Source organism: Diadema antillarum, unplaced genomic scaffold (assembly GCF_040938485.1).
Source record: "Diadema antillarum isolate AM-2024a unplaced genomic scaffold, OU_Dant_1.0 scf00000202, whole genome shotgun sequence".
Lineage (NCBI taxonomy): Eukaryota > Metazoa > Echinodermata > Echinoidea > Diadematoida > Diadematidae > Diadema > Diadema antillarum.
In genome coordinates this window covers 905,263-1,049,441 of record NW_027271091.1, presented here as the reverse complement: position 1 = coordinate 1,049,441, position 144,179 = coordinate 905,263, and the positions used below count along the sequence as shown (strand labels likewise).

Below are 144,179 nucleotides of genomic sequence, written 5' to 3'. Positions count from 1 at the left end.
AGGTAGACCTAAGTTATTGAAATTATTGCTCCTGCTGCTATAATTATCAGTATTTTGACAAGAACTCGAGGTTAACTTTCATTCTTGACTGCACTAGAGAAGATAGTATTTAACATGCGCCCAAAATCATCAATCATAAATAAGTTGTTGCATTACGTGTGTGTGTGTGTGTGGGGGGGGGGGGGGATGCACCGTACAAGCACTGCTTTTTAGCATTCCTCCCCATTTCCAGCATTTCCGTATTTCCGCATTTCCGTACTGACAATATTTTGTAAGATTATCCTTTATTATGTATTATGATGAAATCTGTGTGTTCAATTTCTGTAAAATATGTATATGTTTCTGTTGGAAATAGAAAAAAATGAATGAATGAATGAATGAATGAATGAATGAATGAATGAATTTGATAATTAGTAGTTAAATCGCTCATTTTCTCATTGTTTGCCAACAAGATGAAAAAAGGAACAAAACTTGATCTTAAGAAGACAAAATGTCAAAGCTTTCTCATCTATAACATGTCTTTTACTTTACAGCCTACAAATTCACGTGATATAATGTCTCATTTCAATAGTAGATACTATAAATTGTTTTTAGTTTTATTGAGATACATTTCCGGGTAACTGCATGGTACCAAATATATGAATATTCAATAGGCATGAGGACGAGAATCTCCAGCAAAGAAACATCAGTATATGCTTGTCAATTTGAGAGTCGTATTCACGCCACATTGACTTGGCCCTTGACCCTTGTATCTGCGTACATACAATTTTCCTTCACCAGAAAAAAAAAATCTTTATACATATTCTTGAAAAATGTGCAAATGTTACAATTTATTATTTCTTTAGATTATCTGCACGTGAGAAGACACTTGTGTGACGTAACAGGTACACGCAGAAGATATAGCCTACATTTCACAAGCCTCGACAAGTTCACATCAGCAGTAGATGATGATACGTGAATGATATATACAAAAAACAACAACAAAGTTATAATTATACAACAACAACAAAAAATGCATAAAGATCAAAGCCCTTCCTTCACTTTCTGGACCATCAAACAACGACGTTTTGAAATTTGTAAAGTTGTTTTTTTTTATCCCCCCCCCCAAAAAAAAAAAGAAGTTCTAAAAACATGCCCTATTCTTTGATTTCTGTGACTCTTTGTGAGAAGTTTGGATTTGAAAGATTGCCATTAAATAAACAAAACCTAACTCAACAGACCGCGACTCTATATCTGTCATCAATCTCTCCTCGGTTTGACTTTGTCTCCACTTATATTCCGATATGTAGCGATGATGGTCGCTTTGGTTGCAGACCACCAGCTCACTGTGCGTGTATTCCTACTTAAATTGTCTGCCATGAAACCAACCTGTTTATTTTGTGTCTTTCATGCTTACTTTCCATTCTACTTACCTCCTTTCTCTCTCTTTGTGATATCTCTCCTTCCTCCGTGTGTATGTGTATGTGTATGTGTATGTGTATGTGTATATATGTGTATGTGTATGTGTATGTGTATGTGTGTGTATGTGTATGTGTATGTGTATGTGTATGTGTTGTATGTGCATGTGTGTGCGTGTGTGTGTGTGTGTGTATGCGTGTGTGTGTGAAACGTCAATCTTGTCGCATCAAATATCACTCCCAATCATTCGTTCTCTTCTTCTTCCTATTCTCTCTCTCTCCCTCGTTTACTCTCAATCAATTTTTTTTATCCTTCTCACACTTTCTCGCTTTCTCCCTAACCCGCTCTCCCCCCCCCCCCCCCGTCTCTCTCTCTCTCTTAAAATACTGCAGTGCCTTTCCCCTTCCACCATACATCCTAAAATCTTGATAGCGCGCTGCTTTCAAAACCGAGTGCCTTCTGGTCGAGGTGTCTAAGTGGTCTAAAAGCAGGCAGAAACAATGAAGGAATCTTCTCCCCGCGGACGCCCGGACAAGCCCCTCCTCAAATCCTCTACCCCATCCCTCATTTCCATCTCATTTCAACGCAATCACCTGGGTCGTTATGCTACGTTTACCCTACGTTCCATGCGCGACTATCACGTCTCAGGCCACCGTGGAAAGAACGAGATGGACGTGAGACAACGCGACAAGCCGTGATTGCTGCAGATGCCTGGCCAGATTTTGACATTGTCAACAGAAACAACAACAACAACAACAACAACAACAACAACAACAACAACAAAGATTGAATTTTAAGGAATCATTTATCAAATTGATAGATGTTTTATATACGGATGTAATGGCAAAGGTTATTAATAATGGATGGGTTACAAATGTATTCAAGATTAAAAGGGGTATTAGACAGGGTTGCCCCCTATCAGCGTTATTATTTGTTTTAGTAGTTGAAGTAATGGCAACACGTATACGCTCTAACATTAATATACACGGCATTAGTATACCGGCTTATAACGATCTGTCCCGTGATGTTTATGATATACGTATTTCACAGTTAGCTGATGATGCTACATTAATTGTTGACTCGGTAGAGTCAGGGAATATTGCAGTGCAAGAGGTATTGCTTTTTGGTGAATATGCTGGGTTACAGTTGAATTTTCAAAAAACGAAAATATTACCATTGAATATTGATATTCATGAAGTAAATTGTTTAGAAACTTTAAGATGGACAGAAGAGCCGGTTACATATCTTGGTGTTGTTTTGTGTCAGACAGAAAATTAATTTAATCGTTTGAATTGGTTAATTAAAATTGAGAAAATTAAGCGAATAATAAGAATGTGGAGAATGAGAAATTTAACTTATTATGGGAAATTTGTTATTATTAAATCTTCACTTGTATCTCAGTTTATTTATCTTTCAACTTATTATGAAATTCCTCAGAAATATATAAAGGAGTTGAATAAGATATTATTTTCTTTTTCGTGGAATTCAAAAAGAGATAAAGTTAAAAGAGCGGTTGTAATGAATTGTGTTCTACAAGGTGGTTTAGGAATGATTGATTTAGATGCAAAAATGAAGTCACTTAGGCTTTCTTGGTTGCCGAAATTATAAGATACTAGCGATAAATCTTGGAAATGTATATGTAAATTTTGGTTATATAAAATTGGAGGGATTTATTTGTGTCTGCATTATAAATGTTCAGCTGCAGATATGTTATTGTGTAAAAGATATAAATTACCGTTATTTTATTTTGATCTTCTTTCTACATTGGCAAAAATGCATTATACAAATATATTGCAGGTAAATGATATACCAAATGAAATTATTTGGAATAATACGAATATCAAGTATATGAATGAAGTTTTACTTAATAAAGATTGGGTTGAAAAGGGTATCATTCATGTTAAACAGTTGATAGAAAATGAATCATGGAAAAATCATGAACAAATATATGAAATAATGAATTTGAATTCTTTGTTAATATCGTTTCAATATGAAAGAATTAAAAAAGCATCGCCACAGGTGTGGCTTGATTATTTGTGTAAAAGGCAATGTACCCGAGATGTTTCGTTTAATAAAGAATTGTTTCAGATAAATACTGGGGATGTAATTGAATTGATAGCTTTAAAAACAAAACAGTTTTATTTGTCGTTGCTGGATGAAAAGAAATCTGAGTTAAGTGTGATATATTTTTGGACAAAAACATTGCGTATACCTCCAAAATTTGATTAGAAAGTGTTGTTTGATTTCAAGTTTGGAAAGTTATTTAAAATTAAGGTAAAGCAATACAGTTTTAAGTTATTACATAGAATATTACCATTTAAAGAAAATTTAGTAAAATGGAAAATTACGTCTGATATGATTTGTAAGAAATGCAGCGAAGCTGAATCTATTTGGCATGTTATGTTATATTGCCCAGATACAAAGTTATATTGGGAAAAAATATCAAATTTTATATGCGCTTATTTTCATATTGATATCACTGTAAATGAGCGAATGATATTAACAGGATTTAATGTAAGAGATAAATCTTTGATGTTGTTGAATTTGATATTAGTTTTTGCCCAATATACGATTTTTCGTTTGTATATACTTAGCCATTATACTGCAAAAGCAACGAATGTTTACGCATTTTTGAAATTTTTAGTTAAAAAAAAGCTACTTGATTTCACGAAAAGGCAACTTTGTGAATTAGAGCAGAAGTTGGATCATAAAAATTATGTTTGATTACCTGTGGATGCACAAATTAATATGCTGAGGTGATGTTACATTCAGGGAATATTTTGGATATAATTTATTTGAAGTATCAATTTATGTGATGATATGATTTTGACAATTAATTGTTCGCACCCTTATTTTCTATGTTCGTACATCCTGCTCTCTATATGTCCTTGTGAACTTTTGTAGATATTTGAAATGAAATAAAGTCCCTCGAAGGAGGATAAAGAAAAAAACAACAACAACAACAAATACACGCCTGTAATGGTGTGGATGAGAAACTTCATATAGGGCGTAAAGTAAAATGGATTCACGAAAACGTTTCATCCTATGAAGCTTTGACAGAAGGTGAAAAAACCGTGTCAGACCTTGATCAGAACGCAAGAAACGTGAGGGCCCTCTTCGAAATGTATCATTCGAAAAACAATATTGAGCTCACTGATTCACTTTCATATCACAAATCATAGCTCTTATACTTTGCCTACATTTTCTGAAATTCCTTACCTTTATGATATGCTAAAGATACAAATTCTTGAGAAAAGTCATTTTCTTTTTAGTATGATTATAATGTAACTCCCAACTACCAATAACACTGCTGCTATATCTTTTCTTAATTCTCTCAACTTTTCCCAGTATACAGGTATCCCATTCTATGGCCCCTCGTATTCGTCCTTTCTGGTTATAGCCCCTTTGTGTTGGCTTAATGATATTGCATGTAGTCGAGGTTAAAAGTATTTACATTTTAAGGTGTGTTTTGAACCTTCAATTAAAGAGAGAATTACAAGATACCATAATGCATCAACCCGAGGCCGTTATACCAGTCAAGCATATTGCTTATTGATGATATTATCATGTTCTTGTATATAAATATGTAATTACATTTATTCCTTTAAGTACTTTTAACAACTCTTATTTATATGTTGATGAGAACGTTGTTGTTGGTTTGTCATTAGTGGAGAAATTATATATTCTGAAACTGATGCGACATTGGCAATTCACCTCTCGAACCTTTAATCATCGTTCCTTCATATTCTTGTTCTAATTCATTTTGATCGGAACTCATCCGTGGTACACTTTGAGGATTTAAGAGCATCACTATCGTTATCGCTTCCGTGATTGAGTCGAGAAAAAAAATAGAGACGAGCGGGGGGTCCTTCGTTTTCATGGATTTTACTATACAGGTACAGCAGGGAAACCTGCGAGCAAAGTTGGATGATCGATAATATTGGCAACTATTGTGTTTTCTGTCAGCGTATTGCTGAAACGGATTTGAAGTCAGAAAAAAGGTTAAATTTCCTTTTCATGTTAAAGCGTAATGGGAGAGTATAATGTTTATGCGAGGTGCTTTCAGCACAAACAGCGACACTAATGTAAAATAATGATAACAGCATATAGACGATACAGTGGGGAATCTACTGTGGATTGGATAAGGCTCTTGACTTTGAAAAATAGGTCCCGAGTTCGATTCCAGTTAATTGCTTTGACGTCCTTGGATGAAAAGTCTTTACCCATCATGCCCCTCTCAAACCAGGGGTAAGCATGGGTACCCGGCACTCTGGGGTTAGTATGATGGAAGAGCCATCAGAAAGAGCAGTGTTAACATTGAAAAAGTTACCCTGGGTAAATCAGAGCAAATTTTTATTGTTACCATTACTACTGATATTACACTCGTCATAGCAATTATTAAAAAAAAAACAAACCCGATAACACCCTTTTGAATAGACCCCGTAAAACACAGCAGTCACACTTGCTTGCAGCTACATCTCATTTTCTAGCCTCCCTTGTCTCCTATAGTCTTAAATGTAGACAATTTAATCCCATTCTTTCCCTCTATGTTACGCATTGTCGGACATATCTGATTTGTTAGGTGTTATCATTTCTTTCTCCTTTTGTAATTCTTCTTCTTCTTCTTCTCCTCCTCCTTCTTCTCTGTATGTCTGTCTGTCTGTCCGCCCTATTATCGAAAAGGGATATTTTTAAGGATGAATATAGTAGCTCTACAGAAGTTTTTGTTGACACTTCTCACGTTTATACGTGAAGTAAACTAGGATGAGTCACAGAGTTACAGTGTTAGGAATGTCAGAGAGTGTATGTATTATTGAAAGGTGGATTAGATACAGTGTATGTCATTAAATTCTCCCATTGGTATAGTGTATAAAAACCGTTCTTTTTTGATGAATCTTTATCGTGATCATGGTTATTACTCTTGTTGATTCATAGTTTCTAGGATCCCAAGTTAATATTCTTTATTTTAATATAATTTTCCACAGCGTTCTGACGGATCTTTTAAATATTCAATTCACAAACATGTCAATTCAAAGCCAACATGTCACCCCCTCTCATATTGCCTCTCATGAATGTCACCCCCCCCAAAAAAAAACAAAAAACAAAACTGATGTTGCGAGAATAGCATGACTCCATGTAACTTGATATTTAAAAATTCACACAACAACCTGTCCGATATCATGAAAATATCAAAAAAGGGACGGTTCCCAATTTTGTTCTTCTTCAACCTCGGCGAAATCGAATCAATTAGCTTTCATCAAGTCCCCTTATGGGCCCCGCAATGTCAACCAAGTATACCCATAAGGGCACGCACTTCCGGCTAAAATTGAGATGGCATCTAATCATTAAAACACTTATCAGGTCAAGCCTCAAGGAACCCACCTTAATTGCAGACTCGGGGTGAAAGGTAAAGTTAGCGTGGGGATAGTGGGTACCTGGGTCACTGCTCTAGTCAAATCCAATCGTCAGTCTAGGATGTGAGTGTTGTAATATATTTTTGGGATTTCAAAAAAAAAAAGGAAGGGAAAAAAGAGGAAGCTCAAGATGAAACGAGGTGGAAGGTAAGACCTATTAGCACATCTAGCTTGGAGCCAGAAAACACTCTTGAACGTCTCCCACTTCTCCCGGGTTGGTGTTGCGTTACGTGTCGGTGGCGAGGTGAGAAGGCCGCGACATACCCTCTTCTGGCTTTTCGAACTAATTGGCAGTGGTGTTTTAAACGCGTAATATCGCAATACGCCTAATACAGGTTAATGCAATAAGGCTCGGCTGCAGCTCCTTGCGGTGCAAAAAGAGCCAGTCTGCCATGTCCCTCGCCAAAAGTATGGATGGGTCTCCTTTGGTGAAGAGGCAGGTATCTGACGTCATGAAGCAGAATTTCGAGGAGGAGGGGGCCCCATTTCCTCATCCGATCCGGTTCCCTGTATTCATGGATGAGGCTCCGAGATAAATTGGTCTTGTGATCCCCAACATCTTCGTCTGTCATTTCGTGTTATACGCCCTAATAATTCACTTGAGGAAAACAAAGTCCCTAGACATGACTGCTTCTTTCTTCATTTCTTCTTCCTCTTTGCTTTGTTTTGTTTTGTTTTGTTTTGTTTTGTTTTTAGCAAGGTACATTACCTCGCAAAAAAATTAAAACTTTGTGTGTGACTTTTTATGCAGTTTTTGTGTGACACGAATCAACGAACACGTGCCCGTCGAAATTTACCTTATACTATACTAAAAGTCCACAGATTTCCTATTTCATCGACCCAGATAAAAAGTTCATGACTGCACTGAAGATGTTTTCAAACATTATGTTTGAAAAAGATGAAGGCGTTTTGCGTGCAGCAAAGTTTCACGCAATGTACACGATGGAAAGAAGGATTTAATTTTACGCCCACTGGTAGACGCCTATAAACAAGGTACTGTGTATTTTTTTTTGTCGTTGTTGTTGCTTTAAATGCTACACAAGGTGTACTTTCTATATTCCTGATAATGCAAACTGCAGGGCTCTGAAACCAAGTGTACAATTTCCTCGCGTATTCGTTTCTGTTTTCTGTGTGTGACAATTACGAGGAATCTGACAAATTGTAACATTTGTGAACCAATCGAGGCGATTGATTGTCCCACGTATGGCAAAAACAGGCCTGCGATCAGCTCCGTGGGGCTTCGGCCGATATTACGTCTCTCCTGCAATCTGGCTGATTACTCTACAGGCCGTGGACGTGGTCGGATTCTTTTTTTTTTTTTTTTTTTTGTTACGCTGTTTTTGTCATGAACACGCCAGATACAGTTGACTTTATTTCCACATGATGGAAAATGAATAGCAGATAGAGGTATTGATAGACAGACGAAGGGTTAAACGGGGGGGGGGGGGGGGGGGGGTTGGGTAGAGTCTTGAAATACTAAAATCTGAACAACAGTCTTGATCATGGAATGCCCCTGTGCACTCATGCAGGTCTCGGAAATTAGGACAAAAGCCAAAATAAGCGGAGTACACACTGGTTTGTTGATTTGTTTTTCTACTGCGGCTAGGCTTCTGTTTTTCAATGTACAGGGGTTGTAGACCTATTGGTTTGCAAATGACCTCTGCAAAGCACATCTATACCTCTATGTAGACATGATTATTATCACCATTCTCACTTGCCTTCTCTGTGTTGTTGTGCTTGAACTTTCCTCGTGCCTAAAAAGAAAGTAATTTACAACCCGTGTGAAATAATCAGATCGTGTAGCCGTGCCGTTCAAAACTAAATGTATTCAAATTATTCTCTGACCCAAATTGAAGCTTGCGGCGGCATTCGGTTCAAAATCCCTGCACAGCACTCTAACCTCCCAACCCGCGCAGACGCTCTTAAAGCTGGATGAAGTTTAAATAAGCTCTTAATTCTAAATCGTTGATATTCATTTCTGTAGCTTACCCTTCTAGGTTTATATCATGGGCCTTAGTAATAAAAAAGCCGAAGATTTTACATTTAAACTCGTTATGTTATACATAACTTTTCACGGGATATGTTGTGTAACTGACGACCTATTTTCATATGAATTCAACAAACCTTGACGGGCTTTTCTGAAATTTAGCCGACTTACGACTCTATGCCTTACTCATGTTGCTAATGTCTTATGAGGTACTTGTGTGAATTATCTATGTTTGCTGTTTGCACTCAGCGCGCAAAATTATTTGCGAAGCATGCTAATGTCGAATAATTGGCAAAGTCCAAAAACATTCGTCGGAGATTTTCTCCGAACGTGTTCCGCCAATGGTCCGTAACCACTCCTGCGCAGTTTGTGCATAGTTTTCACAACAACATGCGAAATGTCATTTTTACCATTGCTGAACTACGGCCAGTCCACATACACGAAGAACACGCAACTTTCAATGCGAACAACGCGAATGTTTAATACAGTAGTACATGTACAGGCAAATGTTTCAAAGAAGAGTTAATAGATGTCTTGTGCTGAAGTTTATTTGTTCTCTTTCTTTCTCTCTCTTGCATTGTACTGGTTTGTGCACTCACACTTGTCCCTGTGTACTTTCTTCATTAGGTGATCCGAGTATCCTCTCGGATCACCTTCTGTTTCTGTACGGATTCTTTCTTCTTCTTCTTCTTCTTCTTTTTTATTTCTTTATTTCTCCCCAAAAGTTGTGCAGAGGTTAGCTCAGAAAGTGCTACGGCTATCAAATTCAAACTTATACCATGTATGTATCGTGTCCCAAAGACGACAGATCTAGTTTTCTTTCTTTTTTTTTATGGGGACCTGCCTCAACAAGCATTAACCTGTTTGTAGGTCCCCTTCACATTATCTTAATCTTCAAATATAAATATGGCGTACTCTGGACTATTCTAAGCGTATTTAGTAACTTCAATTGCCATGTAAAGTTCATCCTCTATCATTTATGGGTTGTTCAGATATTTATTACTATGATTTGATCTGTAGATGTATGTTACGAATGGAATTTTTGGAAAACTTGTGACTAAAATTAAGTCAGTACAAAGTCAGACACCTCGGACATGCACTTTATATAAGTCAGGCGTCATGTGGTACCGCAGTGTCTCTAAACATGTGGAGAACGTTCGTGAGAATGTTTGAAGATGTACGCGAACATGTAGGTCGAGAAATGATTGGACGAACTTCAACTTCGCTGATTTCGCGAAACATCCTTCAAACTGTCGGGATCTGTTTGGGCTTTCATGAAGATTTTACGCACATCGCGCGAGTCTTTTATAGATCTCACGAATATGACGAAGCTTTTAATACGTTTTCGAGAACAATAAAATCATGAGCAAGGAAATCACCTCCCGGGATTTTGGAAACATACGCAAGAAATTTCAGAATATTCTGAAATTCCCGCAGAAAAATAGACGACGCGTCTGAACCCTTGGGCTGGTTCGAACTTGCCATTTTTTCTCCCAACATCTCCATCCTTTGCAAATCGTTTGCGTGCCCAATGAACAACCCTTCAGACAAAAAGATACAATATGCAATTTTGTAATTAAGGTTCACTCCTTTCGTTTTGATATCACTCTCTGCTTACCTTATTGTTCGTATCACCTGTTATGTAATAGTAAGTGCTGTTGACTCCCATCCTTTACCTGGTTAAACGAAAACAAAAGCGAAAAGTTTTACGTTGATGATTGCACCGTATACATCATTCGTATTACTCTGGTATGTTTTGTCATTGAACTGTACATGACCTAACCACAAGATTTCACCTTATAAAAGGAGCTTGGATTATAGCTCTAAAAGTTAAGCGTAAATCCGTTGCGGGACTCCACTCTCATCGACATTGATTAAGTAGGAGTTTTCCCGAAGTAAAACCACCTCCGTGTGAACTATGAAAGGAAAATATTTGATTTACCCCTAACGCACTCAGCATTGAGCAATCTGGCAAACCTCCGTTAAGGGTTGCACTATTTAATTCTCTGATGAAAGAAAATTTTCCTCTCAGAAACCGCCACAATGAAGTTCAGATCTGTCTGTCTCTCTCTCTCTTTCGACAAACGTTACTACTTGCCTCGACCTGCAAAAGACATCAACTAAAATGTCTTTGTGCGGGCGTGTTGCCAGCGTTCTGCGGGAATTGGCGTGTGAGGAGTTACACCGCCGAGGCGCTGGGTGTCTTATATTACCCCTCTTAACATGGATTAATCTATGCTTAGCACGAATGATGGTCAATCGAAGCTGCAATAAACCTCTCTTACACTGTAATCACAAATGAGAAGAAAGGGGGTGGGGGTGGGGTGGAAGAGAAATGGCGAGAGAGACGGAGGAGGAGGGAGAGAATATGCAGCAGTGGATGGTCACACAAAGAAAACTGGATGACAGTCGTGGTCGCCATGAACCTGCGCTCGCTGCTTTCCTCTTATACGAGCTCCAGGGAAAGAGATGATGTCCAGGAAAGTTCACCGGATGTCTCTTTGACGGTCGCTACACAAAGCCAGCCGGAAGAGGAATAATGCGAACAATGATAATGAAAATCTGCACGCTTCCTGTGATCCTCATTCCTATTACCCTATAGGTCACTGTCTTTTAAACAGCGGCCAAGGTGGCGTGTCTCATTGAGAATGATTACAGAGAGTATATTGGGAGAATGAAGAAATGGGAAGAGGTGATATCGATTTGTATCATCACTCCGCACAACAAGCAAACAAGCAAGTAAGCAAGCAAGCAACTAACCAACCAACCAACCAACCAACCAACCAACCAACCAACCAACAAACAAACAAACAAACAAACAAACAAACAAACAAACAAACAAACAAACGAACAACATTTCCTCTCAGCATGTGAATAGGTAGTTTAAGTTCTTGAGGTTTTACACCCAAAAACTATTCATTTTTGCCATTTACTTCATATCTACAGATGACAGAGAGCAAGCCTTGTTATGCTGCGTTTACACCATGTTCCCAGCGGCAACGGCAGCCCCGATTCAGGCCACCGTGGACAAAATGGGATGGACGTGAGACAACGTGGTGAGACGGGATAGGTAAACGTGACATACCGTGATTCCCGTGGACGCCGTGCCAGATTTTTAAACTTTCAACAACAACAACAACAACAACAACAACAACAACAACAACAACAACAACAACAACAACAACATGTCACGGCAGTCATGGTGCTGATGAGAAACGTAGTAGGTTCCCGGAATAAAACGGGTTGAACACAGCAAAACATAACAGCTCGTAATAGGCCGTAACAAAACTTAGAGGCGGTCCGAAGTGTGACGTGACGGGAAATATAGTCTAGCGTGACCAGACACCGTTAGAATGGTGTCTAATAGTTAAACTGAAATACATTGTACTCACTGGAGCAATGACTGGAACGAAGAAGACTTCCTATTCATTTCAATTCCATTGTTTATTTTTCTCTTTCTTTTTTCTTTTCTTCCCCCTCTCCTCCCCCCCCCCCCCTTTGGTTCTCATTTTCCGCTATTTCTCTCGTTCTCTCGTTCTCTCCCTCTCTTTCTCATTTGTGTTTACTACCTTTAAGATGTAAATATGTATAAGTTATGTAAATATGTTTCAGGAATCTGTATATATGTTATATTCTCAATTATTCTGTACATAATTATGAATATTACTCGTCATGGTGACCTACAAATTTTACAAGCTATGCTTTTAGTTGGGTCACCCCATTTCCGTTTGCATAAGTACCCTATATTCTGTTAATTCATGCTGATATATTACTGTAATATTATGTGTCAATATGTAAACATCAATGCAATGCAATGTAAAAATGGAAATGAAATGAATGAATTCAAATTCAAATTCAAATTCAGATTAAGGATGGGAAAAAAGGAGAATACCTCTCCGACCCACTACGTTTCAGGCAAACGGGGCTGCCGTGGGGCCCGTGGCTGCCGCAAACAGGGTGTAAACGAAGCATTACTACCCACGTTGACCAGGTTTACAAGTCAATCCGCCATACAAAACCTCTGAGCAAAGTGTTTCTCCCTAGTCCCATCTACCTTGTTTGTGCTTGATTTTTTTTCCCGTTGTTGCTACTGCTGAAATTCTGGAAAGATCTTCGATACCCTCATCTATACAGGCGACCAACGTATACTAATTAGATTGTTTATCGCATCCTTGCTTTGGTTACTACTTCGGAATGCAAAGCATGTATCACAGTGAATTGAACAAGAGGAAGAACTAAGATTAAATCTGATACTAGTAACCCAATCTGTAAACAAGCTTTGGGTTCTTGACCACAAGTAGATTTTCATTGCTATGACAATATTAAGATATATGTAATTTGGGAGAAAATGATTATAACGTGAAGTGCAAATAACGAAAACGTGATTCTTTTTGGTTTGTTTGTTTGTTTGCTTGTTTTGTACAGATTACCATCTGAGCAGAACAATTTGAAAAAAAAAACCAACCAAACAAGCAAATACACGAACGCACCGTTTCTTTAAACTTACAGAATGATTCCGCTCTATATGAACCTGTCCTTAGGTAATTTGAGATAGGCCTACATTACTGTAGGCCTACATGTAAAAATCCACATCAGCAGGACTGGAGCCCAAAGTCTGATCTGCCATTTGTAGCATGGTAAATAGAGAAATCCGTATGAGAAGATGATCTAAGAATAAATGGTTTTGCAGTTTCCCTTTGTGTTCTTTTGATTGTTGTTGCCATTGAGTTTAAACATGATAGTAGGGCCTGTTACTTCGGCTTCTGCAGAGCTGTGTTTGCATCTCTGGCTATAGCGTGACGTTACTGATTTCTTCTATCAATCTGCAAAGGTATTTTTCTCTTTAGGACTTTTGAATCATTTTCAGTAGGAAAAAAAAAACGTCGACAGGTTCGTCTGTTTCAGGTTATACCACTCAGAATCACGACTTTTGACACGAGGAGGGAGGACGACTTAAGAGCGAAAGAGGACAGGACGTAGAAAAAAAGAATGCATGTGGCGTAAGTTTTAAAGTATACAAATGATGAACAATGGATAGGTAATTGTTCCGCATTGATTTGTTTGGAACAAAATGCAGATGAAGAGTGAGAGCGGCTCTGACTTTCCCATACTAGCAGCAAAAACTATGTGAGATAAAGGAGTAACATCACTTGAGATGAAAATGAGATGGTCGCGTAGGTCAAGACATAGGACTTAACTTACGGTAGGGACAAGGACACGAAAAAACAACAACAAACAAAAAAGACACAAACCTGTATCCCTGAAAGAATGAACCTGTATCCCAAACATATACAAATGAACGAACTGGTGTTACTCGCACACATCAGGTGCTTCATCTAAATGTACTGAGATGACTTTGGTTGTATTTTTGTTTTTGTTTAAGTTTCGATGGTTTAAAACATGATGTCAGTGGCAACCACGCCCATTTTCCAGAATGTCGATTTCCCATCTCAACGTTATGAGTCAGAATAACATAATCGCAAGCAAATCAGTGGAGAACTGCTGGCTGTCTCTAGAGAGCTGGCTGTTGCTGCGATGTTTCTGCTGAACGCGCAATTTACTCATTTCGCTGTAGTTAGCCTTTCAAGTGAATGTCCATCGACATAACGGGATGACGGGGATCAATTTCTCCCCCCTGCCTGGAGGCCTCTCTATGCCTTGTCCTCCTCACGACGAGGAACAGGTGTAAATCCTGGATTCTGGCGTAAATCCGACATTTCTATTTGGGATTTAAGTCAACTGTTGGAGGCTGTATATTATAAGAGCTTAATCCGAAATGCCGCTGTAAGCCGATCGCCCGTTCCTCATTTTGATGGTGTTGATGTTGCCCGTGTGGGCTGCCGCGAAGAGTTTTGGCGGGCTTCCGAATCCATCGGATTAACCCCCTTGTCGTCTGATTGAAACGTGTAGACATGTGTCGGTGGACCTTGCTCCGAAGAAAGTCGAGGACCAAAAGCTTGCCAACAAAACCCTACTTCTTGCCTCTTCTTGAACCCACATGGTGCTTAAAATGGGAGTTGTGTCGATACATCAAGGAGGGGGAGTGGATGGATGGGGGGGGGGGGGGGCGGCGAAGGGACGGGAGGAGAGAAAGAAAGGCTACGACAAGAGGCGCTGGCAGTTGCTATAGTGCTGGCCCCTTCGTCTGGTTTGATGCCAGTTTGGGGATAAAGTTTCACGTTCTCTCTCGTCTTACGCCGCTGATGATGATTACCAACTCAAGTTCGGTAGGAAGATATTTCATTTCCAGGAAACGCAACAAAGGCATCTCACCCGAGCCACACTTACCGTCTTCTTCATGGTAGATGCAAATATCACGTAGCAAAATTGGGATTCATGCAGCTATAGCAGATGTCCAATGCATGCCGCTATTCACACGATGGTATCTGTCTTAAATAGACGTCAAAATTAATGACAACGACGATGAAGATGACAACGATTATGAGGATGATATTTAGAATGATAATGATAGTGACAAATGCCACAATCATCATGACAATAGTTTGAACAACAATATTCACCCAGGGTGCCATCTTCAGGGTAAACATGTTTTCCAAAAGAACCCTGCCGGTATTATTTCCTTCTCTTTGGCAGGCAGTAAATCCATACGGGTGGCCAAAAGGGGCAAACAAAGTGAACGAATTATCTTGTCTAAGGATTTTTTCAAATTATTATTTTAGCAATATAGAGGTATAAAACCTTAAAATTTCCCAATGTAATGGCTGTAGGTACAACGAATGAACAAACGAAAAAAGTGTGCCAGTTTACCACGTCTGTCATCATTACTTGTTTGGCGGGAATTGATGTAGGCCTATTTGAATGAACTTTAATAATCGTAAATAAGATAATCGCACCTTCCCATATGTTGCGGGGGGGGGTGCACTCCTTTCATTTCATGGTATTCGTCTTGTTTGATTTGAATTTCTTTGATTTGTGTGCTTGCTGTCTCCGTTGTTTGTTTTCTTTTTCTTTCCTTTACTTTTGACGATGTCTGTCATTTGACAGCTGCCTTTTTAAGGTCAAGTGTTCAGGCTACTCACAGCCCAACTGAGAGAAGAGCATACCTCGAGATAGACATTAAGTTTGAAACGGAATTCAAAGCCTCTGAAATTCGGTATCAGAAGTGGTCCTTTGTGCGTCATAATTACATAGCGCCTCGTATAATTAGATCCCGTCTCTCCCAATAGAGAAGGCACTGCAATGTCATCATTTCGCCTGCAAAGTGAGAGATGCGAGTCATGTGCATACCACTATATTCATAGGGAGGAGATAAGAGTCTAGACTGCTGCTCTTTGCAGAGCGAATTATATCTACAGCGCTTCACGTTTCCCGCCAAAAGTCATTCATAATTCTCGCAACACATGAATCGTGGACGTTCGCTTCGAGGCGCTTTATGTGCTTTTGATTGATAACAGTTCCCAGCCATGACATGACAGATGCACTCTCTGTACTTCCAACCACCGCCCCCCCCCCCCGTGATTTTCTTTTTCACCACACGTTCTCATGTCTCGAGGCTCCCAAGCTTCTACAGCAAATTGTTAATGGTGGACAAAATATCATAGTAAACACATTTCCAATTTCGTCTTTGTACTCCGAGGTCTCGGTTGTCGGAGAGCGCAGTGTTGACTTTCTTACATGCCTCAAATTCCTTAACTTGAAGGTAATTACATTTTCATTTTCAAAACTCAAGTTTTGTTATTCCCCTTTTTTTAATGTAAGCGTTTGGCTGCATTCTTGTTAATAAAAATGAAGACGTGTAAAGTGGGTAGACGCTAGAATTAGCATCTACAAATGCGGAAGAAGAAGAGAGAGAGAGAGAGGAGAAGAAAGAACATTGAAACGCTATTTAAAAAAAAAACGAAAAACAAAACAAAAAACAAAAACAAAAACAAAAACCACGGACACACACATACTGCATTTCATGAACATCCCAAAGCGTCGATTTCTAATATTTCAGGCGCACGCGCATTCCCTTTGCGTCATCGGCTCCCGCCCGTTCGTGGATTATGAAGGTCAGATAAGCCTTCTCCTTTGGTAAAGATTTACTCTAGAGAGAGGTGAATGGCCCCAAAGAACGACTGGTACGTGCCTATGTATTAACATATCATTTACAGCGTCAAGTCTTCCCGCACGCACAGGCGAGTCTTCTCTTTCTACCATAGTCTGGTGAAGAGGGCGCTAATACATCTCGTGTTCTACCACTACTTTTTGTCTTTTTTTATATTGAGCAGAAAAAGGGGAATATGCACCAACAGGGCATGTTGGCTTTTAAATTCATGGAGATAAGGATCTGCGATAACATGATTATTTAAATATCCTTATAGATATGTCCTTGGCAGCACATCCACCTGACAGCGAAAGTGGTATTTGGCAATATCAATAGAAAAAAAATGTTAAGACAGTCAAAGGAAAATAAAGAAATGGATGCTTTCTCAAGTGTTACTTGACCATTCTGGTCACCCGATCTAAGCAATTTCATCCTTTGTTTGAACATGATTGATGAATTCTATATATTGTTACGTCGGGCAAGACTTTGCAATATGTCGCTTCGTACAAGAGATGATATTTCAGACTTCTACATGAGCAACTATGAATTGCTTACAGTGGGTACGGAGTTTCAGAATTTATAGCGATTAGGATGCGGAGTAAGGATGTTTTCAATAATTATAACAAATCACAATGAACAAGGGTGATGACATGGCAGCTTCACAATAAGAATGCATGATTGGGGGTTCAAGGAAGCAGAACAAAAGAAGAAAACATGCATAGATTCTACACAGGTAAACTTGCTAAGCAAGCGGCACTGTAATGGAATTTCATTGCTACATTACTGAAATAATTATGTGAACCTCCATGTCATCATCGGCTTGTTCAGTGTAATTTGTTTTTGATTTTTCAGAGAATCGGTTTCTCTGCTCAACGACCACAATGAATTCAACAAATCTTTACATGGACCTGTCAATTCATAATGTGAAATTATGAAAATTAAATGGACTATATTCCCCTTTAACGAGCAGATGATACCATGCACAGAAGTTCAAAAACAATCAAATCCTACAAAATTCTAAAAATATATCATCATCAATACTACACTGCAAAAAGTCCGGTGTTAAATAGTGAACACCGAGCTGGTGTTAAATTTTCGGTGCTCATTTATGGTGTTAAATTAACACCTACGGGTGTCATTTCCAAATTTTAAACTGTTTTTTTTGAAGAGTTTCTTAGTAACTGCACTTCTTGTTGATTTTTAATTTAAACAAGACGATAAAGAATTTTACATTAAAATACTAGATTTTTGAAAAAATGTGAAAATAAATTTACACCAAAGTAACACCAGCTGGTGTGGTCCCTTATTGAAGCTGGACGGGTGTTAAACCATTGATATTAACACCAGCAAATATCAAATCAACACCATGTGGTGTCATTTTTTAATTAACACCAGTACAGTGTCAAAATAACACCAGGTACAGTGTCAAATTAACACCATGAAGTGTCAGGTGAACACTTTTCAACACCATCACAGTGCATTTTTAACACCTGTGGGTGTGGTCCTTTATTGAAGTTTGATCGGTGTTAGATTTAACACCCGTGGTGTTAAATCTAACACCGATGTTTTTACAGTGTACCTTTGTCGACATCATGATCACCACAACCAGTCCGCCACCAACCATCTCAAATATTACTTGCATTATTGTCATCATCGCCATAGAAATTATCGTTACCCACTCTTAACGGCCACGTGACCACCACCACCATTGTCGTCCAGGCTTCGATCACCATAGCAACGGCAACAAATGAGATTCGTCGAAGTCAGTTTGATCTGCTGTCCGTCTCCGAACTTTGCGCTTTCTCTTTATTTCTGTCAACCCCCCTCCTCCCCCCCCCCCTCTCTCTCTCCCTCTCAGTGTTTTTTTTTTTTTTCATAGTAATTCTATCCTATGCGCAGCAATTTGATATAGGCACTATTATAATGTGCACAGCAATTTCATGGCTTCTGCCCCGGTCTACGCTACTCTGTAGCCCCGTTTTAACAGAACCTTTCAAGCTATAACTACTACCGCGACAACATCAGGGGTAATCTGTTTTTTACCGTGCCTGTTACGACAATCCACGCAAAATGTTGCTCGGACGTTATCGCGGTAACTTTTGTCAGATTCTACCCTAACAGCCAACTAGGGTAATTACCCCGACATTACCCCGACATTACCGCGACAACCTTTCTGATATTAAAGACGCTCTCGCGATAACATTCCAATGATACACTCATTACGCATGCGCAGTAGCCCAGACAGAATGACAAGCCCCGCGCCAATCACGTGCATCGATTGTAACCACACCGCCTTTGTGCATGAACGGGTATAGATTGCTATGGAAGCCTACCCGGAGATTTTCGGTGAGTGCCTGTAAAGATGGTACCCTTCGCTCTCTCCTCCGGCTTTATTGACCGAGGCGAGAAATTTTGTTCTCCGGACGTTGTCCCCACGTTGTCAGGGTAAGGTCAGGGTTTCTGTCAGATGTTTGTTTTTTGTTTTTCATTTTTCATCTGACAAGGTGTCTGTTCGTGTCTGTAGTATGTTTCGAAGTGTTTTTTCCCGTAATGTCTAGATGCTACTAACCTTTTTCTCCCTTTTCTGCAATGTTGCACTGTTGTCCTATACGTCATAAAAAGAAATAGCAACAACCGTCATAACTATCTGTTACTTTCGATATGTCTAACGTTGCCATGGCGATGTTCATTATAACATTTCTCTCTGCATTCTAAAAATGTCACTTACAATCTTTCAAGAACTTTATCATTAAGAACCTGTAATGGAAAACCAAAAAGGAGGTGAACCCTAGTACTGTACTCGATGTGCAACTGTCTTTATGATGAAAAAAAGGAAGATATTAGACGTCCTTCTAGTGGAATGTGTTGTTCAATATTTTACGATTTATCATCCTCGGCGCACTTTGGACAGATTCATAAAAATTTCAAGCACACTGAGACATCTGGTTCTGTTTAGTCTATGTGACTATACGATGATGGTTTATATGAGGTATGACCATCATTCCTTCTGATCTCCTTCTCACTGCAGAGTTATTATAGCAGGTCTACCACAAGTACTTCTAGAGACATTTCTGTCATGAACGTTCACACTTTGGACAGATTCATAAAAGTTGCATACACACTGAGACATTTTTATTTTTGGTTCTGTTTAGTCTATGTGACTATACGATGATGGTTTATTATGAAGTATCACCATCATTTCTTCTGATCTCCTTCTCATTGCAGAGTTATAGCAGGCCTACCACAAGTACTTCGAGAGACATTTCTGTCATGAACGTTCACACTGCGAAAGAAAATCATGGGAATATTGGACTTCACCTACATCGCAGAGTCCACACAATCAGTTGACTCGAAAAACATGTTCAGATACATACATTCCAGGGCCGGCGCAGTGTTTTCAAAAGTGTGGGGGCCCACTTCCGGGTTTCATGAGCTAACAAGCAAAAAAAAAAAAAAAAAAAAAAAAAAGTCCTCAGCTCATCTCTCCCCGTCCACTTCCGGGTTTCTTCAGCTGACAAGCAAAAAAAAAAAAAAAGGTCCTCAGCTCATTCTTTCCCCTCCCATTTCCGGGTGAAGATCTCTATCTATTTCTATTTTAGTACCACTTACGTACTTCCGGGTTGAAAAAAATGTGGGGGCCCAAAGTGATGACACCTTATGTATTCCTTTGTATGGTGCACAAAAAGTGTGGGGGCCCGAGCCCCCACGGCCCCCACGGCTGCGCCGGCCCTGCATTCACTCGTTACGTACAAGTGTACTAAACAGAATCACATCTCTCGCACACACACACAAACACATCCACATAATCACGCAGTAGGTCCTACATGGAATCACACCAACATAATGCACTGTTCCCATCTCTCTGGATCTGTTCGTACATACAGACACACACACACACACACACACACGCACACATACGGTTATACGCACGTCCACACTTCCAAAGGGGGAAAAACATAATTATGTGGATTGATTGAACGGAGAAATACATGTATTAGTAAAACACATCAGTGTCGTTTGAGGAAATTTGAACAATCCATTCAGACTTATGATTTGTTTGTTTTTTATTGTTTGTTTGTTTTACAGCCATCGCTGGATAATTTAACATTTTTGTTCCCCTAGCATATTGAAAGAGTACTTGGCTTACCTCTTTCAGAAGGCACGGGGATTTGTAATAATCACATTACCCTCAACATAATATATGTCAGTATAAAATACCCTGTTAAGTGAAAAGAATGCGTACATGTACTTTTTATCAAATATAAAATTTTGTGGAATTTTGCTATTCATGGTTTTCCTGCCGCGACATCATGAATTATTGTTGTAGTCGTCTTATCTGGTGATTGTGGAAGCGAAACTTTACAAATTGCCAACTTTTTAACAGCTTGTCCGATTTCTTTCAAACTTCACTACTATGTTCTATTTATAATTTCTGTATTCACTCAATCCACACATCTACTTGGGTTTCATTTCCCTATAATAAAAACCACCGTTCAAAAACTTGTATATCAGTACTCAACCTTTCTCACATGCATTGGAAACAACAACAACCAACCCACGCTAGGTGATCGTTTTAATTGCTACATAGTGAACATGTTCATTTTATTGCAACACTCATTGTACAGCTGTACAGTTTTTTTTTTTGCAGTCCCTACCGCAGGACAAAATTAATGAAAATAGAATTGCAAGAAGATAATCATTGTGTTGACCAAATGAAAAAAAAAAAGTCAAACCCTGAACATACTACATGTACTCGTATAATACGCTTTAAACAAGATTGTAAAATCAACTATGTGAATGGTCATTGTATCCTTTCCCTTTTCCCGTAAACCCTTTACTGTCAGGTACCTCAAAATTAACACAAACACTCGAATGTACACTAGTTCACTGAGAGACAGCGTAAACAAGCCATTCCATTCCACCATAACGGCAATGCGCTTGGTGTTTATGGCTGTTATTATCGGTGCAATAACGAGGTTCCAGCGAAGTAATTACACGTTGAGCAGCAAACTTGATAAGAGATATTTCAGACGAAAGAGCAAAGAAAACAAAAAGTCAGGTACCCATAAGATAATGCTTACATAGTCAATATCACAATAGGAAAACATTATATTTCTTAACAGAAGGAGGGGTGAAAGATCAAAGAAGGACTGTACTGGGCCTCATATCAAATTATTACCAATAATTATGTGGAATTATTGAATTCAGTCCCGCTCCCTCATTAAGGTTTTTTACTGTCCTGACAACTTCTACCACACTCACTTAAAACACTCTTGACTCCTGGCAAAATTTAGCATAAACTTAAGAAATTAAACTACACCTCGATCATGACTGAAAGAATACATATCATTTCTATTTATTTATTTTTTTAAACAAAAACAAACTGGCGCAATTTGATTTCAAATCTGACATTTGAACACATCGTAAGGTACTAAAAACTGAAATCAGATGGGACTTTGGTAAATGCGTGCACTATTTATATATGCACAAAAAGAGGGCTTCTAGTTTTTCAATTGTTACACTCTCCCTTGTGTATGTGTGTGTGTGTGTGTGTGTGTGGGTTTTGTTTTTGTTTTTCAAGTAATTGTGACATAATAGATTTGCATGTAACCCCATGCAGGCAAATTCTTCTCTCTGTTTATATCGTGCAGGCTTCATCTATTTTTCCTGCTCATGTTGTGCATGTTCCAAATGCCCTCAACATTAAATTCACAACTTTCAAGACATTGATACCGTAGTACAAAATGATGAACGGCCTTAATCACGACTGTCAAATAAACATCCTCATGCCAGTATGTGTGCATGGGGTTGGAAAAAAAAATGACTGGCTTTGGGTACAGCACAAAGATGCATTATAAATGTGTCTGCATAATGTTATGCCCTTCTGGGAACACAGATGCTTATCTTTACATTGCACAGACACTAGCACACATCATCTTACCCTGTACGGAAAAAAAAAGAAGAAACCACCTGAAAAAGAAAACAACAACATTGTGCACAGGTTTGTAGCAAAGGGGAACATCTACAGAAAGGTAGAAGTACACTGTACTGTTGGGCGACTCTTTCGTCACCCATATATACACGTCTGAAGGTCACGCTGGGTGGTAGAATCAAAAGCATGGAATTTCACCATCCCTGTCACTCAAACGTTTAGCACTGAAGAATGAAAGTACTCTTTGCACTTGATGTTTTTTTTTTCCCTCTAAAATTGACTAGCATCTCTCATTGCGTGAAGTGAAAAATTCAGGTGATTGTTACATTGTGACCACAAATCAATTAATTGTGAAATGTCCAAAGAACGCTTTACATGTCTCATAGGTTCTGTAGGCAAGAAGTGAAATATTAAGACATGCCTAACTTTTTATTTGCCTTTTTGTTATTCCTTTTATTTGTAAATTTGTTCTGATGGGATATTTTTACTCCCAAATGAGGACCAAAACTTTCAGCATATTTTTGAGGTACATCTACCATTTATATATCAGCCAACTACTATGCATATTTCTACATGAGTATATGAGTGAATATTTTTCCCTTTCTCTTTAAAAATTTCTAGCACAAAAGTGAGGAACATTTAGAAAAAAAAAATTGTGTAAATTTGCTGTCACAGCGGTGAGTAAAGACTGAAAGCTCGGAAGGGTACAATCCTAAAATCCTCGCCTGTGAGAGTGTGTGTACACATTTCAATTTAGAGAGGCATTTTATAGCACACAAAATATTGTGTATGTATGCTCCGCCGCTCCTTCCATGACCAAATGACGGGCATAGATTTATTTCAGGTTGTGATATTTACAAACGGCAATGACGACATTGGCAAGACTCTGTGATGATTGGTTTAAAGATTAGAACACTAATACGCCACATGCATGGAAATCTCTTGCACTCAATATGGCATGATAATTCAGATTTTCACAGATCGCCCTCATCTGTTGATAGATCTATCCGAGCAAGTGTTCAGAGGTCAATATCTAATTCAACAATATACCCAAACACATTTGAATACACACAAAAGCCTCGAAATGATCCACTTAGAAAATATAAGAATACGAATAAAAACTTCACATAAAAAAACATATTGACATTTGTATACAAAATGAAAAAAACAAACAAACACACACACTGAAAATACCAACTGATATAAAAACCTTTCATTGCACTACAAAAGAGAACAAATGATATTACACTCATATCAGTACAATATTGATAATTATCGCGTTAGCATCACTATAATCATGCTCGAAATCGAATAGTGCCTTATATACACGTACAATGCATATCAAATATCAATTATGCTTTCATGATAACGACATATAGTACAAAACAATATGATCTCACTGGGTATTTCGCACTATTTGCAGAGGCCATAAAGATTTCACACCGTCTTGAAATGTCTTATGAACACTCAAGCATGTTTAGGACATTTTTTCTCCCATTGAACTGTCCACAGCGTTCATTCTGAGAGAGAAAACCAGACTTAAGTTGGGCTCGCTCACGTTAAGCTCATTCAACACAACTATACTTTCTGCATTACCATATCCTGGATAAGCATAATTTTGTAGCAGTAATGTTCACATGCTCTGTGAGCCCGCGAATACGTAACGAAGAGCCCAAGTTAGTCACACCAATGGCTGATCTATATGGTCAAATGAGGGTATCTTTCACATCAACCACATACAATATAGATAACTACAGTACTTCATGAATTGTTGTTTTTTTTTGGGGGGGGGGGTGAGGAGGAGGTCCATAATTTGTGCTGATAACAGTTTAGGATTGAGTGATTCTCTGCAGGGGAAAAAATATAAATATCTGCTAAGTGTTTCCTGCTATATGTCGCCGTTATCTCAAGGAAGACGGAGCTCAGAATACACAAATACCAAAACAGGTGTAGCTGGGCTCCCGGTCGTTGAACCGCGCTGCAGCAATATCGTCAACACGGAACTGCATCACATTATCGAACTCATTCGTGGGTGTCAAAATGCCAATACTGCTTCTTGAGGCTGGGAGCTTAAGTTTAAAGGGGTCAGATCAAAGATCAGAATGACACACGGATATTGAGCTCTTCACTCATCCATTCACATCTCGTGTCATAAATATAGGCAGAGCTCACAATGTACATAACAACACAATGTACAAAACTGACTGTCAGGTGCCCAGAGCGGACGCTGAATACTGTGGTGGCTGGCATTCTAAAATTGATGAGGAGCCACACGCTACATCTGTGTATTCTTCCGTCATTTGCTGTCGCCATGATAAATGCCAAATTTCCTCTTACTCTCATCTCTCTCTCTCTCTCTCTGCAGTAGCTGGCTACCGAAGTCAGGCTGTATCAACAACCATTTTGGTTCTGCAATCTTTGCTAAGATGCATTTCATACATACAAATCATTTCGTGGCGAGGGGGTGGGGGGGGGGGGTGGGGGCGACATTGATCGGTAAGACAAATTGCAGTCACAGACACTCGATGCACAGAGCACAAAACAAAAAATGGGGGGGGGGGGAAACCATGGATGGGACACAAGATTGCCAGACAGCAATAACAGATGCTTCTGGCAGACCAATCAAATGCTTTTCATCTTACTTGCTCTTATTTTTCACCCTCTCTTGACGAAGAGCAGATTGTTTATGTTACTACTGATTGTACATCACGAGCAGATTACTTTTACAGTAGCTCTTGAGACTCTGATTTCAACCATACAGTGTAAACTCACAGATAACTTCAAACACTACATTAAACATAATGGTAACAAATCCATAAAAACGAAAAGTCTTGACAATCCCTTACCCACAATGCTTCCATATCCCATCCCCCAACAAAAATGCAATCTTATATTTTAAAGTATACTGCCAATACTATGTGTTACAAATTTCAATAAACCTTACATTTGCTTCATATAGAGAAAGTTGGCTGTTTTCTAAGTGAACCACAATTTGTAAAAAAGATACTGGCAATATTCTTTTGTTTCCTGGTACCATGGCAACATTTTTTTTTTTTTTTTTTTTTGGGGGGGGAGGGGGTGGGGGAGGGGGTGGTAGTGGGGGTTAAAGAAATGCATAGTGAATTATCTATAGTTTTACTACACTACACTTGAGGCATCTTATTGAATGGATCTGGAAGCTGCTTTTCTCCTTCTTCTTCTTCTTCTTCTTCTTGCTCTTGTTTTTTTTCTTTTTTCCCCGGACGGAGATGCATGAGGAACTGTGCCAGCAATAACTGGTTTTGTTCATGGTAAGACTCACGAGGCTTAACAAAGGGCCACTTGTCTTTCTGACTTGAATGCAAGTGTCAGCTGCTGATGCTAATCCATATCTAACTTTGCTGGCGCAATTATAATATCGATTCACGCAGCTTGTTGCCTGAAGAGAATCTGGATTACCCCAGGTCATAGAATAAGATTTCTCCATAATTATTTCTCCTTTCCAATTATCTCCTCCCCCCCCCCCACATCTACCATAATCTCAAGTTGTTTGTACTCACTTCTCTGCAGATAGTTAGAAATTGATGAGAGGAACTGTCATTCTCCCTTAATAGGTAATTTGCAGGGTGGCTTACCGTGCATTCATTCCATCCTTCTATCCCCCCAAAATTGAATCTCATCTGTTCAAATATTCTTTTTGTTCACACCAAATTTTGTTCTCAGATGCTCATCTACATAATTATTGATAATTCTTGTCAGCAATGCATTTGAAGCACACACTCCCCAAGTTATATTTCTTTCCTCTGAGAGAGAGAGAGAGAGAGAAAAAAAATTATATTTTGCTGACTCAAGATGCTACATTCAGACATTACAAGCAGTTGGTGTGCCTAAAGCAGAGATTTTAACTTCCACAGCATCTGTACATGCATGCAAAAACAATCTGTTTGCTGTGCTATGTGAAAATAAATTTTTGTTCACAAAGTTAGATACATTCCCATGCCAAGTTTGTCCTATTACATCTAAACAACTTTGATATCATTTACCTAATCTTATAACCATAAATAGCTGGTGTCTGAAACACAACAAAACACATTAACAATGTTAATAGTGATATTGTGCATATTCCACCTGGCATGAGGAAAATGGTCATTTTGACACCCCAGTAATTTTGCAATTACTCCCAACAATGGAGCAGATGTGAGAAATTCCCCCTGTAACATAATTTTTGTTTAATTTCTAGTATAACATACACTTTGTATCTTCTGATATCAAAAGATGGGACAATTAAGGTGTTCCAAGGACATGTGAAAAGCACAACGTAACATAATACTGAAATGTGCTTCTCTCACATTGGTGCATGACTCAAAAGAAATATCACATAATTTCTGAAAGGTATACTCTTTGAATTCCATTCCTGTCTGTTTCCCAGTTGTCACACATGCCATATTAAATTCTGATGCTTTGGTAAAACACTACATCAAAACAATAAATACAGACTGAATTAACCTGCTGAGGACGAGTCCCGAGTATACTCGGGCAAGTGTTTATGGAAAATGTGTGTCATAGCAAAATCAGCCCATCCTCAATAGGTTAAAGGGATGGTGAAGTATTGGTGGAGATGAGAATTGGGCTTTTAATATTTTGTGAGATATTACGAAACCACTTATGTTAATAGTACAGACCATACCATTCTAAGAGGAATTCAAAGTTTATTAGATGAAAATTGGTTTTGGAATGGCTAACACATCCAAAAACAGAGTAAAACAAAGTGCTCATAATAGAAGGTGGGTCCCATCTTTTATTAGGATCACTCTGTTTTGGATATCTCGGCCATTTCAAAACCAATTTTCATCAAATAAATAATGAATTGCTCTTGGAATTACATGGTCTTTCATATTTCATAAAAGGTTTCTCATTATCTCACAAAAAATGTTAGAAACCTGAAGTTAGGCCTCAACCAAAACTATACAAATCCTCTAAAAATGCATGTCAATAAAAAAACTACAGCATACCCCAAAAATATGTAATCTGAACACACACAAAAAAGCTGTCTGCTATTCTCTCTCCCATACTTTCTCTGTTGAAACTCTTCTTTCAATTTGTTCTTTAAACTCATGTCAAACTCTGTGTCAGTGTTTCCTTTATAGTCACTGCACCCCTGCGTTATATTTTGCTCAAATACCATGAAGAGGCAAATAAGTGTATGTTTTAATGACTTATCTGAATAAAGCTGAAATTACCCTCATTGCAAATGATTACTAATGTGATTGAATGAATTGCAAATTTATTTAATGGTACCACTACATCGAATTTGGAATCTTCCAGCATATGCCCTAGATCCTGGGGGATTACAGGTGATCCCAAAAGCCCCCCTCCCTCCCCCCCCCAACACACACAATCAAAACAAACTCTAAGATAAGCCATCACAATAAGCATAAATTTTCAAAGAGTCAGAAATCTGGACATTCCAGAAGATCAATGCTGAGACTGAAGGGGTTTAAAGCAAATGGAGAGAGTTCTAATAAGATTTATCTCACCAAAATGAATCTTTAATGGAGCAGGTAATAACAATGCAATCTACCATATTTCGGTATTCAGAAGAGTTAAGAAAGAAGAAAACAGGGTTAAAATGTGGAAGAAATTTATACCTAATGCCCCCAACTCTGATTAATTTTTATCCTGCAGTCTTAACTAGAATGTACTTAAAGCTACGATTGATTGCTTTTCCAAATGCACAGCTTACACACAGCTCTCTTTACATTACAAATCAGCATATACCCAATCCTCCTTAGGTCCAGGAAGAGACTTCAAAAGGATTTTGTTAAATCTATCCATATTTATATTCAGATGTAGTCGAGTGCAAATAAATAGCAAGACATGGCAAGACCAAGATGGTTATAATTGCAAAAAAAAGGAGTTCATCTATAATTTCATTTTCATATTGCAGTCAGAGTTGAAAAAAAAAAATTGCATAAAGCAAAACGGACGACAACAGCAAAATGCATATCACAGCTTTGCATAACAAACATGCACTTGGTGACACTGTCTGCTTACTTAGAACTATCAATTGCAAGCAGTCACTACTTTGCAACTTTTGAATAATTGTGATAATGCACACATGTCACAGGTGTAAAACAAGAAGAAGACAGTACGCGGCATTACCGACTCTCAAGTTTTTGGAACTTCCGCCGCACAAGAATGCCACAATGTCGATCGTCAATCAATCAATGCATCTGAAAATCTTTCAGGCACCACTTTATTATACATTTTGTGTTTAACAACTTTCCAATTTCTGTTTGACCCTCACGGTGCTTCAGTTGGCCAACCTACACATCCCACTGGGAAGCTTCATTTGCCTCACAGATTTGTCGCAGGACTTGTGAGACAATGGTACACAAACAGGAGATTATTTTAATTCTTCCGGTCCTTCTTTAATCCACAGTGGCCTTTGTGACAAATGATCATGTGGGGTTTTGGGTCTTTATATATATATATATATATATATATATATATATATATATATATATATATATATATATATATATGTATATGTATATATATTTATGTATTTATCTATTTCATTTCAAAGTTTTTTCACATGTGGGCTGTTTTTTTTTTTTTTTCGTTTTTTTTTTTCACTCATAACTTCATAATGGCTAAATTTGTGGAGGAATTCATCTAATGCCCACAAAGTAGTTTGGCAAGAACACGAAAGTTAAACCCATCAGAACACACCTCCATTATATATGTTTCAAGAGGAACACTGGAAGATGGTTGAGAATAGCAATGGGATTACCCAGACTGCAAAGAGGTTGGTGGAAGAGTCGATGCTGACTGATTGACGCCATCTCATCGAATCAAATTGATTATCCACCTGATTGACTTCTACATGAATGGATGAGTAATCACTTCATTAATCACTTGATCTTGACTAACTGATTGATTGATTGATTGATTGATTGATTGATTGATTGATTGATTGATTGATGACTAAATGGATGGACGACTTGATCACTTAGTTCACAGACATTTATCAGCAAATGAAGCAATTTTGATGAATTTGGATGACCATCTGGACAGCTCACATATTTCCAATAACACCATAAAGGAGGACGAGTCTTAAAAACTGAGTTAATTTTGGTACCTCCAATGGATTTCCTGAAAAACTATCTCATATCTGCTTCATTTGCTAATCATAAACCTATTTTCAGTCCAGGGGATTTATGGACCACCTTTGCTTAAACTATAGTGTAAAATGTTCCTGAAAGCAATATGAATGTAGTACTGCACACTCCTAGTCAAATGATTCCCTTTTTCGTGAAAATTGTAACACTGCCTATGCTCTCATGGTTGAAAATTTGTATTTCAACTAATTTCATACAAACCTCAGCTTTTTACTATCGGTATCATATTTTTTTTTAATCCCATGTAGACAACTGTTAGGTTACTTTCAGTAAATCTTATGGGATGATTTTGCAAATTTATGCTAGAGCTCCAACATGTTGTGGTATCCATTCACAATGCCATACCACAGCAAAGATTAATACAAATCTATAATGTTCACTAGAGGATGGTAAGAAAATATGATCACAATCTCAATTGCATACTGTGCTCTCTATGACATCATCACGGTGCATGAAGTGGGGGGTAGACATTGGAAAGTGACACTGAGAATTCTCCGATGTTGCGTCAAGGAGAGGTGCAGTGATAACTGGGGTGGCGTCAGCCAAGAATTGATGTCAAAGGATCAACAGGTTGAACTATCATCCACTTATTAAAATGGCAGATGAAGAGGAGATGACATCCCATCCCTGCTATCCAAGTTCTCGTCTACTGATGCTCACGATTCTACTCACACGGCAGACAGGGGTGCTTGTGACCATCATCATGAAGGATGTTGGAGGAGGAGGTGGTGGTGGAGGAGGAGGAGGAGGAGGTGGAGGAGGGGGAGGGATGAGATGGGTGCACACCCTACTAATACGTGTCCAAGGGGCTCTCAAACCGCTCGACTACTGCCGACAGCAGCTCCATCTTTTACTTCCTTGGCCTTCAGGGATGACGTCGCAGCGGTGGTCACGGTAGCCGCTGTCTTCGTCGACTTGGTGCTCGACGTCTGTTTCGGCTGGGGAGGCTTCCGGTGTCTCTCGTCTGCCAGTGGCAGCGGCGCGAGCCCCTTCTGGTGCACCGTCGTCCGGATGAAGTGTGCTATTAGCTGTGTCAGCTGGGACACCTGTGAGGTGGTGCAATATTGAGAATGGCAAAATCCATTGCTGTAAGTTGGGTCATGGTGACAGAAGGAACCTTGGGAATCAAGTGTATTAATAAAGAAACATCGACTGCCTGAAGATCAGTAGAGGCAATCTTATGAGATTTCCCTGAAGTCAATATCTCTTCCATAGCAATGACATTGAAAAGATACTGAAAAAATTTGTCATCTGACTGGCTGAAATGCAGAAATAAAGTATATGTCTAACTTCACATGTCTATTCTTTTCCTGAATATTGGGTCGATTATCTGCCACTTTGCTGCCTCATGGTTGTTCAATACTTGATCACTTTAAAATCTCATCACAAGAAATATGTCTGACCATCAAGAGGTGTATTTCAAAATTCATACAAATCTTTGGGGATCCCAAGAACTCTTGAATGCGCTCACTACATATGACCTTACACCCTATCAATAAATCAGATTTACTGGCATAGTTAAAGAAAGAAGAGTCTCCATTGTCAACCAATCACACACAAAGCTTCCAATGATGAGCGACATGAGAAATACAAGCTGATTCTATGCAGATATGTTCTCTTTTCACAAAAGGCTTTATCTTTTTGAATAGAATGATAAGAAACAAAGCTTTTGCTATAACGAAGGTTCCATCACCACCACCTGCATTGAATTTCAAGCTAACTCAAGAAATACCTCAATGTGCATTGTTACAGACCTAAAGATCATTTAGTTCAATAAAGTCCATGCAATTGTAAAGTAAATGCATTTCTACCAGGGTTCCTGCAACTTTAACAAAATTAAATTCCAGGACTTCTCCATGTAAAATTTTCGATATTCAGGACCCTTTTTCGGATAAACCTTACAAAGACCTAGAGGGGGTGATGTTCAATAAATGGACATTAATTAGATAAATTGTATCCACGTAAAGTGTGGTGTGTATACCTCACTATACTGTCTGTGGTGGATGAGTTGGTCTGACCTTATTTGATGAAATGTTTTTTTCAAAAACATAATAACATTGCATAAACGAAAATCCCTAAAAGGCAAATGATATACAAATTTATCAATTTCCATGACTTTTCCAGGATATATTCATAATTCTGCATTTTCCATGACTTTTCAAGGCCTGGAAAAACATTTTTAAAATACCATGACTGTTCCAGATTTTCCATGACTGCAGGAACCCTGTTACAAATTTACGTATGTCTACATTTATATTTTAAAAACTTCTTGGGTAAAAACATTAGGATGAGAAACAAGACAAAACTGAAGTATTCCTGGGAAGTTCCCACAGTGAGAGGCATAATATTGGTGAATTCAGGTCCACCATGCATCAAATTCTTCCAGGAGTGTTAGGTAGCCATGAAGAGGACAAACAAAAATGAAGTTTGTCAAGGATCTCGATGATATATCACCTTTGCTTTGGTCATGTCGAACATGAGCTTGTCCGTCGTGAAGTCTGCATCGTCTTCCGTCTGCTTCCTCACTACCAGCATGAAGTCGTCACGGCAACCACCAAATGTAACAATGGACGCCAGAGGATACGAAACCTTGTCCTCCTGGAAAAACAAAGAAAGAAATACATACACATATATATATGTATGTGTATATATATATATATATATATATATATATATATATATATATATACATATATATATATATATTGAAGAGTTTGTTTGCAAAAACCGATAAGTCCATTATTGAAGATTTTGAAGTATGGTTCCTGTCATAAAGTACAAAATAATACCTTTAAAATGATATATTGGTCACTACATATAAAGGTACACTTTTGAAGTTATGGTCAAAAGAAGCAAAAATTTCTCATTATTCTCTTTATTTTTCTTGACCTTTGATCGCAAATATCTCCATTAGGCAAATATGGACTTATCTGTTTTTGCAAACAAACTCTTCATATATTATTAAGCAAACTCAACTTTCAATGGCATCATTTTTCAGATCTTCTGGCATCCTGTTGGGTTTTTTAACTTGATTTTTGCATCCAGAGATAGATTGCACTTGATCAGTGAGTACCAGCAACAACAGTTAAAAGTACAGTCAAAAATACCAAAAGCTAGAAATTCGAAGACATTATGATCCATATCACCTACCTACCATTTCCTTGTACAATTTTTGTTTTAAATTATTTGTAATTACTTCCATTCTCTTTTTTTTTTAATAAGAGATTTCAGATCAACCTAGAAGGCAGAGATTATATCATGGCATGATATTGTACAACATATTTTTCACATGGTGAGATACATGTATACCAGAAAGCATATTGAATCACTTGTGTAGGAAATATGAATAATGTATTAAAATTCCTCTTTAATCCTAAAAAGACTGGAGTATTTTGGAGGTGGAAAAAACTGGGGGGGGGGGGCTGTTGATTGTCTGATTGCAACCAAATTTGGTGTACACATAGTTCATTATGTTTTGTACATGAATGCATAGTAAAATTAATATCATTACTCTCTTTTTTACTGATATTCTTAATCAATTATGCAAATATGCCTTTTTTGGAAAAATTTGTTTGTTTTTCATACTTGAGTGTCCATTATATAGTCTAGAAATCCCTGTCCAAGGTCATTATATGTAAAAAAGAAGGTATTCATTGCCAAATTATGTTTTTTCATGTTTGAATGATATGATACACTTATGCAAATCAGTAACTAATGAATATGCGTATTACTAATTAAGTACACGTTATGTAGGCAAATGTAATGTAATGTAACACAAAAAGATTAACAAGCTCTACAAATCTAAAATAGCATTATTATGCACACCATAATTTATGCAAATTATATGCATAAGGTCCTGTTATTTCATGTGATGAGTAAAGACAAAAGAAAAACGTAAACAAACATTTTCCATTTCAGAAGTTATGAATGATAAGTTGCAGTTTACTCTATACGCCGAATATTTCGCGAAGTTTTTATTTTCGCGAATTTCGCGAGTCAGGTGCTATTCCCGAAATTAAAGACACGCGAAAATATTGACTCTGATCCCGATGTGAATGGTGCTTATGCATGTATGCTTCTCCGTTCAGTACAGGACTCCACAATCGCGAATTTAACCGCTCGCGAAATCGTCGGGAATTCCCAATTCACGAAAATTTAGACCCGCGAAATATATGGCGTATACAGTATGTTGAGGGGTTAGGGTTAAAGTAAAACATTTAAAAATAATACCTCCAGCACCCTAGGTAAATAATATGTGACACGATATTATACTCACAAGTGAATTGAAGTCCAATATACTCAGACCACTCTCATTGACAGTAAGCCACACTCGTTCCTGCTTGCCATACTTGCACTGAAAGAAAAATCAAGGAAATATTTATAAATATCTTATTAAACTTGCCTACTCGCTTTAACACCGTATCATCTCAGTGTACACTAATTCAACATTTACATAATTTATAGACAATTCCATTTCACAATTATGATAATACAGTCTGGTTCGATGCCTTTCCTGCCCTGTCGCAAAGATCTCACAATCATCACTATCCAAGCACTTCCAGTCACCCTTATCATAAAATCTGGATCAAGCTTGATATTGTGGGTTAAACATTTTATCCAATAATGCTTGCACTCCGCAAGTTTCACTACAAATCAGAATCTCTAGTTTCAAAGGTGCAGGGGTAGTATTCAATCAAACACAAAGTCAGAAAGTGAAGAATTTGTCTTTGATTTTTTTTTAAATCATGTATACGACTTCATTGCAAGTAGCATCCTGAGTGCTAATAAATATTTGATTTCAACCTCTTATTTTGACTAGTAAACCACTTAAATCATAACAACTTTGATGATTTGGAATTCAAATCCCTTATTCCGGCTAGATAATTTGTTGAAATTCCAGACGGAAGGAAGGAGACTTAGAAAGCCAATCATCTCTGGAAGTTACGCAAAATGTGGACAGCCTTCACACACATCATCAGCACAAGTGGTAAGTATTTTACTGGTACATGGCGCATGAATGGTATTAAAGCAATAAGCAGTTCCTAACATGACAAGCCTGATAGATGAGCATTCCATAGATATTCGAGATTTAGCGCTGAAGAATATTCCAAGTTTAAGAAATGTGACATCACAGATTTTATAGGTCTGACTGACATGAAAGTCTCAGAAGATATCAGAATCTATGTCGACAGTCAAAATTACTTAGTATAGGTTTTGCTTTAAAATATTCAAAGTAATGAATTAAACACATGCCATAGACATTATCAAAGAGTGGTCTTAAAAGAAAAAGGAAAAGAGTAATTGTAATTTAACATCTTGGAAGAAAAACTGCATGCTAATAAACATCTTAAAACAAAAGATTCTCACTATGATAAGACAATGAAATACTATAAGCTGATTGGTCATTGCCAATGTTGTAATTACTTTAAAAATTGTCACTTACTATCATAGTATCTTAATCAAGCAAAAGATGTTTAGACTATCATTCATGACAAGGCATGGATATGTATCAATGAGATCTTGCAAATTTACCAGTGGTGTGATTTTTCAGTTGAAATCTGTAACCTTCACTGACCCCTATGTCAACATGACATTTGCAGAGGTACTTAAAACAACCATATCAATTCCCTCGCCATGCAAGTACTTCAGAAACAGTACCACATGTACCCTAGCAACAAGAGTTCAAAGTGCATGATGACATGCATTTGGCTTTTAATGATGTGGGATGACATTCACATATTTCATGCCCCCCCCCCCCCCCCCCCGTTTTTACATATTTCATATTCATGCTGTAAAAGGTTTCTCACAATAGTATGGGTTTCTCACTAGCACTATAAATAGGCATGCACTGCAGTGCTCAGTCTACTTTGCCAGATGAAGGCTAGCAGATTTTGTGGCCGAAACGTCGTAACCATTTTTTTGTTACCTCGCTTTGTGAGACAGAAGATTAGCTTTATTTCCTTCAGTTTCTCACAATATTGTCATGTTTTCTGTGACTTATTAAGAACATATTGAGATTCATACTGCACTATTACATCTTGTCAAATATAATGGGTTGCAGCAGGGTGAGAGAGTTATATTCATATTCAATTAATAAATAATCTATGCAGTTAGTACATCAATGAAACAAGGCAGACTCATGCTGGAAAAGCAAGATGGAAAATGCAAGTTAGGATCTCAAACTGCACATGTGACCCATCACCACGACAACCCAGACATACAGTCCCAGGCATCAAAGTCGGAAAAACTGCAAGCCGACTCTGGCAATATATTAGAAGTTTTTAAATGTGTCAAAAATTCAAAAGTGTCACATCTGAACTTTTTCTCATCCACCTTAGAGAATTTGTAGGGATTTGAAATTTGTTACCCTGCTGTTTTAAATGGACATACTTTGTGCTCAACTGCAACTTCACATCACAGTCAATTTTCTCAAAAACTCCGTTTGTCTGCCACCCTGCTTTCTCACTATTCCTGAAATGAAAATTTGGAAGTGAAGCAGGGCTGGTCATGTTTCATCACAAAGCTTCAAATCCAGAGATTTTGTCATACTGGCATCAGAAAATGAATTTCTGGTGACTTTGGTTTTCACGGTGACAGGCCATACGTGGAAAAATGGAAGAAATATTACTGAACCACAGGCGAAGTTAATGAGAAAATATGTTGCAAAGGAGGTCTCCAAAACAACATCATGCTAGTCTGTTTTCTTTCCTTGATGAAAGTCAGACAAAGCCATCTTTTGTCTGATTTCATTTATTTCATTTTTATTTTCTATTTTTCTTACGCATCGACAGATATATACATTTGACAGTTTGACAGTTTCGTAATTTGAAAAAAATTACCATAGGATGCATTTTCATGTTTGAAATGGGCAGAAAAGAATTCCCTTGCTACAAATCTTTTTACTGCATAGGTGGATTAGACAAAGAATTAGCATGGGTGGATTAGACAAAGAATTAGCAGATAGTAGGCACAATATAGCAGCCATCCATTTCCTTAGCTAGAATTTGATTCAAATTCCATCTCCCCTTAGTCTCAAAGAATCATTGATGAATCATTTTCAATATCTTACTCTACCATACTTAACCAAAACACTTCTTGTTTGTCATAAACTTTTTATGTCCAATCTTTTTTTCTTACTGATACTCAAGAAAACATCTGTTCAATATGAAATAGATGTTCACATATTCCTTTTGCTACAACTACTAGTATTGCAAAAGGGCAATTCAGCAGTATAGAAAACATCACTCAATCATTAAAGACTCACTGACAAATAGAGCCCTAAATGGCACAACCTTTGAAAGGGCAACTGACGCAAATTAGAATACAGCATATAGGCACTTTGGCCTATTTCTGGACACAAATCCACTAGATAGATACCATTAGAATTGTTTGTGGCTTCAGTAATTACTGAGATGTATTTGCTTTGGGGACAGGTAAGTGCAGCTCATTTATAACTGATGGGGACATGGTCTTTAATGCAGGCACTAGAGTGACACTAACAGACTGTTCAAAACATCTGTATATGACCAAAATCCCCAGCAGACAATGGAAACATATAAAGAAGCCATAATCTGAAATGTCATTTTGCTGATATTTGTCCTTGTATCTAGAGATACGCCCTTCTGCCATATCTTTCAACACTCTATTTGTGTAAATTCAGGGCTGTATCTACAGATGCTTCTTCATGCCCAATCAAGATTTTTAAAAAAAGAAATAAAATGCTACAAGGGTACAAGGAGATAGCGCAAAATATCTTTAAAAAAAAGAAGCATGTTTATAAGAATTGGCTGAAAAACATCTGGGCCTTCAAAACAGTGACTGGCAAAAACCGACATTAAAGATTTTCACCCTTACTAGGCCCTTTTATCAAAACACAGCTGCAATAGACCAGTTTACTAAGATATTCAAATTTATGCATACCTTTATAACATGCACTTTTCCCTGAAAAAGAGCATGCTTGCCAAACATAGCTGGAACTATTGAGTGCATTCTAAGTATTAAATTGCATCGAGTCATATTTGGGTTAATGGAATATCCTGTTACCACGTCCTCAGAGGAAAAATATCCATGCATACGAATATACAAGGAAACTGGCACCATTAAATTGGTAAAAATATCATTCCAATATGATGTTCTTTAGAGAAATACAATGACAATAAGTAGCCATCATAAATACACAGCTTTGAGTTACATGTATGCGAATGAAAAAGTAAAGGGAGATATTAGTATGTTACATGGAAATTGAATGACAGAGTATGATATTTAAAGGGAAACTCCACTTTATGCCCATTACCATTTGAGGGGGGAAGTGTGAGGTCGATCAAAAAGACATTTCTTTACAGTTTGATCCAAACTGGCCAATAAACAGGACATATCTGGATGTTTCAAAGTTTCTCATGTTCTGAGAAAAAGGAACACAGTAGTCATACATTAAGAAAATTAGATGAGGACTGAAGTGAAGCCCTCTTGAGTGTTCATCTCACTTGCACACAAATCTTCACTCAATATCCTTTCTAAAAATGATTTACAAAGTCATGAAATAAATTTCACCAAAAAAAAATACTAAATCCTTCTATGTAAGTACACCATTAAGTTGTCATGATTAAACTGTGATGACTTTATCTTACAGTATACTTGCTAAACTAAAGCCAAAATCAGTTCAGAAATGATTTTTTGAAGTACAAAGTAACTGACAAAGATAAAATGGCCAATTTGTATTTAATGGTCAACATCACTGAATCATAAAGACATATGGAACTAAACAGTCTTTATTTTTAGTCCGGTTAGATTCTGGTGACTTTTACTGTTTTGCCCGTTAGACTTTACTGTAGCCATCACATGAAAATTTGGACGTGGAGTGAGTTTCTCTTTAAACATAAGTGTGTTAAAATGGAGCATGGTTACAAACGGCATTCTCTGCAACTATTCTCCCGAAGCCAAGCAGTCACCATGGTAGCCCCGCAGGTGTCAGCGTACGGGGAGCCCTCTATCTACGCCGCTTGAACATTTCCCGCAAGATGCTGCGATGCCGGATGTCAGTCAGCGAGGCAAAAAAAAAAAAAAAGGGTCAGAAAGGGAGCATCAAACAAACAAGAAAACACCCTACCTCAATGTTGAGAAAAGAGCCAAAGGTGAGACTCACAGTGGCGGGAATGACGTAGGCCCCGAAGTGTTTCCACTTCCGGAGCACAGTGAGGTAGATACGCACACACTCCGTCTGGCTGCGACCTCGCAGTTCCAGCCACTTCTCGCAGATTTTCTGCTTCAGTTTTCTGTGGGTAAGCAAAGGGTAAGCGTTAGAAGAAAAGAAGCATTCAAACACTCCACATTACAACAGGATCACCTGAAAGAAGAAATGACAAAAGCACTTGAAAGATCAAGACATTTAAAAAAATATGGATTAAATTTTGGCAATTTTATGTCTTCTGAATGTAACTATACTATGCTCTTATTCCATAAATCCCATTGATGCGATCCACAAAATAAAGTTCCCAGCAAAGCACTTGCAAATTTGCTTTGATTTTACTTTGAAAATATTCTGCTGATCAGCTTTGAATACTTGATTGCAAGGTATACTCTAACCTTTATTGTATACCACGGACAGAACTAAAATAATTGTGACCCTATGTTTTCAACATGTCAAACCATTATCCCTTGTATGACAATTATGATTGTGTGAGAAATATCGAACAGAATACCTGTGATTACAGGATTATGCATTATCCACTCAATCCAAATAAATGGATACTTTAATACAAATTCTGAGACTTCTCACAGCAGAAGATGTGAACAGTTTGACAAGAGATTGTTGGGCAAAAACTTTCGTGATGCCAGACAAAGCAAAACTTCTGGTCAGTTTAGAAGTCAGGCAGATGAGACCTTTCACATCTTTCATCATTCTCTCCCACCCTTCCCCCACCCCTTCCAAATATGGGTGGCCCACCTCTCACCTTCTTTCGTTTTCTGCGGCCGGCTGGTACCTGACTGGGTAGAACCTCTCCAGGACGGAGTCTGCGCTCTGGGAGGAGAGTGAGCTGGTGGACCCACCGGTCGAACCAAGGTCGGATGTGGATGCACATTTGCAGTCCCCGTGGTCAATCTAGTCGTCAGGACCGAGCCAAGAGGAAGAGAGTAGAGGTTCTAATCATAATCACACTCGATCTGTGCCTTTGAATGTTTCTACAACAGATATATGGGGCTATAAAAATGCTGTTGATCATCATCATCATCACCTTCATCTGACCGTAACCAGGTGAGAGGATTAAAGTAGGAAGTCTGGGAATCTCATCTGTTTGTCAGATATTCCTGAGACAGCTGTAATACTAAGGGGTACTAGCAAAAACAAGACTTTGAGCAGAACCCCAAGCCTACCTCTGTTGTCTGGTTTGGTTTGGTTTATTTCTGCATTATTTTTCTCCTAGAACATTGACGAATCCATACAAATTGATACATAGTATGCCAAAAAAAAGAGAGTAAAAACATAGATATTAATACATGAATTGTCAATTTCATAACAACATTGTCCCTAATACATATATATTCAAAGCAACCTTTTAATGCATGCGGTAGTCGAATGTGAAAAAAAAGGAGAAATCAATACAGCAGACCATCATCATGATGTTGTGAGAAGACTACTAGTGCAGTAGGGTTGGACCTACTACTCATCGACCGCCTAATGTTTATTTGCTTGATAAGAATATTTAACACTGAAATTCACGTAAAAAACTTGACCTACGTGATTGAGAAAATCCAGTACTATCAAATGCCGTTGTTCCCTTTTCGATTCGAAGTTTCAGTGCAAAAATATCGCCGTTGAACTTGCGTGGCCTCGTTTCAGCTCCCCGCGGTAACGCTCCTTATTGAGATCGACCGCTGTTTTTGCATTGACAATGCACGCAAACCGAGTTGTATTGAACACCGTGTTGTACGAAGCTTTTTACAAACTTCCATAGACATTACATCATGATTCGGTGAAAATATTAATTCGCAATTTTGTCCTTGATTAAAACCATTAATAAACAGTGAATTTTCACGTTTTCCCACACCATCCTCATCGACAGTCAAAGCCAATCCATTTTTATGTGCTTTGCGCGCAGTGAAGTGCGTACTAAGCGTTTTGTGCGCCAATATTACGCGGTCGGTTTAAAAAAGGGTGGTCGATATGTAGTAGGGCTACCATACTCCACAGCAACTTGGAAAATGAAATCAGGTTAACAATTTCCAAGCGGTCCCACTCATGGGAAATAATGCAGTGGTTATTCTTTCATCCATCATATATTGAGCAAAAGAAGACAACATGTAATGTCAAAGACCTTTAGCATGTCACAGTCATGAGAAGTAAGCAGTAAGTTGTCTTCACAGCTGGTTAACAAGTTGAGGACAGTTCGATTTTGCTACAACACGCATTTTCCATAGACCCTTGCCCGAGTATACTCGGGACTCGTCCTCAACAGGTTAAAGACTGATCTTGGAAAAGTTTGCCTTCACAAGGTATTACTACAGCACTACAAAACATAACACTCACTGATGCAGGTTTTGCCCCATTGCAAGCCCAGCAGACAAAACTTCAAAGTGTATCAAATATTGTACATACTGCTTCAAGTATAACGCTACTCAGACAGTGTTTTGGATTCTGTTGTTGTTATTTTTCAATGTAGCTTGAAGATGACTATGAATGCTGCCAAAACGTCTACACACTGACACAAGAGGGCTCACTACCACTGGTATTACTGATGGTTCGAGAAGAAAAAAGTGGTCACACGACAGACGTACCTGAGCCATGAGCGATGCCAGCTCTACTGCCATCTCCTTGCTAACAGGAAACCTGCCGGCCACGAGGTCGGCGTTGACCTGGTACGCCAGCAGCAGACGTTCCCTGTCCGTCTCATTCTGGCAACCATGACGATGGTACTCCCTACGGAAAAGTTTTGTGATGAGACAAACATTCTAGCATGAATACAAATCAAAGCTTGTAGCATGGCAGCTCGTGTCTGATATGAATACAAAAACATGCAATCTTTCACACAATGCCATTCAGAGGACAATGTTTTTACAATACCTTACAAATACACGCCACATTCCACACTGAACACCATGAACTTTGATGAATATGGATCAATCACTGATTGATTGATAGGGCATAAAAAACATCTTTTCAATGTTTGCACACAAAAACTGCCACTAATACTAAAGCTAAAACTAGACTTTTGCAAAAGCTTCTCATCTCTAACTTTCATCATATTGGACATTTTGAAATATGCTTTGACTGCCATAGGAAACTACAAACTAAATAGATGCATAAAATATCAGCTCTTTTTCTCTATCCATTTTACAATAGAGCTTTATAGCTCTATGAATTCATATTGAAACCTTCGAGGACCTTGTTTCATAATGCTGCCTACAACCTTCATTATACACTTCATTGGAATAAAACAGAAATGTAAACAACTCAAACTTCAACAGGTCTTGTAATTATTTGCAACTCAAATTCCACACAGATGCCACTGGCAACTGACCAATAATTCTCCCAGCTCACTGGTTGGTAGCCAGCTGGTAGAGAGACAACTAACTGCCAATCATTGTTAATTACAAACTGTTGTTGAGAAGGTTTATGAGAGCTATGCTGAGGTCCATGGCAGTCTGGACCAAGGGATTCAACTGACCGGTGTCGGTACGTGAGTCTGATAAGTCTCGATCCATCCTTCTTGCCTGCCTTGGACTCCTTCGCTGCCTGCTCCCACTTGGACACGACGTCACAGATCTGGCCCAGAGAGGGAAGACCATTTTTCATCCGTTAGTTCCTTCACTTTCTCTTCTCTCCTTTTCTTTTCTTTTGTTTTCTTTGTGAAATACATGAATAACTATGAATATTGTCTTTCTCTTCCCTCTCTCTTTTTTTTCTCCTTTCCTTCCTTCTTCTTTTTCTCTTCCCCTCTCTATTCTTCCTCTTTTCTCTACCATTTTCTTTTCTCAGTGGCATCCTTTCTTCTTCTATCCTTCATCTTTTAATCTCTCTTCAATATTACCATTTATATGTGTCAGAAATATCTAGATATCTATTCTAAATCATTTCGTTCTTATCAATATCTTGAGTGAATTACGTAATGCATGACTAAGCAATTTTATTATTTTCTATGTATTACATCTGAATCATGAATGTAAATGACTTGTTTGATTTTCACCTGGATGGCAAATATCTTCTTTTTTTTTTCATGATTTTCTCACAGGAAATGACTAAAATTAACATTGAAGTGGATCAACTTTTCTGATAAACAAACAACGAAATAAGCTAGATGCTCTTTTCTGTACACTGCATTAATAAGCCGAATATGTTTTCTCTAGTTACAAGCTAAATTTTATCTCACAAAAAAGTTTCCATTTCCTAATATAAAATTAGGAAATACTTCATTACCATCTACGATTTACATGAAAACATTCTTCAAATGCAGCAGGACCTTGCTGCATGTTTATGAAATAGTTCAGCCATAATTGACCAAAGCTTTCCACTAAATATGTCGACAAAGATGAAAACAATGGCTTAAATTTGCAAATTGCAAAATCCATGGACATCATGTTTTGACACCTTTCTACATTATCACATTTTCTTAAATAGCAAAATCAATTTGCTGACAGAGCACTATTAATTCATTCAAGTGTATGGCACAATGTGCCTGGTTGATATCTTTTGCTGACTATTGCTAGTCACCTAGGGCACACCACGAGGGGCTGTCATCATTCACCAGTTTTCTTGTGTGGGTGGGTAGGGGACCACTTCACTGAGTTAGCACCCTGCTCTTTGCAACGAATAAATGAAGCGGGATCTTTTACATGCGTGAGTTGTGGTTTACTCACACGCTGGACCTCCATTTAATGTCCTATCCAAGGGACAGGGAGCAATACTGGGAAGAGTTCTTACCTTGACATTGGTCGGTAGGCAGTGCTTGAGTTGCCTGCTGCTAGGATCGTCAGCAAAGAGAGCGAAACCAGAGTCCTCCTCTGTCCTCATGCCGCTGTGATGGTTCAACTGACGCAGGAATTCCTTCACCGTCATCGAACTATCAAAGCCAACAACCTAACGCGAGATGAGGCAATGTACAGAAAGATGATCAATACCTTGCACCTTCTTTTTTTTCTTGGTTGGTTTGCTTCCTTATTCAAGGAAGGACTTTACTTCTGTTTTTTTATGCATGCAATACCTGACGTTAATACAATACGTTACAGCAAAATATCAGCATAAAATCAATTCACAGCACAAGGAGACAAAATTAATGTAACAAAGTTCATAGGTGGCAATCATTGATTAACTCCAAACAAAAATGCATGATTTGTCAAGAAAACTCTCAATCAATATAAACCTTAATTTTTTAAAAACTCATTTCCATCCAATTGATAAACTTGAAAGGAATTGAGCTCTAGTATTTGTGATGTATTTCACATTTCCCAAGCAGTAACTATCAATGAACCTCCTTTCTCTTAACTAACTACTGTATACGCTGAATATTTTGCGAGGTTTTTATTTTCACTAATATCCCGAATCTAGTGCTATTCGCAAATTTAAAAATACGCAAGAATATTAACTCTGATTCCAACATGAATGTGACATGCACGGACACGTTTTTCCATTTAGTACTGTACTCCACAACTGCTAACTTAACCACTTGCAAAATTGTCGGGAAGTCATGATTTGCGAAAAATTTGACCCGCTAAATATATGGCACATACACATGTAGTATAAGAAATATTACAGATGGCCAAGATAAGGGGGGGGGGGGGGTGGAGGGAGCTTCACCTGGTACGTGTCATTTGCAAAGTGGACTGGAATGCTGATTGGTTTGGAGTGATAGTACGGATGCCTCTGGACAATGGACAGGACCTCCAGACGAGATGGTCTGGCCTCCCTCTTGCCGTTCCTATTGGTCCGCTCCACTGACCGCTGGCAGAAGATGGCGTACTTCCCTATCTCTGTCCTGGGAAGAGGAAGAGCATCAGTGCTTGACTGGATTAACTCTATGGGTGCTTGGAGTGTTGATTGGCACAGAAAACCCCACAGCATCGTACACATTTTTCAAAGTCCCTGTGGCACATAAAGCATCAATGAATCACTGGGATGCCATATTTCACAAGTTTTTTTTTTTTTTTATAATCACAAATGATCTTTGTTATTACCTGTAATGCGAATGCATTTCAACAAATCTTCCAACTCTCACAATGAATTCCACTCTACATTCAAGCTAACTTCAAACTGAATTCTATCAATCATACTGAAAAGTGACAGGCTTATTGTAATCAGATAAAAAATATACCAAAAAAAAAAGAGACCCCCAAAAAAGACAACCAGACATAGGGTTACATGAATTCATAAAATGAGGATAACAGATGCAAGAACATGGATGCAAGACTAGGCAATAATATCAACATTTATACTGCTGTGTTCACTGAAAATATCATAAATCATTATCTCTCCCAAAATAGTTCAATAATGGCACCTCCTCCTGTTAAAAGCCATTATTACTACATGACCACATCTTGGCAGTATAATCTGACTCAAATGACTGTAGTTTTTTCCTTCCTTCTTCTACCCTCATTCCCCCCCCCCCCAAAAAAAAAAACATAAACATTGCATATACTTTGTATTTCTGGTGTTCTGCCCCCTTTGGTGTATCCCTGCACATTTTAATACCTAAGAGGAGCACAGTGAAGAGGACTTACTTGGTGTCTGCGAATCTCTCCAGGTGTCTGCGGAGGAGCCACATGAACTGGTGGGAGGGGAGGAAGAGTTGACACATCATGGCCAGGAGCTGCCAGGCTTGGCTGACCGTGTGCTCGCCACCCACTGACCGCTGGTCCCTGGTCCGAGGACTTTCCTCTCCACTCTGAATGGGATGGGAAGAGGTGGGGAGGGCGAAAGAATGATAAATCCAAAATCAAATTCTCTAATCTTTTTTTAATAAAAGCATTTCAAGCACACACTTATGATGTGTGGTCTGCTGCATTTTTCCCTTTGCAAATATTTCTTTTAAATGGAGGAAAGATATATTCTGAGGGGTGAAGGTTCAGGTGTGAGTTTCTTCAATTGGTCTCCCTCTACAAATTAAAGTTGTGATCTTAACGAATTTAATTTGTAGAGGGAGACAAATTGAAGAAACTTGCACCTGAATATTTCTTTTCTTTGACATCTGATTTGTCTTCATTCAAGACAAATTTGCAAGTTCTGTTTACATTGTTTTCTGTTGTCATTAATGTTGAAAAAAAAAATCCTCAGTGATGTTACTTTGAAATATAACGTTGGAAAATGCAGAAATAAAACCAACCAACCAACCAACCAACCAACCAACCAACCAACCAACCAACCAAACACACAAACAAACAAAAAGAAAAAGTCCAAAATAATGGTTTGAAACTTAATCATGAGACTTTTCCATATTTTAAATATCATCTCCTACAAAAGACATTATGCAGTACTACAATTTGAGAAAAGCAGTATTATCCATGAAACCTGCAGTATCTTGGGGAAAATGGTATGAAATACAGCAAATAAAAAAAAAGTAACAGGTGGCATTTCTGAAACACATGACAACTTACCGCTGAAGGCAATGCTGAGCTGTGGTTGGTCTGCTTGATCACCTGACAGTACATCTCGTTCTGGAGCTCCGTGTGTGACAGGCCCGTCTGCAATGCATTCTGGGCCAGGTTGACGTGATAGTCGACTGCAGGCATGTCCAGGGAGGCACTGATAAATAGATTACATGTCTGTGGGCAAAGAAAGAATAAGCATGAACATAAGAGAGAGCAAATGCCTGAGGAATTTAAAAAAAAAAAGTCAAATACACAAAAATTCTTCATCTCTGGAAGAATTCATATTTATTTGACTTGATTTCTGCACCTAAAAAAACCCAAAATGTATAAAATTTGACTTTTGAAAATTCTGAGAACAAAACTATTATAAATATATATCAAAATATATCAAGAAGTATAATCCTATATAATGGCATGCAAAAGGATACCTAAATACATTTTTGAATGCACATGATACCGTCTTATTGAAAAAAAAACCCACATGGAATTGTAGTAGTGTAGTTCTCAGTTGTATAACAGTATGAATGTGTCATTTTGCATCATGTGATCAGAGCACATACCCAGTAAAATACCATTTATTCATTGTAAAGATTGGTTTAAAATAAAAATTGTCAAAATTTCGTGGCTAATCCTTCCTTGAAGGGAGAAAGCAACACTAAATCTCCTGCAGTTGTCATCAACATTTAAAATTCCAGCTAATATTTCAAGCAACAACTGATTTCTCCTGTTTTTCAAAAATCATAGAAGCTTCTCATCCTTTATCATTGTTTAGCCAACAATACCCAAATTTCCTCTTGACTTTGCCGCAGCACATGTTTGAAAACTGGGTTACCTTGCTAAACTTGACCGCCTCCCGACTGAGGGCGTCCGACAGGAGGGTCGTCAGGGGGCGGTCGCGGCTCTCTTTGGAGAAGACCATGGCGGGGTGCTTCCAGAGGGGGCTGGCCAGGGGGCTGTCCGTGCCCATCAGCTTCTTGACGATGCTCTCGAACTCTGTGCCACCATCCGGAGAGTTGCCACCACTCCCGCCACTGGCAACCATGAGGTGGTATAACCAGGAGTCCTTGGAGAAGGGGGGGGGGGGGGAGGAAAGAGGTTTTGTTAGTTTTTTGTTTACAGAAAAAAGCACTGCTCATTAAGTTTCATTTTCTATGTATATGTTCATATGTCTTTAGGTGTGTTTCTTTGTTAGTCTGTCTGAGGGAGTGGAGCTAAGATGTGCCACTGGAAGTAGAAATTATGAAAATGAGCAGTAGGTCATGAAAAACCCATCAAATCACTGCTCTTCCTTTTAGATTTTGGCAAAGATCAAACCATGGATATCCGATTAAGAAAAAAGAAAAAGAAAGAAACCCTTAAAACTGACAGTAACTTCTCTGCTTGGTAAACAGAATACACTGAATAATACATGTTGCCGTTTCCATCTGTACACTCTTCAAAGTTTTGGGATTATGACATCTATCGGAAATAGATATCATATCACAGCAATTTAGATATCTGTAAAAATGGTATACTTCCCTTACCTTTTCCTCCTGTGAGGTGAAGTTGAGGAAAGTGGTGCTCTGCTTCTCTGGCTTCTTGGAGATGATGGAGAGGGTGAACTTGGTGGGCTCCGACCTGTCATCTCCTTCGTCATCCGACACGGCCGACTGGTCCACCTCAGCTACGGAAGCTTCTCTCATGTCTATGGTGCCAAGTGCAGACTACAGCAGTAAAGCAAAGACATCGCATATTATTGCAAATCTATTCTTTGTTCTCAGCTTGACACAGAATATGTGACTCTGCACCTCAAAACAAACAAAAAGTCGCCAGACATCAATTTTTAGTTAAGACCATATTCTGAAAGAGCAGACCTTAAGCTTTAAAATGATGTATAACTCAAATCAAATGGACACTCCTAACCTATCTAAATATTGGAAAGAAAGCACAAACTCAGAAAAGTGTGAACTGAGAAAAGAGGCTCTGAAGTACAGTGTCTATTCAAGCGCTTAATCTTTACCAAACCGTGCTGGCTGTGCGATGAATGGGACAAAAAACAGGAAGTAAACCACCAGAGTAACAACAATGAAGAGATTATCAGATTAAACTGACATTAAGCATGCCTCATTAACACATTCTGTCCATAATCAGTGCCAACTTTCAAAGCAGTAGCACTATTCTTTCAAAAGTTATTAGAGTTGAAAGCGAAGAGTGTGGACAAGGTTTTTCAGAAATGAAAAAGGGATTCTAAAGACACACCTAATCACACTATTCTACCAAAAATGTTCGAGATAAACTGCTTTAAAACACACTTTCCTGCCCGTTTTACGATACCAAATTTTAGCATAATGTAAAAGAAGACCCGCTCTTTTAGAAAATATTAAAAAGTCAAATTCGGCTAGGTTGACCCATTTCACTTATTTTCAGTCCTCATGCAAAATCAGTGTGTGCGACTTTATGTTTCGTTTTGAGGTGCACAGTCACATATGTCTACTTATCTCTCTCTCTCCACATATCAGTCTATTTATTCACTTATCTACCTATTTGTCAATCTTTCTATCTCTTTGTCCACATTTCTCTTTGTTGTACTTTCTATTCATCTATTTGTCTATCTACCTCTCCATCTGCTAACCTATTTATATATTTCTACAGCTCTCTATCTATATTTCTCCACCAATTTATCTGTCTATCTACATACAAATATTCATACTACCACATGAGCATTTTCAAAAGATACAACTTCCTTTGTGACTATGAAGTGCTGAACAAGGTATTTGACTTCTTTGATGGCAACAAACAGTGATATCAGGCTTACACCACATCACTAGAAAACTATCCAAAAAAAGCCTAATGAACTTTAAAAAATTCCCATATCAAGAAGACTTTTATATTTTCTTTTCAGGATATGAAGCGATATACAGTCAAACCTGTCTATAGCAGTCACACAAGGAAGACCAAAAAAAAAAGTGGACATCAAGAGGTGGCAAGGTGTAGACATGGTCTTTAATATGGCTTTTTTTTTTTTTGGGGGGGGGGGGGAGGGGAGTCTTTTTAGTGGTTATTTATGGCAGGTGGTTTGACTGTATAGACCGATTCTGTGACGCGCTATGTGTATTTTTGGCATGGGCAGCGCCATTAACGCGGTGTCTTAGCCGACCCCCCCCTCCCCTCTCCCCCACCCCCTTCCGCGCGTGGAATGAAAAACTGATGCATGGTCGTTTTAGCCAATAGGCGTCTTGTACTGAGTGCGCGAATGCTTGCTTAGTGCGCGAACCTTTGTTACAAGTGCGCGATAAACATGTTGCCCGTGGGGTGGGGGAGAGGAGGGGGGGTTGGCTAAGACACCTCAAAATGAGCTTATGGCTGCGCCCAGTGCCACAAATTGTCTGCTGCTCTCAACGAACCCGAATCGGTCTATAAGTTTTCAGGAAGTATCCTGCATGATCAGATAGACTTGGCAGCTCTGGTGAACAGGTGAGTACAGAGTGTCAAACATCGTTACTACCTTCTCCTTCTCTGCCTTGTAGTATTTCAGGTTCCTGTCGGCCAGCACACACCAGCACCTCTTGGAGTTGCCCAGTTTGACCTTGGTGACCCAGCCCTGCATGGTGACCCCTGGGGGCAGGGCCAGGGGCAGCTCGCTGGGCTTCCGGTACTTCTCTAGCACCCTGTCAATCACTGCAGCCAAAACACACACATATCCAAAAACCATGAGGCAATGAAGGGATTTTGATGGCATTATTGTAGTCATCATTTTACCCCTGGATAATTCCGGCTTCCTCTCTCATCAGCTGTTTCCAACTGTTTTTTGAACACTGTCTGTTCTCAAAAATATATTTGGATATACTGTAAAAGTGGATATTTTCATGTGAGTAATTTTTTGCGCTTGGTCAGGAAAGATTAATTTTGCATATTTTTTTATTCCATGGAATCAAGACATTAACTGATGGAATACATGGCAAGCAAAAATATTCGCATGCTTTAATTTTTGCGCTAGTACTGTATCTGTTTGTGTGAAATTTCCACACCGCGAAATTTCCACATTTACAGTATATGTGCATGAATGCTTATCATTGACTTTTTGACTACTGAGGGGGAGGGCAATTCAATTTGAAGAAACAAACATATCAACATTTCCTAACTCATGAATGTATGATTCTGGGCCCAGCATTTTAACAGCAAATGAATCAGTTGGTACTTCTATTTCAGATGGTTCTCGTCTGACAGCTGTTGCTATGTCAGTAAAGCTCCAGACAAGCCTGAATTGAACAAGCTATGGGATTGCCATGGATTCTCCCTCCGGAGAGGAAATGTTAGTAAAGTTTAAATACAATCATAAATTACTGGCCTATAGACAATGCTTTGATGTTAAAAGTTCGACTTACACTATGCCTTGCTTGAAGACAAAGAGAAGAAAGAAATGCTCTCTTTTACTTCTAACAAAACTGTGCTACTAGAACAGAAATACACAGCTATGGCATAGTATCACAGACACTTCCCTTGGTTTTTACCACAGGTAGCGAGTTTATCTCAGAGCAAGCCCATCTGATTTACGTCATCACTTCTAGAATTTCGACCAGTACCAGTTCAAAGGTATTAACCCGTTGAGGACGAGTCCCGAGTATAATCGGGCTTGTGTCTATGGGAAATGTGTGTTGTATCAAAATCAAACTGTCCTCAACGGGTTAAAATAGACATATATATTGAGGTAGGGGTGAACAAAATCTCTTCAAGTTGGACAGAGTCTGCTGAACTCACGTCTTATCCACTCCTCCATGACGGCCGGAGACTCTGCGGTCAGGTAGTACGTCCTCTTCGATGTGGCCAGCTCAAAAGTCTGGAGGCCCTCAGAGGGCGCTATTTTGCAGAACTTGTCTAGTGGCACCTGACCGCGGGGTTTCCTGGATACGTCATTCTGTAGGTGGCGAATGCAGGAAACAATTTCAAAGGAAGGAAAGAGTGAGTGAATTTTCTTTTTTTTTTTGTGCCCATCTATATATACATCCATAAGTCTTGTTTCATTATCCATGATCGACGTCTCTTTCACTATGTTCTCATTTATACCTATAGATGCATATCATAAAAATGTATATTAAAAATATAATCTATCGTATCAAAGAATGTTATTAGTTGTTTTCAGGTTTTGCAACAATGTATCAAATATTGACACTACCAAGCAACAAAATGTTGTATTTTGTCACAAAATAATAAGATTGTATCTTTTGTTCAATTCAATTCAATTCAAAATGATTTTATTTCCATATAAAGTAATACAAAGTAATGTACATAATGCTTACATGAGTACATAATATTTAAAGGAACTTTGAATCACGTAGTTTCAACAAAACATGAATACAATTATCATAATGATATTAACTCTGGTTTGGATAAATAATCAAGTAAGCAATACAATCTTCATTCATAACTCTACCTGGAAAAAAGCAATTCACAAGAAAAGCATATCTTGTAAAATTTGTGAATTACTCTAGAAGGTGAGGGCATCTCAAGATCTGTCAAGGACTCCATGTATGAAAATTTTGATATCCTGATGTCCGGCGAAGTAATCAGAAAATTAAAAAAGGACTATGACAAGGACAAGAACGAAAGCAGAGACGGAACAGACAGAAAATAAAATGTTATCATAGAGCTGTACTCTTTATGATAAATGATCATTCATTTAAACCGTTGAGGACAAGTCCCAAGCATAATTGGGCAAGTGTCTATGGAAAAAGCACGTTGTAGCGAAATCAGCCCATCCTCAATGGGTTAATGGATAGGTACATTAACAAATGACAGATTATCTTAATGCAATACAATTGTTCACACCTACTTGCATTGTTTCTTTCACAGTACTTTAAGTCAGAAATGTTCACTGTTCAGCTGAACATCCTTTCCTGTCTAATTGTCAGTACAAGAGACTATCCAAAAAATTTTCTAACACGTTTTTATTGGTACCTCAATGACAGATTAAGGCGCCAATTGGTAATATACACTTTCATGAATGAAGTTTATGTAACATCAATTGCAGCTGACTCAAATGCTGTATGGAGTTTGGAGTTTGTTGAGTGAGCCTCAGACTCAGTCGCAGATCGCAGTCGATGCAAGTGCTTGTGGTTTCCCTTTTGTCTCACCACAATCTCCCCGATCCCGCCGAGGCTCTGCGCCTTACATGGTGACATCATCCATTGTCTATTGGAAGCCTCTATCTTTGGCGCTAATCTTAGCGCGGCAGACCTCGACTCACTTTTTGCGCCCAGTGGTTGGCACCCTTGGGAGTATAAGGTCTCCCCTGCTTCCCCCTCCCCCTTCCACAGTAACTTCTCCTCAGCCAGCTGTTCTGATCACCCTTGCTTTTACGGTCACTTACCGGCGATTTGTAGTACAGGAGTTCGGCTTGGCCCATTTTCAGAACAAACCAGCGTCTCTTCCACGTCTTGACTCGCCCTCCGAGTTTCGTCAACCAGCCAGACTTTTCCGATGGCTCCTGTTTCAGGGGAACATGTTTACAAGCAAAAAGCTGAGGCTTATTAATTGAACAACTGGTAAGGGTGTAACTGATTGACAAATTGTCCTTCAGCGACATAAATAAACACTGATTATTTAGCATTTGAGTGATAGCCAGATAAAAGTCTTGGGCATACATACTTGGGTGAGATTTGAATCGACCATCTCCTAATTGCTAGACAGGTGTCATATCAACTGTACCACCAAGCTTCTGCCCAATAGCCAGTAATGATTCTGTTCCCTTGTACAGCAGGTACTGCATATTTACCTCCACCAAGGGGGGAGGTCACTGTAAAACATGATATATTTGCGGCATGAAATTTTCGCGAATTGGAGCTGACAGCCTTTTTCGCGGCATGAAATTTTCGCGAATTGCCACTGGCGTTCAATGCACGTAGTGTAGACAAAAACTTTCGCGTGCATTTTAATTTCGCGAATTTTGGCGCTCGCGAAATTTGCGAAATTAAAATGCACGCGAAAATTTCTCGTTTTACAGTATGTTTTCTTTACCGTTGGTTTGTTTGTTACTTGGTTGGCTGGTTCGTTCGTTTGTCCGTGTTCAAAATAACTCAATAAGTAGTTAACGGATTGAGATGAAACTTGCAGGAAAGGTCTAGAATGATACAAGTAACAAACGATGAACTTTTGGTAGTGATCCGATAATTTTGGGGGAATTTATGAAGGTTTTTTTATATTTTGGCAAGTAAGGTCAATGAACTTGAGAGTTCAGGCTGCGCGTATTTGAGGTTTGCATGCGCGCACTAAAGTGTGTGCTCTAGTTTCTGCTCCAGGTCGAGGCGCGGGGTGCAGCTGAGGGTTTATGACGTAACAAAGGCTTCTACAGTATATTGGGAAATCGGTCGGCTTTCAGCACACAATGCAGTATGTATGAGTGGAAATCATTGATCTCTGTGGAAGAACAAGATCAGTGCGGATGGAAATGGGCTGCATGCTTGGCGGAGGTCTGCGCTCTCAGCGTGCTTCTCTAGTTACTTAAAGCAATGATTCTTGAGACTCAAGAATTGAACACAAGAATCATTACTTTGAATAGTTAGGGTGTACAGTGTAATATGATTACAATAAATAACCAAATACGTACAAGTATGGATATTTCCCCAAATCTTATGTATGATACAAAAAATTTGATATCAGCCCAATTATTTCACTCTTGCTACATCAAAACAAGATAAACATATCAACGATACTTTTTACCTTTGTAAGGTATATGATCTTGGACCAAGGAATCTCTATAAAATCATCAACATCAACACAGTCAAACATGCTGAACATCACATTGCCTCATCTTGAATTCTTTGAGAGCTTAAGAAAGGAGGTAATAGTCATCTGTTCATGGGGGGGGGGGGAAGGGGGGGGGCTTGCAATGAATAAAGCCTTGTCACATGGGACAATCTTGAGAAGAAATGATTTCACTTCTTGGATCCCTCACTCCATCCATATTCTCTCATCAATGACACATCCTCACAGAGATGGACTGCACATGACTCACAAAGGGTGGGTGGAGGAATCTCGACACTTTATGACGCACCTTGTCCGACTTGTCCAGAGAGTCCGAGCTGGACTTTGAGGCTTTGTCCAGACTGCACGTCTTCAGGAGCTTGGCCCTGGGTTCGGGTTCGTCCGAGCTGTTGCCGTCGTGCGACGGCACCCTGACGGCATCGGGTGGGATGGAGTAGTCCGCATCCGAGGCTGATGAGTGGGCGGACACACCTTGGAAGTGGACAAATAGAAGACTGGTCAAATTCTTTGACGAAAAATACTTGTGATTCCATATAAATATTCCAATGCAAGCACGAAACAGAATTCTTTGCATCAGCTAAAAATGTTTCAACCACAACCAAGTTTCTTTCTTTCCTATACTTCTCGAGCCCACTGTCCAGAAAATAAGTCTTTACTCATCTCTATTAGTTGCACTTGTCTCACCAGGTTTTAACCTTTTTGCGCCACAATCTTTTGACAGTGTGTACAAAGTGATAGGGTTTTGTGTTCTGAATGGCACTCAAAGCACCAAGAGGATTAACCAGCTGCAGCAAATGAAGCAATGGATAGTGAATTGAGCACCCCTAATGAACACATTTATTTGCCACCGTTCAAACACACACACACACACACAAACACACACAAATCACTCTGCTTCGAATGAAGCAGTTTGAATCAACAGACTACACATCAGCATACCTAAACAATGACTGGCGCATGATTCTGCGCACCTAGGTATGTGGACCTCGTGTGGCGAATTGCATGGCTGAATTCTAAAAATCGATAATTTCCTCTAGTGCCTTTCACACATGCCAAATCATCATGGGGTAAATTATTGTGAGGGTTAGAATAAACAAAATCAAGATGAACCAATTTTTTCCATTGTGACGCTTATCTTGAGAGTCAATCTTTTTTGGGGTCCGCCACACACGGATGAACGGTTTTCCCATCATAATATAGATATCGATCTTCAAAAACTGTTAACTTTGGAAGTGTCTCCCACAATCGCACCTCTCTTCAGCCCTGCAGCAGGCAGCGTGGCAGACGATCCCGCCAGAAGCTTCTTCTTGGGGCTTCCCAGCGATGAGCCCATCAGCTTCAGGCTACCGCCCGTGCCCTTCAGAGCCTTGGTGGACTTCAGGGAGCCGTGGTGGCCGGACTGGGAGGCCGGCGGAGGGGGAGGGGGCGGCTTGCTAGAGCTGGACTCATCGTCCGAGGAATCGGAGGACTCGCCGGTGAAGGGTGTGGAGCGGATCAGAGTCAAACGCTGCCAGAGGACAAGAAGATTTTGCAGTTTAACAATAATGAAGTCACCCTCTTTCAGCACAGTTTTGAGTTACAAAGATGTAGCGTCTCATACGACACATCTTAAACATCTGTTTGACAGTTTGTAATCACTGAATAAATTCCAAAAGCCCTGTGATGTACCATGGGGTCACCATTTCATCTTTACAAAATTAGATTTATAAGTAATTTAGATTTAGCTCATAGTGGAGTCAAGCTTTGATAGAGTCCTGAAACGGACCAACCAAAAGTTTTTTTTAAAAACTTTACTTTCTCAATTCACAATGCTGCTTTCCATAATGTACTATTCATTATTATGCATGTATTTGGTGTATGAAGCAGCATGTGAATTGAGAAAATAAAATTGAAAAAAAAAAGGACCAACCAGAAGTGACAAAGAAAGCAATATTCTTCAAAAGATAAACTGCACAGAAGGCATTCAACAGCACAAAAAATTTGTCTTTTTCATCATGACCCTTTGTTTAGATATCAGCAATTGTTTTCAAAGGGAAGTTGGACAATTGGATGATATTTTTTCTTTGAAAACCTGATCCCACAACCATCCCTTGGGACACTTCAACAACAGAAGTGAAACCAAGAAACATAGCATCCGCTCTTCAAAACCCTAGTGACAAACTATTCAAACATTATGTGTGTCTTGACATAAACCCTTTCTGTGCTGAGGACTTTGGACAGTGTGTACAATGCTACAGGGGTTTTATATAGGGCTAATCAGTTCATTTAAACATGACACTGTCATGAAGAGCATCCATGAAAAGCTCTGCATACTCAATTGGGTGTGGTTGACTTTTTCTTTCCCTTCTCCTCTTTGCCTTGGGATTCAAGGAATTTGAAACATATTTCCATACCTGTGGGAATAACAGCAGTAGATAATTCAGGGCTGCCTATCATGTCATTCTACAAACACATACAATTAATGCAGTATTTTTGAGATCTTTGAATACTCTTCACTGATTAAGGGAACGGGAATATTAGCCACTACTTAATTGCTACAGAAATTTCTAAAAGCACTGCCAGTATGAAAACATCGAGTATTAAGGAGGAAGGCCTCTGACAACCATTCCCCTCCCATTCCTCACCACCAAATTACTGTATCAGCCACTGAAAAATGACTTGGGGAGAAAAACAAAACACAAACTGATCTTTCTGAAACCATAACATTGTCAAGACTGAAATTAGGTCTCATTTTGTAGACATAGATTTCAAGCAGAGGAGAGTCAGCAGGGACAGATAGAACTCTTCACTTCGCAACTGAGAACCAATTACCAATTATATATGACATCTGATTTCCTTGTTTTCCCTCCACCTAACTCTCAGGCCCTCTTGAGTTTAGCCATCAAAACAAGAGGCTTGTAGTCATGGTAACAGACAGAACAATCTCTTGTGAAACTTGAACCCAGCTCATCCCCAAGTTACACTGTGTACTTTTTCCCCCCTTTCTTTCGATGGCTGTCAAGTTTTGTGGATTACAATACAAGGATGTATACATGTGTCTGGACTTGCCATGCCTTTAGGCAAATCATGGGCTGAGGAAAGAGCTGTAGAGTATAGCTTGTACAAAAGAAATGCATAGCTAAATAGTATATCAACCAGCACCATAAGCAGCAGGATGACAAATGAGTGGGACTACACAATCTTGCAGAAAAAAACATACATAAATTACATATACAAAACACACACACACACACACAAACAAACACACAGTACATAGCGAATGAATGAATACACAAAGCAAAAGGACTTGCCATTGTTGCCAGACGTGAGTCATAGAGACTGAGCAATTGTCTGATTTCTGACTTTGACTGCAGAAAAAGATGCGACATGGACAGGTTAATAAAACAGGTGTGACATGAATTGATCAATTATTGGAAAATTTGTGAATGATTTGCAGACACTGAATGCAGTACTAAATAGTGAATTAACGTTGTTTGATTCCAGGAAGGCATCCATTTAGAGTTTTCACTTTAAAAAACGAATGTCAATCTCATTACTTTCATATCAAATAGGATTCTGGGTCACACAAGATTTCTGAAAGCCATTATAAACACATCTGTAAGTCTGCAAAATCACTTTTAACGTATCAATTCCTGACTGCGAGAGTCATGATAGTTTTGTTGTTGTGCACATCTGACTGGCTTGGAAAGAAAGAGTCAGAAACATGGCAAATCTTATTGACGAGCTTTAGAAATGCAGACAAACAAGCCCCAAACCAATGGCACACTAAAGATGAAGAAAAATAGATTATTAAAGCACATACACGTACATAGGCAAACATAGAAATGAGGGATGTAAAAAGCGCAGAAAGACGTATGTACAAACATGAGTAGAATGCCCTGGAGTCTCTAAGAAAGGATACCAAACCAAAGATTTGGCCACCCTATTTGTCTGAATGTACTGACGCCAGTATACTGTAAATGCAGAAATTTTCACAGTATATCAGTTTTTGTGTATTTGTGCTACTTTTTGCCAAGCGCAAATACTAAAACCTGCAAAAATATCTTCACAATTTTCTTTGCACATTTTGAATGGGCTGATGATTGTGCAGCTTGAATTCAAGATCCCATGACTACGTTTTTTAGCCACTCAGCACGAACCTTAATTGCACGAATATACTGATATTTGCAATAATCAGTTACTCTGAACAGTTGTTGTTGTTGTTGTTTTGTGTTTTTTTTTTGGGGGGAGGGGTCAATTAAAGTCTTAATTGGACAGTAAAACAACACCAACACAGGCCACTTCAAAGTGTTTCATTTCTACACAAGAATTTTACTGTTTGTTTGGTCTTTCTTTCTGTTTTTTTTATTTATTTTTTTGGTGACAAATAGGATACAACAGATTTCATCCCTGGCTTTGAATCATTTATTGCAGATATCCTCTCTTGGAGAACACCACAAAGATTACTAGAAAAAGGTGGATTCATAAACAAACAAACAAAAAACCCAACAAGAACAATATAAAAACAAAAACAAAAGGGACAAACAAAAACATACAAAAATAAACAAGACATACAAGTATCAGTACAGATGTGAAAAGGTGAGAGCAATGTTAATACCAGTAGAGGTACAAGTGTATGGGCAGGCAACATGGAGGAATATTATGCACTATATCACAATGGATTGGTACTTGCACACTGCATGCTCAGATGATCTTTCAAGGCTCATGCACTTTTAATAGCTATGAGTTTTAAAGTTTTAATAAGGACTATTGGGTCAGTTTCCCTCCACCAAGACACATCCATCCCTCAATTTGGGATAACAATGCTGACTGTTCCACACAAAGGCCATTATCAGACACAATCCAGATTACGAGGATTACATAATCCCCTTTCATTGATAGTTATTTTGGGGACATCTGGCAGACTGTAAAAAGAGCCAGCAGATGTAGCCTCAATCAGCAAACAAAGGACAAGTGTCGTAAAGGGTTTGGTTACCAGTAGAGTATCTTTAACGGCCTGAGGTGGGAATGTATCAGTGCTGATATTCTGCTGGCTTTGAATTGAGACAGAAGTATGATTTTCTGTCAGAGGGTGGTCAGGATGTAGCAGGTGGTCACCCTGGGAGCGGTAAACTTACCCCTCTTAGGGTTGTGTAGACGGGTACATCCGCATCCCTGAAGAGAGAGTTGGTGCTGGTTCCTTCCTCCACGAGGCATACCGGCACTGGTGTGACTGTTGGGAAAGAGAAAGGGGGGGGGGGGGGGATGTGGGGGGGGGGGGGTGACAAGACAGAGCATGGGGGCACAGGGGTACAGAGAAGAATATTAGTCACATTTCTCTCGATCTGACATCAATGAATGAAAAATGCATGAGCAATTCTGCAGCTTGACAAGCTGCCATGTGTCCTGGCTTTTAACACCTTCTCATATTCATTGCAAATTGTACAAGTCTGATTGTCAACATGTAAACTACTGTATACACCGAATATTTCGCGAGGTTTTTATTTTTGCGAATTTTGCGAGTCAGGTGCTTTTCACGAAATTAAAGACATGCAAAGATAATGACTTTGATCCCGATATGAAAGTGATGCACACATTTACATTTCTCCATTCAATATAGTACTCCATGATCGCAAATTTAATCACTCGTGATATCGTTGGGAAGTCCCGATTCGCAAAAATTTAGATTCGCCAATTATATACAGTACTCTTTGAACAGTTCCAATGGTTGAAATACATTGTGTATATAAATGTTAATTTGTGATTATACTCTTGTGCTTTTACCTGCCCAGATTTCCAAATCACATACAAAGGTACATTCCAATCACCACAGCTAGTCATCCTACTTAAATTAAAATGACTTGCACGCTCAGAAAGAGGATGCATTGTGGGTATAATAGCACATACTCTCAATCATTGGTGGAAAAAAAATATTAATGGTAGGAAAATCACGGTGATTAATTTTTACCACAATCGCAATTTCCTGTCTGATTGAAACTATTTCACTGAAGCTGTGAACAAGACACATACATGTATATGATGTGTGAATGCGTTGATCTCATACTAAAATGACATTCTATGAAAAGTGGCTGTTCTGTAAAAATATTCACCCCTTGGTTAAAAATGGCAATACCTTTACCATCAAAAAATGAAAAATGAATCACATAATACAGTGACGAAAATCCACACTGTGTTAAATCATTTGTGATTAAAAAAGCCTGTAATCCTACAACAATTTTTCATGAGTGCAAAAAAAAGTGCTCTTTCAGAGTACAAATAACACTGATATTGAAAGCTTTTGCTCACAATTAAGACTTAAAATAATATGATTCTGTAATAGTACTTTAATTCTCCTAATATCATTTTAGAGATAAGAGGAATATATATATATATATATATATACATATTTTTTTTTGCGGGGGGGGGGGGGGGGGGGGGGGCTGGGAGATCGAGATAGATCGGTCTAAATTGTGATATGTCTAAATTGTCAATGCTACATAGTCAATGTGAAATAGCACAAACGGAAATTTGCTCAATCATGCAATCATTTTCTGGCCAACAGCCAGCAATGCATTTACAATATTTTTCTTCCAAAATACAGGGGAAAAAAAAACAAAAAACATGGGGGAGGAAAGGAAATGGTTTGTAACCACAACAACGTGGTGTAGTTTGGCAAAGAAAATGAAGGTAGTTCCCATTATAGCTTTCACATTCCATCAATCATCTATGCTTCCGGTGAAAAATTATAATTCACCTGCTGGAAGGGAATGCTATGCATGATTTGTGAGAAATCCTGCACTGAATACCTAATGCAACAATTGGGTGATGTTCAGTTTTGTTTAGGTTTTCCCTCTACTGTGAGGCAGCAGATTGAACCATTATCATAGTACGTCTAATATGGAAGAGATAAACAGAGATGAAGTGTATGAGAGAGATGGATGGAACGAAAGATAGAGAGGACACAATGAAGAAGCATTGAGAGAAAGACAGACAAAGACAGGCACATGAATAGACTGAGAAACAGATACAATATAATTACATGTATGTGGTTTATTTTGCAGCGTTTTTATTTTTATGAAAATCAATAACTTCCAAAAACATTCCTGCAGCACAGATGCACTATACATGTATATCGTTTCCAGAGGGGAAATCGCATAAGTTTTCCCTTGAACAAGGGAAAATACTTATTTCTTATTCTGTCACTGTGACTCTCGGTGTAAGTTCATCCATTCGCGAATTGCTTGGTATTTACGTATGTATGCATTATTAATAATGTATTATTTATATGCTTCTATAATTTTTTTGTTACTTCATCATTATTCATTATAACTATTATGAAAAAATAAATCAAATCAAATCTAATCAAATTTTAAGTTAACTCCCTCAGTCCAATCAGCAATCAGCATTGAGCAGTGTGTACAATGTGTCAATAGGATGTAGATGGCAGTCATGGGAGGGTTAAGTCATCCCCTAGAATATGAGATATTCCTGTAGACAGGATCCACCACCCTCCCAAGGGGAATAGTTAAACATCTTATCTCTGATCTGAGTGTAAATAACCTTACCTTAGGTATATTTCAAAATCTCTACTTGGCTCAACAATATGGCCGTTATGCTCAATTGAGGTCTTGTGACATACCATGGTAACCACAGCCCCTTGTTTGTGTTTTTGTGAAGTGAGAGCTTTGGCATTAATTCTTGAAAAATATAATATTCTACCGATAATCATCTTCTCGGTTTAGCTCCTAGGACGCGGGAAAGTTTGCCTTTTCCTGTCTCTCTGGAACGGAGCCACCGTACTCCGTATGTTTGTGCGCTCGATCTCAGGCCCTCTTCCAGTGCCCCCTCAAGACTGTGCATCACATGCAGTTTGCATGCAGAGGCCGCACGGTGCCACGACCTCCGTAGATACTTGGCATGCCAGACCATGAGCTGGTCAATGTAATGTCCTGCATGCCCGCTTGCTCTAGTTAACATGCAGCTAACGGCTATAAATGTGGAGTGAGTAGGATCTCTGAGGTTGCTATGATCCACTTGATGGGGGGGGGGGGGCACCAACACTACTTCATTTCATGGAGGATGTGAAATGCATGTGACTTGCAGGCAGCGATAAACATTGATACCAGTAAATAGCTTGGGTTTCTGCATCTTGCTACATCAAGTACCAATATAAGGAATACATGTCTAGATGCTGACTCTGCAGACCCATTATAAAAGATGATTTCTTTGGAAGCTCATACGAAATTATCCAGCATATCTGCCTGCAATACGACAGTTTGCATGCTACCTGTATGTCATGCAAAACCTGCAAAACAATTATACTCATGACCAACAGATCATTTGTAATGATCATTTATGTGTACCTTTAACATATCTGGCTAATGTGAGAATTTGTTTTTCAGCTCTATTGCAAAACTAATCCTGCATTATGTAATATTATAATCATTTGGTTCCTTACATGTGCCATGCATTCCTTCAAGCAGAATGATAAGACTTTATAAGTAAAAAAAAAACCAACTACGGAAAATCAGAAATAAAAGTATGATATATACGGGTATACACTAAAAAATAAGCCAAAAAATGCTATAATTATCATCTAATCACTACTAACATCATCTGTGTTCTTTTGTTATTTCAGCATTCAACCCAAATTGTATGTTACAATGGTGAATATTAACAGCAGATTGTAAACACACATGGGCAATGTGGTACCACAGTTTTGTAGTTGTTTTGATAGAGAATGCCAACTGCAGAAGGCAATGCTTTCGATCAGATTGAAGTGAAGGAAGTGTCTATATTTGCTTTGCAGGACTATCACTGAGGTGAAATTTAAAGAGTAAGTTCAGTACTTCTGCCACCATTCATGTTCCAAAAAAGGGTGTCAGATTCACCCTCCAGATTCCAAGCCCCCTGCCCTGGGAGAACCCTTCTTGGTACTACACTATGTCATTTCACTGAATACCAAGAATTGACTGACTGGCCTGGATGGCTTGGTTGTCTGTAAACTCATGCTGTGCGTGGTCCTGCATTCATTCCTTTTTTTCTTCTTCTTCTTCTTCTTCTTCTCTCTTTTCTATCTCTCTTTGCTGACTGACAGCACATTACAAATGGTTGCCATGGTAACAGCTGGCGATGAAGTCATACCTACCCATTGAGGAATCGATGACAGGTGCCACACTGGGAGACATCTTGAGGCCCTTGTCACTGAGCGTGTAGATACGAGTTTCCTGGGGTGGAGACAGACAGACAGACAGACAGACATACATACACATAACAATCATTTTGCACCTTACGCTACTTCTCAAAAACAAGATCATAAATAGAAACCCCAACACAAGAAGATTATGATGGTGTTGTTGTTTTTTTATCTTAAATGGTCTTGGGTGTTTTTTGTTTTTCCTCACACTTTGGAAGGGAACTGTGAATGGAAGGCACAGAATTGTACTACCACACGAGGAAAGCATGACAGAAAAACAAGCCTTTCTAAAGTGGCCATAGTCATTCCAGCTGTCACCCTGGATCACAAACACCATTACATGTGGTTTGTCTGCAAGTGTGACTCAGGAGTGGCTAATGCATTATCATAATCGCCCATATCATTCTTCCAGTCTTTCATGAGTGTGTTGCATTGTGTGCACATTCCTGTTTCTGGTACAACATGGCTCTAAAAACAGAAGACTAGAAATTGGTGTGAAATGTGTACTTGAGCTTCTGATTGTCTATACCAGTTGAGTCAAATACCACTATTACAATGATTTACAAGTGCAAATCTAGATTGTGGGTACACAGAATTTTTATCACATTGACCACGAGCATAACAAATTGAGAATTACTAACAAATTGAGAACTACTTCAGAATAATATACTGGGGAACAAGAGGTTCCACAGTATCTTTCAGAGAGAGAATAAATTTCAGTGCACAATTTGTTACATGTGCTTATTTTGAATCACAAATGAAGCCATATCTTGACATGTAGTAAAGTTTGTTATTAGGTTGAATAATGACACACAAAACTGCTATCTAAACTCTCTACTATATGCAAACAGTACACTGCTAATTGCAACCATAAAATCATTCATATGTCCTTCTGAACCACATATCAGTAAGCCACCACATAAAAAAAAGAGAAAAAAAAAGAATGATCTGATGAAATGATAAACAGAAGAGCAAGGAGTTAATTGATTGTAATTCAGCTAATCAGTCTGTCAAATACCCAAATTTTGTTTCTGAGAGAAACACGTAACTCACCCACGATGGCACTTTTCTCTCAGGTGGTGGTGGTGGCTTGCTGGAGGTCGATGACCTCTCATTCTCGGCTGCTTCCTCCATGAAGAGTGAATCGTCATCGGGAGGTTCATCGTAGTCCACATCAAAGGCTGGGTCAAGGGGAGGGCTGACCTTCTCATCCCCACCCCCCTCATAGGCACAGACGTCAGGCAACTGGTCAGACATGACTGGATCACTCCGAAGGTTATCAAAGTGTTCATGGACGTTCCTCAGACTCTGATAACCTTCCTCTACCAACGGCAGCTCCGGGAGCTCACTCAGCTCATGGCTTCCTTCCATCAACACCCCAGCCACCATCTTCTTGATGTGCATCTTCTTCAGGCTCTGGTAGCTACTGTCGCCTCCGGACTGCTGGCTCAGGGAGCGCAGCCTGAGCAGTTCGACGTAGTCACTGTCGCGGGAGAGCCCACCTTCAAGGAAAACATCGTCGTCGAGCCCTTCCCCAAGAGTGGAGCTGAGCTCCAGGGGGTTCGTGTCGTTCGAGGCAGTCCTCTCGACGGTGGGGAGCGAAATATCCAGAGATTCCCCATTGCTGAGTTGAAGCTTTACATGTTCCTTCGGCTTGCCGGAGTTCTGCAGCATTTCTGCAGTTGCACTGACCGAGTTTGCAATCAGCGAGAGGGCGGACGGAATCACCTCCTCGTCATTCCTGGGTGACCTCCTGGGTGAGGATTTCTCCTGAGTCTGTTCCTGTCTTTTGGCAAGGCTCTGAGCAAGGTTGACCCCATTGACTCCACTGGGAGTCGATGGCGTCGGGGGCGGGGCAAGAATTGGCACTGGTATATCTGGGGAAAGACCGCCACTTGACGTCGATAGCAAAGACATGGAATGGTCAAGATCGGTACTGTCCACAAGGTTGTCCTCTTCCGATCCAGACATCTCACTTCCTGGTGTCAGGGCGTGACCATTACCCATCGCTAGTTTATCATCATTTGAATTTGCCTCATTCCTGTTAGTCCTCCATTCTTTCTTGGTATCACCATTTTGTGAGTGGGGCGATGAGCCCTGGGCATACAGATCACCGGATTCCTCCTTCACATTGTCATAGATCTCTGATGACGACACCTCCTGCCTGTGATGGATCTCGTTTCCATTCAGTTCCGTTTCCGCGGTCATGCCCATGAGGTGCTCCCTGATGCTGGATGATGTGGGTCTGGCCGGAATGAGGGGCGCTTCTTCCGATGTATTGGAGGCGGGTCGTCCTGCCAATGCATCCTCTGGTCCTTTGGATTGACTAGAGATGTCCGCATGGTACTGGCCATTCTCTTGATCTGCCAAGGCAAATAGAATCAAGAGGTGGAGACAAAAATTTGTCAGCTTTCTTTTCTCAGATGAATGTCTTCACGGACAGAGAATTACTTGATTTAATGATCTTGTGAGCCATGTGCCCTACGCTGCTTTCTATCTTTTGTTCTAGTAAAGACAAATTATTATGACAACCTTAACAGTTGTTGTTTACGACTACAATGCTAAACTGATATCATACCTCCAACTGCAGGAAGAAATTATGCATAAATAAACCAAGCAAAGCACGGTATTCTTTCAGGAAAAATACTTCCCTTTTGGATGTCTTTGCTAGGGCATATTTTTCTTTTACAAATGAGAATGAGAAAGTCACTAATTCATTGCCCATGATATAAAAAAGATAAGATATCTTGGCAGACGATCAAGAGTAGCATGGCAGACAGATTATAATCCAATTCTGCACAACATTCCACAATGGTAGAATTTCTTTTGAGACAAAAGAACGATGGGGGGCACGTAATAGAATGACAGCACTTGAAGAGGAGCACTCACTTTTCAGTCTCAGCTGCAGCTTCCTGATTGTCTCGTTGGCATCCTCATTCAAGATGACAAGCCTCTTGTTTTCCTCTTCAAGCTACAAAGAAAACCAACATGATTAGAGACAAACAAACATAAATACTAACATACATACATAAATACACAATGTATACACACATGCATACAAACATAAATTATGTAGGTATTTACATACATACATACATACAAATATACAGACATATACAAACATACATATGTACATTATACATACATACATACAAACATACAAACATACAAACATATATACAAAGATACAAAGATATCAATCACATCAAGCTCTACGAAACCAGTCCTTTTTTTTAGCTCTTACGGAACATGAACCACAACTTCTACGTAGGCCATTATCCACAATAAAATGTAAGACATTAAGTTGATTAAGTGCAAAGAGAACTGATACTGGTGGGATCAATTTGTCTCATTGCATGCAAGGATTGTCCTCAGGTGAATTTCTAACATAGGCATTTATGAATGTGAAGATACAAGCAAGGCTGGGCATACCATTGCAGTGATAAGCTCACAAAGTAGTAAGCTTACAAATTGTACTGTACGTACTTGTAAAAAATACTTATAAATTAATTATGACTGTGGGCATTACTGCATGTATGTCTGTAATAATCATCACTGTGTTGATGACATAGCCATCGGGTATTCAGTGCGTACAGCCAGGATATGTGTCAATATCAAAGAAAACAATATATCACAGATTTTTAAGTTTATTACTTTGGCTCAAATAGCAGTGGAATTTTTGTCCACTTTCTAAACCTCAGAATCAGATTGAAATATGCATGCGGATCATCATGAAAGTTTGCATGATAATACTCAGAAGCTCATATCCCAAGTAATTTAATAATAATGTATAAGTTCATGCTGTAGTAGATCAAAGAGCCATAGACTAAAGGCGGACAATGGCAAGATGTGCCGATATGAAATTCTTACCTCTCCGACCGTCGCTGCCACCCATTTCTTTATCTTGGCCACTTTGCCCTCCACAAGCAGGCTCTCCTGGGCTTGAAGGTCTTGCTGCATTTTATGAAGAAAGCAAGGCAAAAAGAAAACAATTCTTTAATTTTGCATGGACATTTCAATTACTGTAATATTTCCAAAGAAGTGTGTCAACCTATTTGAATGGGAATTTGCATGAAATTAGCAGGCATAGGAACCATAGGCAAATGCACATTCTATTGTGTGAAGCCAAAGTGTGTGCAAGTCTTGTCCTTCTGTTCTGCAGTATTTTACAATTTAGTTGTTCTTTATTTTTTTTTGCGGGGGGGAGGTGAGGGGAATGTTAATGACTGCTCTTATTTATTCACTCTATGAAGCAATGAGACACATAACTATTTGCTAGGGATCCATATCTCAAAAACTGATGAGTTTATTCAAATTATCTTGTCAATATATCTTGTCAAATGGACAGCCAGAAAGCTTGCCTGCCAAAATTTTGCCAATCAAAGCGACATATGATGCAAGCAAACTTGATGTTAGGCATTGTTGAAAAGCATTAAGGAGGAACAAGTTAATTGAAAAAGGTTCTCTTTTTCTGTGTGATAACAGAAATACATAGCAGGGATCCCTAACAATGACTGCATTAGTTCATATGATTATGGAGTTGATAGCTGCATATATTCATCTGCCTCCATGACGCCCACCAGATTGTGATTTGAGCTTAGGGCATGACAGCATTACATATCAAATATTAATGTTACTCTATGGTTCAATAAGGTGTCAGTTTTCTCTTCTCTGCATGGAAACTCCCATGCTATTTCTCTCTTCTTCTCTCTAACATCGATAAACCATACCAGCATTTACAGTATCAGTAGCACTTGTACCACAAGTATCTGTGCATTATTGCACCTTTCAATCCCTTCAAATGTTGAGAATGTATATCAGCTAAATAACAAAAAGTGAAGTTATATACTCCAGAAAAATTTGATAAAATAAATCAAAACCATGGTTTAGATTCAGTCGACGGGACTAAAACGAGTGTGTATAATGCCCACCTTTCACGTGCACATATCAACACGCTTTCATCCTTGGGTATCCGTTGGTGTATGTGATCTTTTGCGTGCATTTAGGCAGACAAAATACAAGTATGATCCATGGACTAAATTTAAACTAGCTTTGTGAATTCTGCACATTAAGTCTTAAGTAACCAAAGTAAAAATTACGAATAGAAACTAACCAGTTAAAGAAAAAGTCATTTCCTTATGTCAAAGCTGAACTTGGCATGATGCCAGCTTTTAGTTGTGTGTGTGTGTGTGTGTGTGTGGGGGGGGGGGGGGGGGGGAGGCAGTCATCATAAAACTTATGAGGCCTTTAAAACCAGATCTGTCCGTGTGCTGAATCTGTAAGTATGAATATCTTGTTATGGGCAGAACTCTTCCTTCTAGAGTGACGTGTTTACGCTTGGCTGGCAAGACCCATTAAGTTGATTGTGGAGGAAGAGGAAAACATGGCGCTCACGTTCAGCTAGCAACAGTCCATCTCTGTGAATTGCCATACATCCTGTATTACGGGGATTCTTATTGATTCTAATCATTTGGTGCAGCTGATTTACTGTAAAAGTGGATATTTTTGCATGACTAATTTTTCGTGCTTGGTCGGGGAAGAAGAGTTTCAATCAACTACTGGAACATATGGCACACACAAATATTCATGTGCTTTTATTTTCGCGCTAGCTTCTGGTTGCGCGAAATGCGCAAAAATTTCAGCACAGCAAAAATTTCCACTTTTACAGTACCTATCAAGCCTTGTAGAATTTGCAGCAGATTACATCATCTTGTCATCACATTGTAAAGCTGGATCTCAGCTACAGTATGGTACCAATTTGATATCATTTTCATTATCAGTAATATGTTAAGATTCAAAACCACAAGGGCACTACTTTACCAGATACTTGGAACAATGCTTATAAATCTACTCACTTTTGATTAAATAAACTTTTTTATTCCATGAAAACTGATTGTTTTGCTTTTATTTACGCTCAAATCTTAGAATGTGATAGCGCCCTTCTGGTTAGGATATATCAAAGAGAGATTACATGGGACAGATTAAATCTATTAAATCTACACATAATCAGAAAGAAAGGTCCACAGTTTGCTCATATGAAGGAGAAAAAGGAAATTTCAGTCTTCTAAAATGTGTTGCTAATTTGGGAATCTGTTATGGATTTCAACGAAATTGAGACGCTTTTGAAAATTCAGTAACCACAACAAAAAATTAACAACCAATGACTCAAATGACAGAATACATTACCGAAATCTACCTTTCAAAACACTAACTATATGAAAATGAATAGTGATTATTATCATAAAAAGACACAGCAAGAAATCACTAAATTGTGGTTTCCAGGACTTACTGGATTAATCAAAGAGAAACGGAGGCCTTTTGGGGGTGTTTCACAAGGAATCTAAATCAATCTTAAAAGTTAAGATTGACAACTTAAAATTATGGTATGTTGTGTGTGTATTCACTGGTATTCTCAATAATGAAAATGGAAATTTGGGAGACTTTCACGCAGCTATTAATATACAAAATAAAAGAAGTGACAGCTACAACGTAGGAATTTATCTGTAAATTGTGAAAACAATTTGAAGTTGAGTCTGAAAGGCTGATAAAACTGAATAGGGAAACCAGTGGCATACCATAATTTTAAGTAGATCGTAACTTTGAAGATCAACTTGAATTTTGTGAACCCCCCCCCCCGATATTACAGGTGATGATGGAATCCATAGCAATAAACATAAACAATGTACATCACTGTTCACACTGTCCCAGGGTTGCAGAAACAGAGTAGTATAATTAAAGACTGTACAGACATATACGATACACGTACAGAACTATCACTCAACTTCACATATAAGTCTGCTCCAGATATCAGAGGAAAGATGTGCATTGTATTTGAGACATCCATGAACAAAACCCAATCTAAATATGTAGCATTGATTCAACAGGTAATTCATAAATTACTGCATGAATCTTGTTGATGTGGGCTGACATAACACTGAAATTTCACAGAAATTGATATCCAGCCTTTTACTTTCAGTGTCAGGTGATACTTCCTTTCATCAATTTATGTTGATGATGATTTTCAAACAGATTTTTGCCGTGTTTATCAACTTTCCCCGATATTAAAACGTGTTTCGATACCCACTAACAAAACACAGTTTGCATGACACGTTTTGGATCACATTTTTTGCATTGTTGCATTTATCAACTCGATCATGAGTTGACTGGGAGGCCTTGTCATTGCGAAGCTCCATTGCACAGATTGACCAGAAGAGCAAATGAATCATAGATGGCAGTGCTTGGTGAGGGCAGGTCAGAGCTGTAAACGCATTTCAAAACGACGACTTTGCATTTATCAACTCTCCAGAAATGCATTTCTGGCTCAAACGCATTTCGTTTCTGACTGCACTGCTTTCGGCATTTTAGAAACTTGTTTCTAAACCCATGATCAAAACAGCTTTGCATTTATCTACTGCCAAAAAACTCCATGATAGTTGTTTGGAAACCTTGATTCTGCACCAGAAGTGAGTTGATTTATAAATGCACCGTTTGATAGCTCTGCTGAAACCCTTATATGTCACAATATCCTTAATTTGTCAGATTAATGACTTAAAGATTTCAAAACAATTTCTATGACATGAAAAGGACACACACACACACACACACACATAACAGATAGAACACTTTTGTTTTAAACCTCCTTCAATGCCTGCAGCATTCAGAGAACAAAAACAGGAAATTGAAAGAATATTTTCACTTTCTAGTGCAGGTAGTGATCTAATTACAATTTCCAAGTGCCATATACATATACAGTTGTATACGTATATCATATATCGATTCACGTTATTGTATGAGTGTTTCGAAAATTGAAGTTTGAAAAATACACCCACATTTCCTCATACTTCCTCACCTATCTTTTCATCTCTATGACATGTACAGGTAACAGTGGCTAAGATCAATCCCAACTCCACTAAATGTCAACCCCTTCCCAGGCAACCATCCATTTTTCCTTCCCGAGCTCAGCCAAGTTCCCTTCCTCTCGTCTCCCAACCTTCTCTGGGTCCCCCTGAACAGGGTTCATCCAAACACTTCCATTATATGCTAGTAGTCCACAACAGGAGCACACAAGCAATCGAGGTGATTTAATTTCGGGAACTACTGTCTTGGCAATTATGTACGGTAGGAAAGTACTCTGACAATGGGGGAAAAAGCTAGAGTGATCAACAGCTCCATTATCTCCCATCTTGAAGATTATCATCGATATCTAATACAGCATAAAAAAGGGAACAAATACAACAATGAAATTGGTCATTAAAATCAAACACTGAACGACACAGTTTCATTGGTGTCAGTACAAGAGTGATTTTATCTTGTTGATCTCTCATAATCACATAATGCAAGCAATACAAGCTGATGGCATCAGTGCCTGACAATTCTCTCACAGATTTACACACAACCCTTTCTCAGTTTCCCCTTTTGAAATGGACTTTTAAAAAGAAGTAATTATCCACTTTGCAGTGATTCTGACTTGTGATAATTCAGCAAATAACATTTTTTTATAGTGTGTAGGGGAAGAAATTATACTAGCTGATTCACTGCCAAGATATGATTTTCATCACATTTTCTATGTACGACACAATTGGGAAAGATAAAAAAGGATGGCATAATTGCCTCACCAATCAGCATACACTAGAGTGTGGCCTACATGTTATCTCAGTGTTTTATGATATGAGAAAGTCATACATTCCATTTAATCTTCCTAGTTTTCTTTTTTCCAGCTGAGGTAGTATTTTCACTACACCTTTAGATTGATTCTTACATATTGTATGGCATTTATCCAGAAAATGGAGTAGAGTTTCCCTTTAATGCTTCTGAGATAAAAATGTCATCCGCACTTCCTGGTGTAAAAGAAAAACAAATATTGTGTCTAGGGACATTGGCACAGCTTTATGGCAACCAATGACAAAGAACAATTGGTTCTTCTTCCATAACTGTAATTAGTATGTTGACAGTAATAACAAATCTAATATGACCATGTCAGGTTGTTTTTGCTTTTGTTTTTTGTCCCCATGTGACTGTCAAATCACAGGGCCTTGACAGCTTTTACACGTTCACAATCTTAGCAACTTACTTGCACCTATTAACACTGATTTTTTTTTTCTGCCCAAAACCACAGCAATGCCAAAGTTTCACATTCATTTTTTAGTTCTATATTTTGCATACTATCCAGACGATATAGCATGCATCATGATATAGATATCAATATTTGTGGCAATAACTTTTCTAAGACAGGAAAATATAAAGGGAAAGTTATAACTGATGATTACTTGAAGATATGTAGCAGATAAATTATTTTTCTTTCTCTTCATCTACAGTGTATATCAACTTACATTCACTGAATTTAACATAATTAGATTGTCCCTTGGTGCAAGAAATTGCAGTTTAAGTGTTTCCTGTGATGATTGTAAGATCTTCAAAGGAACCTTTAAATGAAGTCTCATGTTAAGTCATGGATTTGTTCATTTTACTGTTGTGGTGAGGGGGAGGAGAGAACATTGTTACTATATATGAGATATTATACCTCATCTCTAATATATGCTCAAACTTTAATAAGCTATATGCTTGCCAAAAGTTTGCTTTGGTTTTTTATTTCATTTTTTCCCCCAAACTTTGCTTTCATGGCTGGGAGATGGACAGAGGCCAAAGATGAAAAGGTTAAAAGTGTTTGAGAAGCAGTACATCTTATCTCCTTCTCCCAAGACACTCTCTCAGTGGGAGATTGCTCTGTACTTGTAACTCCTGTCACAACTTGAGGACGTACATGCATATAAAAAGATATATTGCCTGTTTCCATAGTTACCTAAGGTAAGAGGAATCCAATTAAGTTATGGCCTTGCAACAGACAAAAAAAAATGGTGAAATGTATGGCTCTAAGTGGCTAACTGATGAGTTTTAATATTTTCTCTTGACAGACATCTTTAAAACCCTTGTGTTTGCTAAGTGTCGATTAGCTCAGAAAAACCATGTATTGTTTACACATTTGTCCTAATTTTCTGGTACAGGACCTGGCTCTAAATTATTAAATAGTGACACTTTGGTATCAGTGCAGGAAGTGACAATTGAAGCACCATGTTTGTGAGAATTTTAGTGATATCAGCAAATATAAGAATTATGATATGTTTATATGAAAAGAAAAAAATTGCTATTAAAGATCATTTGCAGTGTAACACATACAGTTATGGTTATCTAAAATTATGTGAAAGTTTTTATGTCATTTTTATTCCTCTTGCAGGGAACTCTTCATTCAATAGTATATGAGGTTTTTTTTTAAAAATATCTATCATGAAAGCAAAGATTTCCCTTTGGTTGGATGCTGAGTAAGAAGAACACTTACTCAATACCCGAATGGAATAATGAGGAAAGTATTTCTCTCACAAGACTATGCAAGGAATGACATTTCAGATTTTAAATCGAACCCGAGATATAACAATGATGATGATGTCCTGATGACAGCAAAAACTCACTCATGATGATTCCCATCCAAGTCAGATTTATAACTCATTATCATTCAAGTCACCATTACCTACTCAAGCATCAAGTTCATTTTGATCAAATCTCTGCTGATCCCTTACTCTCATTTCACTACTCATTAAATTGACTGTAGGCATAGACGAAGCATTCATTGCCATGACTCCTAATCTCTTGCAAAATCTTGTCACATTTTAATGGAACTTTCTGACTGACTGTCATGAAGGGGGAGGCTCATCTTTCAATTCCAGCACAAATTAATATTCGGTAGTTTCACTCTGTGATCGGGATTAGCATTCCTCCTTTGCTCTGATTGCCAGAGTTTGCGAAATGTGAGTCAACGAACTGGGTTACATGTCAGGCAGTCATTACGAGGGGCAGATTCCTACCCATGCGGGTTTGATCATTCAGTTTACGCTCTCCACCCGATACGATTTCCCTTATGAGCTGGGAAGATGATATCATATACATTTTGTGTAATCCAATTACGGCTGGCTGCATCAACATTTGATAACTCTGAAGTCCGAGGAGGAAATCCTCCCAAAGCCAGTGATTATGGGTAAAGTCGTGCCAGGCATCCGGCTCATCACAACTTGGGGTGGTTCCCTCCTCACCCTCTCTCTATACCCCTCCCCCCCCCCCCCCCTTAACCCCTCTCTAGTGATGGGTGAACAGATGTGATGTACGATGACAGTTACTCATCAATGGAGGGACACGATCATGAACATGCTTCAGTGAGCCTGTCCATACTTTGCCGACAAATACGATCAGTCAATATTTACGACGCTAAATTGCTTTCTCAGCCCCACGGAATCCCCTGCATGTTCCTCAGTCATACTTGCTGGCTCAGTCCATTCTTCTCTAACCACAGCGAATGGATACAGGGACATAATATGATGCCCATGCCTTTGTAATCCCTGTGTTTGCCTACCAAAAGCTCACTTCCAAGAATGATGACTTGCACTTCGTTTCAAAATGTGGGATTGCTGGTCAAATGGAATTCATGACATTGTGCAAGTTGACCACCATGTTTTCGCTTTAGATATTTACATCCTGTTATAGAGATCAAAGTATTAATTTCTTTGATGAATATGTGTGACTGACAACCAGCACCTGAAGGTCACAGGAACTATGACATTCAATGCATGGAGTGAATGTGTTGTGCATAACGCCAACCAGTATGAGTTCTATGACATCATATTCCAGGGTCATTTCTTCCGATCAGCATCATTACCACAAGGGCATTCCCCTTTTGATGATGCAATAGTCTCATCTTGTAATTACATCTCATATTACACTTATACATAATGTACATGCATGCTTCATCCTGCCGACATTCAAAACAACTCCCACAACCACTACATGTTGTAATTGAAGTTCTCTCATCCAAAGACACTGGACTGCATGCTGCATACATAAGTTGCTGCTAGGTTAGTCCTAATTCCTGGCCAGCTCAGATACTTGTCATGTTAGGGAACTGTGCATGAGATTCAAATGCACTATGAAAGTGGCCTATTATTTCCTTTGATGTTTAAAATATCTAATAGAACTCCCAACTCGTGATGATTATATTCCTCTGTGACCAGGTGCCCCCTAAATCTATAATTGCCTCCTTCTCGCACACTGCTTCGCCGGGCAATAACCGCTGAGTTGTAATGGTAGTAACCCCTACTAGACAACCTACTGTGAATTTGGCAAAGTTTCAAAGAGTTATCAGTAAATATCAGTGGATCTAAAAGGGCGGAATATCAATCTACACAAGGAAATTGTCAGCTAGGTATATTACTCCCATGATATCAGGGATATCCTTTTCTGGCCCTCGATTCCCACAGGGTCACAGAACTCATCTCATGTCTCACTAATTGCCAGGCACAGTCCGTGATACAAGTCTCTTTGAACTGTTTACAGAGCCTTTTTGAAAAGCAATATAATGATATACATGTAGGCCTATACCCAGGCCCCTCAGATCAATATGGGGTGCAAGTTTAATTTCATTACGTGTGAATTTACCATGCGCACAGTGTCTACAAGCAATTACAGGCTCTATCATGAACCGCTTTACCAACTTTCTTTATGCTCATGACAGCCACAGAAACTACCTCCAATAGATGGTTTTTTTCAATGTTGAGAGCAAGATCCCTTTCAAAGCAATTTGAAGGGGCTTTAAAGTCACTGAGTTTTGCCAAGTTGGGTTGCCCTGAGATCATGATAATGCAGGGCTGATGATCATGAAAGTGCTAACTGTTGGGGAGGGTTGCTAAGGGTAACCTGTCTTCTTCACTACTTCAGATTCTTCTTGTTCATGTTTGCCAGTGGGAGCTGTTCAGGAAAGTCAAAATTCAGGGAGAAAGAGTCTAACAAGCACTACAAAACAAAAGAAAAAATACCCAGAAGTGAACACTTTTTCTACGGTTGCCTGATATGCATACATGCAAAGGGAGTAGGGATAGCATTTGAAATATGGGTAACTGTTTTACAATGTTTAGGTAAAAGACAGTTTAAATATGACCCCTGAATTTATTGGTTTAAAACAATATGATACAGTCCATTAATACCATAACAATGAAGGTTGTTCCTCACCATGGTACTGCTTACCTGATATAGAGCAATTGCTGTTACATGCCACCAAGATTTGTAGGTATCAAAATGGATTACATATATGCATAAGAGTATTGTGTATATTGCAGCTTGCCTATGTACAAGGTCCCAGGAAATTAATACCTTTAAATTTGATATAGATTAATAAACAGATATTAATAAATCAAATAATCTCTCCAGCATAAAATAACCAACATCTCTCTCATAATCTTTGCTGTCATTTTTTAACTCCCCTCATGCCATCCTTTTGGCACTAACACTGAATGTGTCTGAGTATACACACGATGAAAACTAACAATGTAATGGCTACTGGTTGTCATGTTGCTAATTATAAATATGCCTCGCGAGGTCACTGGAACACTTTGTAGACTACCGGTATCTTGCTAATTCACTTTCACTGATAACATGTCCACATCTATATCCTAATCTCCATCTAGTCTGCAAAGCAGTGGTGTGATAATAACCTTCACAGCAGCCTCTCAATTACTTCTTGTCCAGACTAAAATTTGCATATACTGTACATATATGTTTTAAATTCTTATTCTATATGGATTATTATAGATTTGTACAGGAAGGGGATTTAATTAAGAAGAATTACACATCAAGTCAAAATGTGCTCGCCACTTTGTGACTGTAAGCTGCAAAGAATCTGTGATCACGCACTGTACACATGACATCCCTGTCCTCTTCCACTACAGTTCATCAGTACTTCTTCCTCTATGCGTTCCAGCATCGCTCTTTTTTCACAACTGCATGCTCCCAGAATGCATCAGTCATATCCAGGTCTTTCCTTGTCACATTGCTGTGGTCACTGGATAATCATTGCCATAGCAGTATCGATATGGCTTGCATGGAATATATGACAGTCAAATCTGCCTGGTAAAATGTCACAGACATGGTCAACAGCAAAAATATCAGACAAGTCTCCTGCTAACTGCTGAAATAACATTCTGATTTTAAAGCGATGTGAATTATCTTGCATAAAAAAAAACAATAATTACATTCTATGGAGTTGGAGTAGAGATGTACATGCCATATAGTTTGACTGAATTCTTACATCACTTACTTTTACACAGTATTCTGACATTAGAAGGTAACTCACTAACAATTATCTCCCTGACAGTATCTTGGTTATCACTTCATTTGTATGTCATTCAAAAGTGGTCAAATAATGATAAATCTGTAAAATTAAATCAAATCTCTGAATTCGGTATGTGATAAGTCCATGAGTGGGCAAACGTCAAACTTGACAGGGCATACAACTGTAGGAATTGACGAATAATGCTTCGGAATATGAAATAAAAAGAAAAGCTTTATGTAAATCTTGTAATCAATAGTGACTGGACCTGGTGATGAGTCTGCTACTTCAATGTCAAAACATACTTCAAAATGTGGATGAAATCTTCAAAAAGAAAACAATAATAGAACTGTACTGATCGATGTCATCCTATCAGACAGGCGGAAAATATCATCAGTAATTCTACAAAAAATCCATATTTGATGAGAGATTACACTCGAGGGCAACCTGGAATCAGTTTCAAATGCTGAGGCCTATACATCAGCCAAATTGTGCCATAGGCTAAAATATGTCATTGCTATCGTGTTTTTTTCCCCATCACCCCCAACCCCAAATCAACCTCACCTCCCCCCCCCCCCCCCCCCCCCTCCCACCCCTCAGGAGAAATATACCCGCACCTCTGTGACAGATATGACTCATGGCTACCATGATTGACATTATCAGGCTTGTGAAACGCATCTCTCCGTCATTCTCCAGCCCAGCCTAAACAATCGTATCGCTCCCCTCAACCCATGGGGGATAACCCAGCGGACGGACATAATAAACCTCATGTCTCTCCCCTAGATCAGATCATCTCCCTCCGACATGATTACCACCACCACCACGGGCTACCGCCCAAACATCAAACATCCCATCATCTCTCCTTCCCTCTTTCTTTGGGATGGGGAGACCCAGAGCCAAAGTGATGGTTTTATTCTCTTGGGGGAGACGGGATGAGGATTGCCACTCGTGTCCCTAGAGAAATAACTGGAGAATAGCTAGGGTTTAGCTTGACACAAACTTGTTATGACTATAGATACGTATCAGTCTTCACCATCATAACTCCCTGTATTGCTGACATGACCAACTAGCCAGTAAGTGACTTTGGACTCATACACCTGTTTTATCCACAGCCTTTGGTCCAGACACCAACTATACAGGGAGAAAATTTCCTCCATGAAAAGTTATTAATTGGTGCAGGTCTATACACTAGTTACGTTCAGACGGGAGCCCCTAACCTCAAAGTTAGGAAACTTCGAGGTTAGAGCTTGTAGTTAGGGACCGTGAAGACGCACTCGTAGTTAGCAAACCTCAAGGTTTGCTCGATGTTTCGAGCCACGAGAAATCTTATGGTTAGCGCTCTAACCACGAGCCGCGGGGGGTCCCCACTCGTAGTTAAGCACCGTGTGGACACAAAAAACAACGAACTCGAAGTTAAGAGTGACCTCGCCGCAAACTTCAGCCCCCACAATTTCCCTCTGCTTCCGGGTCAACCTCCCAAACGTACACCACAAATACGCTACACGTGAAAAACCTATGACGTACGACACAACAACATCATCTTTTCTTCCCATGCGCTTGATCTCTGAAACTGAACACGTCGAACTCGCTACTGTATTCTATATTCTTCTCCAGTTACAGGAAAACTGCATGTCCACAATGTTGTTGTTGGTTTTTTTTTTGTAATCTACCATAGTATCATGATGTCAATAAAAACACCTCTAAAGAACCACAAAAACATTGAGCAACATGATAGGGATACACTGTCACACACTTCCTCTGTGTGTGGCAGTATGATTAATGTTTCACTAAAGCCAGCTGTCTTGAGATGATGCAAAGACATCCGATGAAAAAGGGATGTTGAAATTGTAAATGAGAAGGGTAATCTAAACTAGCTTCCTTTACCTATTCCATAAGATCATAATTGTTTTGAACTGAAAAATAAAAAATCTGCGCTATTTCCGCTGCTGATGAAATATTCAACACATAGGGCCTAAATTGATGACAGTCTGAGCATTCATTTTGAAAAGAACAAAAATTAATATATACTAAACAAAAAGAGACAAAAAGTTTGCTGATGTACTATATAGTTAAGTTAGTCATGAAGAGGGCGTGTGGCAACTAAAATATAAAATACTAAATTTGGGTCTCAGATGCTCAATTTCTTCTTTTAGCCTTTTGTACTAATTTGTAGAGATGACCAGCCACAATCTAATCCCTTCCCAAATTCATTTTTCCTGTCCAAATTCCCAAGTTTTTATGACAGAACTTTCTCACTGGAAAGAGGGGTGCACTTCCATTCATAATGGCAAAGAAAGAGAGAAGAAAAGGTATTGAATCTCTGATATCAGAGAACAGGATAAAGTGTGCCTTTATTGAGCACTTTCAGACTGGCAAAGAACCTGATTGTAAGTATGTTTGAAAATGCTTTTCATGCATATTGAGTTTTGTTTTGTTTTGTTTTGTTTTGTTTTTGTTTGTTTTTTTTGGGGGGGGGACAAATTTGAAGCAAATTTGTCAAATCACATTTTCCCCAAACACATTTCTGGAATGTTTTTACACTCATGATCTGGGCATGTTTTTCAATCAAGTTTTGCCAAATTCTGAGTCAATGTTGGCAATATGAATGGTTTAAGCTTTAAAACCCCCAAAGAGGAGGCAGTGCTTCATACTTAGACCTTCTCTTCGTTTTATGCCTTGGCCATCAAAAATAGGTTTGTAATCTTGCATGTAAGTTTATCAAGAGTTGTGGTTTGGATTGGCAGTCCATGAAGGTGTGCTACATTTTCATCAAATAAACTTTTGATACCCCTTAGAATTGCATGCTCTTTGACATCTCATAGAGTGGTTTCTGAATATCTCGCAAAACGTTAAAAGCTAAATCCTCACCTCAACCAGAACTGTACACACCCTTTAAAACCCCCAAAGAGCTGAGGAGGTAGTGCTTCATACTTAGACCTTCTCTTCGTTTTATGCCTTGGCCATCAAAAATAGGTTTGTAATCTTGCATGTAAGTTTATCAAGAGTTGTGGTTTGGATTGGCAGTCCATGAAGGCGTGATACATTTTCATCAAATAAACTTTTGATACCCCTTAGAATTGCATGCTCTTTGACATCTCATAGAGTGGTTTCTGAATATCTCGCAAAACGTTAAAAGCTAAATCCTCACCTCAACCAGAACTGTACACACCCTTTAAAACCCCCAAAGAGCTGAGGAGGTAGTGCTTCATACTTAGACCTTCTCTTCGTTTTATGCCTTGGCCATCAAAAATAGGTTTGTAATCTTGCATGTAAGTTTATCAAGAGTTGTGGTTTGGATTGGCAGTCCATGAAGGTGTGATACATTTTCATCAAATAAACTTTTGATACCCCTTAGAATTGCATGCTCTTTGACATCTCATAGAGTGGTTTCTGAATATCTCGCAAAACATTAAAAGCTAAATCCTCACCTCAACCAGAACTGTACACACCCTTTAAAACCCCCAAAGAGCTGAGGAGGCAGTGCTTCAGTCTTAGACATTCTCTTCGTTTTATGCCTTGGCCATCAAAAATAGGTTTGTAATCTTGCATGTAAGTTTATCAAGAGTTGTGGTTTGGATTGGTAGTCCATGAAGGTGTGATACAGTTGTTGTGCAGAATGTTAATGTTGGCTACAGAAGTTGATGAGGAGACTCATTCCAGCATCTGAACATACAGTAGCATAAACTCCAAACACATTTAAAAACACATTCTCAGAAGTGTGACTAGACTAACCCATTCTTTTGTAGTAAAGTGTGAAACTCCTCTTTGTTACCATAGCATAAACCCTAAATGCATTAAAAACACATTTAAAAACACATTATCAGAAGTGTGACTAGACAAACTAGTTTCTGTGAAAGTGTGAAACTCCTCTTTGTAGTACCACCCAAAGTTTATTGACTTGGCTCTGGGATGAAGACTTGCGGCAGCTGAGTTTATCCAGATATGAAAGCAAAACAAGCTGATGTGGATGAACTACTATAATAATGATAACATTGCAGATATGATCATAATATCAATCCTGCTCCTCCCCAACACGCATTTTCAAAGGACTTTCCACTACAAGATGCGATCGAAGAACATTCAAGTTATGTATTCAAAGTAGTCTGAAGCATATTATGTGGCCAACTACTGTGGTACTGTTGCTTGGCCTGTTGAGGACGAGCTGATTTTGCTATGACACACGTTTCCCACAGACACCTGCGGGAGTAAACTCAGGACTCGTCTTAAACAGGTTAAAATAGGACAATCTTGAGTAGTGAATATTGTTTCTTTCATATTTTACTTCAAAATATGATAATGCTAACTTTGGTTCTCATGATATCGTAAATCCTCAGAATTCTCTCATCTTTGATGGAAATCATTTCACACTGTATGAAATTTATAGTCAACATCTGAATTTATGATATCCCTTTATTTTTAATTCCAAATAGCAATGAGCATGACGACATGGGAGGTGGGGGGAGGGAGAAGAGAGAGAGAGAGAGATAAAAAAGAAGATAAAATGCACTCTCCATTCACAGGCCAGTCAGCAGGCAAGAACTTTTCATATTTCCCCAAAGACAGACATCAATATTTCCAAAGGATGTCAAGCTAATCAGGCCATGGCAACAATGATGATGCTGCTGCTTATCTTGCAAGCCTCCATTAAAGGCATCCCTTACAAATGCTTATGATAAACTAACTGCCAAATAGCAGTCTTCAATCTACAGTTTATCATCAGTATATAATCAAATGACAATGAATAAACACGGTCATATTCGATGACACATGAGAAATGCTCTCCTGGGGAATAAAGTTCTCTGAATTTGGTGGATACTTCTTGATATCTCACACAGAATAATTAGTACTCATATAAAAAAAAAAAAAAACTTTGAGTATCAAGTACTGCATTGGGGACCTGTGCGGAAAATGGCATGTTACATACTGTAAAAGTATATATTTTCGTGCCACTAATTTTTCGCGCTTGGCCGAGTAAGAAGAGTTTCGCGTGTTTTTAATTCCGTGGAATCAAGACATCAGCTACCTGAACACATAGCAAGCAAAAATATTTGTGTGCTATTATTTTTTGCTAGTTTCTGGTTGCGCGAAATGCGCAAAAATTTCCATTTTTACAGTAATTGAATCCCCAAAACTGTCTTTTCATCTGCAAATCACAGATGTACATGAGAATCACATTCCACTGATCCATGTAAAACAATATGTATTAGAACACGGAGATGCTACACTGTACTATCTTGAAGATGAAGCAACAATAATATAATATGGAAAAGCGACTGGTGATTCCTTAGCAACCAGACATATGGTTTGGGAAAAAAAGGATGTCTGAAACCTTAATTAGATCTCAACTCAATTACAGTTCTGGTCACTTGCAGGCATAAATCACTGTTGTCTGATTACACGAGGGGGGGGGGGATATGAAACTGCTCTGACATCATCGATATATAGAGAGCAAGATGAGTTCCAGACATCGGTAATATTAAAATAGTCATGCTTGTGTGATACAGGATATTTGCCTCTTATACGTGGGGTCTTTGTTCATTCTGTTCCTTAATTCCTTTTTATAGGTTGTTTTGTTTTGTTTTTCCACGACAATTGTCTCTCCAAGATGTAGGTAGATATCCATGGTCAATATTTAAAACTGGAAATACATCTGCATAAGAAGTATGATGCAAAGTTTCACTTCAAGTGAGTAACTTAATTTTCTAGATGTTATACTTCAACCCGATTGAAGATGTAGAACATGCACATCTTCTTTATTACACATTAAAACAATCAAAAAAAGGTCCATTTAGTTATTATTGTTCTTGTTTGAATGGACAGAAAGATCAGATTTATTCAGAAAGAAATCCAAGCAATTGAGCAGGTAATAACAACATACTAAGCCCCAAAACTGCATGCACTCATACCGACTTCTCGTTTGGTCAGATTACTGCAAATGTTGATAGAGCTGGGGTATATTGTGAGCTCATAAAGTTTCAGTGCAAATGCACACACTGCTTTGCACACTGCATTTATAATAAAAAAAAATTTCCTATAAAGGCAAAATGAATACACCCATATATTATCAGATAATCATGACCCTTATCAAAATCCCTCATAAGCAAACAAGACAGACACAATGATGAAACTGAAGTGACATGAAGATAAACAATGAACACCAAATCTGAGATATATACCCAAAATCCTGCCTTTTTTTTTGAAAAATTCATAGAGTCACCCAAACAACCGCAGATTGTCTACCATGTGCCAAATCTCACAGCCAGGAGACCTGTAATGGCTTCATATTGGCTATTTGCCCACTGTTTAGCCCTGTGTCCCCCTTCATGTGGTTTTAGAATGTTATCCCTAACTGTTCCAAGAGTCAGAGTGCAAAAGGAAGGGAAATTGCCTCTATCTTCGAGAACTTGTACTGTACATCCTCCCACTTACTGCAACATTGTTACTAATGTACTGCAATTAAATTACAAACACACACACACAGATATAACAATTAGCTTAAAATCATGGTTGTTCTTTCATTTTTGTCTACATTCTATTGCCTGCCTGGGTTCATGCCCTTTGTTAAAAATGCATCAAGTACTTGATCATTTTTGTAAACTAATCTTTTCAGCTGAGGTACTCCCGATCATTGAGTTTTCTATATCACTGGATGAATGAAATGGAAAGGTACATGTATTGTCCTGCTCAAACTGTTTGCGCCAGTCGCCCACCAACTGTCCATGCTTGCAGTTACAGAGACTTACAAATACAACTGTTAACAGATTATCTTTTTTCTTTTCGTTAAACTCTTTATCAAACCATATCATTTCCAAATGTTACACAAGGAATATGTTAATTTGAATTTATAGATGAGAGTAAGTATTATCACATACAATGAGGGTCAAAAAGGTATTCTGGAAATCCACATTTTCCTCAAAAAACTTTCATCCATACAGTCAACTTCACCTTCATACACTTCGCAATAGTTGAAAAATTTGCCAAGTGAGAGGAATATTGTTTTCCAGATGAACATAAAACATGTGTTCATTCTATTGAAATTCACATAAGTCAAGGGATATTCTCCAGTCCCTGTGGATTCAAGGTAGGCAAGATTAAATGTATCACATCTTGAAATCCAAAGCAATATTTCCTTCCAATAGCTGATAGAAATTCGCATTTTAACTGGAACATCCCCTTTGCAATGAATCAGAGTACACGTTTATCAAAAGGAAGAAAAATTTGCTCCATTAAGAAACTATTGTGCTCACATCGTAATATGCAACAATCTTTCTCAAACCGTGAGTAAAATCTAGAGCATTAAGGCCACATATTGACACCATGTCAAGAATTTCACATCTTTAGAAGATGAAGTTAAGTGCATCCTAACTGTTGCTAGGATACAGGTTCAATGTATGGACTGTGAGAAAATGTTCAGACCCTCTCACAGCACACAGATACATTTGGATCTACTGTTAATCAGATTTCACTGACATGAACATGTAATGACTCAAACAACAACAATTACAATAAATCTGCTATCATATCTACTAATGGCATTCTCAAGAGAGATGACGTGAATTTGAATTGCACATGGTTGCTGGCCGTCAACAACTGGTTCATTTCACATGTCGTTGAACTCAAAATCCTTCCTCCTGTCTGTATGTTTCTCTCTCTCTCTCTCTCCCTCCGACCTAAGGTGTACAGAGAACTTTTTTGTTGTTGTTGCGCTTATTACCTTGTGGGGGCCTTTCTGACAGGGTGGGCTGATCAAATTTAAGATTTTCGCCATTAGATGTACCTGCTTTGGACATTAGCCCCAAACTCCAGAAACCACAAAACACTGTAATGTATCTAGTTTGCTTGCTATAAAAAAAAACAATAACAAAAACACTACATGAAGACCGTGAGACAGAAAGCCCTAGCATTATTTTTGCAGTGAGCTGTGAACTATAATTGTGCTAAAGACATTCGAGAGGAACCCTGCGGTCCACAAAATGTGTCATCCCGGCCTAGCTATAGTGGAATGCGGCAGGAATGGAGGAAGGCAAACGTCAGGCCGCATTCCAATTTCATTCTCGGCACCGATGCGGCAGAGCACGGAGGCTCCCTCGCAAATCAGTAGTAAAAATTTATTGCCAATTTAAAGAGCCGGAGAAGCTCTGGGAGACAAGGGGGAAGTGCACTTGTCCAGATCTCCCGGTAGCTAGTGCTCTCTTCCATTACCACCCATCTTTCAATCACCTCCACATCTCCATCGCTACATCGCCATCTATCTCCACGACAACTCCTCCACTGATGGGAAAACATTCTGTACAACAGGATGTTACTGTCGTGTAAAAAAGAAAAAGAAAAAAAGCATGGGGGAGGGGGGCGAGGGGAGATACACTCATGGACCCACACACACACACACACACACACACACACACACACACACACACACACATATACACACACACATACACACACACACAAACACGTTAACGCAAATGGAGGAAATTCCAAACAGAGCAGTACGTATGTGGATGGAAGTCAACTGATGGCATTGCCAGGAATATCTGTTCCTCTTCTTTCCCTTTCATCATTCTGGACTGACGTGTTTACGAGTAGCAAAAGTTCGATCTGGAAGCACCATCATTGTGATTGGTTGATTAAATAGGTGATGGAGTCAAGTGGCATGCCAGCTCCGTCCAAAGATGAATGCGAGTGAGCCCTCGCTGGCTGGATGTTGCAGATATATCTGCCACGCCACATCGCTGGTGTTAACATATCTGGAATATACAGGGGGTGTTGGCTCTATACTTGAAACAGAGCATGCTTCCTCCCTTAATCCTTCCTAGAACTGACATCATGGTGCCGTTTCAATGAGAATTGCACAGATGGATAAAGTTATGCTGATATCATATGGGACAAAGACATTAAAGAGTAGTTTCCTGGTAATTATCAAACAATGTGCCCACTTACTTAAAAAGGTGGGGGGGGGAGGTGGGAAAGGGGGCAATTGCTGATAGTGGCAAGTACAACCATGTGGCATGGATGCATACTGCTACATTATCTTATAATGACATAATGTCGTGAGAATCTTTAACATCTGAAAATTAATATAAAGTACTTGAATGTAACAGACTGTGTGAAGACTTTTATGAAGTTTGTCAGTTAGGTTTTCAGCTTTTGGAGAGAGAGTATATTTTTTTCTCATATTGATTACAATATCTTACTTAAGATTAAAAAAAAAAATGTTCATAAAATGCAACTCAAAAGCACAGAACAAAGGTAGACATTTTCGGCAAATTTGCATCATACCTCATCTTATTTCATTCTTCATTTAAGATGAGGAAAAAGTTGTCGTTGTGAATCTTCTCCAACTTCAACTACAAGAATGTCCGGACAAATTTTGTGCAGAGATAGAACATGGTGGACATTTTCAGCACGACATCACCGCATCCCGACACCTCCTTGACCCAGCTAAAGATAGGGAACAAGGTGTCCTTCATGAGAGCTGTGTCACACACAACATCCAAAGCTGACACTTCCCAGTCTCAGAGCATATCCCTGTCAGCCATGCACTGTTAAATCATGGGCCTTCCTTCTCCTTTTTCTCCCCAGCTTAATCATGATTGGGGAGGCAGATCATCAGCACATTGAGTAGCACACCTGTTGTGTTACAGCTCAAATTCGGGTTCGTCCAGGAATAGTTACAAGCATGCCGTATAAACACTGCGCCGATGCTTGACAGCGAGAGTGTATGATTCATGATCGCCCTCAACATGGTAATCACTATGAATCAGACTAATGAGTCCCTATGTAGCACGCTATGACCTGACAGAGTTTGGAAATACTGGTCGGGAAGACAGGCTTCACTTTTAATTCATCCTTTCCACTTTCCATGCATCCAAGCACCTCATTAAAATGGCATGTTAGACAATGCTTACCTTCCTACAATGGACATGGCGTAGAGGAGTTTGCATGAATCACGTCTTTGGGTTTTCTATCCACATGTTCAGTTGGTGAACTGTCTCACAGAGTTTGGAAATACAGAAGACCATTCTTGTCTGCAACATTTCCCCCCCCCCCCTTCCCAATAAAGGGGGGGGGGTAGAGATGGGAGGATGCAATAGCCAACTGACATGATTGACATTAATGGCGATTGCATGCCTCTACCAAGAAGAGACAGAATGACGAAAGGCAGACTCATAAAGGAAGAGGGAGGGGGAAGGAGTAAGGGGGGGGGGGAGGAGGAAGGGTTAGGGTTGAGAGTAGGTAGCATCTTCTAGAAGTGCTGACCTTAATGCTGTCCTCCCTCTCTCTCTCATCACATCTACAATGGAAGGGCATGAATTTAAAGTGCAATCACTCCGCACACAGCCGGAGACAGCATTGTTCGATCAAACATCCTCCTGGCTCACCAGAGCTGTCCAGATTCTCTGTATTGGGATGAGTGACGCCCTTCCCTACTCCATAATTTGAAGAGAGAGTTGCCGATGGGACCAGGGGGAGGAGGAGGAGGAAGAGGGGAGAAATGGATGAACGATGGTTGGGGGGGGGGGGAAGCATCATAGTAGTGTAAGAGGGGAAAAGAAATGAAGGTAATACAAATGCTTTAACTCCTCACCTTTTCTCTCAGCCTGACCTTTTCTCATATTCTGGCAAATTCTGTAACTTTCTCACTTTGTCTTATACTCAGTCTTCCACCCTTCCTCCTCTCCTAGCTCTCAAAATCAAAAGCTGGCCTTCTGTTTATTGACCCATGCTACCAGTAATTTACTCCATCTCCCCTGAAAGGATCGCATCACTGTTCCTTCTGCCCACCCGCATCCACTTCATCAAAGCAGATCACTAACATCACTCTTGTGTTTGAGAGCTAAAAAAAAAGAAAGAAAAACACACATGAAACCCTGCCGCTGTAGCCGATGCCTTTGGGGTAACCAGACAAACAAATTTAATGAAATGTGTACACGCGTGCCATCAATAAAAACTATTTATGCTGAAAAAACATGGGGATAGCCCGAGCCAACGAGAGGGCATGTTTGGCTGTCTAGAGCTAATTAGTTGGCAGGTAAAACGAGACCAAACCTGCAGGTGCCAATTTCTCGCCAGCTAAAAATACACATAGAGGAAGTTTTGTATGAGCGAGATTGTGCACATTACCCTAGAGGCTTATTCAGAATTAAACTTGGGACGAGGTTTAGATGTTCTTCTGTATCTCACAAATATTTTGACACACATTGGAGACTGTTCTCCGTTCTGTCACATCGCATGAGCTCATCATACAAGCATCATCACAATTTGTTCATTTTTTTTTCTGTATCTGTGCACTTTCAGGATTTAGAAGCAGCAAGCTTTCTTCCTCTAGGAGTTAAAAGATAAGATGCAAATGTCACTTTATACTTTGACACAGCATGGTACAAACACTGTCTAATGTGAGCAAAATAAGCTGAATTCTCCATCAACTTCCATTTTGCTGGCTGACCATCCGGCCCCTTGCACGTGGTTGCCAATTGTAGACTCCAACACCACCAAAGCTGACACTACCATCCACCATCACCTCCCCTCTGTTGCCTAGTTGGCCCGCATCTCTCTCCTCACCTGTTCCCGTAGCTGCTGCTCTAGGTGCTGGATGATGTCCTCCTTCTCCCGACATAGTCCCTCCAGAGCGATGATGCGCTTGTTGGTCGCCTGCTTCTGCTCCTGGCTGGTGGGGCTGCCTTCTCCCTTGGTCAGCAGGTCCAGTTTCTTCTTCAGTTCCTTCGCCTGGGCACACAGAGATGGGAGAAAAAAATATAGGAAAACTTGATGTCCAGATTCATTCATCTACAGTACATGCCATATCTGAACATGTGGGGGGGGGGGATCTGTACATAGAAAGCTACAGATGATAGGTTGGTATATTCCAGGTGACCTTATTAACATCCTAAAAAGGTGGACGCAAATGAACGTTTAGTCTTGACCTTAACCACAAATGAGAGAGCTGTCGCAGAGTGGAATGGATGCAACTCTGAACTGTTCTATTCCTATGCTATTCACTTGGGAGAACACCCATGATACATCTTACTACTGATTTCATGTCAAAAAGAAACTTTACTGAAGTTTGTGGGGTTGCCAATAAAATCACTGACTCATGTCAACACGGAGAACTTTTAGCATTTCATAGGATTTTTTTTTTTTTCAATTTCAGGTTCTAATTTTGATGTCCAAATTCTTCACCATTCTGTTCACATGGTTTTACTCTTGTTTATCAACCTGTTGATGACAAGCTGATTTTGCTATAACACGCATTTCCCATAGACACCTGCCGAAGTATACTAGGGCATGGTCCTCAGTGGGTTAAAAGTTCAAATATGGTGCTGAAATGCAGTGTATGTCAGCATCATCTGCCTTTTGAGAAAAACATTTAGGGGAAAGTGTGCGTTAGATGATGAGAAAATATGCTGAAAGACAGTAGGGATGCATATTTTGATTTTTTTTCTCTCTCTTTTCATTCAACCACCTGTATTGAAGACCATAGGGACTTTAATCTTTGACAGGAAATTGGCACATTACCCCATGCTGGATTCAATGAGTGATAAATCAGTTACTGCAGGAAGTGTTGTTCATGGCCAACCCGAATCTTCAAATTACCTGTAGACCTCTCAAACTAAATCTGTCATAATATGATTACTGCTTGGCTCTTCATGGCTTTTTTTTCCCCTCTTCTTTTCATTTTTGTCATCCTTCCACAGAATAATGCATTTAATTGAGAGGCTTAAGCAACTATTACGAGGATTTCTTTTAACAAGCCCTATCTCCCACGATCAAACTTAAAGGACAGATGCACCCGAGCGAGGCAGAACTGATATTTGAAAACAGGACATACACATACTGTTGCATGTTCTAGCTGACTTAAATAGCTGGGGTAAAGTCAAACATTACAATAAACTGAAGAATGATATTCATGAAAATCAATCTATATTCCTTAAAGTGCATTGATCACATGCTGTAATAGTTTTCCAAATTTATTCATTCAGCTTAAAATTGTCAAAAAGTTGAATTGAATTAAATTGCATCTAAAACAAAAAAAAATCTCAGTAGATTGGATGTAGAACAAGTATTCACATGTAACAATGAAATATTGCCATTGATTAGCATCATTATGCAAATTATGAAATAATGTCATCCATTTACAACTTTCCCACTATTTTGAATATGAAAATGCCATCAAATGAATTATTTTTTGTCTCTGATGTAGTAACCATATCAACAATCCTGTTGAAAAGTTACCAGTGTTACAAACTCTAGAATGATTTCATCAAATATTTTCCATGAAGGGATTTCACTAACAGGAAATTTGGTAACAATGGATGTGGCAACCCAATGTGGGAAACTGGTAAAGGGATGAGATCATCCCCTTATGTCATTTTCATTTACAATTGTGACTAAATATCTTTCTTTTGCAAAAGGAAATGAAAGTTTTTCATTCTTTTGAAAATTTTGACTGTAGTATTTTGTTTATGTGGAGTTATTCTATTTAACAAGGAATTCATGAACTTTTATTTCAGAAGCCATTATGAGGGTTCTTGAAATGACCCTATTCCCAACAATCACATCTGAAAGACACAAATTAACACATACTGTCGCAGGAATGCCAATGTTGTCAATAGCACTGCAGTATTCTGAGGACTAAAAATGTTGTTGGAAAAACAATATTTTCATCTTTCTTGCCATGGACAAGTTCAATAATACATTCTGGGAAAGAGAGTATTTTCCACAAAACCTGCTGTGAGCAAAACAAACAAACCAACAAACAAACACAACAATAAAATTGTTAAAAAGAGTAAAGATGGCATCTACGTTGTTGCATGCCCTGAAGTAGGCCTGAGCTGTCTCCTGCCCACGTACATTGTACGTCATCGCCTGCACAGCCATGCTGCATATGTGCAATGTGCGCCGTATGGGAAACGGCATGCTTGCACACATGTTTCTGCTAACGTATAGTGTAAGCTCACGCGTCTCGCGCATATGCAGGATGGAGCGGCTCATTGGCACAGAAGAGGCACTCACTTCCCATGGCTGGGACCTGGTTTGTTTCGCTCCTCTAGATCGGCGTAATCGTGCCAAATTTCCTTTTGTGTAATGGATACTGATTAATGTTGTTTACATATAGCAAATACTGTCATGTTTTAGTTTTTTTCTTTCTCTCCCAGTTATGGTTAGCCCTCTCCTAACTACCACATTAAGTATAAAATGGGGATATGGATCCTCATCAAATCATTGGCCAAAAGTAATCACACGACCAGTCTTTCAGTTTCACAAAATTCACAAAATCAAAAAGAATATGCATGTAAATATTTCTTGGTTGTAAAGGGATCGTATAGTTTCGTAGAGACTTAACTTCAGGTTTTTATCATTTTTTTGTGAGATAGTGAGAAACCTCTTATGAAATATGAAAGAGCATGTAATTCCATGAGGATTTCAACATTTATTTGATGAAAATTGATTTTGAAATGGCTGAGATATCCAAATCAGAGTGATCCTAATAAAGTGTTGGACCCACATTTTATTATGATCCTTTTGTTTCACTTTGTTTTTGGATGTTTCAGCGATTCAAAACCCGATTTTCATCAAATAAACTTTGAATTTCTCTTAAAATGATATGCTCTATACTATTTAATAAGTGGTTTTTTTTGGTATCTCGAAAAAAAGTTAGAGCCCAATTTTCATCTCCACCTACACTGTACCATTCCTTTAAGTGACATCTGATAGTGGCTACCAACATAAAATCAAGTAACTATTAAAAAAAGACTTTTTTTTAAAACAGATGTGATAAATGTATGGTAGAGTATATATTTTGTTGAAGCAAACAATGATATTAAAGAAAAAAACTCCTAAAAGGAAAGAGCTTTGGAAGCCTTCATTCTGAATGACATTCACCCCAGCTGTTAGGATTGCACACAATATCTATGCGGTATGTAAAATAAAATAACAATGATAATATCAATTCATAAAGTGCGAAACTTATGTACATAATTAATGTATTCTTCTGCGCTGCAAAATCTTCTGATATGCTTGACAATAATGCAGGTCCCAGAAAAAACAAAACAAAACAAAACAAAACTAAACTAAACAAAACAAAAACAATACAAGCAAAGCAAGTAGAGGGATAAAGAAGTGGTGAGTGAGAAGAAGAAAGGGAGAGAGAGATTAAGGTGGGAGGATAAGGAGGATGTGATGATGCTATTGCCAGGGAAAAAGACCGCGCTGAAAAGGGTGGGTGGTATTCCAAGAAATGGCAACCTCCTTCCAGACATGGAGAAACAGTCATCCTTAGGGGCGTTCCCACAGCAGTTTGGGAGCGAGATCATTATCTTTGGCATAGTCTCACAATAATGATAACAATAATTAACTAGTTACAATTATGATCATTATGTTTGTTATTGCTATCATCATCATTATCTGAAATACATGAATACACTCTATCATTTTAAGTTGTTTGTGGGGTGGGGGACGATTGGTATTGCATACATTGGACTTGCGAAATAGATCTTGCCTGTCATAAAGCTTTCATGGGGGCTGCCCCATCATTAGTGCAGAAAACTGCAAAGTTTCAGTTGTTTAAAAAAGCCTTTACAGAAGTCACCACATGCCACTACTAGCTGCTTTCATCTGCCCAAAAGCCCTATCTTAATGTGTTGACATTCTGCATTCTTTACATTCCTTGCTCTAAAACAAGCTTTATCCTCTACAGTTTCTTGGGATGTTTGCAACTGTCCCATGTTGTTTGGCCGCAACTGTCATAATAACCGGTCAGCCATTACTGAATTTTAATTGCCCAGCTGGGGTCAGGGGTCGGGCGCCTCCCAGAAGCCAGGCAGACAGGGGGACTCTGTTATGGGATGTCCAGCCCGTGAAGATGGAAGGTGATGAACGAAGCGCGCACTTCAGTTTATGTTTCCATGTCATGTGGATTACAAATGACAACTGAAGAGAGCACTTAGCGGCTGAAGTGATCCCTGGGCGATGATGTCACCAAATCGCCGTGACCTTTGCATTCCGCACGAGGTGTTCTTGTTTCTTCATCCTCTTCCTCATGTATGGGGGCAAACAGCTTGGGCTTCATCTCCTCACATATCCAGAATTGACATGTCTTCATCAAAACAAACTGTTGTTTCTCATCCATAATGTATGGAAATAATATCATACAAAGTTGTTCATAGGCCTAAGAAAATAGAGATGATTTCATACAAACTTGTGATAGTACAGTCCTAATATGGATATTGCTGGAAAAAGTCTAATGCATTATCTACTTCATACCTGATGACAGCTATTAATTATAAACACAGTCTAACACTCACCATTAGGAACCACCTTATTTCAATTCTGTTACTATTCTCTTATGACTGGTTTTGATGGCTTGTAGTTGATTTGCTACACGTAACTGTGATGAAAACATTCAGAAGACAATAATAGTCTCTTACATATAACCAGTCCCTGATTGCAGACATGAACACATTAGGTGAATGTATCACTACTTCTTTTGCTTCCGCAACTATACCCAAACAGCTGACTCAAGCCTTGTAACAAAAATATCCCTGCTCCTTTGCTCACTAGGCATATTTTCTGCCTGCATCCATTGGCTATGGTGGCTGGTTAGTGAACCTTTATAGTTTGTTTTTCTGTGAGTGTTAACAGTGTAAGTATCTCCCTTTCTCACAGTCAACTACCCCTCTTTCTTTCTTCATCATTCCCTCTGCCTTCTCTTTCTGATACCCCATTCATACTAACCAAAAAGGGGGTTCTGAAGCCTCCTATAGCAGCTTCATGCAGCCTTTCAGCTCAGTATAAACAGACAGAATTCAGAAAGGGAGGTCTGGTCAGGTCAGGTTCTGAAACTACTTCCATGGGGTGGTTTCAGAGACTGCTATGGCAGCCTCAAAAAGCCACAGCTGCTGTATAAATGCAAGGAGTTTTGAGAAGCTGCTTTTTTGTTATCCCGAAAGTTATCACTGAAAGTCATCGTCAGCTAATGTGAACAACCTAGCTGTTGTGACCAACTGCCACTGACAAACACCACGCAACTTACACACTTTTGTGCTCAATCACATTTGCAGTTATGTAAGAAATTCAAAAGTCTGTGCCGCGTATCACAGGGGAACTCAGTTACCATTGGAACTCTGCGAGTGCTTGCTTTGGGCGCAATCACCTCGTGCAATATAAAAAGAGTAGAGACCACTTTTTCGAGCAGGTTTTCGAACCCCCTTGAGGAGACACAACCCACTCACAGTATAAACAGGGTCTCAGTGACTTCCCTTCCACTGTTCCTATTATACTTCTGTTTCTTTTCTTGCCTATTACACTATCTGATGGATGGAATGAAGGGAGCGGGGTAACAGGGAGGGGAAGAAAAACAAGGACTTAATGAATATATATATTTTTGAATGTATTGTTATGGTATGAATGAATATTAGTATGTGTATTTTCATTCCTAACAGTCTGTTCCTCCTGTTTTATACCATTTCCATTATGTATGCCAGCTGTGGGGGAAGATTTTTCTATGATTTTTCATCTGACAATAATCATTCTAGAATCCTGATTCTTGAAATAATTAATATTCTTTTTTAATCCCATGTCATTGGCTAGGCCTAATATTGGCAGAATAATCAGAGCACCTATTTTGGGCCTGAAATTGGTGTCAGAAAATATCGTTCTGCAGGTGCACTTTCGACAAGGTGCGGCAGGGCCGAGAAGGTCTGCAGGGCCAAGTCAGGTAATTAAGTTAACCTTTCCCCATGTATCCAGGCAGTCAGTCCCGTCTGGTCTGCCACGTAAGGACCCAAACGAGATATCCATGTTTCAACCGCAGGGCAGGACTTAAAGTGAAATGCCACTGTATCATGTTCAAGTTACTTTTGTAAAGTAGAGCAGAGTCAAACAAACGTAACAGCAAAAAAGTTTAATTGAAATTGAACTTAAAACAAGGAAGTTTGTGGATTTTAAAAGTTTAGGCAGTCTTATTGGTTCTCAACCATATATGCAAATTAGGCAAGGCACTGATGTCATTGCTTTTAAAGCCTATACCCACGTCTTGGACTGATATTTTGCAATTACATAATATCTTATACATGTATTCTTTACCATAAGTGGAGAAGATAATGTATTATCATGTCTTTTGGATTGCAAGGTAACAGCCTTTTTTGTGATGATAATAGAGAGGAAGTAAAATGATAAAAAGGAATTACATTCATTTTTTACATTCTCTGGATATCAATACCAAATCAAAATGATTAATTCTTCAAAATTTTTTATATGTCAAGAATAATTTCGATTCATTTGATATCACGGCTACTGAGAGATACCCAGCTGCTTCCATCATATCTATCAAGTTATCATTACATCCCATTCACAAACGTGGCTTTTTGTTTGGATTGCAATGATGTTGCTAATCTTGATCTATAATATGGCCTTGAGGACTAACATTTAAATCCTTTAGATGAAGGAGATTATATCCCCTAATTCATATCTATTTTTGTTGGTCAATCGCAGTCCAATGTTGATCATGCTAGTTGATGTCATAGTCAGAAAATGGCATCCTTTGCCAAATTGAAGGGATCTTTGACTTTGCTCTTTCACTTTCATCCCTTACCATTATAGCAAAACAATTCAATTGCCTCTTTACATCTTTCCTTGAATAAAAATCATAATACCACTATACATTTCTTGCTGATGTTATGTTCAAGAATATGAGATTTTTGGCACAAATCCAAATGACCACTGACATTTTGGCAATAGGTCCTACCTATACACCTCAAAAAGAAATCATTTTTCTTTGACAGTGTTTCTGAGATCTGGGGCTGACAGATACACAGATGGACTATAAAAAAAAAATGGGGGGGGAGGGGGTTTGGAAGGGATAAAAGAACCAAACAAGTGGCCTTGACTTGTCTTCAAAGTCATACCAAGCAAGACCTCTCTCTTGTCACCACATCACAGAGAGAGAGAGAGAGAGAGAGAGAGAGAGAGAGAGAGGGAGAGCACTCCTGAAAGAATGAGAACAGTTCGTCCTTGGGTCTGAACATGACTCACGAGGGAGTCCTCCTCATTCCTGACCAACATCACAAATCATCGCTGTGAGCAACCCAAGGTTGCATAGAGCAGTGTTTCTTTTTTTAATTAAAAACTTAAAAGCATACAGAAGAACACTACATGAGTTAAGTCCTCAAGGATCCTCACTGTCAGGTGGATTTTATTGGGTGCCTACTGGCTCAATGCAGAAGAGGAGTGGAGTCTATAATCTTCATAAAACATGATACTGAGGCCTTGTAGTGTCAAGGTTTATGTGTATTTATGGCCATCAGGTCCTTCCTGTTTCCTTTTTCCTTTTTCTCATGTTTCTGAAGTATCCATTAAATGAGAAGACAAGACCAAACAAACCAACAACAACACATGGAACCATCTCTCCAATTCCGCCTTATCTCCAGTCAGCCCAAGAGAGCGACATCGGACAAAGATTACTGGAGACATACCATGTTGTAACCCCTCGCTTTTCTTGTCGTTGTCGAAATGAAGACGCTTTTCACTGAATGTGGACAACTGTCCCCTGAGAGAAAGACGGAAGGGAAACTGTCTCCACTTTACAAATTAGTGTCCTACCAATTTGCAAGTTCCACAGAAACATGACACAGTGGAAGCTGATGGCAGTTCACTTTCACTGCAGAATCTACCTCCCCCCACCCCCCCCCCCCAACTTGGTTTCAAATTTTGTCCTTCAAAAAGAAAATCAAGGAAAACTTTCTCTCCCATAAAAATTTGTTTTATATACTACAGAGTAAAATATGACATCATGCACTGGTAATATGCAAAAGTGCATTAATTCAATGCGTAATGCCCATCAATGTATGAAGTATTTTAGTTTGATGATCTGATATAAGCATGGTAAAGAAGTATATTTATCGGGATTTCATCTAGATTCAATTCAATTCAATTCATTCTTATATTTCTCAATGAAGGAATGTACATCAAATATAATAAAAACATAGTGAATCATAATATCCGGCTTGGATGCATAGTAAATCAATGTAAGCATGTAAAACATAGCGGTCAATCATCATACGTTTGGTTCTATGTATAACGCTAAAGAAATATGATGGAACCTACTTAACAGCTAGCTTGTTAAGCGTAGGTCCCAAATTCTGAACAGAGTGTTAGATGAGGAGCACTGATGCAACGTAGGACCAAAATAAAGAAAAACAAAAATGAAAGGCAAAATTACCTGGGGCACTAACAGAACCTTCTCATTACAAATAGTGATATACAGACAACCACATTCTTATTAAATGGAACCAAGAACTACTGTATTCCACGAATCCGTACAACTGTACCAGTTTGGATAGGGAATATTTGCCCAAAATATATTCCTTTTCGGGAAGTATGCACTCACAGAAATGGACTTTAACTAAGAGTAAAAGACTGTCTAAAATAATAAGAATTGTAATCATATGGACGAAAAGTACATTGTATGTACTAGTCATAGTAAACTTTTGCCCAATCCTCCAATAATACCTGACTTTTTGCAAAGAAGAGTCAAAAAGGACTTTGTGTCATGTTTAAAATATGATTTGATCAAAACATTTAATGTGTTGTCTAAGAGATGGCAATCTTATTTCCTGGAACAATTCAGACAGAATAAACTACTACAAAATACACACTGACCCCCACCTATCACTCAGTTATTTTTACTATCTATCGATTCAAGGAGATGTTATCAGTTCCACAGCATCCCTACCACTTTCACATCATTTTGAATTTTTCTGATGGAGTCAATAATAAGAGAACTCCAGGGCAATATATTCAATCCTTGTCACACAACATCTTATCACCACTCTTACGTTAATGCCTCTGATGTAAGAAAACGCCTCCGAAGTGTTTAATAGGAAGAACCTGTTTTCTGTTCAGAATTTACTTGCTGCACGCAAGAATCAAATGGAATGGCAAGGCGTTCAGAGTGTCGGCCTGCACAGTCGGGCAAAGGAGAACGTGGGGTGATGTTTCTACCATGTAGTCGGCGAGGGCACGGACAGCATTTTTATTGCACCGCCAGCCATCTTTAAATTACGCTGGCAGGGAGTGGGGCTATCATTAGGGGGAAACTTTAGCGCTCTTGACTCCCTGAGCAGTTCTCTCTCAGATTTGCTTCTTACTCCTTCTCCTTCTCTTTCTCTTCCCTATCTGTAGCGTCTATCTCTTGAAGCTTCTTCATATTTCTCCGAGAGCAGCAAGAATTTATTCTGTAAAGCCTTGCTTGATTGTCTATACCCAATAATGATAAAACTTGCTCTTGGAGTATTGCCTACATGCTGACTTCATTTCAAGTCTTTTCCACACCCTCCAAAGCAAAAGTAGTGATTCATGGGTTTTTTTTCTGCAAGAATATATTCTTCAAGCACCTTCTCTCATTTCAGAAAAGAAATGTACTCGCAATGTTGACAGACAAAATTAATTTTGATGTATAGTAGCTCTTGGAGCTGTAACATTATCTACATGGATGAAGCTCTCAGTTAACTTGCATAAATACTGTGCACTGTAGTAACATTCCAAAATGAAATAAGTGCAAACAAGCATTTTTGTGATTAAAATAGTAATAAAAAAAAATCTACCTATGAGTATTTACTGCAATCACAAGGAGTTGGAAACAGCTTCTCCTTTTCCATCTCCTTTCCTCAAACCATATTCAGCCTCTCATCTTCCCAAAACTGAATTTCCAAAATCTCATGAATGTCTGGAAGGTAGGCTATACAAGGCTGACTTAGGGGATTCAATGCCAGAGGGGATGCTTGTTACGGCTGACCTACAACAGTCGGAAGACAAGCTAGTGTACCAGATACCGATGTAACCCATACTCAAGACGGCACGGAAAGAGATGGATAGGGAGAGAGGGAGCATCTTCCAGCATACAGTACATCCCATCCTCATGTTTTCAATGCTGACATTTGTTTTTGTTTTTGTTTTTGCTTTTTTTTTGGGGGGGGGAGGGGGATTGTAGCATAATAAGCTCAATCTCTACCTCATATTGCCTTGCATGTTTAAACATACACTTTGCATTTGTCACCGATGATCCTCGTATCCCTTTCAGTTGGACCTTACCCAATTGGTTCACTTTTCATCTCTAAATAAAATAAACAGGGCTGATCCCCTGGCATATCAACAGTAAATTACTCATGCTAAAATGAAAATCACCTCCCCTGAAAATATGAACCCCGAATCTCAGCTAGCTCCTCCAGTGGTCTGCCACCTCAACAGCACCCGACTGCACCCATCGAATGCTGCACCATCTGAAAGGGGTTAATACTCAGCAGATTCTCTCCAACTCAATGAAAATTTGTGCACTACAGAAGAGTGTCTGGGGCAAAACTGTAACCGCACCAACTTTGGTACCACCTGTCCGCCACCACGCACCTGACATCAGGGGCAGAAAGCGCAAGTTGTCACGACAACTGACACGAAGGAGCCATTCAGTTGTCCCACCATCTTGTCGTCCTCGCAACGATTGGTTCAGTCTGACATATGTGTCAGCAACTTTGTGAGTCGCCGTCAAAATAATGACTTCATATTCAAAACAACTGCGAGTGACCTTTGTTACGTATTTGCTGCAGTCATGCAATTTGGTTTTACACGCAATCCCATACAGTTGTTTCACTTTCGTTTCTTGAGAATATCCACAGCACACAAAGAGAATGCATTAATCAAGAGATTATAACATTCAATGATAGATTTATATCATAGAAAGGGGGACAGTTTAAAGCATTTTCTTAAACTTCCCGGATTGCATCAATCAAGATATAATACATTAACAGACTAGACTACATTGAAGAAAGCAGGATGGCTTAAAACATTTTCTTTTTATTTGTAAACTGGGAAGTTAAACTGTCAATTTACTTTCTAAAGGTTATCTCAAAACTAAACTTTCAACCTGTGATATTTGTAGGGCCTACAATTAAAGAATAAAATGCATAATCTTACCTCTTTTTCTGCTTGCTCGGCTCGCTTTGTTGATATTTGAACCTTCTCCTCCAGCTCTTGCATCTGAAAAATACATTTGATACAAATACATTAATCAGCTCATTGACAATAGACCTCGTGCATCATGTGCAAAGTGATATACACATTAGGTTTCAGAATCCCTGTAGGGAATACAGTGGTTAGTATGGCTAGATGATGTCAGTATGCCAAAAAGTCCAGTCAACATGTGCAGAGATGCCAACATCATAACCAACATTGCAGTATTCTAAGAGCAGAAAAGGCAGATATTTGTCGGAAAAACGGTATTTTTTCCCTTTCCTGCAATAGACGTGTGTAGTAAGTAACTTTTTTCGGAGAAAATAAAAAGTATCGTGCATAAAAGCATCAGTTGGCATCTCTGCTCATGTTTAAGGCACATGCAGAATTAAAGATGATAGAAGACAAATTAAATCATATTTGAGATCAGTTGAGATATGTCACAAGAAAAATAGACTGTGTTATAATAAGGCATGATCAATACCTCCTTGGCCTACTGATATTGAAAACTACACATCTACTGCTCTGTGCTCATATTCCACACAAAGCTGTAAGTTAGTGACTTACACAGATACACAAAATGTCAATGACATTGCTCATAAACCCAATGCTTTTAGGACCATGGTAGTTAGTGCATGAATCTATGGGTGAGCATCATGTCTTGGAGGGGGAGGGGTTAATGGGAACACTCTCTATCATATTTCCTCCTGACCCCATCAAGAACCATCTTTTGAGCAGAAGATCTAAATCATCCTCTCTAAATGACATTTTGATGAGCCAACCACTCTGAAACAATAGCCTCTTCACTTCCTATAGTTATACTGAAATTAGCAGGGCTACCAACTCTCACGCACTGAGCACGAGACTCACGCATTTTGGTCCTTTCTCACTCTAAAACTTCATTTCATTTGCATGCATTTCTGTAGATCTCACTCATTTTGACTCCTAAATTATAGCATTGGCCTATGGGAGTCTCACTCTCAACTAGTTTCCAGCATTGGCAGCCCTGAATTAGCAACTGCCTTTAACAAATCCCATAATACAACAAATACATCTTGTCCAATACTTCCCCCTTGTATCACTACACCGGCAGTATCATTGCGTTACTTCACTTGTTGGAACCAATGAGAAGTAATGTTCTTTAGATGTTATATTCTCTGTATGTTTAGGGCTTGTTTTATGTATTCAACATTAACAATCAAAGAGAAATACCTGACCACATAAATGGCAAATTATTCTAACTATGCATTGAATGTCATGCTGTACGCGACTATTTCCAAGCCTTTTCTTGTTACCATGGATATCATTTGACAGATATTATAAATAGGTGTACTTCTTTAACCTGTAATCAGCACAGATGAAATACACAAATGATATCACAGATCTCAATACACAACCTTCAACTCATGGAAGAACGATCAATGCCTCTCAAAATTCTGATGCAGCCTAACTGCTGCATGTTTGTCTTCAGCTGGTTGTGTTTGTCAAATAAGGTCATCATTTTTCATGATGCATTGAGCAGATTTGACAATATGATCTACAACGTGCTATCAAGTTATTTTCGCTCGCTCTCTCCCTCTCAACTCCTCCGCATATTATTTTCTTCCCCTTCTAGTCACACGCTGCAGGACGTCGAAATGAATATTGCATTCAGATCATCCAAGCACACCCATGGGAATCCCATGATCCCACATACTGCAATTTGTGTTGGTTCACACAGTGGGGCACAGAAAGGGAAGCACAAGAAATCTAATCCGTCTATCTCATTACAATGAAAAGAGTGAGGGAGAGAGAGAGAGAGAGAGACAGGCAGAGCCTGTAAGAGGAGAGTATGTTGGACTCCTCCCTGGTTAGTGAATATTACTGATACCATCACTGTGTGTTTGCAACCAGTCACACAATACCAGCAATATGGCAGGCTGTCTCAGGATATTGAGAAGTCCTGGAATAACCCTAGATAAAAAGTCACATGACTATGTCGTATATACTCTCGATTGCACAGCGACGCCCTGGCTGTGATAGTATCGTATACCTGCAAATATGAAATGTAGGTAAAGAAATGCAATGAAATAAAGTTTCACCAATGCTTTACAAAATAGCAAACAGACTTGATGATCCTAAACATGTATCAATTTCAAGACCTGTGATCACATAAAATATCTGCACCCATTAGTCACTGCTTTTGATCTAGAGATTGCAAAACTAAAGCTCCATGAGTACATGTGAATATCATTTCCACTCTTTCATCTTTTGCTTTCAATTTAGTGGAGGGATTCAAATGCTCTTTAACTTATTAGAAAAAAAAGCCTGACTGAATACTAGAAAGAAATGTGATACCCCAGAGAAATAAGCACATGGGACAAGCTTCTATCATTTCAAATGGTCTGCTTTAAATAGCTAGTGCCTGTGATTTCCATATCTTTATGACAAAAACTGTATACTACATACATTTAGCAAGCATAATTTTTTTGCAATTGGGATAACTAAATTTCCCAACAATTTTGCGAGTAGTTTAGTTCATGATCGTGGAGTACAGTAACGAATGGAAAACTGAACACATGCGCATGGCATTCATATCGCATGTTGTTAAATTTGCCAATAGCACCTGATTCACAAAACTTGTAAGAATAAAAACCTTTAGAAATATATGCTGCATACAGTATCTGTTTGTACAGCACTACAAGACATTTAATAGGTAAAAAAAAAATAGATCAATAAGAGAGATACGGTTACAGAGAAGAGAAAGCAAGACAGCAAAACGTAGAAGAGTGGATGGCTTTAATAGGGGAAAAAAAAAGAGTACAAAAAAAAATGTGTGAAGTAGGAGACAAAGATGCAGAGAAATCGAAGTTGAGGAATTAATCTTAAGAGAGAAAAGAAAGAAAGAGGGAATGAGTACATCCAGACTCTGAGTGGGTGGGACTGGGAGACCGGAGTAGAAAGCCTACACGAACTTCAGGCACAGACATTCATCCCTACATCAACCCTGTTACTCTCCCCATCACGCATCTTGGGGGGTGAATGAGATTGATTTCTTGAAGGGGGCATTGTCTGCGAGACCCAAGTCCACCACGACATACGAACGTGAAACTTGAGACTATTTCCCATCTCAGGCAATTTTCTCTCCCGTTGCATGCACTCATCTACCTCCCTCTCCCCCCCCCCCTTCCAATCCATGCCTTATATCATCTGCCCCTCCCTATCCAAGCTCTATCCATTGTGTCTTGATAGGAATGAACAAATTTTTTTTTAATGTGCAAACACGAACACACGCACACACACACAGACACACTGACACACTGACACACTGACACACTGACACACTGACACACACATTAACACTCAATATCTGTCTTTCACTCTCACTTCATGCATTTATGTATCTTTTGTCAATATCGTTTCCCTTTTTTTCTCTCTCTTGTTCTCCTCAAAGAGAATGATTACACATCTGATTAAAAATGTTATGCTGTGATGTAAACTATATGCACATATTGATAAAGAATAAGAAATAAAGACACAATAATGAATACAATGACTGCAATATTAAGGTGCTACTTGCCATGCCTCATTTATGTTTGCATTACTGTACAAGACATGATATTTATAAACACTGTCACTTACATGCAAGAATCATAACAAAACACATGTGTCATGTGTAAACCATTGCATAGCCAAGGAAGGTAGGCACATATTCAAACTAACCCACCTAATTTCATCAAGGAATATTGACAAATTGCATACTAGGTTAAGAGCAATTTGAGAGAACACTAGACTTGTTTGTCGTCAAAATAAGAAGCTACACAGAAACACATACAAATTTGAAGTAAGAAATACATTCTCATCTACCTAAGATAAAACAGCTATAGCTTACTGATACTGTACTATCACAACATTCACAGATGGAGAATGCATGTCACATGGTAGCAATGCAAATGACACAGCCTGAAAACACTCCTTTGTCTTTCCCTGTTGGAATTAATAGCCAATGATAAGATTATTTCATTCTCACGACATCTGCTGAGTCAGCAGGCTACCACAAAAAGTGATTATCACACCTATTGACATAGATACAGAGATGGAAAGGGGAAAGATTCCAGATGGAACCTGTTGTCTATCTGGATGATGACACAGAAATGGAAGTGGGGGGGGGGGGGGGTGGGGGAGGGGATTGTGGGAAAAAGAAAAATGGATAACAGGATTGGAGGGGTACGGAGATAATCAGTTTTCTATTGATTGAGAAAACTCCATTCTTTTGTCTCCATGTCAAAGCAGACAGGAGAAGGGGGAGGACTATGCCTGGGGTGGGGGTGGTGGATGAGAGCAAGTGTATGTGTGTGCTTGTGTTTACACGTGTGCATGCATCTGCATTTCATTGTGTGTGTGTGTGTGTGTGTGAACATGCACCAATGGTCTACATGGCTGATGACTCACTGGGACTCGGCAATTACCAGGAATCTTTGATCACATGTCTAATCGTCTAACGTCATCCAAACATTTACCACTCGTCCGCTGCGTACATACACCCCTCCTAGCCAGCCAGCGAGCACTCTAATACAGCAGGGAGGCTTCTGTAGGTTTGTTCAGCTAGCCATCAAGCCATCAAGCCAGCCAGCCAGCCAGCCAGCCAGCTAGCAACCTCCTGAGTCATGATGGGAGCCATTATACCGGTGAGGAATATCGCATCATCACCTGCATCGAGGAGTCATGGCAATATATGAAGTTCATCAGCGGAGCAAGAAGAAAGAATAAAAGGACGGAAAGCAGAGAATTCTGTGTACTATTGTTGGATAGTGGAGGGGGGGGGGGTGTCTAGCTCTCTTTTCTCTGAGCCATATCATTAGTCACAATCTGCCATGTGGATGCACTCTACAAGATCCTGTACACACACAGATGCACATGTCATAGCACTTGGAAAAGAAGCACTCAAAGAGATGCTTTTGTTCCTACACATAAAACCATGCTTCCCGCCCATGAAGGAGCGGCATCAAACATGTAGCTTCATATGACTGTTAACCCTTTCTGTGCCAGGGACTTTGGACAGTTTATACAATGCTACAAGGTTTTCTGTACCAAATGGCACCCAAAGCATGCAGAGGGTTAAACAGGTATCTTAACATCTAACAGAGATTTTTTCCCTCCCTCATTTGAATAATATGCATGAAAGGTTTGCTTCAACTCCATCAATGTTCTTGTCATCTGATTGTTTGATTTGGGTTTTTTTTTCTTTCTTCACATGCAAATCTCTTTCTGCTGCTACTCAGAAATGGACTCAGAAATTTATACAATGCAGAAGACTTTTTCTCATTTCTACCTCCTCTAGCGGCAGTGCAAGACAACACCTTTTTAGGAAAGACAATTTGTTTCCCAGCAACTTCACATTTTCGATGTCCGGGACATGTAAACATTCATAAATTGTTCGTTTCCCCCGTGAATCCCGCCTCAGATTGGGAGAAGCACTCAAGAGCTTATATGCCTAGCTTCGTCATAGATTAAGAGATGATGTCAGTCCATTTCCATCCCACCCTACATTTAAAGGAAAAAAAATATGGTCTAGTCTTCCAGTAAGCCCATATCTCATCTTCTGCGAGAGTTAATGATTTGCCTTGACAAGTTCAAATACTGATAGCAAGCCATCTATCTTCCCTCAACTGCCTCGAATCGAGAGGAAGAAGAAGGAAAAAAAGGATGAGGAAGAGAAAGATAGAGACAGAGGGAGAGACGGCGAGGCAGCCGTGTGCCACAGCCAACTCAACTCAGCAGTCAGGCCGCCGACTAAAAAAATCATTCTGAATGGATCATCACATCAAATTAGGACAGTCAAATGCGAACAGACACCATGTTCCCATCTATTAAGTGATTGGAAACGATCATAATGATCATCTGTATTCTCTCTCTCCCCCCTCTCTATCTCTCCATCTATCTCTCTTTCCATCGATTGTCTCTCGTCTCTTCTGTCAAACCCAACCCCTCCCCTCTCTCTCCTTCCCTTTAATTCATTAGTAAAGCTCCAGAATTCCCTTTGAGGGAATATCCCAGTAAGCCCACGATGTGTGTTTCTCTCAACAGGGCTACAATCTCTTAGGTATGCTGCTATATAGTCTATTCCCATGCTCTTGTTTACATTTAATTGCACAGTGAGGGCAGATTGAAAGGGGAAGGGAGTCAAATCAAGTAGTGAGATAATCAAACACTTTTTTAAAGCAAACTCATGCATAATGGTGCCATGACAACAATCAAACACACTGACAATTACCCCATAAAAGGGCATCATATCAACAAACTGCCCAAATTGCAAGAAAAAATATGCTTTAGTGAAAAAAAACTATATGTAATTAATGTTTCATGATCCAAGAATTTTCATTCACTGGGGCTTGATGAAAGAATAGTTTATTTGAAGACTGTAGGCTGTATTAGCTTTCTGCTGCAGGGGGAAAAGGTGTATGTCTCCATGCACATATGACATGTCTCTTTTTTTTCCCCCTTTTTTTTTTTTGCTGTTGTTACAGATGACTTTTCAATGAAAGAAGGAGACTTTGATGTATAAAATTCATTTTGCAAAACTTAAAATAAAGATATAATTAGACTTAGTATGAGAAGAGAAAGAGTCTGAGCCTGCTACTCATTTTTACAAAAGAAGACAAAGGTGCACATGTTTATGCCGAAACTACATGTAGCCAGTCTGCCATATTAAATTGATAAAATGATAGTACAGTCATTCATTACATAAATCATCAATAAAATGCTAATAATCAACACGGTTTATACGACAAGTTATACTCAAGAGTATACATCGATGAGTAAAGCCATGTTGCCTGGCTATCCCAAAATTTGAGTTGAAAAAGCAACGCATATTAACCCGTTGAGGACAGTTTGATTTTGCTACAACATGCATTTCCCATAGACACCTGCCCGAGTATACTCGGGACTCGTCCTCAATAGGTTAATCATTGATTAAATTCAGTCTCCTCAATTTCCTTCTTTTTCTTCACCACTTTTTCCTTGTTTTCTGTTTTACTCCTCTTCTTCACTAATCTGAATAGCTAATGTATGCCACATGATTTATAGCCTCATACAAATAGCAGAGCTGAAGAAAAGGTAATTAATTTAATAGCTATTTGTATGGTCCACAGAATGCCTGTGTGGGCGTGCATCTTGAACCTGTGACCAGCTTACCCCATGACAGTTAAAGGTAGGGAATCCCATTTGCACGCCTTAAATGAAGAGTTGTATAAATACAGTGGTATGTTGAAGAGAATATCATTTTAGAAACTCCCATAAAGTATTGAAAGTGGAAGGTAACATTTAGTACATTTTTTTGACGGTTAGATTTTGAATTGAATTGTTTTCGGGGCTCACCGTAAATTCCAGTACATTACTAGGCTACCTTTGCAGACCCATGTACTGCATGTGTGTCCATCATGTATATTTTGTGAAGAAAGTTCATCAACACTTACAAACATTTCTATATACATTCTTACCACACACTCTATATGTTATTACATCAGCTCTTGTACTTTTAGATTTGTGTTTATAGATCTCAAATACAGAAGAATGCAACAAAAAGGCTTAAGTGTGGCTGACACACAGAACTACTGAGTAGTTGAGTTTTGTGCATTATTCAAATTTTAGATAACTGTTGACTTCCAAATTTCTAAGCAGTGGCCTAAGCAAGTCTCCTAAGGTTCATATTTAATGTTTTGCTGCATTTTGGGAGGTCTGTAAAAGGTATCCCCTACCTTTAAATCATATCTGTGTTTTTACTCATTTATTGCACTGAGACTCAGACAGTCCATAACGAGGTGTGTGATGAGTCTCTTCAACTCTTCATAAGCAGGGCCTATACCAGCATTTCTGCCATGAAACTTGGTTGCAAAAATAATGATAATGATTTAACCACACAGCACAATCTTTTTTTGCTTTTAAGAAGTTTGCACAAAACATAAAAAGAATTAGATTATCAGCAGTAAACTGCCAAATTGAACGGGAAAGAGAAGAATGATGCTTGATACACAGCCAAAGTGTTTAACCTTCATGCAGGACAACTATTAACAGTTGAATGAATTAACACACAACAAAAACAATGTATTTCACTTTGTAGCATGCTGTAGAGAGCTTGCAATTTTGAACCTGATCATAATTATCGCACTTGACAGCCCTTCACATACTATTTGCACTTGAACATTTGAAAGATCAGAAGCCCGAGTTCCATGTCTAAATTGCAGCTCTCCGAGTTAACATACAGTCTTTTGAAAGTCTGCTAGATGAAGTTTGTACACGACTGATGCGTGTGGCTTGGCACGATGCGTTCAATGGCATGAGCCAAGCCGCTACATTTTCACCATGCACTAGACTGGATGCAGGGATGCTGCAGCCTTTGCTCATGGAGACAGGGGAGAAAGACGAGAATACAGAGTGACACGGGCTCCAAGTCTCGCGGCAAAGGAATCGGAACCCGGAGAACATTCTGGCTGAGCGACACTTTGGTCGTGGCAGCCGGAGGGCTTTTGATCTGTCTCGGATGCACGTTGGAAGGAGAAATTGAAGCGGCTCCGATCGGCTGAGCTCCCCTGACCCCTGAATTACGAGCTCATTAGGGGCGCAGGCATCTAGGCAAGATGTCAACAGATTCTGCAGCTTGGCCAAATCCAGTGTTCCAAGCCATCGATCAGCTTTCTTTCCGCCACCATCCCTTTCACTCTTCCTTCCTTCCTTTTTCATTCCTTCTGTCTGTCTGCATTTTGTCAGTTGTCCTTCCACCAGTCCACTTTTTCTTTTCTACCATCTCATTTTCTTTCTTGAAATATATATATCTGTCTCTTGCTCCCATCCTAAAAGGCACACATGCATCTACTGTATCTTTTGCAAATATCAAACATTTGGTTTCATGTAAAATTTGTATACTTCATGATTCAAAATGACTGGAAATAGAAATGAGAGCTTTACATAACTTTTTTTTTAAAGATCAAAGGATCATACTCTCTGTAAGCTGCTGATGTTTTAAAGTTTGTTGTTGTTTTGTTTTGTTTTAAGAAGCAAACACTGTGATATCTTCAGGAGATCTGCAGTGTTTAACCTACAGTGCATTGATTGCATTTGAAGAACAATCACAATGATTTGAAATCTGTGGCCATTACCTCTATGACAAGCCTTCCATTGTCCCACTGCAGTCTAGCTCTCTTTTACTTGTTCTGCTTCTACACTGCTACAACTCACATCTTGTCTCCTGATTATTATCTGGCCTTTAATAGTTGAATTAACCCCCCGAACTCTTGTCTACATTTGCCAGTTGATGTGATTTGTACAACTCATGTACCGCTTTCATGCACAGATGACTTTGTTTCCCCACTTATTCATCCACAGATCTGTTCATTCAGACAATAGATATCTAAATATCCAGAATCGATGATGCAAAAGACCCCCCAAAGACCCGCCTCATCATACAATGTACATCGATCATGTAGGTACTCCATGTGGGTATACATAATACTAATAAAGACACATGCTTGCATATTATGTCTACAGAATGATAGCAAAAGGGAGCTCTCCCTACTCACACACACACATACACACATACACACACACACACACACACACACATTGTAATTGTCTGAGAGAGATGCATGCTTTTCTTACTGTACTGAATTGTCATTACTATTGGCAGCCTGCTTCTTTGCAATCCCAATGCCACGTCAATGGAATTTTTCAGATGATGGTGATCAAAAGGTTAATTGTCTTCTGATACTAGTAACACACCGTGTCGACTTGCTACCGGCAGTTTTGGCAGCCTCAATTTCCTCCCTCAATGTGAACAACTTCCGGGAAGGCGGTAATTTCCAAAAACGAAAGATGCGCAGCTGTTGATTCAAAAAAAAAAAAAAGGTTTACTGGAGAATATTGTTGTGTGTGTGTGTATTCCCCCCCCCCCTTTTTCCTCTCATCTTTCAATTGATCTTAATTTCACCCGCACTTGCGGCCCATAGCGAAGCAGCAGTGTAGGGGGTTGAGAATGTTATGCGTGGAGGATGCATAAATGCATGGTGCAGCCCTCCCTCATGTGTCCATCTATTTGCCTTCAGCTGTTTTCACCAGCATCATTCATCCCCTGCATGCCGAATGTGCAGTCACTTCACATTGGAAACTGAGCGCATCACGGTGAAATGGCCATACATACATGCACGCACACACATGGCCATACATACACACACACACACACACACACACACACACACACACACAAACACATACACACATACCAGTTTAGATCTGTGCTTAAGACAGAAAGTAATATAACTGGTTCCTATTTTGTGTGAGTCAAACTGTAATCTAAAGTAAAGGGATGACAGTGTAGAAGATTACTACTCATGCTGCAATGTGTTTACCTAAAACAAGCAGTTTTCTTAATTGTCAGTCCACAGAAACTGCTCACATACCACTCTGCTTCCTCCATCTTGACATTGCATACCGTCTCAAAATATGACAAGGATCAATAATCATACTCTTACACATAATCTCCAAAATATTGTACATTATGTAAAAATCATTACATGGTCCAATATGCACTTACATCCCTACCATGATATCATGAAATTCTATGTACCATCCTTTCTGATGCATTTCTTACATTACTGGGTAGAAAAAGGGGTAAAAAATGCTGTGAAACATTGAACCATACTGCACTGGTAGTTTGTTCAGACACATTCAAGTGAAAAGTATTGAGAAATGAGATATCCTTTCGGCAGGAAATTAAAGGACAAGTTCACCTTCATAAACATAAGGATTGAGAGAATGTAGCAATATTAGTAGAACACATCATTGAAAGTTTGAGGAAAATCGGACAATCCGTTCAAAAGTTATGAATTTTTGAAGTTTTTGTGCCGTAACCGCTGGATGAGAAGACTACCGCAGTGTGTGAATAACTTAGATGTCACATGCGTACAACAATATAAGGAAAATATAAAGAGAATCTCACAAAATTTTATCTTATGAAAAAAGTTCACATTCCCCCGACTCGTTACCGACAAATGTTATGGGTAATATTATTCCCCCTGCCTTTAGAAAGAGCCAAGTCAAGTGCTCTTTTATTATGTGAAAAAAGTGAAAATATGTTGAATTTTCTTTACATTTTCTTTATACTGTTGTACGCATATGACTCACAAGCTGTAGTAGTCTCCTCATCCAGCGGTTCCAACACAAAAATTTTAAAAATTCATAACTTTTGCATCGATTGTCCAATTTTCCTCCAACTTTCACTGATGTGTTCTACTAACATTGTTGCATTCTCTCAATCCTTATGTTTATGAAGGTGAACTTGTCCTTTAAACCCCCTTTTTTTTTTGAGGGAGGGGGAAGGAGATATAAGGAGGATGGGAGAGAAGAAAAAAAAAAATGTCGCAACATGTCATGGAAAATGCAATATGTCTGTTACACCCACCTCATCCCGATTGTACACAATCAGTGACGCACAGACTCTATTCAAATGCCACCAAACATACTATGATGAGCACATGGCATGAGTTAATTAGTGCTGTGTGGCAGCCGCTGCAAACAATACTTTTGTGCTGTCCCTGTCTACAGACCTTCATTAGTTGCCCACTTTCTATGTCAGGAAATTGTGGGCAAGGCCAAGACACAGTAACCAACGGGGAGAGAGATTTCAGGCCTCGGAGAAAATCTGCCCGGTGGATTGTGTCATGATACACTCTGCCAAGAAAACCAGTGTCTCCACAACCGCATCAGCATCATCGGCATCATCGACATCACCATCATCATCATCATCATCATCATCATCGTCATCATCATCATCATCATCAACATCATCATCATCCCAGCCTCGATCTTTATGCTCTGCCATCTCCGATCTCCTTTGGCCGGCTATAAAAAATGAAATGAGTCAACAGCCGGCTGCATTACTCATACATTAGATGCGCAGCGACGTCAGGAAACGCCGCGAATCAACCATAATAGCTTCGGAGGGGTTGGCTATAGTGTGGCCCCGGATGCGCCAGTATTGATCAACAATAATCAAATAGTGACGACATCTAAAATATTAATGGCTGCAGCACTGCGCAATTAGGGTGATTTGGAATTAACAGGTGCATTGATTATACGCAGCAATCAGCTCTTTGTAACTCCATCACACATTCAATCACAACTTGCTCGAAGAAAACTTTTAAGCCTCCAAAATTTAGAAACATTCTCTGCTGTTGTGTGGCTACTATTTCACAAGCGCATTGGTGACTGATCAAGTAAACAGCTCTGCAAATTGCAGGATTCCATTGACAAAACAGACATTTAAATTTCACATCTGTTAAACCAGCATATTGTACATAACTATATCCAGATCTGAAATCTATCTCGTGTCATTTCAACACTGCGTATCAAGGCCTTATATATATATATAAATCTTTCTAGCAGAGGCAAGGAGTATTAATACTGGAGAAAAGAAAAATAACATTCCTGCATTGGAATGGGTTTTTAATGGAAAACTCGGTCATGTGCCAACTTGCAATGTATTTGACTGTCACTGCCTAAATGGGTCGAGGCATAGTATTTGACCGCTAGCACTGAATCTGTTATTTGCTGCAGCTGGTGTATATGAGTTGCATCAAAGTCACTCATAAATACCATAGCATCATCCACCTATCTACTTACAATTGCACTTGTCAATGATACCAGAATATCATAAAAACCTGTCTAGCAAGTATTGTAGGTTTTGCCAATTTGAAGGTGGTTATGGTTATCATGCTTCAACGTCTTTATTAGGCCACAAAAAAATAAAAATCATCTGTGGATTCACCTGTGCATGATATAATAAATAAATAATCAACAAACACAAGACTGTTTTGAGGAGAATAGTGTCAATTACCCAGAACGTTGGTTCACAAATGTGGAATTTGTTGCCGCAATGAAGGATGCACACAGATGAATGATGAAAACTGTTATCCATTCACACTCACAGGCCTAGCTATGATTGATCTTTCAATCAAGAGTAATTCAGTTTGTGTGTCACTGCACAAATCACAAACTGCCCTACAGCATTTACATTGCTCTCTTTATGGCCGAGGCTATCTGTTTTGTTGTACTCTGGAAAATACTGACCATGAATATCACATCACATTTCTTCATTTCTACTTAAATTTCAACTATTACTTCAACTCCCCCCTCCCCCCCCCCCCCCCCCCAGCCCACTGCCAAACCCTGCCAGTATAGATACCCTTCTGAATGCATGTTATTGTAAGATCTACCACATGCCCTGGTGTATATTGGCATATATTGATTTTATTAAATATTAATGACCTCTTGTCACATTCCGACAGAGCGTTGTCATTGACACCATCAGGGTAACGTGTTCAGTGTAGGTGACATGCACTTTTCCACATTTCGGTGGAAGTCCACGTACTTGCCTTGTCCATGCAGTGACTGTACTCTTGCAGCATCATAATTGCCCTGTGGCAACAAACCAGATTTTTTTTTCTCATCGCCAGTAACCCACTTTCTTATCATGGTCCTCAAAGAATACAACCATGCTCACTTCCACATGAAGGTCTGAAAGATATCCCTGAAGATTCGCATCATTAAGACTATTGATTCTTGTCATCAAATATTAATGACAGCTGTCCAAAAGCAACACGGCGTAACAGACATCATTCACTAGCGCATGCAGATGAGCGTGTCTGGTACAAATACCCTTACTTCAAGCTGGGATATAATTAATGCCAACATGTTTTGTGTCAGGGAATGTCTGACACATCTCATATATACTTTTCTGCCAATATCCCCTACAGCTCAAACTCATTTCTTTATCCTCTCCTGAAAAAGAAAAAAAAATTAATGCAGATGACTCTATGCCGAAGTTACTGCATTCTGAGCAACATACTGTAAAAGTGGAAATTTTCGCGGTGTTGAAATTTTCGCGCATTTCGCGCAACCAGAAACTACCGCGAAAATAAGAGCACGTGAATATTTTTGCTAGCCATATGTTACTGCGCGTGATGTCTTGATTCCGCGGAATTAAAAACACGCGAAACTCTTCTTACCTGGCCAAGCGCGAAAATATCCCCTTTTACAGTAGAATCACAAGTGCAAAAATCCTGAGCACAGGAAACAGAAAACTGCTCTGTATTTCAGAGGATAAAACACTCCAAAAACAACCCTCAAAATGCAAATCAATATTACAATCTTTTATTTCTTCCACATACATGTTTCTATTCACTTCTTCGTCATGGTTCCAACTTCTTTCCCTTTCCTTTTCATAAACTCTGCCATAGAAACCTAGTGTAATTGCACACTAATGCCATGATATCTTCCTGAACATCATCTCCACTGAACAACACCCGCTTCAAACTGTTTGTTGCAATCTTGACAGACCTTGATTTTAACAGCCCTGTGCTGCATGGCCTTTAATTAAAGCCATGCCTTTTAGATGTGTGCAGCAATACTGCATGCTACTGCTAGGGTCTACTTCACACAGGTCTACATATGGTACACACGCTATCATTTGTTTACTATTTCCCAGTCATGGCCGAGCTTCCTTCACAACTTGCTCCATTTAATGGCAAGATTAGGGCACACACGGTAAAAACAAAACAAAACAAAAAGTCTATCCTATCTGATAGCTATCAGGAAGTCCAGGTGAATGGAATCAAAATATTGACAAAGATTAAAGGCACACAGCTCAGCAGAAGGAAAGAGCACAGCCAAGAAGTTACTGAAATAAACTCAACTGGAAAGGGATCCAGGGGGGAGGGGAGAGGACATTCACACTTTATTTGTTTGGAAACAAACTTGAAGGCATAACATGCTCATTAGGTATCTGTTTTGTAACTTCGATGCACACTGGAACCCCATTCTTCCCGTGAGATGATTCTCTAACTGCTGATTATGAAAAAAATAAATAGCTGATTCTTGTAGAAAAATACTATGAAACACAAGGCTCTTTTTCAAATTGATACAAAATATAGATTGTGCTTTTTACAGCAATTTCTGGTGCTTATCTGTCCCCCCCCCCCCCCAAGAAAAAAACAAACAAACTTCACACTGACTCCCAAACAACATATAAAACTTAATTTTGAATTTTCTGACCGCTCTTGCACGGTAGAGGTGTGAAGTGCAAGTGACGGGAAATGAGAAAATCGTGTGCAGAAGTTATTGTTGTTTTGGAAATGTTTGGTCTCAAAACATCTGGTAATACAAACAATGAAAGACCTTTGCTGATAGTCTGAAGGTTGTTGTAGCCCGAAGTCAGCAGGTTTGATCATTTTGCTCATTAACTTAAAGACTTGACCAGGTACTGATTTGACAGACCAAAACAATATTTTGACCACTCTCAGGATGTACACAACGGACAGAAAATGAGAATGACCAGTGACCGAAATTCGTCATCCCCAAGGAATGCGTCATTGTTGGTCCTTTTTTTTTTTTTTGAGGGGGGGGGGGGCAGTGAGGTAAGAAATGGGGAGTTAATACAACTGTGTTTTTAATTGTCTAAAGGTAAGTACATGCAGTTTATAACACATGGACGACACACAATATGCATAATATAATATACGCATTATTTCTTCTGTTTTTATCTGCTGATTAGGATACACTTTCAGCTAGGATGCAGCAGCTGAACTGAAAGAGCTTGTGCTGTGTAAGTGTGACTGTTCATTCTGCCCTTCATTCTTACATAAAATTGACATATCTCTGGTTTACCTCTACAACCAATACATATGCACTGACAGGTAGGCTGTGATTTTCTGGATTGTGATGACCAAATTAAACTTTGCTACATTTACAAGTAGACAAAGAAGACCAAAAAATACAAACTTTCCTAAATATCATGACATAGGAATGTTTCCATGAAGGGTATAATAAGATTCATGGCAACAAATATGTATATATTTTTTGTTAAAATTGGCCAGAAGTATAAAAGCTGAGGATGAAGGCGCTGTGATATGGCCCATACTCACTGGAAAAAAAAATGTATCGGGTGAATTTTGCAATAATCAATTGTTTCTATTGACGCTGCAACAAATATTAGCAATGTCACCACAGAAAGAGAATTTAAGAAATAATTTGTGTTTTTTGCAACAGTAATACACACGAGTGAATGGCTTGGCAGTCTGCGTATGGTCACACACACTTTTTATAGATGTGCTAGGCAAGCTTGCCTACAAATGTAGTTCCTCCTTGGTTGTATTAACATTACTGTGGGTACCCTGGCTGGTCAGCTGCATTTAATACTTCTTGTGTGAGTGCAGGTCCCAGCAATCCAAACAGCAAGTGAAAGTTGACTCACAAAAATAGCATATTTTCTGCAGTGTTGGTTGATCTCACTGCATATTGCAACCCAGGATATTTTACATTCAGTTTGGGAAATGACTGCGGTATTGTGTGCAATATTTCAGGGAATGCTTCCGATGGATTTTGATAGCGTCATTGCGTTGGGGCCACTCATCACGATGCTGGAAGTTTTCTATAATGTTGCAATATTTCACTGTCAGTATAACTCGCCCAAGTATGATATCATGGTGTATGAGAGCGTTGTCATATCGGGGTGGGGTTAGGGGGATGCGATGGGAATGCACTGCCAGAGGAGGAGACAGTACGAGGGGGATGCATAGTTCTGCGCAAGGACCAGATTAACTTCAGCCCTGGCCAGGCTTATCACTTTCACACATTCGAGGCGCGGATTCTGACAAAGGTGGGGCACGCACGGCAGAGCCTAGACCTGAAGAGACTTCCTTGTCACCTGTGGTATTCTGAGCTATTTCGGGTAACAGTCTGCAATGTAGATTAACCTCTAGAGATGTATGCTATGACTTTGGAGCAATTCATACAATCATATGTTCTGTTTTCTATGTCGCCAAAATCAGATTCGAATTTATTTCTTTTCTTTTTTGGGGGTTGGCTACACTGTGTACTTTCTTTGTACATGTTAATTTATACAATCATGTTCTGTTTTCTATGTCGCCAAAATCAGATTCAAATTTATTTTTCTTGATTGGCTACACTGTGCACTTTACTTGTACATGTTGAAATCTTGGTTGATGGTTGCAACATTAGTTTCCAATGCAACAAGTTCACATTAATTTTTTTTCTGTTACAGTTACAGCTTCAAGATGTGGTATCATGGGGATACCATTGAGTTGGAAGGCTAGCCTGGCTCTAATGTATTGAAAATCCCTGTAATAAATTGTGTACAGCTTTATTACTGCTCTCTATAGTAAGTACACACACACACCTGAAAATTTTAGAGTGGAGTCAACCGTTACTGATAAGTGGACACTTTGATGCACATATTCACCGACGGGCACTATTCATGAAAATTTATGTATCCTGGCAGGCAGTGAATGAAGATGGATGGATCCGGTCACCCTTGTCTCCATACCCTAGACTGGATCTAAAAAGTGCCATATGACAAGGAGAATCACATGTACCCGGTAAACTCCTACTGAGAATGTTTGGTGACATTTCATGTCTAATTTCCAGTACTATAATATCTTCTTTCTTGTCTCTAATGTGATGATCACTTTGAATTAAAAAACTCACTTTTCTTTTCTCTGCACTGTCAAACTGATTTGCTGATCACTCAAGCAGATTAATTCATCCACTGCAAAATAATAGTTCTGCCTGAAAGAAAGACTATACACATCTCAAGTTACAATGTATTAAAAGTACTCTGTATTTTCTGTGGTAAACATTTATCATTGGAAGAGGAAGTACTTCCATCAACAGCATCACTCAGTTCTGCATGGCGCTCCGCCGAAACAGACCACTGATTTTGTGTTGCTAGAAGAACCCATGTGTGTGTCGATGTGAGCCACTGGGACCTAATTGGGCGTATGGCAAGAAAATCACTGGCGCTAGGCGGCTTGAGCCCAATAGCTGCATCCTCCCAGTGATGATGACGACAAGAGGTTTTACTGTCGGGGTTCATTACTGCCATGCAAGGGGATAAGCTTGGGTTCTCGCAATCATCGTCACCACTAGATTTTCCCCCATCCTCGCATCGCAATGAGCCGGAAATCAATAGGCCTAGCGATCGATCGCCGATATGAAGACTTGATTGGAAGCTCCAATATTCGCAGGATGTGATGCGAGCTGTTTCACTGCAAATATCAGATTGCGGGAGAAACCACAGCCTGATTACTATCTGGACAGCAGAGCGGTTCCAATTTCCTAGCAGATAGCTGCAATTGTGACTTCATGATGCTCTCACAACACCAAAGTAACTGTTGTTATAACTGTAATAATGATAATACACACTGAATGTGATGGAAGCCATGCTCTAATGGAAATAGCAGACCGCAGTGGATGTACAAGTACCTCGCCTTGATTGATGCCTTGAATGGTTCTCAATATCTAAAGTCTAAATATTTTTCTCGATTTGAACTTATAGCAAACAACCAGAGAGATGACAGTGAGCTAGGCTCTAGGGCTTTACCAGCAAAACATATTCTTTTCTACAATACCATATTAATCATTTGGAATACATTCCTCTGATACATATCTTCCCCTCCTATGTGTATTTCGATGGATGATGCCCTTCATTCTATATCATGGTGTGGAAAAGAAAGGGCTCAGTTTTAATAAGATATTTACATATTGTTGTCATGCCTGATGAGTATATCAAGAAGAATATTAAAACAGGGGAAAGGAGAATGTTTTTCTGCCATTCATATGATACTTTATTAATACCCATACAGCATTACTCCAGGCCAATTCACACACACCCACACACACAAACATACATGTCTGTCAGTATTCATTACAATATAAATGTCTCTGGCACCCTTAGGAGGTAGAGGCTTAAATACAAACAGGATTATATATGAGGGAAGGTAATATGTGTCCGCAATGTGACATACACCATAGCCTGCTTCATCAATCACTCTGATGTTGCTGACCAAACTCTTACTACTGTAAAACGAGGAATGTTTGCGTGCATTTTAATTTCGCAGATTTCGGGAGCGCCAAGATTTGCTAAGTCAAAATGCACACGAAAGTTTTTGTCTACACTATTATATGCATTGAATGCCAGTGGCAATTCACGAAAATTTCATGCCGCGAAAAATCCCGTCGGCTCCAAGTCGCGAAAATTTTATGCCGCGAGTATATCATGTTTTACAGTATTGCCTCACTCTGTGATGGCATTTCATATTTTACTCCATTTATTTCTTTCTATTCACATGTACATTGTATGTTTGTATGTATATCTATATCTACATTATATCTATATCTATATCTATATAGATCTATCTATCTGTCTGTATCTATCTATCTATCTGCAGTGTATTTATCTATGTAGGCTTATGTATCTACATGTATTTTATATATACATATATACATACATGAGAGAAAGAAAAAAAAAAGGGGGAGGGGGGTAGTGAATGGTAAATGAAACTCGGAGTGGAAGTTTCACTCAACCTTGTCCCTTCACACTCATTCAAAAGCTCCCGACAGAAAACTAGTTCGATACTTCTACATTTATTTAAACTATGTGATATCTACAGTATTTTGATGCACTAATTCTTTTCAATCTTCATAAGATCATCCTAACGCAACATATGATACATTTCTGTTTATGAAAAGATATAAATGATATCATCTCTCTTTGATGCTACTTTTCGATGCACCTGATAATAGGAGTACAGTTTAAAAAAAAAAAAAATCTTCTTTTTTTTCCCCAGTGTGCCATTGTCTCTTTCCAGGAAATTTACACAAAGTGTTTTTTTTTTTCTGCAAAGATTTCTGGTAGGACAATTATCATAAAAAGAACAAACTCCTGCCAATCTCCAAATCTCATTCCCATTGCATAATTGTATCACATCATTCTTGTGTAAGGCACAAGATGTCACCCTATCTCATGCAATCTTTTCCAAGCATGTGACTCTAGGGAAAATCACTATCATGGTACATGTAGGTAGAGAAATAAAATATGGATCATAAAAGTCCACCATGTAACCTGAGCCTTCAGATCATGCAAAGTAGGGTACACGTTCTACTTGGAAATCCACTGTAATTAGCAGAGCCCTCCATATTTCCTGTGCTAATCATAAACCCCCCAAAGCTTCACACAAAGGCAGGGGGTATTAAACCTGCCATCATTGTAAAGCTGGTTGATACCTGGACCCGTTAGTAGGCTTCTATGGGTCTGGCTTGGTGGTTTTTTCAGGATTTCCCACATTTTGTCAGCTGCGTATCAAAGAGGAAGTAATCTTGCAGCTTTTCACCACATTGGTTATATCAATTAAAAGAAAAAGAAGAAAAATTCCTATGTACAGATTTTTATTTTATTTTTTTGTAATTCTTTTTTTTTTATATTCCGGCAGTGACAGTATGCTGAATATCTGTATCTCATACTGTCCATTCACTGATTGCTTGCAATGCACAAATTGATCTAAAAATGATAACAATTTATGTAAAGCCCTGTATAGACAACCTACAAAATTTTAATGTTCCAAAGAAGAAAGCAAAAAGAAGAGAAAAGACAGCAGAAAAAAAAAGGATCATTGATTTAATATTTGATAAATTTACGCTATCTCTTCTACCTGACCATGGATAATGACAGTGGTATACAAGTATATGCTGCACAATAGAGATAATAGTTAGAGTGGCATACAGACTTTGGCAATGAGAAATATCTCTCAATACGACTGTGCAGCACAATTCTGTTCATTCCTACCAGCTGGACCTGTTTCTCTTAGAAATCACTCATAACATTGCATCAAAGCCATGACAGCATTCCACTACAGAAAACTAATCTATTAATTTATCTATCTATCCATCTATCTATCTATCTATCTATCTATATATCTATCTTTCTATCTATCTATCTACATTGTATCTATTTATTCAGTTACTTATTTATCATTATCATCATTATTTTTCTATCATTGTACATTGTATTGTTGTGTTGGTAGATAAGGAATGTTCTGATGTGTTTTTAAATGCAGAGCTTTGGTTCTTTTCGATTAAAACAAAAAAGAAAGAGAAAAACTTAATATTCTTGTGTGTTATCATGCACCATGGCATTAACATACTGCCTGCCGGAACTGCACATTGTCCTGTGTCAAATCTAAAGGAAATTCAAGAATTTTAGCAACAGTTAGGTTAAGTTCCATGTTTCTTGAGCCTGTTGATGCCGCTACATCAGAGAGACAGCAATCCTGTAAAACATGGCATGAATAAAAATATGCGGGAGGATGCATACCGACCTGCCTGCAGTGTCGGCAAGAGAAAAAAAAAGACCAGAACACGTGTGTAACAGTCATTCACCCATCTTTGGTCAGACCGTACTCATTATAATCTCTATCTTGAAGGTCACAAACAGACAAGAAGTATCAGAAAAAGGACTGAAAATAACTTCTCTTTCTTTCCTTTTTTAGGCAGCCAAGAAGGGGAATGGAGCTATTTTGATTTTGAATCATTCAAAGGTGGGTGGAAAGTAAAAAGGGTCATGAGACAAATATTGCTCCACTTTTATTCTTTTTTTTTAAGGCAAACTTATAAGAGATTAACCCTTTTGAAAGGTACATTCACATTCACATTCAAATTACTGCAGTATTTTGGCACCATTCTCAATTGACAAAATATGACAGTAATAGATACTGTGGTAAATCACATGGTACCATTCTCATATATATGAAATGCCATATTTCCTACAAGCTATGTGCATGCTTATATGTGCATACATTATACCTCCCACGGGCAAAAGACAGGAAGTGAGTAAGGAAATGTGAAAAATACACCACTGCACGATTGCTAATATTTTGTGACACAATTCACATTCAAAACTCACATGAATATTGCATGCAAAGTTTGAATTACACAATATACACATATTCTTTTTTTTTGTGTGTAGATACTGTATTTGTATTCAAATTACAAATCAGAGCACAAAATACCAAGGTATTTAACTGTCAATGTAATTATGCACCTTGAGATAAAATGGCATATCCAGTAAAATTATGGTTTTTACCACAATTGCATTTCCCTGTGTGTGATAATAGTATAATTGCTTTCCCCTGTCAGAAAGAAACAAAGGAATGATCATTGGTTCAGTCTTTGCTATTACGACACTCCAAATCACTTCTCATGTTAGATTGGCATGAATTATGATAATTATAATCTTTTGATACAAGGAAGCACTTGACACACATATAAACAGGAAATGAAACTTTTGGAAGATGCATTTCAAAAAGAGGAATTCCCTTTGGGGCCCTATCATATGTGTATGTACAATGTATAAATCTCAATGTGTGTATACATAATGTAAAGAAGAGAAAGACACACAGCATAAGACAAAAAAAAAATGAATGACTTGTGACAGGAAAGGCAGTTTATATGACATACTGTGGGTGGTATCACAAACTAGTGCATTCTCGATGGAAACGTGGGAAATTTGGGCTCCTCTTTTTCATTGAATTGTAATGTGATATGCACGACTGAATCTGTAGTACTACAATATATGTGGCTTAAAAGGTTTATTCTGTGGTTTCAACATATTTGATTTGCTTCACATTATGAACTTTGTATACATGTATTTCTTAAACTCCCATTGTTACTACTATTCAAATGGAGAAAATGCTCAGCACTGTTTTTGATAAAAAGTCCCCCCCCCCCCCCCGCACACAAAAGCAATTATTCATCTCCTTGCTTCAAACGGTATAATATTCATCATTAATAGGCCTGATAAAAGGTCTACACATTGCATTTCTACATGCAGATTTGCAATGCTGTATTTTCATCATTCTCAGTCATAGATATTCCAAGTAAATCAACACTAACTATTAAAAAGAAATGTTATAAAATTTTGCTGCACAACAATTGAATATTGGATTTGACAACATGTTGGAGATAACAGCTAATACATTCACATTGGTTAAAAAATTACAGTGTGTGTATGTGTTTAGAGCACACATGACCAATTACCACCCCCCTCCAACACACACACACACACACACACACACACACACACACACACACACACACACACACACACACACACACACACACATAATGTATTAGGGGTACATATAGTGATTGAAACACGTAGGTCTATTCAATAAGGGCTGGCATGATTTCCTTTCTCTCAGTACAATTCCATTCCACGTTCAAAATGGCCATAATGACAAGTGTAAAGACCAAACAATGAGAAAGGTAGAACTAGGAACTTTGATGGAACCCACATGTTTAAATATTAAAATTTGTAGGATTTTCAAGTTTTAAATATTGTCACAAATCAGTAATAATGGTCACAACTACAAATGGGATGAAATAAGCAGAGTTACAAAAAGACCATATTATTTCCATGTACTCTTCCATGTCAACATCATCTACATTAACTATTCACTCAACATGAGACATGAGTGAATGAAAGCACAGCTTTTTTTCCTCGGGCAATTCCCACTCTGCCCTCCAGGTGAACCGTATTTGACCAAATTATGTATGCTCTGTCTGTCATCCATTTGCCCCTCACAACAGAGAGAGAGAGAGAGAGAGAAGAGAGGATGGGCCATTTTATTCCATTTACCACTCAACATCCTGCCATACAGAGCACAATGCATTGCCAATCGCAGAACAAAGCCTTCCTTTGCACCCCCATTCCAGCCCCCCTCCCTCCTCCCCCCTCCCCCAATCCTTCGCCACTTCCCATTTCATTTGTGAAATTGTATACAGAGGTGTTCACTGTAACGCAGCAGATGGCTTCACACACACACAGGACTGATAGTACATCTAAAACATGTATGCTAGAATATATACACACACTTGCTCACACATATATGAAGATGCAACACACTGATACGCACATACATGAAGTGTGTGTGTGCTCATATATATATGTGTGTGTGTGTGTGTATGTGTGTGTGCCTAGCAACCGTCTCCTTGCCATTGTTCCTTATTACCAATGCACTCAGCATCTCGTCTCCTCCTCAGCATTATTTGCATCCAGGGTGTGTGTAAATGACGAAGGTATCCAGAGTTGCTTCCTAGCAAGCTCAGAGAATTTCTCAGAAGAGACACACACCTTGCTGTGAAATGCCATTCGACAGATCAGATCCATCAGATGAGTTGGTTTTAGCCCTCTTTGATTGAGCACATCATTACAGAGGCCCTCCTCAAGAGGAAATATATTGCTTCTGAGTTACTAATTACCAGACACACACACACACCAAAATAAAAAAAAAACATGTCTTTGCCTGAACACCACAATTTAATTTTGCATTCATATTCCATGACATATATTCCAAGCTGCATATCAGATACTGTTAACATTCCCATTATATGCTTCATCCTTTCTTGATGATTAAAGAACACTAATTACATCTTCATACAGTGCATTTGTATGTCCATTACACTTGGATATCGAGTATCATACTCACAAATAATCAGTAAAAAAAGAAAAGGAAAAAAAAAAACACGAGAGAATTACAACCAGCATGGTCACATTCATCTTGGTAGGTAATTGGAGACTGGAAATGTTCTGTAATTCCAGCAATGATTACCTCCCTTTGTTTCTGCTCGGCCTTGTAAGAGCAAGGACAATGACCCATACCAAAGCCTAATGACCATGTCTGTGGATCAATAAGCTCTTTGACAAAGCATACATTGTACTTCCCAACGTCGATTTCCATGGAGAATAGGTCGAGGGGAATATTTCTCTGATTTAATTACAGCCAAATTGCTCACTAATTGAATGAGGTTACTGCACATTATATCAGTATACAGCCTTTACTGGTGCATAAAGTATTAAATAATCCACTTTTTCTGAGCCCACACTACAATGTACATGTATATATGCAAGGTGTGTTATTCAAAGTCATAACACATAGGAGCATGCTACATGCTACATATCAGCACTGAAAACATATAATGCAATTAAACAAACAAGTCTATCACAGTATAACAAGGGAATACCCAGGAAAGAAGGCATACATTGAATCACAAAACTAATCAAGAATAAGAAGCAAATTATAGAGCAAAGTTACAGCAAAATTGGGAGAAAAAGGTGATAATTATGATAACTATGGCATACTTTTCACTGATGTATGATAGGTGTGACAGCAATCCACAAAGTGGGTTGGTCTATGCTCCCAACCATGACTAGTTATTCAATTTCTATCTCTTTTCGATCATTTTGATAAAATACCATCCCAGTTTTATTCAGGTGACAACCTCTTTAAAGTTGCCATTTCAATTTGTCATGTGAATGCACCATTTCCCTTGGCAATGCATCATACTGCTGTATACACTACTGTGATTTACACGTCACATGCAGTGAGAATTATTGTTTAAAATGTGTTCTGGATGGTTTATCATGCAGTACATACCACACGATTCCTCACACTTGTTATTTGTCAGGCCAGCCATTAGCCAACAAAGAAGAGGCAGAATCTCACTGAAGCATGCTTTATACACTGACAGCTATAAGACACATAATATTGCAACAGGTATAATCTTTAAGCTTTCATATTTTATCTAATTTTACAATAAAAAGCACTCATGAATATATTTGATAAAAGCTACAAAGATAATCCTCATTTATTTGTGTTACTGTAAAACACGATATTTTCGGGGCATGAAATTTTCGCGAATCGGAGCCGACAGCCTTTTTCGTGGCATGAAATTTTCACAAGTTGCCTCAAACATTCAGTAAGTAAAGTGTAGACAAGAACTTTCATGTGCATTTTAATTTTGTGAATCTTGGCTCCCCCAAAATTCGCGAATTTAAAATGCACGCGAACATTCCTCGTTTTACAGTATACTGTCTTCCCTACTATCAATAAATGTACAAGTACATACAAATTAATGCAATGCTTTTTAGCATCTACTATACCCCTAGGCCTTACTTGGATCCTAAGGGTCAGGTTTAGCTTTGGAAGCCAGAACCTATTTTTCTGAGGCATGGCTAAATTGGTCCTTCAGCAAATTTTCTTTTCAAAATCATCTCGTCAAGAGAAATTAAAATGAACTTGATCAAACTATGCTGCAGAACGAAGGTACACGAAAGCCCATTAACAAGTACTGACAGAAATGTGGGTATGCAGGACTAGTACAATTACCCAAATGCTCTTCAATTACTTATAAATATTGGGGACAAATTCAAGTTTTGAGATGGAAAGGCCAAGTTTTTGCAGGTTGCTTCATAAAATCAATGCATTCTACACAAGCATAAAACATCATACATTCATGCCAAGGTGAGAGAGTAGTTAGGCGTGAGATTTTGTGGCACATGAGTGAGTGAAGTATTATAATACTTAATAATTTGCAAATCGTATGATATGGTGCATAATAATTCATATAATATTTTGACTTATTCTGATAAAAAGGAAAGGTTCATTTTGTTTTGTTTTTGTTTTTGTTTTTGTTTTTCTTGTGAGATGTGAGAAAAAGCTCTTCAGGTGTGTGTATGAGAAAGACCCGTGCAGTGTGAGTCTCAAACCTGATACATGAGATTTCATAAGTCTGAGATCACATGTAAACAGAACTGCGGTGGTAGAACACCACTGCCGTGGGCAGGCATTAGGTTCCGGTAATCTTTTACTGCACAAGGCCCAATATAGTCAATCAACCCCCAAATAAACGAGGGTTTCCCCACCTCCATAAGACCAAAGGTAACCCATTCAAGCAAGCCAATCTATCACCTTCATCATGTTAGGTGCAATTACCAATATCCTGTTTCCTGTTGGTAGGAAGGGAAAGCCTTGTCCTTCTACACAACAGAACTAAATAAAAAAGGTAACAACAACGGCAAATAAATAACGAGGCTAGTACACCGTTCCCTCAACTTAGCTTCCGAGCTAACATTGGCCAGGTGTGGTTGTTTTAATCGGCTTGATAGGCCACAGCACTGACAGGTGCACAAAGTTAATTTTAGAGGACAAACTCTAGACTTTGTGTTTCAAATGGTATATCAAAACAATCATCTTGAAGTCCTGCCATCCATCCATTATAATGAACTTTTTTCCCCCCTTCATGATGTTACCTTCTACATTCTAAAACAAAGACACACGCTACGTTTCTTGGTTTCTTATAAGGATTTGCTCTTTCATGCAGTAATAGTGTTTCAATCCATAATGTGATCAAAGTTCTGTATCATTTTTAATCACAGGATGATGTGTACCTTTGAAGATCAGACGTTATACAAATTTCAATTACATTTAAACTAAAAATGCTGCTATGGCGACTGGGATGCCTCTTACATTATATTTCATTATTCTCCCTAACATGTACACGTCGGTCTGTTGAACACTTTGTACATGTTGACAGTGACAGACACACAGTTTCACATGATTGGTAAAAAATCAATGACATGTTGGAAAGTTTGATGGAACAATCAAAAATGTGTTTAGTATTTACCTTGAATCATAGTTATAATTTGAGTGGCTAAATTGTTTCAGGGAGCAAGTATTTGGGAATTTGAGCATTTTCAATCGACTCTTGACCATGGCCCTTTGACCCCACAGCCACATCTTTCATAAAATAATCACTAACTGGTAATATCCAAGTTTCATGACAACACTTTGAGCTATTTCAAAATAAACAGGAAAAATAGTGACATTTCAACATTGTAATTTGATCTTTGGCCCCATGGCCCAAATCTTTCTTTACAGAATTTTTGTGCGGTAATACACTGGTCTACAAATGATAGTTCAGGTAAGTGTATGCACTGATTGATGTTCAAGACCTGTATAGAATTCAAGATACAATCTGTAGTGTAATTTCAGCATTAAAGAGCAGATTTTTTTAATTCTACCAGACCTTTGACCCTCGACCTTCTACCCAATGACCCAAAAAGTTCCCAAGAGAATCATTTTATGGCAGTACAATATATATGAAGAGTTTGTTTGCAAAAACCGATAAGTCCATTTTCGAAGATTTTGAATTATGGTCTTTGTCATAAAGTACAAAATCATACCTTTCACATGATATATTGGTCACTCCATATAAAGGTATATTTTTGAAGTTATGGTCAAAAGAAGCAAAAATTTTCTTATTATTCTCTTTACTTTTCTTGACCTTTAATCGCAAATATCTCCATTTGGCAAATATGGACTTATTGGTTTTTGCAAACAAACTCTTCATATGCATATCGCACATCATGAAAATAACATGAGCCATTTCCACGATATGAATAAAAAGTGAAACCTTAGCATTTTTACTTTACCTTTGAACTTTGAACTTTGAACCTACAACCTAAAACTTTCTCTTAGAGAATCTTTACCTGGTACTTAATGTGTATATGCTAAATTTCATGAAAGTACCTTTCAGACATTGCAAAAATACATATGGGAAAAATAGTGAAATTTTAAGAATTTTACTTTGACCTTTGACCTTTGACCTTGAGCATGTGCACACAAAAGTTGTTACAATTTTGTCCTCTCATACATACATACATATGCCAAGTTTCATTGGGATACCTCGAACAGTTCTAAAATTATGGTGTCCACAAAATTGATTACAGACGGACAGACATCCAAAAACACTATGCCTCTGGCAACACTTCATGGCAGAGGTATAAAAACCCCAAAACCTCTCATTTCACATGAAGGAAAGACGAATGTAATTAACGAACATTGTAAGACCACTCTGAGTCATGTCACATAGTTTGCATGGAATGATTGTACGGCGCAGTTAATTAAACAATGCTTACAAATCACATTCGCACATCTATGACTCATGTCGCTGTGTAATCACAGACATCAGCCAGTTGTACTATTGCATGAATATCATATGAATTTTTTCCATTAAACGGGAAGTCAATAGTCTCCATATTTCTATTACCAAGCTTCTCACATCTGTGTGTACATGTCTGCTCATGTTGCTTGAATTTCTCATGCGAGGTTTTTTCCACACACATTCCATTGACAATCACATTTTTAAATATAATTTATTCACCTAAAAGTGTGCAAGGTGACAAGTAGGCCCTACATTGTATATATTGCAAAAAGGCTGAAGCTGACAATTCTATCATTTCCCAATGATTTTTGCTACAGGCTCTTGCCCTATGTACACTGGATCACACATGGGGACCCACCACCTTTCCAATTCCCCTTTTCATCATCAAATTATTTTTGCTGCTCCATCAGATGGACAGAGCCATCATTCTCATTGCATAGGCATTATTCTTCTTTCAAGACTTAACCACCCATTTTCTGCAGAGTCTGCAGCTTCCACATTCCAACATGCTGTACAGATTGTATGCACAATGGCAACAGCTATTCATGCAGGGGCACTGTGTAAGACACCAGTTATACAGAATTCAATGTCATAAAACAAAAATCATAACATCAAGTCTATTTCAAAAGCTAAACACCAAAGTATCATCATGATTTTGTTTCTTTCAATGCATCTCCAAAAAACAAACAAACAAACCACAACAACAGCATTCATTTCCCTAAACCTAAACATAATCCACACACCCATAACTACAAAAATGGATTCAGCTACATGGCAGATCCCTTTCTGGAACTCACTCACTCCTACACACAGCTGCAGCCATTGAATAAAGGCCACACAGGGCACCATTCCTCCGAAAACTAGCATGAAGACCAGACCAGTGAGAGTGGTGAGTAAGGAGAAGGTCAAAGCAGATGTTGATGGAGAGCGGCCAACGGCAAACCCTACACTTCCATAACATGCCATGGCCTCATTACATCTGCACTGTGGAATGACATCATCGACTCTCCTTTATACCTCCCAACCATCCCACCCCCATCCCTTCACTACAATATACCACGGCCTAAATTTATAGGAGTTCCATTACGTCTTCTTTACCTCTGCGCTGTATACAGCTGTATATGTCCTCATGGACCTTATTACCCCTTTTTCATGCCCACCCTTCATCATTCTCCCAAGATCTGTTCTATTAACCCATTGAAGACAAGCTGGTTTGATATACTTGTAGGCCTAACGTGTGTTTCCAAGTCTCACCTGCCCAAGTATACTCAGGACTAGTCTGCAAGGGGTTAGGCACCCTTAGACATTCATAATCTACTCTGGTACAGATTCCTCTCTGGACATCTTTCCACTCCAACCCTAAACCCTCTTTTATGTTTCTCATCTTCTGTATTGATCAGTAATAACCCACCACCAAGATCCCTTCTAGCAATTCAAGAGACAGTGTACTGTATACGCTGAATATTTCGCGAGGTTTTTATTTTCGCGAATTTCGCGAGTCAGGTGCTATTCGCGAAATTAAAGACGCGCGAAAATATTGACTCTGATTCCGATGTAAATGTGACGTATGCGTGTACACTTCTCCATTTAGTACAGGACTCCATGATTGCCAATTTAACCACTCGCGAAATCGTCGGGAAGTCCTGATTCGCGAAAATTTAGACTCGCGAAATATATGGTGTATAAAAGTATTAGATACAAAGAGTATTTTGATCTGACAAACTCATGCTTAATTCCACAATGATATCGACAGAAAGAACATTTATATTCAAATTTGCTTGGAAATGAAGATTAATGAATATAGCATATAAAAGCTCTACAATGTACAACTGCACTGTGCTTTGTCAATGTATTGAAATCGTTTGTACTCATTTCTTTTTTCTTCTTTTTTGAAAACAAATACCAGCAAATTTGACTTGAGAACGCAAACATGTTCCTTTTGCCAATATCATTCTAGTAACTACCTACAATAAATCAATACATACAGCATACCTGCAAAACACATACATTGTACAGTACATACCGGTAATACAAAATTGTACATGTACCAAAGAGTTTCAAACACAGCTCTTTGGTAATACATTAAACAAAATTAAAGGGACTGTGCAGTACTGGTTGAGGTGGGGATTCATGTTTTGAACATTCCTAAGTGAGATTATGAGAAACCTCTTATGAAATATGAAAGAGCATGTGATTTTAAGAAAGGATTCAACGTTTATTTGATAAAAATTGGTTTTCAAATGACTGAGAGTCCAAAAAGTGATAATATAAAAGGCAACAGGCCACGCCTTTTATTAGGATCTCTTTGTTTCACCTTGTTTTTTGATACATTGTATCTCAGCCATTCCAAAACCGATTTTCATCAAACAAACTTTTGATACCCCTTAGAATTGCATGCTCTTTGACATCTCATAGAGTGGTTTCTGAATATCTCGCAAAACGTTAAATGCTAAATCCTCACCTCGACCATAACTGTACACACCCTTTTTAAAAATTTGTCATTTTGGGACAAATTATTTGTTGTACATGTATAGGGCCCCATTTTTTCTCTTTCTGTTCTTTTTTTTTAAAACACATACAGATACACAAATATTCATACACTGTGTACATAACTATGTACACCTACCAACGTTACATACATACATACATACGTACACACAGTATGTACATACTATACATACGGTATGTACATAATAGTCTTCCTGAATGACTACAACTTATAGTGCCCATATGATGTATGCATGATGTTTGTGCCCAAGAAACATCAGCTCTGCACATATTATGGCACATTTAAGCATAAGACTGGAAAAGTTCTAGAGGTCAGATTTGTAGATCTGGTAAGTTCTAAACCTATTAAACCAAAATAATTCAGACTTGTTAGTTCACATAATTGGTCTGCAAGATAATCTTTATACTGTAAGTGTAAAGTGTAACAACCTTCTGCTTGAAATCTCTCTCCAAATTTATCGCTGCGTGATGAAAAAAAAATATGCAGGTAAATTAAAATCAAGCTAATTAAATTTGTGAACATGGATGCACATAAATACAGACAAGTTACACACCAAGGTCATTGTACTGCAAGGGTGTGACATAATCAACACACTTATGCCCGTGACCTCCAAACTCACCCGTAGGTGACTATGAGCTTGGCAAACACCTCGCTGGTTAATGAGGAATGCATCCCGCCGCCCACATATTATTGTGGGATGTTCAGCCATGGGTGCATCAGGTCTTTCTTTCGTGAAACAAAGGACACCAGCGCATGACTGCCTACTACGCAAGACACACATTCAGGCCGTGCCAACAAGTATCAATGCCATTCTCACAGTGAAGTATGAACTGCAAATTGAATGTTACAGACAGTAGAGCTAGTGCACTTTCTGGAACTAATTGGGATAGCTTGATACAACAGAACAAAATAGCATGGGATGTTAAAGGGAGCGGTGATTTAAAAAATGTTCGAGTTTTCACATTCAATGCATATGTGTTGGTCAGTTGTATTACAAAACATCCTACCATATAAAATTTTTGTATTTTTCTTAATAAACCATAACTGTAGATGGTTTATTGTAGAAGCAATTTTATCATAACTATTGTTTACATTTTGTATATAACAATCTTTAACATTGACTATACTGATTAACTTTTCTTACATTGGCTGTTTCTATCCCTAACTCACATTTTAGAACTATTTTGAGCGCACTGCAGGCTGGGCTTTTGTTTCATCTGCAAATGGTAAATGATGCCTTTAACAGAAAACGGTACAAAGTGCGTTACCAAACATAAATGTAACAGTTCTCCTTTCTGTCACTTTAGTTTTGTATTTTTCATAGCATATCTTGAACTTTGCACCGTTTTGTTAAAGTCTACTTTGTATATAATTCTCTTTCAATTCTCTGTTGAAGTAAAAATATTATTTTACAAAATCATTAGAAATGAAGTTGAAAGTGTAGGGAAATATTAGGTGTACAGCCCTTGACCTTTCATCGCACTTTTCAATGACCAGTCAGGCTTTTTAATCATTGCATACTGTGGTTTACAAAATACAGGCTTAGTCTTCACAGCATACATAACCCCACATTATGAATAATTTGACCAAGTTCCGTATCAGGGAATGCATCCGGAAAACACGTCCCCGTCACAGCAGAAACAGCAGAAGAGAATACAATAGGATTGTGTTTGCCTGCGGCAACCTCGTAAAAAATTCATGTATTCATATTTCATCAACCAAATAGCTGCAGGCCGTGTTTCCCCTAGCCATGACATCATCTTGATAGGATGGATCTCTGTTGCTAGCCAAAATAAACAGAGCTGGGTGACCAGCACCCAGTTTTAATAGCAGCCATGTCTGCTTGCAAAAGTCACAAGATCACTCACGCACGTCTGGGAATCACCAAGAAACTTTACATGCTACACCTCATTAAACAGTTAAAGGGGATAAGCTTACAGGGTGAAATTATGGTCAAGGTACACTGTACTGTAACAGTTTTTTGTATGCTATACTGCCAATGTATAAATCTCCTTAAAGGAACAGAGCGTGTGTATGAGTATAGATGATCTACACTGTATACACAGCAGTTTCCTCTATTACAATGTATGCTGGAAGTATTTTCGTTACTTATGTACCAAGCAGTTAATCTCCTTTATCATTCATCTCTCTCTTTCATCCTGTGCTTGAGAAAACTCGTGGTAAAATTATATTTGATTCCATCTTTATTCCTATTTACTTCCTAATTGATATCCTACACACACACATACTCTTTTTTTCCATTATGTGTTGGAGACTATTGTGTATACTTTATTGAATATATGTCTTATATAGATTCCTCAATGAATTTCATACTACAATCTGCATACAAACTATCAACAGTGCTACTGCAGTTCATCTATGACTGCATGAACAGAGATAAATTGTGAAAAAAGGAAAAAAAGAAGGGAGAGATAAAACTACCTCTGGTATCATTCCTGGCAGAGGCATAAAGACAGGTTTTGGCATGGGTCTAAATCTTGCATTGATATTCATCTCAAATACCAAACATTATAGCAGAAAACAAATATATAAGAGAAATATACTCAAGAATAGTAATTACATTCAGCTTGTTTACATGATAACACATAAAATTATGAAAAGACAACATTATCTTTTCATATCCCATAGGGCTCAACAACATAAGAAAAAATTAAAATGACCTTCGGGATCACAAGATACACAATCTCAGAAACAAAACATGCTCTTTAAATGTTTCTTGATATAGGATATGATGCTTTCAAGAGTGATTCAAGTACATCAGGACTAGTTCGGTTTTTGATATCCCTATAGAGTTTCATTATCATGATTTTGTTACCGGCCACATCTTCGCACTGCTTCGTACAATAGCGACCTTCAAACCAAAACGAAGCACCATGTCTACACTAGCATGTGACGCCCTACTTCAGCAGCAAAAGTGCATACACCGTAGTTCGTCTTATGATACGGGATATGGATGGTGGGCTACCATACTCTACCAGCAACTAGATCCATAAGCCCACAATGGCAGCTTTGATCACAGTACAGTGGGGATAGTCAGTACAAGTAGTTCTCCGATAACAGCATTTTCAGTTGCTGGTACCTAAGTCAGGTGAATGTTATGGGGAGAGGGGGAGGGAATGGTTATTTGCATTTTTTCCCCTTGTTAAAGGGATCGTATAGTTTTGGTTGAGACATAATTTCAGGTTTCTAACATTTTTTTGGTGAGATAATGAGAAACCTCTTATGAAATATGAAAGAGCATGTAATTCCACGAGGAATTCAACATTTATTTGATGAAAACTGGTTTTAAAATGGCTGAGATATCCAAAACAGAGCAATTCTAATAAGTGTGGGACCCATACATGTACTTTATTACGATCGCTTTGTTTTACTTTGTTTTTGGATGTTTCAGTCATTCCAAACCCGATTTTCATCAAATAAACTTTGAATTCCTCTGTACTATTTCATAAGTGTTTTCTTGGTATCTCGCAAAAAGTTAAAAGCCCAATTCTCTTCTCCACAAATACTATACCATCCCTTTAAGATGTGCACCTGTCCCGTCATGATCAGTCGCATAGGTCTGTTTCCTTTTTATACACTAGTTTAAAAATGGGTTGAGTGCCAGGTACGTGTAGTGATAAATGGATGTTGAACAGGCAAACCTATGTGTAATACAAGGGATGTAACTGGTAATAATAATAATATGACAGATATTTTAGGAGCGTCTTTTTCACTGGATACGAAGCACTAAAAACTGGTAACGGTAGAGCTAAATACACTGAAATCGTAATTAACAAAGTCCCCTTACATATTTTCAGCATGCATCCATATTAAAAAGCCATAGAAGAGACCAAGATATGAGACAAATAACTTATAAGTATGTCTCATGATAACATGATAACATAAAAGGCCTATTAACAATGATACAAATACAATGATATACAATACTATTAATTACATTACTCACTGTTGTTCATAATAGGCCTATATTGTTAATTATATCATCTTTAAGTTTATCATTAAAACTTGAAGTATTAGCCCAAATTCAATACTATAATCATTGCCATTTGTTGTTGCTGTTGTTGTTGTTGTCCTCGTTATCATTTGTCACTGTTGCATCATCATCCAAGCACAGCAACAACAGCGTGCAAACAGCCTCCCCCGAGTTCAGCTTTCCTTATCATATCCCAACATGATGATATTGTATGTTATATCCCAACATGATGATATTGCTCTGCTCTGCGAGCACCATCTAACATTTCGAGGGCCCGACAGACTTACCCGATCACCGAGGACAGATCGAATCTTGGTGGCTTGCAGACGGAATTTCTCCAACTGTCCTTCCAGAGTACTGCATCGCTCCTTCCAATCCACATCTCCGACTACAACAGAGGGTACCCCGCTCTCTGCGCTGGGCTGGCCCCCTCCCGAGGCCGTAGAGCTCTCCGACCCCGCACTTCGCACGGTGTGCGATGCCATATTTTGCTCATTTGAGTCCAAAAAACGAGAAAAATATCAATGTTGATGTGTGCTTGAATCTCAGACCGGTTCTTTATACTCCTTTCGAACTATGCGGGTACAAGGCTCAATTCTCCAGAAGGAAGACAGGGGATGCGGAAAATACAGCATTACCTGTTTAGCGGAGAACCCCTCACTTGAGGTCACAGTCGAGTCGGGAATGTACACAAATGTCAACTTTCGCTGGCGCTCCCGATCCCACGCTCTCTCTCTCCCGATCACTGTCGCCGTGTGTTGACACTCGCGGAGAATTCTGCTACACGTACGACGCACGCGCAGCTTCAAATGGGAATCCGTCGATGACTCATCCCATCCAATCAACCCTCCCCAGGCCGCGAAAGCAGCACTGTCTGTAGTTCGGATGTGCTAGATAGAGAGGGTGCGAATGTTATGGTTGTCACAGTAAAGGCTGCAAAGGCTTACCATCGGTGATAAACGTAGCAGTGATAACTTCCTTCCATGAGGGGGGAAAAATAGTAAAACCAAATTGGTTGAAATGAATTACATTATGGAATTTGCAAACATGACATACGCATAATAAATAAAGATTTCCCATGGGATTCTTAGGCGGTCTCTCAAATAAAGTAAAGATGAGGGAGTTTGGATACCTCACTTTCAAACATACCGGCTAAATACATTTCATTTTCAGCTATTTGTAAGTTGCTGTCAACATTTAGTTTTGAAATTCAGAAAGTGACATTGATTTCAATATCAGTATTGCTGAACAAGGGTTGAATATATTCTTTAGTTTCTCATCATTGCACTGGAGTTCCTCACATACGAAAAAACAAACACACACACACACACACACACACACACACACACACACACACACACACACACACGAGAGCGAGGTGATTTTAGAACTCGTTCAAATTACAGTATCTAAATAAAAAAAAACATGGCAGTAAATCTTTTATCCTCGGGTTATAATAGGCCTACTGATCCTAAACTGCAGTTGCGGTCACACAGCCACATAGCCGTGACGTCACCAAAGAGGTTCTATAGAACCTCTTTGGACGTCACCTATACAAAAATTGCATTTTTTGTTTGTGCAGAAGAAAATCTAAGTATAATAATTGATTTTTGTTTGTTTTGAGGAGCCAAATATTGGAAGAATCAAAACAGAAAGATGAAAAAAAAAAATACGAAGAATCGTGAAAGCGATGTCACGAAGTTGTGACCAAGACAGATGTTTTGAAGTGGCTGCTGTGAGTCATATGATGATTCACCGAGAATACGATGATCATATTTCGTTTTATATTTTTCCCAAATTCATAATAAACTGTCTGACAATGATACTTGATACGCTTAGCGGTATTCGCGCAATCATAGTTAAAAAAATGAGAAAGAAAGAACTAGATAATGTGTACATATCAACACCTGTGCAGTCCTGACTAGTATTAATTGGTGAAGTTGTCTTTCTTCAATCCAGAACTTTCTAAATAAATTATGCTTAAAAAAATAATCATTATGTAACAAATCTTAGTTCCTTCAAATAATTGTCAATACATTCATACATCATCATGGCATTGGCGGAGAAAACTCTTCTTGATGTCCTTTATACAAAAGGATCGCTTTTCTTTCAGATTGTTACAAGATAATTATACTTAGATGCCGACAGTTCATGGAAAATTGAAAATCAAGGATGTGGCTTTCAGCTGTCATTGTATTTTGTTTATCAGGCCAAGTTACGATAAAACAAAAGATATCAAATGGATGTAACTTCCTATAATGTATCATCATATTAGTTTCACACTTTATCTTCAAAATGTTGCAAGAAGAGGAAAGAGTATAATGAGTCTTATCTTTTCCTTTGCAGTTGCTCTCTACTATGATAAAACTGCAAGTAGGCCCTTATACGTCATCTGAAGATGACATCCGCGATAAAATGCAGTTGTCAGCCTTTGTTCGGAATTTTCGTTTCAGCGGAGAGAAATAAGCCAGCTCGTGTGCATTTGGGTACTAATGACCTTTCTTGTTGCTCAGTAGGCCTGCATATAGACCATTCTAGAATAATCATTACTTCACAGATGCTTATCTCAGTGAATGTCAAAATCAGCATGCCCTTTGGGTACAAAATTACGAGGATTTCATTTTTTTAAAATCTGCTCAAAGTGGAACCCAAACTGGCTTATTGGATCGTTTTATATATAGTTCTCCTTGTTTTGAGTGCATGTAATATTTTCCTTGGGTATACAGCAAGAGTTCGAAGTGTTTTGAGAAACTTTTGTTCCAAACCACCATTTTGCATGACAGACGAGATATGATTTTGTAGTCGTTGCTATCAGAATAACGATAGCCATAATGAGGTATAGTGTTTATCGACTACCGAAGTACTGCGGCTGATGACTATAGTTGACTATACTTTTTGGACATTGTTGTAATACTTACGAGAGAATAGATGGCAAATCCTAATCTAGGGTATTATATACCTTTGGATCTAGAAACAAGAAGCACATAAACACAAACGAAAGCGTAGACTTTAATAACCAATCTCAATAAGAGAACAAATTAATGATTTATAACTAAAATGCTCCCTCTCAGTAATGATATATTTTCTAAAGAATCCTGTTCATTATGTATTTATATTATGGATATCAGTGTAGAAAGAAGTCATGCATGTCATACAGGTCCGACTTTGACAAATCAACTTTTTAAATGGCAGGTCGAATGACCCATTTGGATAATTAGATATCTTGTTAAAGAAAGGTATAATCCAGCGATGGGTACGTTTGAGTCGACCCTCTCAATAAAATTAGCGAATTATTTGCTTCTGGCGATACTTCGGATAATGCTATATAATTTCATCAACAGCCGAACAATACGACATTTTGTCTTGTAGGCTATAATACGCTATAATTTATATTCAAGTAGTCTGCTAACATTTTACTCGATATTTTCTGCGAGCTTAAACAACCTGTAAACATTGTCATCGCCCGAGTAATGTCGGTGTAAAATAATCTATTGGACTTGTTGCTCCTACACACGACTTTCGTCAATGGAACGTTGATTTCTGTGTAAATTGAAATGATACATTTTTTTTTTTCAGCAAAATACATCATTTCGCACTAATAGCATAGTCCATGGCATCTGGAAGCACTGCCACGGAGTAGCAACATGAATAGCGCCACCAGACACATTCATCGTTATAATCATCATCATCATTGTCGTCGTCATCATCCTCGTCATCATCATAAGCATCCATCAGCAGCAGCATCAAGTATAATGCTCTCAGTGTCACTTGTGCTCACGAACTGGCAGTCGCGACAACCAACCACTGAACAGTTTGGCAGTTCAGTAGTATAGCCGATGAATTGCGAGTATTGATTTTGTTCTGAACAGATGCTTTTCTTGTAACATACAATATTGTTGTGATAAGTAGTTTTGGATTGAAAGTGGAAGAGAACGATTTCCTTTCTCATTGACGTTTAGGGGAGATCAAGGAAGATATCTAATCAATTTCTGCAATTCCATTAGTCACAACAAAGAGATCAGGGGAGAGTAAATTGAGGGATCACAAGCAGCAACTAATTATGCTGATGTTTTGAAGGCGGGGAGGGATACCGCGCCAAAAGAATCACTAGATGGTTGCTGGGCTTTCCCACTAAACCTGAAGGGCCATAGATCTACGGTCGCAACAACGCAACCGAATCTCGCCATTCTTCAAAGCCAAATTTAACCGGTTTGACACCTCTGCGTGAACTCATCACTCCCAAAAAAGAACAACGCAAGATCATTACGAATCATGGACGTTTTGGCAGGCAGACATCATTTGGTATTTTGCTTCCTCTTACTGTTAACTGGTAAGTATGAGTTTATCCTGAATAATTTATTCTCTTCGACGTTATTACAGCTTGTAGGTGAGCAAAAAAATAGATGCTTTTGGAGGAGGGATTTGAACGCAGAAGCAAATCTTAATGTTTCAGTTAAATGTCTTTCTCCACTGTCAATTCATAGATGTTGACCATTATTGTGTTAAGCGTCCTTTGTAATTGGGATTTTACTGATAAAAAGGTAGGCCCAATACTTGATTATCTGTTCGTCCGTCAATTTCGAATGGTTAACTCCCTTCACAGTTCAGACAACAGAACCAACAAGAACCAAATTCAAGTATATGTATGTTATAAGTGGAATTATAAGAAATACATCCTTCATTATTTTTCTTCTCATTCTATATTTCAGTCATAACGCTATTTCGTAACTCGTTCACATAATGCTATGTCGCAAAGAATATGCTCACCTTGTAATGACTTGTTTGTCTTGCTCTTGTATAAACAGTCTCAAATTTAGTCGTTAATGTCAGTGCTGTTTATGTCGTCAATATCAGTGCTGTGTATAATTATATCGTGTGAAACGAATTGTCATGGTTCTTCAAATATTTTCAAAACTCACACGAATACTGAAAAGAAGTATCACTATAGTGTTGATGTGGTTAGTACATTTCGTTACTATAGTATTCCCAGGGTTCGTTTTTCCGAAGGTTCGTTAGTCCTAAAATGAAATAAGGCTCGTTAGGAAGGTCCGCTATTTCCAATGTTTCGCTAATCCCAAAACAAAATAAGGTTCGTTACAACGCATCTTCTTTTCATTTTTTGATAAACAAACCTTACGTCATTTTCGGATTAACGAACTTTTGAAATAACGAATCTTTATTTATTTTCGGATTAACGAACCTTTATTCCATTTTCGGATTACTGAACCTTCGGATCATAACGCCACAAAATAATGTTCGGATTAACGAACCCTTTGTCATTTCCCAATTAACAAATTATAGTTATAGGGATTTTTGGTGTTTCGGAATAATGAACCTTCGGAATAACGAATATCAACCGTAACGGTTACCTGTCACATGTCTGCCAGGATATGGTGGTTGGAAAAACCAATGAAACGAAGTCACATTTTGTAAATGTACTGGATACGTTACCTGTGAAATTCATTCTCACTTGATTAGAATTTGTTGATAAGAAATGATGCTTCACCGAATCAACAGGGCTTTCACCGATTTATCGTAAATATAAATGGAAAATTCTGCCATGTTCGTGTATAAATCTCACATGGCCTATATCAATGTAGGCCTAAAGGTCGGCAGCTAAGGCGATGGGGGTGGGAACAAAAAGCGTGTCCTTATCAACTTTCCCATATAAAATACTTCCTTTTGGCTGGACCACATCATTGGCCATGCCGTCGGCGTTGGGCTCTCAAGCTCACCTCAAAATCGCAGTGTTACGTCTGGTGGGACGGAAGTGAGGGGGCTCTTCTCTTTAATATATGCTGCATGTATTCTACATGAATTCACATAAAACAAATATAACCATCACACGTTTCCTGTCAACTTCAGATGTTCGGGATTGAAAGGGGTGCCAAAATACCGTCTATCAAACTTTTGGAAGAAGTTTTTTATGCTCAGAAACATGATTATGTTTTCTTTTAGTACTATAAGCTTTCCAAAAATGTATGATTTGCCATATTTATGAAATTTAGACCATTTTCTCGTCACTAAAACTTAAATGGAAATGGACCCCCTATACTCCTATCTCAAGAAACACTATACAATGAACGCTTCCATTGTCACTCACACCCTCGGTAAAAAGCAAAAACGCTCTATTCATCGCATTATTAGCGCATTATATGGCTTTACATCTATTTTTGAACTTTTATAAGGTAAGGATAGAATCAAATTTCATGATTGATTTTGTTCGCCATGTCATTTTCAATGCAGCGTATATACACAAAGTAAATGTCTTGTAAATGACAATGTCTGCGTACTGTTTCTGGCAAGGGCAAATGATGATGATGACGGTGATAGTAAAATCACCTTCTTTTACGATTCAAAGTCTATCAATATCGCCACCACCATCATCCAGTTCATCGCTTTTTTTCCAATTTCACATTATATCGCGACGTCAATAAATCATCTTATGAGCTAAACACAGATTTTCATCTTTTAGCACACTTTCGATCTCGTTTAATATCTGTAAGATGCTATGGAGAGCATCATTTTGATGGTTATCTGTTTATACGCTGTACTCAAACAGAACTGTAACATTTAAAAAATGATGTCATTAGATTAGTGAAAAAGATGCGGCAATATAATTATGTACATGTATATACAATGTATATCTATATATATATATATATATATATATATATATATATATATATACATAAATCCTATAACACGCAAGGACTGAGAAAAGGTGTAATGGAAAATCGTGGTGTTGTTAATCTCAACATCGTAAATTTCTGTTTGTCATTCATTATTGTAAGCCATGTGGATGTACAGATACTATGACCATTATAAGCGTCATTTTGTCCAGGGTTGTTTGACTTGCTCACAATTACCGCATGAAATTTGCACTGACTCGCCGATTATTAACAGTTCCAAGGCGGCAGTATATTCCATTAAGCAGAGATAAGAATCGCGTTTACTTCACGAAAAAAGATCATTGCTCAATACGGTCAGGCGATATGATCAGCAAACACACTGCTCTCGCTTATCCCTGCCTATTCTGCCCCATGTTTGCGTGCCTTCTGTCCATTTGCGTATATCATTATGGTCTTTTCTTATGAAATTTCAGTTGCACCATTGTATGTACTATGTATGCATGTTTTGTTGAACTGTGTGTGACTCAAATATTATGCTTATCAAATACTGGTATATATCATGTTGGTTGATGTCAGTCAGTCTCACGCACCCATGCAACTCTAGGACAAAATTAACTTGATCTAATTTTTTAAAAAGAAATAATTTACAAGCACAAACATGAACATTTAATCAAACTCTGATTAAAACTAAGGCACATGTTACATTGTAAAGATTCTGTAATATTTGCAAAAAACGCTTGATATCACTGTAAGAGACATAGGGAGTGAGCTGATGATTCCATTGACCATGTAGGGGGGGGGGAACTGATAATTTTTTTTTTCTGCAATAAGACGTTAAATATGATTATATTCATAGCTGAATAACTCCAAAATAATGATTAGTCAGATTGGGAGTCAAGACTTGGGCATAATTGCATTTGACAATGAGAAGCAACAAAAAATGGAAATTTCCAGATTTTATGTACTAACCACATGGTGAGTTGTGATGCCTTGACACCATTAACTCATTCATTTGCATATTCATATTAAGCATTAAAGAAAATGAGCAAAACCACAATTCATAGCTTCCCTACTTATTATTTTTTCTATTTATTTTTTATTTTTTTTACTTTTTTGTTAACAGTTGTGTTTGTGAATGTACTTTTTTTTCTTTTCAGATTATTTCAGTAGAGATCATAAAGTTTCAATGAGCACACATACTTTCCAGTTTCCTTGATCCCAGTATTTGTGATAAGTTCAGAATATTAAAGGTGCGTAGTCCCGGTAGATGTTGATGATACTGCCGATCACTGTTAGCATTGATACGAAGATTACCGAAGTTGAGCTGTCATCAAGAGTAAAGTGCGTAGGTGTTGCTCAGTAATGTTGCCTTCGTTGTCTTCTCTGCGCATCGCGCAGTCTGTAGTAATGCCAGGGTGCGTGCATATGTGCTTGTTATTATGACATCACAAAAGAAGTTTGCTAAAGCTGTCATCCCCCTCAGCCGAATCATGAGCCGAACTGTGATCGGACCACTGACTACAGTGAATTGGACTTCTTCGGACTCGGGGAAGTGGGCCAAAGTGTAAGCACTAAAGAGGAGTCGATAGCGTAGGTCTCTATAGGAAACTTGCGCCTTGCGCCCGCGTACGCATTTGACTAAAACACCGGGACCATGCACCTTTAAAATGGGCTCATTAATTGTCGCAGCATGCCAGGCTGGGGTCAGGCCATTTATCTGAATAACACAATTAGGCCTATGGTGCCCCTGACTCCGATCCGTCTTAAAAGTATGCAATCCCCAAATGTTTGCTCTTCTGAAATA

General features: G+C 38.7%; 1 protein-coding gene across 1 annotated transcript; it reads right to left on the bottom strand.

Annotated features, from left to right (window-relative positions):
- Positions 1 to 29,769: 29,769 nt before the first annotated feature.
- Positions 29,770 to 136,228, bottom strand: LOC139723906 (pleckstrin homology domain-containing family H member 2-like). The gene is made up of 26 exons (XM_071635110.1): positions 136,031 to 136,228; positions 100,540 to 100,602; positions 89,137 to 89,301; positions 67,302 to 67,385; positions 66,321 to 66,402; positions 64,485 to 65,794; positions 63,384 to 63,462; positions 59,374 to 59,468; positions 55,508 to 55,763; positions 54,546 to 54,727; positions 52,863 to 52,979; positions 51,254 to 51,410; positions 50,001 to 50,173; positions 48,040 to 48,219; positions 47,349 to 47,579; positions 46,511 to 46,690; positions 45,650 to 45,780; positions 44,730 to 44,907; positions 43,857 to 44,012; positions 42,604 to 42,701; positions 41,714 to 41,855; positions 39,892 to 40,040; positions 39,084 to 39,213; positions 34,218 to 34,295; positions 32,396 to 32,539; positions 29,770 to 30,987 (listed from the first exon to the last, which is right to left on the bottom strand). Exons 1-26 carry the CDS (start codon positions 136,226 to 136,228, stop codon positions 30,754 to 30,756), a joined length of 4,992 nt encoding a protein of 1,663 aa, XP_071491211.1. The 3' UTR covers positions 29,770 to 30,753.
- Between the last annotated feature and the right edge of the window lie 7,951 nt (positions 136,229 to 144,179).

Bases quoted from the DNA above. Each gene is read 5' to 3' on its own strand.
- LOC139723906 (XM_071635110.1), bottom strand. From the start codon at position 136,228: ATGGCATCGCACACCGTGCGAAGTGCGGGGTCGGAGAGCTCTACGGCC. The intron at 48,220-50,000 runs GTAGTAACGATG...TTACTGCTGTAG, and splicing joins ACAAGGCAGAGAAGGAGAAG to TCTGCACTTGGCACCATAGA. The intron at 41,856-42,603 runs GTCAGTTGAATC...ACTTTTCCGTAG, and splicing joins AGACTCACGTACCGACACCG to GGAGTACCATCGTCATGGTT.